Below are 144,179 nucleotides of genomic sequence, written 5' to 3' on the forward strand. Positions count from 1 at the left end.
ATCTTAGAAAAAATGAATAAGTTCATTAGTATATTAAGATAAAAAAGACTGATCAATACAAAACTAATTTCAGGGAAACATATCAAAATATGAACACAGCAATGTTAATTCATTTGGCAGATTTTTTTGTGTGCTTATTCTATGAAATATTATACTGCAGTAGTTAAGAACCTGGACTCTAGGGAAGATAGTCTTGGTTCAAATTTCCAATTTACCACTTTCTCTCTGTGCAAACTTGGGCATTTTACTTAATCTTTGTGCCTTAGCTTCTGTACAATAAAGGGTGATACTGGGATCTATTGCAAAGGATTGCTATATCTATGTATCTCTATCTTTGTCTAATTATCTATCTATCTTGAGGAGAAGGGAACAACAGAGGATGAGATGTTGGATGGCATCACCAACTCAAAGGACATGAGTTTGAACAAGCTCCGGGAGTTGATGATGGACAGGGAAGCCTGGCGTGCTGCAGTCCATGGGGTCGCAAAGAGTCAGACATGACTGAGAGACTAAACTGAACTGATCGATCTATCTACCTACAATACATCTAAACTTAGAGTCTGACAACTAGTACTAATGCAAGACTTAGCATTTATGTAGATATATGTAGGATATAATATGAGTGGTGTGTTGTGCTTCATGGCTCAGTCGTGTCCATCTCTTTGTGACTCCATGGACTGTAGCTCTCCAGGCTTCTCTGTCCCTGGGAATTCTCCAGGCAAGAATACTGGAGTAGATTTCCACGCCTTCCTCCATGGGATCTTCCCAATCCAGGGATTGAATCCAGGTCTCCACATTGCAGGCAGATTTTTTACTATCTGAGTCACTAGGGAAGCCCAATAATACTGAAGAGGATAGCCTATCCCTACTCCAGAGGATCTTCCTGACCCAAGAATTGAACCAGGGTCTCATACATTTCAGGCAGATTCTTTATCAACTAAGCTATCAGGAAAGCCCAGGATATGATATAGGGTAGTGATTAAATACCAATTATAGAATTATGTTCTCTGGGTTCAAGATCTGAATCTTTCATTTCCTTAACCATGCAACCCTAATCAAGTTACTAAAACTTTTTGTGCCTCAATTTTTTCATCTGTAAAACTGATACAGAATCCAATAAATGCAGTTGTTGTAAGAACTTGGCAAAGACTAATAACTAAATAAATGGTTAGTATTTATATATACATCTCTAAAAGTAAATGTAAGTTAAATATATTAGTATTTTATTTCACATTATGCAATAGGTATATTTTTATATATTATAAATGTTTCTAAAGTTTATGTTTGCTTTGAATCTTGTTTAGATTACATACTTAAAACTTTTGCTATTAATATATGTAAAAATTTAAATTCAATTCTGGAGCTTATTTTATATATTCCCTTCCTTATTCTGTACCAGTACTTGCCACTTTCAATTGAAAGTAAATTCCAATGTCACAAAACATTTTTTGTTAAACCTGATCATCACATTTTAAAGACTATACTATATTGTAAATTTGTGTGTAATGGGACAAGGAGCAGGATTGGGTTTAGAGTTCAAAGGAGACTTTAAACCTTTATAAGTAGAATAATAAGTAATTTAAAACATAAAGTTTAAGTAGTGATTTATAGATAATTTAGTACATGTTATATGTTCACATAAATGGAAATTTTACAGCCCATTTGATTGCCCTCTATTGCTCTAGCTTTTGTCCAGTTATTGAATATTCAATATCTTTATCCAATAGCACTCATTCCTGCATAAACCAGTTAAAAAGGGCTCATTTTTATGATGTAACTGGCACTCTTATTTCTATTTAACTTTTAGTAAGTTTGCATCTATATTAAATCAAATATGTCTCTGTAAATGTGTACCTTCTGTCACTAAGTAGGTATAGTGACTGCTATGAATATACGTAGAATTCTACGTAACACACGAGTTCAGTCAGTCAAACACCACTTTGTACTTGTGCAAACTCTATACCCACCACAATGCTAAGGACCAAAATGTAAGATGGTATCTTTGCTCACCAAAACCTGGAGAAAATAAGAGAAGACCAGTTAAATGCTAACCAGTGAGATATTGATTTTAAGGGTAATAGGATCCAGAGGATGAAGAACGTTTTGTTGGTTAGAACTCAAAGAAGTCAGAAGTGAATACTCAAGAAGAAAGAAATTGAAAAGAATAAGACTTCCTGTGATCGAAAGGAATTTGTACCAAATAAATCCACACAAATTTGCAGTCCTTGAGGTAACTCATAAGATTAGATATTAGGAGATGACCTAAGCAAGCCCTGGAGAAATCACCAGGAATCAGTAAAGAGAAAAAAAGAAAAATCTGGAAGGGGGGATAATGCCTGAGAAGTTAAAAAATGAATTCTTTCTGAAGATACGGAAAGTCAGATTTAAGTAACATCAGTCATTGGTTTCAGTCTGAGTCTTAACCTGTAGAGACAGAAAATATGACAAAATTTTAAGTGAAATTACATTTGAAAGAAGAAAATTACTAGGTACAGAAAAAAATTACAAAAAGGCAGAAACATATATTTTTCAGGAATGGTCATAACCATGATTAGTGGTTAAAAAACCTAAGTGTTCCTCATTTATAGCTTATTAGAGTAATACTATTATTCTTCATTGGCACAGGATTACATAATTTGTTACTGAAAACTTTATGTTTTCATATTCAGCACAATTTAAAAGCAATTTGAGAAATTAGAGTGGAATTATTTATTGTTTCCTTTTACAAAATTTTGGAGAGAACATAATTATTAAAAGTGAGATTAACACTTTTTGATTGTGATGAGAAGGCCTGCAATTTAAGAAAGATCTCAAACTTTTGATTTCTAGTTGAATGTTCTTTTATCAGTATGCCCTATTTGTTCTCCATCATTCATGAATGTGTTTATATGCATTATTAAATAATATACACATATATAAAGTCTTCTACATATGTGCATTATATACAATAAGTAGATTTTTAAAGTAAATGCTATAATTTTTTAACTTTAATTTTTAAATTGTTCCTTAAAGATTCAGTACTTTTAATAAACTGATTTATTAAGGTATGACTGACATAAAGCTGTACATATTTAATGTATATAACTTGAGTTTGGGCATAAACACACACCTATGAAAGGCTGTATATTGTCACCCTGCTTATTTACCTTATATGCAGAGTTCATCATGTGAAATGTTGTGCTGGATGAAGCACAAGCTGGAATCAAGATTGCCGGGAGAAATATCAATAACCTCAGATATGAAGATGACACCACCCTTACGGCAGAAAGCAAAGAACTAAAGAGTCTCTTGATGAAAGTGAAAGAGGAGAGTGAAAAAGCTCTCTTAAAACTCAACAGTCAGAAAACTAAGATCATGGCATCTGGTCCCATCACTTCATGGGAAATAGATGGAGAAACAATGGAAACAGTGAGAGAATTTATTTTCTTGGGCTTCAAAATCACTGCAGATGGTGACTGCAGCCAAGAAATTAAAAGATGCTTGTTCCTTGGAAGAAAAGCTATGACCAACCTAGATAGCATATTGAAAAGCAGAGACATTACTTTGCTGACAAAGGCCCATCTAGTCAGAGCCATGGTTTTTCCAGTAGTCATGTATGGATGTGCTATGCTATGCTAAGTCACTTCAGTCGTGTCCAACTCTGTGTGACCCCATAGATGGCAGCCACCAGGCTCCCCTGTCCCTGGGATTCTCCAGGCAAGAACACTGGAGTGGGTTGCCATTTCCTTCTCCAATGCATGAAAGTGAAAAGTGAAAGTGAAGTCGCTCAGTCGTGTCCGACTGTTAGCGACCCCATGGACTGCAGCCTACCAGGCTCCTCTGTCCATGGGATTTTCCAGGCAAAAGTACTGGAGTGGGGTGCCATTAGAGTTGGACTATAAAGAAAGCTGAGCACTGAAGAATTGATGCTTTTGAACTGTGGTGTTGGAGAAGACTCTTGAGAGTCCCTTGAATTGCAAGGAGGTCAAACCAGTCAATCCTAAAGGAAATCAGTCCTGATTATGCATTGGAAGTACTGATACTGAAGCTGAAACTCCAATTCTTTGGCCACCTGATGCAAAGAACTGACTCATTGGAGAAGAACCTGATGGTGAACAAAGATTAAAGGCAGGAGGAGAAGACGGTGTCAGAGTATGGGATGGTTGGATGGCATCACCACCTGGATGAACATAAGCCTGACAAAGCTTCTGAGTCTGAGTTGGTGATGGACAGGGAAGCCTGGCATGCTGCAGTCCATGGGTCGCAAAGAGTCAGACATAACTGAGCTACTGAACTGAAATGATGAAATCTTCATCACCATAAACACATTCAGGGTTGTGACAACTAATTTTTTTCAACATAAATATTGTATCACCTTGGCTCAATAAAAAGTATTCTAATTGGAAGTGATGAACATGTTTTAGAGGGTCTGAGCCCAGAACAAGTTTGAACTCTTAAATAAGTGTTCTTTAAGTCCTAGTGTTTAGGAAGTCTTAAACAATGGCATAGGGGCCTAAGTTTACAGAACAACAATTATCTTCTCCATGTGGAGGTTGCATTCTTAGAAGGCACTGAAGTAGTAACTGGCTCAGAAGGAGAAAAAGGAGGAAAAAAAAAGTGAAGAGAAAACAAGGAAGGGAACATAATATGGGAACATTGACAAATGAAGAAGCTTCAAGTTTTTACGGTCTTCGTTGGTATTAGATGAAGAAATGTTGAGTGAGGTCATGTTTGAGCTCAACTTGTATTTGGAAGCCAGCTCATGTGCAAGTGTATAGTTTGATTTCCTTTTCTTTTTTTAATCTAAAGTATCTCTCAAATAATCTTATTTACATTCCAAAGTTTTTCAAAGTAACTGCTCCAAATTCAAATTGTGCTTGATGAGATTGCACCAGCTAGAAAGAATTGCATGGTTTAAATTTGGGGTAGGAAAAAAAAATAAAAATAGGCAGGTGTTTTGCCTCAGAGAAGGGCAATTTTGACTGAGAAAATCCTTTGAGAACTACAAGGAACAAAGGATGGTGCTTGTGCAAACTTGTTTCTCTGGAACTTGGTAAAAGATCAGTTTTGCCCGGTTTGAGGCCAGATCTCAGCCAGCAATATCAACAGTGGTTCTTAGGGATCAACAATGGCCTTTGCAAGATTTTAGAAAACAGTTTTATTGCTGTACATTAAATATACACCAGGAATGAACTCCACTATCTAGATAATAAACATATGCACCACCCCCTAAATTTTCCTCATGCTCCTTTATAATTCCTGCTTTCCATACCCACATGGGGGCTTCCCAGGTGGGGCAGTGCTAAAGGATTTGCTTGCCAATGCAGGAGGTGCAAGAGATTCAGGTTCCATCCCTGGGTTGGAAAGTTTCCCCTGGAGAATGAAATGGCAACCCATGCCAGTATTCTTGCCTAGTGAATCCCATGGACAAAGAACTGGCACGTTACGTTGGATGTGACTGAGCATACACACCCACACACACACGCACACACTTACACATCCTTTTTCTTCATTCTCAGGCAACCACCAATCTACTTTTATCACTATAGATTAGCAGGACTTTCTAGACTTCCATGTAACTGGAATAATGCAGAATGTATTTCTTTTGGTCTGACTTATTTTAGCAGCATACTTATTTTGAGATTCATTTGTTATAGCCTGTATCAATGGTTATATTTTTATTTCTGAATAATATGTTTGTGGCTCTACCACAGTTTGTCCATTTATCTATTAATGAATGCTATTAGTTCAGTTCAGTCACTCAGTTGTGTCCCCCATGGACTTTGAGACCCAGTGGACTGCAGCATACCAGGCTTCCCTGTCCATCACCAACTCCTGGAGCCTGCTCAAATTCATGTCCATTGAGTCAATGATGCCATCCAACTATCTCATCTTCTATTGTCCCCTTCTCCTCCTGCCTTCAATGTTTCCCACCATCAGAATCTTTTACAGTGAGTCAGTTCTATCATCAGGTGGCCAAAGTATTGGAGCTTCAGCTTCATCCTCAGTCCTTCCAATGCATATTCAGGGTTCATTTCCTCTAGGATTGACTGGTTTGATCTCCTAGCAGTCCAAGGGACTCTCAAAGAGTCTTCTCCAACACCACAATTCAAAGGCATCAATTCTTCGGTGCTCAGCTTTCTTTATGGTCCAACTCTCACATTCATACTGAATGCTATGGATTGAATGTTTGTGCTCCTCTCAAGTTCATATTTTAAAGCTCTAAACCTCAGTGGGAGTATATTTTAAAATGAGGCTTCTAAATAAGTTATTAAGGTTAAATGAGGTTAATGGGCTGGGTTCTGATCCAATAGAATTAGTGGCCTTATAAGTAGAGACATCAGAGGGTCCTCTGTCCCTCTCTCCACACAGGCACAAAGAAAAGGTGAAGTGATGACACAAGAGAAAGAGATCATCTGCAACAGGAAGAGAGGCATCAGCAGGAACCAGCTTGGCTGGCGCTGTGATATTGGACTTCCCAGACTGGAATTGTGAGAAATAAGTTTCTGTTGTTTAAGCCATCCAGTCTTTGGTATTTTGTTATGGAAGCAGGAGCAGGCTAATACAATGGATGTTTGGGTTGCTTACAGATTTTGCTATTAAAAATAAGCTGTTATGAACATTCATGTATCTCTCTTCTGATGGCTCAGCAGGTAAAGACTCTGCCTACAGTGCAAGAGACACAGGCGATGCAAATTCGATTTCTGGGTTAGAAAGATCCCCTGGAGGAGGAGATGGCAATTCACTGCAATATTCTTGCCTGGAGAATCCCATGAACAGAGGAGCCTGGGATTTCACTGGGAGACCCTAGTGAAAAGGGTCTTGAAGAGTCCGACACGACTGAGAATGCAGGCAGGCAGGAACATCCATGTACAAGTAGAATTACCATAATTAGTAAATAAAAATACAAGGCACCCAGTTAAATTTGAACTATTTCTAACTGCCTATGTATATGTACACTGATATAAAATAATATTATACTATACTAAAAATCATTCCTTTTTTTATTTGAAATAAATTACAATAATCAAATCTATACATTTCTTTCTTTCATTTTATTCTTCTAAATATTTCATTCTCTCTCCTTAAATGTTTTAAAATAATTTATTTGCATATAGAATTCCTTGGAGTTATAGTTTATGTTCCATTTTCATCCTAAGTGGTTATATACAATTATTCTTTTTTTTTTTGCCCATTGAACATTCATGAGAGAAAACTCATTAAACGTCAGCATGAGCAGGTATACTGATTAGTCTGTCATAAAATTAACAACTCTGAAAATCAATCTTCAAATTTGATTTGTACAAATCTCACAATATCAGTGTTGTACATATCGTCATTCATGCCATAACTGTGTTACCTTCTTCAAGATTCCACTGCATGTCTTGATCAAGACTTTTTAAAATATTGCTTACTGATAAAAAAAATACTAAGATTGCCATCAATTTTTATTCTTTTCTCTCCAACACCACATTTGATGATTCCTTTTGTTTCCATGCCAGAAGATTATTTAGAAACATCCTTGTAAAAGAATCACATTCTTTAAAGATGAAATAGAAGTGTTGAGTCTGTAGCCAATTTCCTGGTTTCAATCCTAGCAATGGAACTTATGGCAGCATCTTAAGTAAATTATTTCATGCATCTGTATTTCAATTTTTTCATGGTAGTTGTACCTGGCATGCCTCTTCATACTAGTTATGCCTTGAAGAATTGCTATGAGAACTGAATTAAACAAAATTGGTGGAAAGTACTTATAAGACTTTTATGTCTCTTTATTTCTGGCACAAGGGTACTTCTCTTCTTTTAAACTCACCTTTATATTAAACAAAATGTTGTTAAATCCTAAAAAATAAAAACCCCACCCTATCTTGAGGTCATTATATTACTATTACTGTTAAGACTTCCAGTGGCATAGTTTTAAGAGGGTAGAGTGAGCAGAGCCTCTCTGAAACTTCATATGCTAAATTCAGTGCAGCATTTTGGAAAAATAGAATCTTGGGCACAAGGACACAGAGATCTCGCCCTTTCTCTGCCACTATTAACTGCTCTGATTTAGGTAAATTTGTTTACATGCTTCTCAACTTTACAGAGTTCCAGAAAAAAGAGAGTTCCAGAAAAGCATCCGCTTCTGCTTTATTGACTAAGCCAAAGCCTTTGACTGTGTGGATCACAATAAATTGCAGAAAATTCTTAAAGAGATGGGGACACCAGACCAAATACCTGACCTGCTTCCTGAGAAACCTGTATGCAAGTCCAGAAGCAACAGTTAGAACCAGGCATGAAACAACGGACTGGTTCCAAATCAGGAAAGGAGTACATCAAGGCTGTATATTGTCACCCTGCTTATTTAACTTATACACAGAGTATATCATGAGAAATGCTGGACTGGATTAAGCACAAGCTGGAATCAAAGTTGCTGGAAGAAATATCAACAACTTCATATATGTAGATGACACCACCCTTATGGCAGAAAGTGAAGAAGAACTGAAGAGCCTTTTGATGAAAGTAAAAGAGGAGAATGAAAAAGTTGGCTTAAAACTCAACATTCAGAAAACGAAGATCATGGCATCTGGTCCCATCACTTCATGGCAAATAGATGGGGAAACAATGGAAACAGTGAAAGACTTTATTTTCTTGGGCTCCAAAATCACCGCAGATGGTGATTGCAGCCATGAAATTAAAAGACGCTTGCTCCTTGGAAGTAAAAGACTGAGCAACTGTAAGTGAACTGGACTTCTCAGCTTTACACTCTCAAAAATAAAGGAATTCAAAATTGCTAAACTTTTGAATACTGAATACATTTACAAAAAACAGATGAAATTAATTTCAAAAGAGTCATGGCAAATACCATAAGAATTATTCACTTAAAGTTGGAATTCCTTTTTTTCTTTATTAGTAATGCTGTCCCCTTTAAAGACAGTTCTGACACTTAAAAGGATAAATTTTTAGTCCATTCTTTAACACATTGAACAATTTTTTTAAGCAATGGAGCACTTCAAGAACACAGTTTGCTTTTCTTTCAATTTGCATAATCTTTTTGCTAAAGAGATGTTGAAAACAACATACAAGAAAGTAATTGGCTTTACTCAGTGGATTATTTAAAACGTCAACAAGAATTTGGGGGACTTTAGGAATTAAAGCATGATGTCAGTATTTCAAATAAGCATGATTCCCTACATTTGTCAGAGATTCAGCAGAGTTTTGAAGATAAGAGAATTTGAGAATACAGAATACCAATAACATTACAAATATACTTGCTCAGTTCAAACAGGATAAATGAATAATATTTCATGATAGTTACTTCAAAGTTAATAGAAAGCTATTTGAATATTTGAATACTATTTGAGAAGCATTATGTAGAATATCCTTGAAGGAGGACATGGCAACATACTCGAGTACTCTTGCCTGGAGAATACCATGGGCACAGGAGCCTGGCAGGCAACAGTCCATAGGGTGGCAGAGAGTTGGACAAGACTGAAGTGACTTAGCATGCACATGGATGTAGAATGTAGGTCGGACACCTAACACTTTCAAGAGAATCATACATGTCTTATTTCATCTTTAAATAAACATCTTGTATCTTAATACAAGCATCCACAAAAATCTAGATTTATAGTGTCTTGATCATAAACAGTATGATTTCTTTCATTAACTCTAAACTTGACTGTCTCTGCAAAACATTGCTCTTGCTTCTAAAGTCTTACCTGGAAGAGATTTTGCTTACAATAGACATATGAGCAAGCCTTTTCAATGACAAAAGTACTACAATACCAGAAATTTTTCTGTTTTGTGATTACTTGCACCCACAGTTATGCCATAATAACAAAGAACTTTTCATTATTGCAGGGTTTTTTATTTGTTTTTGGTCCAGGAATTTGAAATTTTGCTTGCTTTTCTGAAGTTATAATGGTTCTGGGAGAAGTATGTTCACACAAGCATTTGGGCTAAGACTGCTGATGTGCAGTTTGGAAGGCCATTATATCTTTTGCTGTGATTATTTTATTTTCTTCATTTAAATATTTCTTAACAAAAATATTTATTTAAATCACTTGGTTTATTACTAACTGATAAAATTATACATTTTTTATGCTTAGCTGTTGGTATAAACTGATTTATATCTGACACTCCATGATTTCTGAAATTGAGTGAATAATCACTAATGTAAAAAAAGCTTCAAAAGACATTTTTCTCTCTGTATAATTGCCTACTGTTCAGTTATTCATCAAAATGTATACTGTTGTTTTGCCACTTTGGCATTCAAAAATATAAAAACAGAGAAAAGATAATATCAAATATTGTGAAAAATATTGGTTTGATGATCTCATGAACATATGAACCTGTTACTCATAATTCCTCATAACTGATAATAAACCAAGTTGAATTGCTGAGAGGTTTATGAATTTAAAAACTAAAAATAAATTGAAGATTTTTTGCCATTTAAATGATTAAAACATCAATTACTATGGTAAAAATAAAAAAAAATAGCTTTGGCTACTTAATTTTTGTAATTTATCCAAAAAATCTAAATGCGGGATATTTGGAGTATTGGGGAGCCTGGTGGGCTGCTGTCTCTGGGGTCACACAGAGTCAGACACGACTGAAGCGACTTAGCAGCAGCAGCCGCAGCCAATGTTAATAAAGTACACAAACCCAAATCATTTGGTACCTGTAAGACATGCATATATAAGAGGTATCTGGCAATTTTATACTCAAATCTTTTTTTTCTAGACGTATGCTTTAACTTCTATCAGGTAAATGCCTGAGAGTAGGATGGCTAGAGCTTATGGCAGGTATGTATTTAATGCTTGTAAACTCTCAGGTTCATTTCCAAATGCGTTTTTTCATTTTGCTTTCCTAGCAACATTGTATGACAACTCCTGGTCCTCCAACACTGCCTCAAAACTTGATATAGTCTTTATTTTTTAACTATATATATATATAGTGCAGCATTTTGGAAATACATATTTATATAAATAAATATATATTTATTTATTTTATAATAAATATTTATAATATATAAAAATATATTTATATAAATAAATATATATATTTTATAATAAATATTTATAATATATAAAAAAATATATATATATTATATATATTCTTCCCAGGTGGCTCTAGCTGTAAAGAACCGCCTGCCAGCACAGGAAACACAAAATGAGAGTTTGATCCCTGGATGGGGAAGATCACATGGGAGAGGGCACTGCAACCCACTCCAGTATTCCAGTCTGGAGAATCCCATGTTCAGAAGAGCTTGATGGGCTACAGTCCATAGGATCGCAGAGTCGGATACTACTAAATGACTGACACTTTCACTTTTATATCTTTAATAGTCCTTGTTATCAGTCATAGATATTTGGAAATTATTTTTGTTATTATTTTAATTTGAAATTCCATAAAAATTAATAATGATACTGACATCTTTCCATGTGTTTAGCATATTTGCCATTCTTATATTTATCTACCTAGCTGTCTATTCAAACAACTCGCTCATTTTTTAACTTGGATATTAGCTTTTTTAAAAAAAAATCAGCATCTTATGCAGAGAAAGCCTTTGACAAAATTCAACATCCATTTATGATAAAAACTCTCCAGAAAGCAGGAATAGAAGGAACATACCTCAACATAATAAAAGCTATATATGACAAACCCACAGCAAACATTATCCTCAATGGTGAAAAATTGAAAGCATTTCCTCTAAAGTCAGGAACAAGACAAGGGTGCCCACTTTCACCATTACTATTCAACATAGTTCTGGAAGTTTTGGCCACAGCAATCAGAGCAGAAAAAGAAATAAAAGGAATCCAAATTGGAAAAGAAGAAGTGAAACTCTCACTGTTTGCAGATGACATGATCCTCTACATAGAAAACCCTAAAGACTCCACCAGAAAATTATTATAACTAATCAATGACTATAGTAAAGTTGCAGGATACAAAATCAACACACAGAAACCCCTTGCATTCCTATACACTAATAATGAGAAAACAGAAAGAGATATTAAGGAAACAATTCCATTCACCATTGCAACGGAAAGAATAAAATACTTAGGAATATATCTACCTAAAGAAACTAAAGACCTATATATAGAAAACTATAAAACACTGGTGAAAGAAATCAAAGAGGACACGAATAGATGGAGAAATATACCATGTTCATGGATTGGAAGAATCAATATAGTGAAAATGAGTATACTACCCAAAGCAATTTATAGATTCAATGCAATCCCTATCAAGCTACCAACAGTATTCTTCACAGAGCTAGAACAAATAATTTCACAATTTGTATGGAAATACAAAAAACCTCGAATAGCCAAAGCGATCTTGAGAAAGAAGAATGGAACTGGAGGAATCAACCTACCTGACTTCAGGCTCTACTACAAAGCCACAGTTATCAAGACAGTATGGTACTGGCACAAAGACAGAAATATAGATCAATGGAACAAAATAGAAAGCCCAGAGATAAATCCACGCACCTATGGACACCTTATCTTTGACAAAGGAGGCAAGAATATACAATGGATTAAAGACAATCTCTTTAACAAGTGGTGCTGGGAAATCTGGTCAACCACTTGTAAAAGAATGAAACTAGAACACTTTCTAACACCATACACAAAAATAAACTCAAAATGGATTAAAGATCTCAACGTAAGACCAGAAACTATAAAACTCCTAGAGGAGAACATAGGCAAAACACTCTCTGACATACATCACAGCAGGATCCTCTATGACCCACCTCCCAGAATATTGGAAATAAAAGCAAAAATAAACAAATGGGACCTAATTAACCTTAAAAGCTTCTGCACATCAAAGGAAACTATTAGTAAGGTGAAAAGACAGCCTTCAGAATGGGAGAAAATAATAGCAAATGAAGCAACTGACAAAAAACTAATCTCAAAAATATACAAGCAACTCCTATAGCTCAACTCCAGAAAAATAAATGACCCAATCAAAAAATGGGCCAAAGAACTAAATAGACATTTCTCCAAAGAAGACATACAGATGGCTAACAAACACATGAAAAGATGCTCAACATCACTCATTATCAGAGAAATGCAAATCAAAACCACTATGAGGTACCATTTCACACCAGTCAGAATGGCTGTGATCCAAAAGTCTACAAATAATAAATGCTGGAGAGGGTGTGGAGAAAAGGGAACCCTCTTACACTGTTGGTGGGAATGCAAACTGGTACAGCCACTATGGAGAACAGTGTGGAGATTCCTTAAAAAACTGGAAATAGAACTGCCTTATGATCCAGCAATCCCACTCCTGGGCATACACACTGAGGAAACCAGAAGGGAAAGAGACATGTGTACCCCAATGTTCATCGCAGCACTGTTTATAATAGCCAGGACATGGAAGCAGCCTAGATGTCCATCAGCAGATGAATGGATAAGAAAGCTGTGGTACATATACACAATGCAGTATTACTCAGCCATTAAAAAGAAAACATTTGATTCAGTTCTAATGAGGTGGATGAAACTGGAGCCTATTATACAGAGTGAAGTAAGCCAGAAGGAAAAACAACAATACAGTATACTAACGCATATATATGGAATTTAGAAAGATGGTAACAATAACCCTGTGTACGAGACAGCAAAAGAGACACTGATGTATAGAACAGCCTTATGGACTCTGTGGGAGAGGGAGAGGGTGGGAAGATTTGGGAGAATGGCATTGAAACATGTAAAATATCATGTAAGAAACAAGTTGCCAGTCCAGGTTCGATGCACGATACTGGATGCTTGGGGCTAGTGCACTGGGACGACCCAGAGGGATGGTATGGGGAGGGAGGAGGGAGGAGGGTTCAGGATGGGGAATACATGTATACCTGTGGCAGATTCATTTTGATATTTGGCAAAACTAATACAATTATGTAAAGTTTAAAAATAAAATAAAATTAAAAATAAATAAATAAATAAAAAAGGAAATGTGGGCTAAAAAAAAAAAATCAGCATCTTAGAGTCTTTAGGTATCCTGAATATAAGTTATTTATGTGATTCACAAATATTTTTTCTCAGTCAGTGACTCATCTTTTCTTTCCCTTAAAAATATTTTCCAAAGAGCAGAAGCTTTAAATTTTCCTACCGCTTTGCATTCCTGGTAATGATTTTCCTTGTTGGGTGTTAGATATTATTGTAGGCTTACAAATATTCTTAAGTCTTAGCATGGAGTGCAGTTCAATTACTTTAAATGGTTTAAAGCTTTCTAGTCTGTCTTGCAATATTTGTTAGATTAGATCAGAGCAAAAGTCAGCCTAAAAGCAATGTTTCTTAAATATTTTTCATAATCCTCTATGAAGCCATTTTATATGGGATTCCTTTTTTTGCATTCTTTCTTTTTTATTTTTTTATTTTTTCTTTTTTTTAATTTATTTTTAAACTTTATATAATTATATTAGTTTTGCCAAATATCAAAATGAATCCACCACAGGTATACATGTGTTCCCCATCCTAGACCCTTCTCCCTCCTCTCTCCCCATACCATCCCTCTGGGTCGACCCAGTGCACCAGCTCCAGGCATCCAGTATCGTGCATCGAACCTGGACTGGCATCTCGTTTCTTACATGATATTTTACGTGTTTCAATGTCAATGTCTACGGCCATACCACCCTGAACGCGCCCGATCTCGTCTTTCTTTTTTAAAAATATTTATTTATTTGTTTGGTTGTGCTAGGTCTTGGTTGAGGCATGCTTACTCTTAAATCTTTGCTGTGGCATGTGGGGTCTTTATTTGAGGCATCCAAACACTTAGCTGTGGCATGTGAGATCTAGTTCCCTGACCAGGGATGGAACTTGGGCCATCTATATGGGAGCATGGAGTCTTAGCCACAGGACCACCAGAGAAGTCCTATGAAGCCTTTTTAGATTTTTTTTTTTAATCACTCTCTTCTCATTAAATTTCATTGCCACAAATATACATCATTTCAATTTATATACTGTGGCCCTTTAGAGATAAAGAGAATACTTTGATATCTACAATTTTCTCGACTCTCAAGAGCTGATTTTCAGCTCCTTGAAGGTGATTTGCCTCTGTTGAAAATATGTGATCTGGTAATAATTATTTACACTACTGAAGTCAAGTCCTTCTCTGTTACTCTGCCCAAGGCTTTTGAATCATAAGAATTTCCATCCATCTGTTGGGAATGGGCACTGTGCCCAGCCTTGTGTCAATGCCAGCCACAGTTACCTTTAATCCTCTTGAGTTTTTTCTTGGTTTTGAGTGGTTACTTCACACTTGTGCACTGGTTTGCCCTTAGATGAATATTTATGGTGAGGGCCTTGAAGATCTCTAGAGTTCTCTTTCTAGGCAGCACTTCCCTTTCCTATATCCTGCTCTACCAACTCTAGGTATTTTGCTTTTTCAGATTCTCGGATGCATCACCTCAGATGATCTACTGAGTTTTATCTGTATTTTCCCTCTTTTTCCTCTTGAAAATTCTCTTAAGGCAGTAATGTGGCACAATCATAAGATTCCCCTCATTTGTATCTCATTCTCAGGGAGTGGTATCCTTCATTGCCTGATGGGATGTCTTAAAACCATTGCTTTCTATATTTGATATATTTTGTTTGTTTCAAGTGTGAGGGCAAATCAGGTCTCAGTTCAGGCAGTTCAGTCTCTAAGTCGTGTCTAACTCTCTGTGATCCCATGGACTGCAGCATGCCAGGCTTTCAAGCATGCCTCAACCAACTACCGAAGCTTGCTCAAACTCATGTCCATCCAGTCGATGATGCTATCCAACCAACTTATCCTCTGTCATCCCCTTCTCCTCATGCCTTCAGTCTTTCCTAGCATCAGGGACTTATCCAATGAGTCTGTTCTATGCATCAGGTGGTCAAAGTATTGGACTTTCAGCTTCAAGGTTTTGAAATGGTAATTCAAGACAAAGTTTGTCAAAAAGGCAAGCGTTTGAGAATTAACCTTTTAAACTCCTTCATTCCAGGAGTCAGCTCAAGAATGGATTTACCATTCCTCTGCCTACACTTTCTGTGAATGTTTTTTATAAACAAACAATTCTCAAGACCTGCACATGCATATAGATAGTAGGAGCAGGCGTTAAAATACTCAAAATCAGTTTCACCCACGAACAATAAAATCTGTTCAGATAACGAAATGTCCTTGGAAAAATTTATTCCTTAGAAAACAAAATAAACTCAACACTGAAAAACCTCAAGAAAACAATAATGGGAGCTTGATTTAGCATGAAGCTTGCCACATAGCCATAAAGTTGACCTCACACAGGTGAAAACACAACAGACCCCAAATATTAACACAAGGAGTCTCAAATATCTTTGTACAGGTTTTTATGTGGACATATGTTTTCAACCTGTTGCTTCAATAATACGTGAACCATGAACTTCTAGATATTCAAGTTGGTTTTAGAAAAGGCAGAGGAACCAGAGATCAAATTGCCAACATCTGCTGGATCATCAAAAAAGCAAGAGAGTTCCAGAAAAACATCTATTTCTGCTTTATTGACTATGACAAAGCCTTTGACTGTGTGAATCACAACAAACTGTGGAAAATTCCGAAAGAGATGGGAATACCAGACCAGCTGACCTGCCTCTTGAGAAATCTGTATGCAGGTCAGGAAGCAACAGTTAGAACTGGACATGGAACAACAGACTGGTTTCAAATAGGAAAAGGAGTACCTCAAGGATGTATATTGTCACCCTGCTTATTTAAATTATATGCAGAGTACATTACGAGAAACACTGGGCTGGATAAAGCACAAGCTGGAATCAAGATTGTCGGGAGAAATGTCAATAACCTCAGATATGCAGATGACAATACCCTTATGGCAGAAAGTGAAGAAGAACCAAAGAGCCTCTTGATGAAAGTGAAAGAGGAGAGTGAAAAATTTGGCTTAAAGCTCAACATTCAGAAAACAAAGATCATGGCATCCGGTCCCATCACTTCATGGCAAATAGATGGGGAAACAATGGAAACAGTGGCTGACTTTATTTTTTGGGGCTCCAAAATCACTGCAGATGGTGACTGCAGCCATGAAATTAAAAGACGCTTGCTCCTTGGAAGAAAAGTTATGACCAACCTAGACAGTATATTAAAAAGCAGAGACATTACTTTGCCAACAAAGGTCTGTCTAGTCAAGGCTATCGTTTTTCCTGTGGTCATGTATGGATGTGAGAGTTGGACTGTCAAGAAAGCTGAGCACTGAAGAACTTATGCTTTTGAACTGTGGTGTTGGAGAAGACTCTTGAGAGTCCCTTGAACTGCAAGGAGATGCAACCAATCCATCCTAAAGGAAATCAGTCCTGAATATTCATTGGAAGGACTGATATTGAAGCTGAAACTCCAATGCTTTGTCCACCTGATGGGAAGAACTGACTCATTTGAAAAGACCCTGATGCTGGGAAAGATTGAAGGTGGAAGGAGAAAGGAACAAGATGAGGATGAGATGGTTAAATGACATCACTGACGCAATGGACATTAGTTTGAGTAAACTCTGGGAGCTGGTGATGGACAGGGAGGCCTGGCATGCTGCATTCCATGGTGTCACAAAGAGTCAGACATGACCGAGCAACTGAACTGAAGTTTTCAACTCATTTGAATAAATACCAAGGAATATGATTATTGATAGTGTGGCAAGTGCTTTGTAAGAAACTGCCAAACTTTTTTCCAGTTTAGTCTTTTAAAACTCTCAATTTCTAAAACAAGAAGACATCATTTCACAGCTATTTGAATATATAAAATCCAAAAGAAAAAAAGAATGTCAACACGAAATGCTGGCAAGGAAGTGGAGAAATAGAAACTCATGCATTGCTGTTAAAAAATGCAAAATGGTATAACCACATTGGAAGACAGTTTGATTTCTGGTAGACCAGAATGAGGCTTGAGGGGGTATGTGGAAACTCTTTGTAAGTTCTACTCAATTTTTCTATACACCTAAAACTGATAATTTTTAAAGTCTATTAAAAATATGAGGACCTCACAGGGACCTGAAAATCTGCTTCGCTGTGGTAGTAGGAGACTTTCTCTTCTTTCTATATGTGTTCCAGGATAAACCAATTTTCCCACCACCAAATACTACAACATCAAGAACTTAAACTTCAAATACTGCAGTCCTATATCCTGTTTTTGAAATGCAATAACAAATATTCACACATAATTACTACAGGCACCATATAACTCATTTCCTTCTCCATTTTGAGGATTAGAAGAAAAAAAATTCCAGTAAAAATAAACCAATATTCACTCACAGAGCTCAGGCTGCAGCACAGAATATCTTCCCTCTGAGTCCAGGGCTATTATATGTGTGTGTGTGTGTGTATATATATATATATATATATATATATATAGTGTTGGAGAAGACTCTTGAGAGTCCCTTGGACTGCAAGGAGATCCAACCAGTTCATTCTAAAGGAGATCAGTCCTGGGTGTTCTTTGGAAGGAATGATGCTAAAGCTGAAACTCCTGTACTTTGGCCACCTCATGTGAAGAATTGACTCATTGGAAAAGACTCTGATGCTGGGAGGGATTGGGGGCAGGAGGAGAAGGGGATGACAGAGGATGAGATGGCTGGATGGCATAACTGACTCGATGGACATGAGTTTGAGTGAACTTTGGGAGTTGGTGATGGGCAGGGAGACCTGGCATGCTGCAATTCATGTGGTCGCAAAGAGTCGGACACAACTGAGCGACTGAATTGAACTGAACTGATATATATATTCAGTGAAATGTTCGTCTATACTAATTCCTTCTAGATCCATGGCATTCATGAGAGACACAATTTATAGTTTTTTTTCCCCAAATCCTAAAAATCACTGAAAACATCCTAACTAGGATGAGCATCACAATAACATTTGAAAGTACTGTGTAAGCTAATGAATGCCTAGAACCAGCCCTCAGATATTATGATTCTGTAGGTTGAGATTTTTGCCTTGACATTTATATAGTCCTTGTATTGAAACTCTGCACTAAATCCCAAAATTATCTCCATTATATTAAGAGGAATTTAACTGAGAAATTTTAGTAATAACTTTGGACTCAATATATTAATATGGGATTGATACAAATACACTATATTTGCTTGTGAGGTAAATGTTCAAGTGTTGCACAATTGAGCACACACTTACCTGCTAAACAAACAAAATGAAGGTGATGCTGATGCAGTACATGTTTGACATGATGAGTGCAAGGCAATATACAGTACTGTGGGGGAAGAAGCTAGTTAATAGCAGCACTTTCTTCTGGGTCATCAGCATCAACCTATATACAAAAAGGAAAGTAAGGAGATGGGAAGAAAAGGAAAACAGCTGTAACTATAATATGAAGGACCAACTGAAGAGAACAACTTAAAACTCCAAATTTAGTCTTTACAAAAACATTACCGCCGCAAGGCATCCATATAGAACAAGAGAGGAATAGACTCTTCCTCTTGGTGATGGCAAGCTTCTGGAGGAGCATATGGAATGACAATACTGTTAAGGGCCATTTGGAAAATCCAATCTGCCTGTAAACATTAATTTTTTATATCTCTTGGGGATAAACATAGCTACTCAGGACTCAGAAGTTTTAGATATATTTTAGATCAGACTTACTTGTACATCTAATATTTTTACTTGATTAGTTTTGTGAACAGCTGCTTAGTTAAGATTTCCTAGGTATTTAAACTCTAAATTCAATACAAATAAATCTGTTTATTCACCTTATTTTACAGAATTTATTATATTTGAAAATATCTTAAAATTTCTATCATTTTAAAGTGATAAATGTAACATGTAACAAGCTTGCAAAGTACTTGCCTCAGAAACTTAGTTTATATCTGACACAAGAAGTGTGATTTCCAAAGACAGATATGAGGTTTTATTTTATTGCTATTGTTATTAAAATTCAGTATAACATATTTAAGTTACTATTTGAATCTACTGTAGTTCCATGATAATTCAATATAATGTCTCTTAGGGCAGCAACAAAGGAGAATATAATTGGTTTGTATTTCTTTTTAGGGGATATATTGTAACTGTAATGGCATTTTTCTTTGAAGTAGAAGTTTCCCATTTGTTTGTTGGACAGGTTACTTATAACGTTTTGTTTTGTCATTAAAAAAAAATTGTGTATAGCCTCCAATTAAAATTTATATTGAAAAAAGTAATAATGATTATGTGTTTTTAGTTATTCCTGGGAATCCTGGAAAAGGATACCACCTAGCTGGGCAATATTTTACTATATAATTGCATGTAAGATTTTCATCAAGTTTTTGAATTGGATGTGGTTTATTAGATAAAAGATTTCTATCGAATCAAAATCATCTTAATTTTTTTCGTTTAAAACTGATTTTCACTCTGTCTTGAAGTCAATTACATGATCATAACAATGATCAATGAAATGATCAAACTGTCTACTATTTGATGATACTATCTATAATTGAGATTTTATCGTAGTCTCATGTAGACCTTCTACATCTCACCAAAATGGGTTTTGTAAGATATGGCCAACATTTAGATAGTGTGAGTTACAAAATAATTTTTTATTATCTATTTTTCTCAAATTTTATAAAAATATAGACTTCAGCATCATATATAAATGTGATAGAACTAAATGGTGAACTTAGGATATTTACAAGAACAAAACTTGGGAATTTTTCCAAATAGTCTAGCCTAAGTCACTGAATGAAACATGTTTACACACTACATCAAACCCTTAAATTTTCTTAGTTCAGTGCTATCTAAAATACTATATGCTAGTATTAGTACATGTTAGAGTTACAGTCAGGGTGGCTCAGATGGTAAAGCGTCTACCTAAATGTGGAAGACCCAGGTTCAGTTCCTGGGTTGGGAATATCCTCTGGAGAAGGAAATGGCAACCCACTCCAGTACTCTTGCCTGGAAAATCCCATGGACAGAGGAGCGTGGTAGGCTACAGTCCGTGGGGTCGCAAAGAGTCGGACACGACTGAGTGACTTCATTTCATTGAAGTAAACAACACTAAAATTGCACCACTCCTTACTATATTATTTTTTTTTCAAAATTCATAAATGGCCTATGTTTTAAGACAATTATGATCTAGGAAAATATTCCAGAAATGTAATCTTTCAAATTCACTAAATCTCAATTCCTGTTTTTCAAGCTAGTAAGCCAAAATTTTCAATTAATTCTTCACTACAGCCATTTGAAAATGATATTTATATCTCTCTCTGACGTGTGTATATACATATATATGGGCATATATTTGTGATTTGACATATTTAAAGTCACTTTTATGTGAATTTCTATTTTTCAACAAGACTATGATATCCTTAACCTCTATGCTACTTAAAAAAGCCTAATAGAGTAAGTAATTGTTAGTCTCTCAGTTGTGTTCAACTCTTTGTGACTCTGTGAACTATAGCCAACCAGGCTCCTCTGTCCATGGTATTCCGCAGGCAAGAATACTGGAATGGGTTGCCATTCCTTTCTTCAGGGGATCTTTCTGACCCAGGGATAGAACCCAGGTTGCCTGCATTGCAGGCAGATTCTTTAGCAGCTGAGCCAAAAGTCAGGTTTAAACAGAATCATAGTTCTAGAAATTTCTGCCCAGTATTTTGTCCAAAGAGATGCTCCTCATAGTTGTCTTCTGGACTTCCAGATCAAATAATTTGATCCTAGAGCCTGTTTTTTATTTATTTATTTATTTTTAACATATAAAATCTCTATTTCTACATGCAGAGAGAAAAGGAGATACCTTGAAAAATTAACATGGCTGCCTCTATGGAGATAAAGGCTTGGCATGTCTTTTGTTTTTCTTTTCTTAGCTATAGTTTCACATTTTTACACAATCAAACACTAATGTTTGAGTAATAAGAAAAAAATGGGGTCCTAAGAAGAAAAAAAATTGAAAAATAAGTAATGATAACTACTACATATTTTATCTTTTAGAATCCTCTGAGTATTTTGCCTGAAATCCTCTCATTTTGTGTTAGAAATTCCCATAACAGATGGGGAACTGACCCTTCCTCAAGGAGGCACCATCAGGTCAAGGGAGAAGAGGGAGATTTTAGGATACAGAGGTTTGTTATTGTTATTTAGTTTGTTGTTTAGTCATTGTCACTCAGTCACGTCTGATTCTTGCAACCCCGTGGACTGTAACCTGCCAGGCTCCTCTGTCCGTGGGATTTCCCAGTCAAGAATTACTGTAGTGTGTTGCCATTCCTTCTCCATAAAATCTAGCCTATAAAATACAATATTAAACTTGAAATTTAGCATTTTTCTTTCTTCTAAGTTAAAACTGTACTTGCTCTTAACAGGACATTAGCAAGAGAATTTTTGTTTTCAATGATTTTCTTTTCCAAGCAAATCACCCAGTTGGCTTCTGAAGATAAAATTTTATAGGCTTGGTGTCTATATTTTTCAGAGATTTTCCAATGAGTTTGAAATGCAGTTGTGCCTTGTAATTTTGGAGAATTTAATGAAAGGTTCTTCAGTCTTTAGAAATCAGAATGTGAATTTGTCTCAAGCCTGATCTATTTATTTAGGTTCTTAGAAATTCAGTATATTCACAGATGGATATTATGTAGCCATCATTTCATGGTGCTCTAACATGCAATATATGTAACAAATTGCCAGCTAGGCTTTTATATGTTTAAGAGTTTTAATTGCTGTGTACTTCAAACATTTTTTACATTGTGCCATCTGGCACATAGAAACGTTAATGAATTTTTAAACTTGATGGGATATGCTTTGCATTAGAAATGCCTGAAAATTAGTTGGTAACCACTGGTAAATGACAGATTTATCAATACAGACTTTACAAAATTACAAACCATTGCTTTGTGCCGTTAAGGTAGCAACACATTGTTAAGTGCTAGTAAAAGTTGCTCAAACAATTCGTTGGATAGAAATAACAATTTATAATTACAGTAGCTCTCTGCTATTTAAAGAAATTGAACCTATAATATGATAATGTTTTTCTTTAAAAGTAGTTTTAGGGAAACATTTTTGATATGAAACAGAAAAAAATCACTTAAATTTTAAACTTTTTGGACATGTTGAAAAAGTCTGATGATATTTTCAAATGTTCTTGTTTTAACAAAAAGTTTCTGTTTCTCTCATTAAAAGAGAATCTCTTTTTTTGCCTTCTATTTCTATTATAACTGTATTTTACATACATGAAATCTGGCTATAATATACAATGACTAGTTATCAGAACATCTATTTTAAAGCAGTATCATCTACTATACTCTTCTCCCCTAATAATCTTAGTCTCCATGAAGGCACTAAAGAAGAGACCCCCTCAGTTATGTCAAGAAGCAAAATACAAAGAACCAATCATGAATGTAAATAGTAAACAGAAGTCCATTCAACAGTATATAAAACAGAGGAAACAATTGAAACAATCTGTTGGGTAAACTGGGGAAAATCTCTTTAAAAAAGAAAATATATGTGAAAATTACAGATACGTATTATTATAATGTTTAAAATTATAAATGTCCATTCATAAAGTATAAACATATGAGAAAACTACTAGTTCAGAATTTTAAAATTTATTCTAGGGATTTGCATAAAATTCACCTTAATATTCTCTATGAAAATATCTCATGTAGGAAATTACTAGAATGCCCACAATTACACCAATTTAACATACAAGGTTTTATTAAGCATGGTTATGAGATACTTTGCTTTATCTTTCAGTTGTATTGTGTAAATACATTCATTATGAACATAGGTGTTCACTGCTTAAATTATTGCTTTGCTACATTAATTTAAAAATTTGGAGACACCCAATATAATTCCATTAGAATGTTGATAAGAATAAAGATAGATTCCTATTAAAAATAATTTAAAATTACTCTCCCATCAATCCTCACCTCTCCCTGCAAACATCATCCTCCCTGAGGTTAGAGATGGTAGAGAGTGAGGTTCAGGGGGATTGTTCCTTACATTGGGTGTCATGGAGAGAAACCACCATTACACATGCCAGCCCTTGCCAAGTTGGTTACTAGTTACAAATTCAACTCATCTTCCAGCCAGGGTAAATAGCCTTGTGGGAGCAGGAAAAACTGTTTCATTAGAGGGAAGTTGGGCTTCCCTAGTGGCTCAGACGGTAAAGAATCCACCTGCAATGCAGGAGACCTGGGTTCGATACCTGGTTTGGGAAGATCCCCTGGAGGAGGGCATGGCAACCCACTTCAGTATTCTTGCCTAGAGAATCCCCATGGACAGAGGAGCCTGGCAGGCTACAGTCCATGCGGCCACAAAGAGTCGGACCTGACTGAGCAACTAAAAACAGCACAGCACAGCACAGAGAGAAGTTAGAAGATCAGAATGCCCAGAGGAGAATAAAAGATCTAGGGAAATATGAGGGGTCAGAGCAGATGGAAATATGAAACAAAGAAGACAATCAAACAAAAGCGCTCCTTACCCCTGCCTCTCATAAAGCCACTTTTTATTTGAAGTAATGGTGCTCTATCTGTCTCGAGTCAACCATTTTCTGCCTCCTTTCTAATCCTGTTGGGTTCTGCAGTTATATTCTATCTGCTTTTCACAACCTCAGCTGTTCCAAATCACATGTAAGACTGCCAGTAGCAGAGAAATGGTTCAGGTTATCTCCCTTCCCCCTGCTCCCACTGGGTTTTTCATTTAGTCAGCACAACATAGTCACACATTTAATTGTTTGCTAATAGTATGGTGTGCAGTTAGCCTGATATCATCAGTGGGATCCTAAACCTCAGGAAGAAAGGGATCCTGTTATATTTTTTATTGTTTTCAACACTAAGTTAGTTCCTAGTACATTCCCAGTAAATATGGGGATAGTGATAACTAATGACAATCCATATTTTTCTAGTTTAGAAGGTTTTTTTTTTTTTTTCTGAAAGCTTTTGTAGTTTCTCCTTAAGTACAGGAGCCAGCTACTTTATAATTGGAAAAGACTGTTTACCTTCAGTTGTCACCAACTGAAATGTGACATCAATCTATAAAAAAATATGTAGATAATAGACTATTATAGAATTGTTTAAAAATTGAACTATGAATTAATTCAAAGTGTAACCATCCTCTGTATGAAAGATAGAGTTTCAAAGATAGAATTAGGGCATAGGATTTTTTTGTGTATTTGAGTGTGTCAGATTTTCTCTCTCAGTTTACTAAACTGAAAACAATTGTTGAGCCTTCAAAGGGTTGTTAAGAAAATTAAATGAGTTAATGTTGCATAACAAACAACTTCTAAACTTTGATCTTGGTTCCCTTGAATTTCCTGAATGTGAGGAGTGTCTTTATTATTCACAGGGGGCCCCTTGGACCACATCTGAGTTTATACTGACAAGGAGCGTGGTGGGCTACGGTCCATGGGGTCACCAACAGTCGGACACGACTGAGCAACTTCACTTTCATTTTCATGGATTTTAGTACCATGAAAGATCCTTTTCTTTTGCATCATCCTAAATCATCTTACAAATTTAACCTCTAGATGATTGTCTCCCTAAACCTCCAAATATGTTCCGACAAGTCCGAATTTGCAAAATTGGCTTTGAAGCTCCTACATAATAAGATTATACATTTCTTAATGGCCAATTGCATTACTGAATTCTCTCTTCTCTACATGTCAGTTTAAAGATTATTTTGAACTATTGTGTGGTGGTGACACTGACTGATGTGGGATACCTGGAACCTCTGTGTTCCACGGAAGTGAATTCAGTTAATTGTCATTAAGGCTGTGCAGACATTCCTGTAGTAAATGTGCAGAGTTCAGCTCCTTTCCAGTTCTACAAATAAGCATTTAAAAATTCCTCATTGCCCAAAGCTGCTACAACTGTCATTCAAACATATGCATTTTTTCAAGGAAACTTCTAACTAATTAGATAACCAATTGTATTAAAAAGAACACCATAGAAATGATTTATCCCGGAGATTCCCTGGGTGGTATCTAAAACCATCTACTCTCAGAGTGCTAGTCCCAAATTCAGATCTGATGAAATGACCTAACTTTAACATTGTGGTTACTGCGACATTTATCTAAGCAGAAGACTGGTTCAGTCAAAGGTCAGAGTAGGGGTTACCATAATACTTATATTTCATTTTTTTTATTAGAAGTTTATAGTGACGGATATTAGGGATCATAGAAGCAGTCCACATGAGCATTTTGAGATTTTGTAAGGGTCAGCTTGTCAGAATTTGTGTTAATAGAGTTTAAGCAAAACCTCCAAACCTATGAATGCTAGTGGTAATTCTTAAATTTGTAGTCCAGCATACCCTGTCTTTGGCTTCCTCCTCCTACTCTCCCATCCCAGGATTCTGAGACATTCCACCGATAACTCAATGGTTAGTCCCTAGAGGCCTTGAGCTTATCTCTTAGGTCAGAAAACTCACAACTTCCTAGCAGTGGTGGAATTGAGATAATGTACAAAGTAAGGCTCTGCTTCTGGTGCTATGATCTGTGGTCACTGGGGAAAACCAGAGCAAAAAATAAAACACCTTACTTATTATTTTTGAGGAAGCAAGTGTAGCCATATGTATAGGTTCAACTTTTTTGGTGGAATCCAGCCACCACCTTGGGGTTGAATTAGGAGGAGCTCTTAGAGGAGGAAATATTAAGGTCAGATTCCCCAGGTCCTTTATCTGGGAACAGCTGACGAGAATCTACAGCACTCTCCTTAAAGCCTCCAACCACATATGAAAATGCTTAGTCTCAGGATTTTAGGGTTCACAAACAGGAGATGTTTTCATGAAAAATAATAAGTTTTAATATATACTTATCAGTCTGGTTATATGATACTTTTTAAAAATTTTGACTTCTGCACATCTCAGTAGAATACATTTTATGTAAAATGTGAGTTTTCCCTGAAAACTTATTTTTTTAAAAGGAAGGACTGTAACTATAGTGTACAATAACCCTATAGATGTCCTTGGCATTGGCTTAAGCTATGTTTACTATAGGAGTAACTCTGTGCTTTCTATTTCATAATTCTGAATGTCAATACTGAAAATAAGTCTGAATCAGCTATGAGTACTCATGTACATTCAGACAATGGTATATTGCTCAATGTTAAAAAGAAACGAGGTATTAAGCCATGAAAAGACATGGAGAAATATTTAATGCATATTACTATGTGAAAAAAGCTAATCTGAAAAGATAACATACTGTAAGATTCCAGTTAGATGGCACTCTGGACTATATGACATTCTGGAAAAGGCAAAATTATGGAGACTGGTTGGTAGGGGGAAGGAGAGTTGAATAGGTAAGAGTATAGAGGAATTTTATGGCAATGAAACTATTTTGTATGAAACCACAATAGAAGATACATGTCACTGTACAGCTGTCAAAACCCACAGAATGGACAACTTCGAGAGTGAATCTTAATGTAAACTATGAACTTTGGGTGATAATGATGTGTCAGTGTAGGCTCACCAGATGTTGATAGTGTGGGAAACTGCATACGTGGGGTCAATGAGTGTATGAGAACTCCCTGAACCTTCGTTCAAGTGTGCTTTGAACTTAAAACTGCTCTAAGACATAAAGTCTGTTTAAAAATACTAAAAATTATATTTTATGATTATATAAGTGAAAGCTTAAACTCTCATAAGCTTAGTTTTTACTCCATTTTTTCTATGTATATATTAAAATCATTAATACCGTACTGTACACATACAGAATTTACAAAAATGTGTATATAATTGGGAAGTCTATTTTTCATTCCCCTTCCTAAGTGAGTCCATGTTACTCTTGATAAGTATCTTTCTAATTACTTACCTATTCAGACATATTAATATACTAATAATTTATGTAATCCTATCATTGGATATTTGGGATATTTCCAGTTGTTTACTATTATAATAATGTTCTATATGCATTTTCTATACATTAAGATATATTAATATATAAAATGACAAAATATGGGCTATGAATATTATAAAAGTTTGTTTAAAACTGTGAAATGCTTTCCAAAAGATTAAATCAAATGTTACTCTTACTAGGAGTATATGAGCATGCTTTCACATTCCATTTTCCCCATTGAATTTTGTTTATAATTTCTGATAGGTAATAATTATTCACTCAACTCTGTCAGTACTTTTTTAAGAGGCATTCTCCTATCTCATCTTTATCCAGAAGCATAAGGATCTGATTAAACACAGAAGGTTGAAAGTATTGCTTAAGGGCTTTTTTCACAGTCCATCTACAGTCTCATTTCATTAGCACGGTTTGACAGAAACCCTACTGACATAATAACCAGACGTGGATAGTTGTTTTCAGAACATGATGTATGAATAAATGGTCAGTCTTTTAATTTTGTGTGTGTGAATGGATTCGGTTTGAATATTTCTGATCTCTCTTTTGAATTCTAGTCTCTCAGATCATGTCCTTGGTAAATTGGTGAGAACTTCCTATGGTACAGTTATTTGATGAGATCCTTGGTGACTAATTACTGTTAGTATGAACATATATACTACTAAGACTTTCAACAAATTTTACCCCCAAAATCATACCGCACATTTATAACAAACTTCTAAAACCATCAATCATGTGATCTTTGAAATCCTGACAAAGTCTCAGTTCTGGAAAATTTGTCAAAAGGCATCTTGAGGAAATACTGTGAGCTCATTAATATTTATAAATATTGCTGTAAATGGGGCAATACCCTCAGGCTTTTTGCCTTTCACCTTTTGTATGTGACCTACAATGTGATGTAAATTATGCTATGAATGACTAAGAAAACTGATTAGGTGATGTGATTGCTGTGACATTTCCTTGATCCCAATATATTATATTGCATATATATTACCCTTTCAAGATAATTCTTGCTTTGGCAAAATTTGCACTTTACATGCTCTAATCTGAAATATTTTCTTTACTGTAACATTCCAAAGTCATGTTAGGAACTAGTTTGCTTGCAATTTTCAGTTATGTTGAAGGATGTGTGGTTGACACGTTACATATGCTGGTTATAATGGGTATTTGCATTAGAATTTGCTACTTTAATTTGCGATACATTGAATATATTTCATATTTGTCAAACATCAGCTTTTTGCCAGCCTCTGTTAATGGTGCTTCGATTACCATTATATCTAAGCTTGACTCTGGCTCTACTCTCATGGAGGTTCTACTTCTGGGAACAAAGAATCTGATGACCTATGAGGACAGCTACAAAAAGGAGAGTACAAGGAGGGACAAAAGCACATACAGTGGAAACCCAATCTAGAATCATAGATGGAAAAATCCTTTGTGGAAAAGTAGCATTTAACCTGAGATTGGAAGCGCACATCAGCCTTAGCTAAAAGATTTTGTAGAGGAAAGAGGAAGCAGTAGAGTGAAAACCATGAAGCAAGATACACTAAAGGGGACTAGAAAAAAGACCACTGGAGCTGGAGGATGGACAGTGAATGTTAAGCCCAGAAATGCAGACTGAGACTGTGTAACAAAGGGACACATATAAACTTTGTCAAACATTTTGAACTTTATCTTGAAGGATATAACTGAAGACTTTTAAGCAGAGGAGCAATAAAAAAACATATTTGTGTTTTTAAAATATCACATGGGGTGAAGTGAAAAAGGAAGTGAACGAAGTAGAGGTAGAGGTAACAGTGTCAGGGGAGATGTGTTACTCTCAGGGCCAAGGCAGCCCATCCCACGTGGTGCCTCCATGGCATGGCATAGTAATCATTTTGAATTAAAGTTACTCTAGAAACGGTCAGTGCAAGATGGACATTTTGATCCTCCTTTGTCTCCCTGAAAGCAGGAAATAAATCTCTCATGTGATAGGTACTCTTTCTGTGTCTGGAGGTAGGAAGACACCCTTATTACTAGAGAGAGAGAATTTGGAGCCCAGAAGCCTGTATAAACAAAACTTGTTATTTCTTTAATTTACTATTTTTCAAGCTCAAACTCTGGATTCTTCAGTCATAGGCATTCAAAGCCGAAGTTTGTTAATTCCACACAATTTTTGCTTTAATTTTAATTGGAGGCTAATTACTTTACAACATTGTAGTTGTTTTTGCCATACATTGCCATGAATCAGCCATGGGTATACTTTATTGTCTCCTTTTTCTAAAAACTATGAAAGCTTCCTGCTTTGCCCACTTCTTAGGCCTCATATCTATGAGACCTCTGTGCACAAATTTAAACTAGTTTATTTTTGTCCTGTCAATCTGTCTTGTGTCAATTCTATTATTAGTCCAGTCATGGAATTCAAGAAGGGTAGAAGGGGAGAAATTTCTTCTTCCCTAATATTACTATACTGGATTGACTGCTAGTGTGTAAATGATGGCAAACTGGAAAACAAACTGTTTTACAGAGATATTTGGAAGAGAAAATTAATAGAGCATAGTACCTAATTCTATTTGGAGCTGAGTTAATAGATAGGTGGGAAAGGGTTAGCATTAGGACTAGAATTTGAAAATATTGAAAGGCCTGTGGAACGTTAAAGTGGAGATAGGATTTAGGCAGTTAAGTAGAGAGGTCTGAAGTACAAAAGACAGTTCTGAGCTAGAATATAAGATTTGGGCACTATTAGAATATGGATGATGAAGCTGTGAGAGAGGATTTACATATGGAATGAATTCAAATGAAAAAGTAAAGCACTGAAAACAAAACTGTAAATTTATATGTCTGGTAAAGACAGCTGACCTCAACATTTCCCTCGGCTTGACAAGCTCTTCCTGTCTCTCAATTCAGTTCAGTTCAGTCACTCAGTCATGTCCGACTCTTTGCGACCCCATGGACTGCAGCATTCCAGGCCTCCCTGTCCATCACCAACTCTTGGAGTTTACTCAAACTCATGTCCATTGAGTCGGTGAGGCCATCCAACCATCTCATCCTCTGTCGTCCCCTTCTCCTCTTGTCTTCAATCTTTCCCAGCATCAGAGTCTTTTCAAATGAGTCAGCACTTAACGTCAGGTGGCCACCGTATTGGAGTTTCAGCTTCGACATCAGTCCTTCCAATGAACATCTCATAATATTCCTTTTCTTCATCCATTTAGAAAATTAGTAAACTTATCATTGTAAATTCTTTCTCTAACCCTTTGATATGTTCATTTTTTGAAAATCCTCTTGCCAGTTTTATAATCCAGGTTTGTTTTTCTCAAGGACCTAGGAGTCATTCTTTTGAAAAATAGTAGATCCAGCTCCTAATTTTGTGGGAGAGCAAGAGCCTAATATTGGCGAATACCTATTTCCAAGTTGTTAATATACCTCCTCTCATTAAGGTATTAGATATGTACTAGGAAAACTATAAGACATTGATGAAAGAAATTAAAGATGACACAAACATATGGGATGATATACCTTGTTCTTGGATTGGAAGAAGCATTATTGTTTAAATGACCATTCTACACAAGACAATCAACAGATTCAATGTAATCTCTTTCAAAATAACAATGGCATTTTTTCACAGAACTAGGACAAATCATTTTAAAATGTGTATGGAAATACAAAAGATCCCAAATAGGCAAAAGAGAAAGAGCAGAGCTGGAAGAATCATGCTCCCTGACTTCAGACTAAACTACAAAGCTACAGTGATCAAATGCACAGTACTAGCCAAAAAAAAAAAAAAAAAAACAAGACACATAGATCAATGGACTAGGATAGAAAGCCCAGAAATAAACCTATGAAATTATAGTCAATTAATTTAGGACAAAGGCAGCAAGAATATACAATGGAGAAAAGACAGTCTCTTCAATAATTGGTCCTAGGAAAACTGGACAACTGCATGTAAAATACTCTAACACCATATACAAAAATGAACTCAAAATAAGTTCAAGACCTACATTTAAGACTTGAAATCATAAAACTCCTAAGAGGGAATATTGGTAAAACATTATTTGGCATAAATCGAAGCAATATTTTTTTGGATCTCTCTCCTAAGGCAAAATAAATAAAAGCAAACATAAGCAAATGTGACCTAACCAAACTTAAAAGCTTTAGTGCAAAAGAAACTGACAGAATGAAAAGAAAATATACTGAATGGGAGAAAATATTTGCAAATGGTGTAACGATAAAGAGTTAATGTCCAAAATATATAAACAGCTCATACAACTCAACATCAAACAATAACCTGATTAAAAAATGGATGGAAAATCTGAATATACATTTTTCCAAAGAGGACATGCAGACGGCCAAAAGACATATGAAAAATGCTCAGTGTTGCTAATCATTAGAGACATGCAAATCAAATCCACAATGAGCTATCCCCTCACACCTGTCAGAATGACTACATCAAAAAGAACACAAATAACAAATGTTGGCAAGGATATGGAAAAAAGGAAACTCTTGTACACTGTTGGTGGGGATGCAAATTGCTGCAGCCTCTGTAGAAAACAGTATGGAGGTTTCCCAAAGGGCTAAAAATAGAACTACCATACAACACAGCAAATCCATTCCAGGGCATATAGCTGAAAAAAGGAAAACACTAATTCAAAAGATATATGCACCCCAATGTTCATAGCAGCTTTATATACAAATGCCAACATGTGGAAGCAACCTAGGTGTCCCACAATGAATGAGTAAAGAAGATATGATATATGTATATGCCATAAAGAAAGAATGAAATTTTGCCATTTGTAACAACATGGATGGCCTTGGAGGGTGTTATTCTATATGAAATAAGTCAGACAGAGAAACACAAATACTGTATGATATCCTTCATATGTGGGATCTAAAAAATACAGCAAAGTCATGAATACAACAAAAAAGAAGCAGACTCACAGACAGGGACAGAGAACAAACTAGTGATTACTAGTGGAGAGAGGGAAGAAGGGCAAGGGGAAACATAAGGGCAGGGCATTAAGAATTATAAACAACTATGTACAAATTAAACTACAGGGATATTATAAACACAGAGTATATGACCAATATTTTATAATAACTGTGGGCTTTCCTGATAGACAGTAGTGTCTGCCTACAGTGCAGGAGACCCAGGTTCGATCCCTGGGTCGGGAAGATCCCCTGGAGAAAGAAATAGCACCCCACTCCAGTACTCTTGCCTGGTAAATCCTATGGATGGAGGAGCCTGGTAGGCTGCAGTCCATGAGGTCGCAAAAAGTCAGACATGACAGAGCCACTTCATTCACTCCCTGATAGCTCAATCGGTAAAGAATCCGTTTGCAATGCAGGAGACCCCGGTTCAATTACTGGGTTGGGAAGATCCGCTGGAGAAGGGATAGGTTACCCACTCCAGTATTCTTGGGTTTCTCTTGTGGCTCAGCTGGTAAAGAATCCTCCCACAATGCGGGAGACCTGGGTTCAATCCTTGAGTTGGGAAGATCTCCAGGAGAAGGGAAAGGTTACTCACTCCAGGATTCTGGCCTAGATAATATCATGCACTATATAGTGACTTTCACTATAATAACTGTAAATAGAGTATAATTTCTAAAAATTGTGAGTCACTATATCACACAGCTGTAACGTATAATATGTAACATAAGTATACATTAATGTAAAATATGTAACATAAGTATACATTAATGTATAATATGTAACATAAGTATACATTAGCTATCAGTTCAGTTCAGTTCAGTCGCTCCGTCGTGTCCGACTCTTTGCGACCCCATGAATCGCAGCACGCCAGGCCTCCCTGTCCATCACCAACTCCTGGAGTTCACTCAGACTCACGTCCATCGAGACAGTGATGCCATCCATCCATCTCATCCTCTGTCGTCCCCTTCTCCTCCTGCCCCCAATCCCTCCCAGAATCAGAGTCTTTTCCAATGACTTCTATTTAAAAAGGGAGAACAATTTTTAAAATATATTAGTTTATTTTTCCCTGGGTAAAGCCAGTTACCAAAAGCAGATGGCCTATGATCTCTCATTCACTTCAGCTCTTTAAAACCATACCACCTCCTGCTTTTTGTTTCACAGAAGTTGAGTTTATACTGAAAAGACTGAGTTCTGGTCCCTCTTGTGTATTGAAATAGCCTTGAATAAACTTAAACACAGTCTTCTTTTTCTGTTAATTTTATTTGGTGCCACCAAAAACAGAATGATTAGTGTTATAGATGGGAAAAACCTGGGCTATTACTATGGAAGACAGGGAAAGATATGGTTGAAGAAATAAGTAGTGCTCATAACTGTCAAAGTTTGCTAAAATCTCAAAGAAGATGAGGACTAAACAAATTGTATTGCATTAAGCATTACTTAGAGGGCGACAGAGGATGAGATGGTTGGATGGCATCACTGACTCAATGGACATGAGTTTGAGCAAACTCCAGGAGATGGTGAAGGACAGGGAAGCCTGGCATGCTGTCCATGGGGCCACAAAGAGTCAGACACAACTTAGCTCCTGAACAACAACAAAGCATTACTTAAGGTACAGATAAATATATTGAAGTGGAAGTGTATAGAATGTGTGGGTGGAAACCAGTTCAGAGTGTGTTTAAGTAGGAAGTAAATAAATGGAAATTTTAAGGGTAGACAAGGATAAGATACACAGTCCCTTAATTGGAGGTCTTTATTAAGCTACCATCTGAACCACCAGGGCTCGGATGGTAAAGAATCTGCCTGCAGTGTGGGAGACCTGGGTTTGATCCCTGGGTTGGGAAGATCCCCTGGAGAAGGGAGTGGCTACCCACTTCAGTATTTTTGCCTAGAGGATCCCATGGACAGAGGAGCCTGGCAGGCTACAGTCCATGGTGTTGGAGAGTTGGATATGACTGAGCGACTTTCACTTAACTTCATTAAGCTATTATATATTTGTACAGTTAAGAAAACCCATTGCAGAGATCATTTCTACTACATACCATTTTTATAACAGAATCAATTTAAGAAATCCATGTGAGAAATTCCACAACTACATTGCTGACTTTATTTGTGAGATTCAAGGACCCATTATGTTGTTACTGAAAAATGTTCTTTTAATAATTTTGCAGGTTCATAAAGTATGTTGTTTCTATGTGAACTTGAAGGCTGTAAAAAATCTTACTGGCATAAGTATGCAGGATAAAGCCAATAAGAAACATATCATCATTCTGTTCAGGTCATTTATTTTGTTTCCTTAAAGAAAAATGGAGAGCTTCTCAGTACATCATATTTGGATCATAGCTGCTTTGGTTACATTGCTAAATTACTGACAAAATTTCCATCCATACGTCCTCACTCAGTCACTTCACACCATGGTTCTGCTCAAAATCTCAGATGGAGATAGTATTTCACTGCTTATTATTAGTATTGTAGAATAGATTTCTATGACCTGATTTTGACCAGAATTATTTTTACACAAGGATTTATCCATTTTTATTGGGACAGAATGCTATAATGGGGAGCTGTAAATTCCCAATAAGTAAACAGGCATTAAAACTATCCCTTCTGAAACTAAAAAAAAATCTCTACCGATAGAGTAGAAATCAGGGCATTGTATAATTATATGGATCTATAAGGAAAATGGCTCAAGGTCATCATAACTGTGGCTCATGCTTTTCTAATGAAGTTCAATAAGGGTTTTATTCTCTTGGCCATTTCATTTTATTTAAAGGAGACTAGTTCTACATGTTCATAAGTATTATGTTTTTGATAGTTAAGGTGTGAAAAAGACTAGAAAAGAAATTCTCAGGCCTCCTAATGGAGTAGGAGAAGTGTCCATTTTGATACTAAGTTCAATTCCTATGCTAGGCAGGCCCAGTACTCTGGGAGATGTACAATTAGAGTTTGCAATGATTTCTCTGCTTCCAGGAAAAAATAAAAATGAGCTTCTTTTTCCCAATACATAGTTCCTTTTGGCAACAAAGCCAATAGAAAGTACTGCTGATGCACTACGGATATTAAGCTGTATGATTTGTTGCACATAATGGCCCGACCACACTCAGGTAATAACCAGAAGTCTCCAGAAGTGAATTCAACTGCTCTGTTATAAGCAACTCAAATTCTTCCTTAGCCTGAATCTATTCTTTGCCAGACACCCTACTCCAGTACTCTTGCCTGGAAAATCCCATGGACAGAGGAGCCTGGTAGGCTGCAGTCCATAGGGTCGCTAAGAGTCGGACACGACTGAAAGACTTCACTTTCACTTTTCACTTTCATGCATTGGAGAAGGAAATGGCAACCCACTCCAGTATTCTTGCCTGGAGAATCCCAGGGATAGGGGAGCCTGTTGGGCTGCCGTCTATGGGGTCGCACAGAGTCGGACACGACTGAAGCGACTTAGCAGCAGCAGCATTCTTTGGCAGGAGGACAACTCAAAGGAAGTTCCTCCCCAGTTCTTCCCCCAGGTTGAGCTAAAAAGCTCTTAATTGCTCTTTATTTCATTTACATGATATTTTCCTTATGCTAATGTTATTAGCTTGAAGGTTCTATTGCCAGGACCACAGGGCGTGGCATTCACCCAACTTCAGTCTTGTTATAGACGTGAACTCGTCAATTAGACGCCCTCTGTTTTGTCTACTTAAATCTTTTGGTGATCAGTAAGAGTCCAGATCATTTTACAATTTGGTGAAATTGCCTTTTACCCTTGCTTTTGTATCTCCTTAATTATCTGGTTGACCTGTTTAATTTTTCTTGAATTTATTACCTTAATTCAAAAGCATAAAATGCCCTTCTATGTACAGGGTTATCATAACCCCAAGCTCTTTGAGGCTCACATTCTTGTAGAGAATTGACAGTGTGATTTAATTCTCTTAAATTTACTACATAATTTCATTTATTTTTAAAAGTAAATGCTTCATTTCTCTTTTATTATATAATAGACTCCCTTTTTAATCAAGACTACCCACCCAACATGTCTCCCTAAAAGCACATTTGTTAATCATTTAATATTTAATTTATTTTTTCTTTTTTCATTTTATTTCATTATTACAGATTACACTGACAAATGAAAATCCCCACTTATGCAATCAACCTTAAGAATATCCCAGATCTGCCTGGTTACATCTGCCTTTTAGACCCAGCCATTTTCCTTGCTTTGGGACTTAAAAGGGACAGTGCTTTGCATGGACACAAAGGGGTAATGTTGTCCTTCTTGCTTCAACTCTTAGTACACACACCAACTCGGCCTCCCAGGGGTGCAGCCTGTGGTGTAGCAGGTTTTCCATCATGCCTCCCAGGCAAGGTTCCCTGCAATCCAGAGTCCAGTTGAACCGAAGTTCTATAAGCTTCAACTTCCAAGGCATTTGAATGGAGGAGAAAGGTAATACAATCCCTGTATACCAGAGTTTGGCAATTCTTGGGATTGGGTTTGGCCACCCTGTCCTTCCCTTCCCCAGGTCTTTCATGAGACAGAGATTTTATGTATCTTCTACAGAGATCTTCACAAATGCCTTATCCACCACCTAGGAAAATCTGTGTTTCTTTTCCTTCTCTCCTCACTTCATCCTCCTGGGACTGCAGGTCTCAACTTAGCCAGTAAACTTGAGTCACACTCTGTTTTCTAGGCTCCACTATCACTTTTATTATAATCCTTCTTTGCTAGCTACTGTTATATAGACTTCCATGGCCTCAGTTTCTCCTGTAGAGTGGTGTCCTCATAATGGACACTGGTGCTGCATTCAGGAATAACAGCATTGCAATCCTTCAGAAAATTCTAATCAATTTCCTGGTTTCTTTTGCTTCCTTGGTGGTTCAGACAGTAAAGAATCCACCTACAATGCATTAGACCTGGGTCCAATCCCTGGGTTGGGGAGATCTCCTGGAGGAGGGCATGGCAACCCACTACAGTGTTCTTGCCTGGAGAATCTCCATGGACAGAGGAGCCTGGCGGGCTACAGTTTGTGGGGTAGAGGAGTCAGATATGACTGAGCAGCTAAACACAGCGCAGCACCGCCATGTTACCAAACACTATAATTGCTACACATTGCCACTCATAATTTTTCACGGCTTTTGCAACAAACACCAAAGTATCACATGATTTCCCCTTGTGCCATAACCGCAGTGTTTCTTCCACCCCGTGCCACTCTAATTTAACTTTGGCCAAAAGTCTTCCGTGATGCATTTTGCATGGTCCATGTTCTTGAGTGAAACCAGAGGAGTTTCTCAGGGCCTCTTCTCTACTTTCCAGTATAAAATTTAGAAAAATTTCCTTTTCCTCCAAATGAACATAAGATATAATTCCATATCCCTGATAACTGCACCTAAAGCTAGATCATATCTTATATGCCCTTCTCTTTAAGCACAGTACTTTTAGTCCAGAATTGGGGCTCAGATAGTCTGGCAAAAGTCAGAGTGACCATCCAAACCCAAATCCCATTTGGGTAAATGTGATTTTTAAAGTTTTGCAGGCTGAGTGACCAAAGTAGAAGATTGTGATGTAGCTTGATACTAAGAAAATAGGGAAATGCCAAAAAATCATCATCATCATCTCTCTTTAACATTTTACATAAATCCCTTTACTTATTTTATCTTCATTTAGGAAACAAGAGCCAAGTTTATATGTTAAATCATTTACATCTTTAAGATTTCAGTTTAAGACTCATAGCTTGTATTGATCAGGAAATTTATATATGCAAGTCAGTTACTTTTAATTAAGACAGTACTTTTCCCTTGCATTATTACACTTTCATGAATGTTTCAAAAGACTCCACTTATTCTTACTGATTATAAATGTTGCTACCCTTTCTGGATGCACAAATCATTGATATTTATCCATTAGCAGAACTCTTTTCAGGTTGGCCTATTTGTCCTCTTTAGTAATTTCAAGCAATACTGAGAGCATTCTTGCTTTCTTTGAACAACATAGTTCAGATTCAATATATTTATTATTTTCTTTGTTGGCTCCAGATGTAAAATCAGCTATTCTCCAGAAGCCAAGGATGCACGCTGATAAGTAGAAGAAAGAATAAAGATTAGTCTTTTTAGATGATAAAATAGTTTTCTTTTTTATTACATCATAAATCAATGTTGGTAATTAAAAAATTACTCCTTAGTTTCTAAATTTCATATTTTATTTTATTTGAATTTCAAGTTGTCCATTTCATTTTTTGTTTTGGCCCTTTGGACTGAACAATCCTAAAAGGAGTCCAAATCACACAGTTCCAGGAAGTACCTATTTTCAGTATCATTAGAACACCAACCATTTGAAAAGTAAAGTAATCCCCCCAACACTGAAATGTTGTATCAAGAACAGAGACCCGATACATTAACAAGACACAATGATTTTAAAAAAGACAAATGCTTACAGATGGTTAGTAGGCATCATTATGATAATTTCACAGTGTATAAAATTAATAAATCACTATGTTGTACACTTGAAAGTAATATAATATTGCATCTCAATTAAGAGTCAATATAAATAATATTTTTTAATGTTGTTTTTCAAAGTTTGGCTTAACATCTTTTAACCGTTTGTGTTTGGACCCCACTAACTACATTTCTTTACCCTTTATATTGTTGCTTTATTATTTTTTTAATTGAGTTTATTATTATTATTATTATTTTTTTTTTTTTTACTTTACAATATTGTATTGGTTTTGCCATACATCAACATGAATCCGCCACGGGTGTACACGTGTTCCCCATCCTGAACCTCCCTCCCTATATTGTTGCTTTAATAGTGTCACTTGATTTATTGCATATGCTTTCAAATCCTTGGATACAATATCACAAGGGTCCCTCTGTATTCTTGTTGTCATGATATTGCTCTATTTCAATTCCCCAAATTAAATAAATGATTTGATAAAAACCCACCAGAATTAGCATCCATAATTAGCAAAGTCAGATATGAAAGAACAAATGTGAAAGTCACAACTCAGAAAATTAGTGCATATTAGCTTCTGTAAATTCACATTCCCTCCCTAATACTAATCAATATTTTAGAATACAAGAGTTTTCTTAATACTAATAGGTAAGTGATAGATAGATGGTAAATAGGTAGATAGATAAATCACAGATAGCTGGATTTTATTGTTGTTGTATAGTCACTAAGTTGTGTCTGACTCTTTTGTGACCCCTATGGACTGTAGTTCATCAGTCTCCTCTGTCCATGAAATTTCCCAGGCAAGAATACTGGAGTGGGTTGGCTTCTCCGGGGGATCTTCCTGACCCAGGGATTGAACTCGTGTTTCCCGAATTGGCAGGTGAATTCTTTACTGCTGAGCCACCAGGGAAGCCCAGATAGGTAGACAGATAGATGGATAGATAGATAGATGATAGATAGACAGATAAACTAGATAGATAATAGATGAATAAGAAGGACAAACTGACAGTTTGGGTTTACTCTACCTGCAATATATTTTGCCCATTACTTGCTGGTCAGTAGCCCGTCTCCTGTTCCCAGCAGCAGTGATAAAGTCACTTTGCGTTTCTTTGAAGACAGTCTATCCTACATCTTCTGTGGCACAATGGAAAACATATTGGGTTATATCTTTTTAGTTTATCAACATATGAGTTTACAAATTTAATTCATCTTCTAATGATATATTAACTGAAAGCAATGTTGTTCAAATAAAATTATCCTATTTTCCCATTATTTTTAAACTCATTATAAGAATTTGGGTACAATATTTACATATCCCATCAAATTTAAATTCTCTCTTTAAGTCCATTTGAATGCAAATATCAAGCTATAGCCCCAATCTCACAATGCACAGTATACACAAATGCTGGCATCTCTTTCATCCCCTTGATACACATGCAAATTTTATGGATGAGATTCTGGAGCCTCTTGTTGAAAATTTAGCTGTAACGGCAAGAGAAGTGACTGCACTCATCCACAATGCATGCCACTAAAATTACACCTTATGGAGTCATATAAAGACAGTGTTTATTCCCGTAAAACTGGAGGAACACCTGCAAACATAGATGGGGATGAAGGTCAAGAGCATCATAGAGCACCTGGTACAGGGGGTATTTTTAATCATTCATCTCTTGGAAGAGAAACAGTGCTAAATCTCTCCTCAATTGAAGTAACTCATTACTGGCAAATCCTTGCCAAGTTTCTGTTGTGGGTTTTTTTTTTCTATTCACCCGAGGTAGCCTATTTGTCCAAGAGAAAAGCAATCCTTTCCTAGACCATGTTTTTTCACATGAACTATCAGCATCACTGCATTCCTATGTCCTGAATAAAAGCAGTCACTGGACATCTGTGTTAGATTTCATTTTATCTAAGAGAAACAGTCTGTATATGTTGTCTCCTGTGTTTCTACTTTACTTGGACATTGCCACTAGGCTTAAAATGAAAACAAATATTTCAGTCTTAGAAGAGTAGAAAATGTAATATTATATGCAGTTTAAATTTATAGGAATTGTCATTAAATGACTGATTCAAAGGAAGTCACCTGCCATATATATATTTTTTTAACTTATTCTTCTCCTAGTTACACAGGAGAATAGCAAGTCTTTCAGATTTTCTAAAAACATGAAAATTTACACAATGTTAAAGCAGAAAACATTGTAACAATTTGAAAAGATTTAGGAGGTATTCTGGAAATATTAGCCTAGGAAAAATACATGGACTGTAACCAGGAGAATTTCAAGATTATACACTAGTTGTAATTGTGGGCATATAGTCATGAGCAATAGTTCATGGAAGAAAGATTGCATTTAAAGCAAAATGAGTTGTTGCTCAGCTTGAGGCAAGATATACAGTGGATGCTGTTTTCCCCATGCTCACTAAAGACTTCAGAAAATTTAAAAATAAAAAAAGCAAAACTTTCAATATTATTAAAGCTAACATTATATATATTTACATACAATTTCGTGGGGCTGCTCTTGTGTTAATGCTAAGATGCTCCCATGTCTCTTTGAATGTCTACACTGGGGCAAGAACTCAAGGTTAACCTTATCCTACATGTATTGCAGCTAGATGATGCTAGCCATCCCATATTAATAATCTGATGGAAAAGCAAAAGCTGGTTCAATATTTATCCATAATTATGAAATCCATTGTCTAAGGCACTACTGGTGTCAGCTGAGCAGGGGAGGCATCCTATTTAATTCTAAATTCCTTAGATTGTTATAAAGGTGGGACTGGAGTGAGAAATGCCCAGCGGAAAACTGCAGGATGGTGTGACATTTTTAGCATTTCTTCAGTCTAATCCTGAGAAATTTTAGAAACATTTTCTACATGTGTCTTCCCTATTAAAGTAAAAATATCTTCAAATTCAGAATTCTGCCCTTTGGTGGTGTTTCATGTTATTGTATTCTTGCAAGTATTTTTTTTTTTTTTGAAACTGGGTCACTTGATCACTTTACATTTCACTTGCAGAAATGCAAGTAAAAAATATCTACTTGCACAATTTTTCTCTTCCTTTTCCTTTTCCCCTTCATTTCATATTCTGCCTGTCCTCTGAGGAACACTGTAGCAACAGAAATGCAAAATCTCTATTCAGCAACTTTAGTGTTTAATAGAAAGACAAGAGTAAGCCAGTTGAGTCAAACAAATCTCCCATTTCTTCTTTGGATTTTGTATTTGTTTCATTGCTTCAAAGCTATGGGCAGGAATTAATTAATATTTGCTATTTTTTAATGAATTTGACTAATATTCAGTTCAGTTCAGTCGCTCAGTTGTGTCCAACTCTTTGCAACCCCATGAATCACAACACATCAGGCCTCCCTGTCCATCACCAACTCCCGGAGTCCACACAAAATCATGTCCATTGAATCGGTGATGCCATCCAGCCATATCATCCTCTGTCGTCCCCTTCTCCTCCTGTCCCCAATCCCTCCCAGCATCAGAGTCTTTTCCAATGAGTCAACTCTTCGCATGAGGTGGCCACAGTACTGGAGTTTCAGCTTCAGCATCAATCCTTCCAATGAACACCCAGGACTCATCTCATTTAGGATGGACTCATTGGATCTCCTTGCAGTCCAAGGGACTCTAAAAAGTCTTCTCCAACACCACAGTTCAAAAGCATCAATTCTTCGGTGCTCAGCTTTCTTCACAGTCCAACTCTCATCCATACATGACCACTGGAAAAACCATAGCCTTGACCAGACAGACCTTTATTGGCAAAGTAATATCTCTGCTTTTTAATATACTATCTAGGTTTGTCATAACTTTCAAAAATACAGGAGAAAATAAAGTTTTCTCTGGCTCTTTCTAACCATTTTAGCAGTATAAGTGTCTTATTTATAAATTTTAGAAGACAGTGAGGATAATAGGATAATATTTTATGAATACCTAATATTGAGAATCATTTTCAGTGTTAGCAAAATATATGGCCTCTCTCGACTACCAGGCAAAGAAATGAGAAAGACTCATTTTTTCCCAGCCAGAAATGTATTTTCTTGCACAACTAATGAAGACTAGAAAGTAGAGTAAAATTCTGAGGGACTGCATATACACATAATTCCCACATAGGTCATAAATATATCACATAAAGAAAAAATAAGAGGGGATATCTGATGAGAAAACATGAACCACCTGTTTGAACAATAGCTGTTTATCTAGTCTATCCATAATAATTGTCTATGATTATGCCAGGATATTCTAAACACCATCAACATCTCCCAAGTAGACAACTGCTGCCAAAATTATATATTTACTTAAAGCATTTTTAAAAAAGATTTATATAACAAAACAAGTACAAAGTTTAAGTAAATGTGAACATAAAATGCTTTACATTTTCATGAATTTTTGTTACTCCAAGAAATCTCTCTTGCTACTAAACCAAATAGAATGTACCTAATCTAAACTGATACAAATATTTGATCTCCCAAGGAAAAGAAAAGAAAGAGTGAATTTCCTAATACTCAATAAATAGCAAATGATGAAACCATTTCCTTAGAAAACATTCTTATGGATAAACGTGAAAGTCCATGTTTTAATGAAAAATTAATGACATTTCCTCTTAAAATAAAGCAAAAGCATGTTGCTAAAGCAAAAACATGTTGTTAAAAACTACCTGAAAATCATCCCTCAATAGTTATATTAACAATATTGGTCACACTAATATAATTGATGTGACTATGGAATATGAAAATGAAAGCATTAGTCACTCAGTGGTGTCCAACTCTTTGTGATCCATGGACTGTAGCCTGCCAGGTTCCTCTAATCCATAGAATTCTCTAGGCAAGAATACTGGAGTGGGTAGCATTCCCACTATTTAAAAATCGTAAAAGATCATGCTATCAAAGTGCTACACTCAATATGTCAGCAAATTTGGAAAACCTAGCAGTGGCCACAGGACTGGAAAAGGTCAATCCTCATCCCAATTCCCAAGAAGGGCAGTACTAAATAATGTTCAAATCACTGGGCAATTGCACTCATTTCCCATGCTAGTAAGGTTATGCTCAAAATCCTGCATGCAAGGCTTTGGTATTACATGCACTGAGAACTTCTAAATGTACAAGTTGGGTTTAGAAAAGGCAGAGGAACCAGAGATCAAAATGCAACATTTGTTGGATCATAGAGAAAGCAAGGGAATTACAGAAAAACATCTACCTGTTTCACTGACTACGTTAAAGCCTTTGACTATGTGGATCATAACAAACAGTGGAAAACTCTTAAGGAGTTGAGAATACCAGATCATCTTACCTGTCTCATAAGAAACTTGTACTCTGGTCAGGAAGCAACAGTTAGAATCCTGTATGGAACAATTGACTGGTTCAGGACTGAGAAAGGAGTTCTACAAGGCTGTTTATTGTCACCCTGTTTATTTAACTTATATGCAGAGCACATTATGAGAAATGCTGGGCTGGATGAGTTACAAGCTGGAATCAAGATTGCCAGAAGAAATATCAACAGCCTCAGCTATGCATATGATACCACTCTAAAGGCAGAAAGTGAAGAGGAACTAAAGAACCTCTTGTGAGAGTGAAGGAGAAGAGTGAAAAACTCAGCTTAAAACTAAATATTAAAAAAACCTAAGATCATGGCATCCAGCCTGATAATTTCATGGCAAATAGAAGGGGAAAAGGTGAAAGCAGTGACATACTTCCTCTTCTTGGGCTCTAAAATCACTGCGGATGATGACTGCAGCCATGAAATAAGAAGACGATTGCTGCTTGACAGAAAAACTATGACAAACCAGAAAGTGTGGTTTGTCTTGCCTCTTGCCAACAGAGGTCCTTATGGTCAAGGCGATGGTCTTTCCAGTAGTCATGTACAGTTGTGAAAGCTGGACCATAAAAAAGGCTGAGTGCTGAAGGCTTTATGCTTTCGAACTGTGGTGCTGGAGTAGACTCTTAAAAGTCCCTTGGACGGCAAGGAGATCAAACCAGACATTCTTAAAGGAAATCAACCCTGAGTACGCAGTGGAAGGACTTGATGCTGAAGCTTCAATAATTTGGCCATTTGATGCAAATAGCTGACTGATTGGAAAAGACCCTGATGCTAGGAAAATTGAAAGCACAAGGAAAAAAGAGGGTGACAGAGCATGGGGTGGTTGGATGGCATTGTTGATGCAATGGATATGAACTTGAGCAAACTCCAGGAGATGGTGAGGGCCAGGGAAGCCTGGTGTGCTGCAGTCCATAGGGTTGTGAAGAATCAGCCACGATTTGGCAACTGAACAACGAGCAACAGCCATTCACTTCTCCAGGGGATCTTCCCAACTTAAGTCGAAACCCAGGCATCTGTATTGCAGTCATATTCTTTAGTGTCTGAGCAATGAGGGAAGACCATACTTTTATATAATTTTTACTTTTGCTTTGCATAAATGAACCGGTCCATTACTGTATGCATGCATGCTAAGTCACTGCAGTTTTGATCAGCTCTTTGCGACCCTGTGGACTGTAGGCAGCCAGGCTTCTCTGCCCATAGGATTCTCTAGGAAAGAATACTGGAGTGGGTTGCCATACCCTCCTCAGGGGCCATTATTGTATAGTGCTACCAAATTTGAGTTCTTCTATATGGCTGTGATGATTTATCCAAATTATGAAACAAGATGTTTTTATACTCTCAGTATTTTTAATTTTTGTTCATTTGTTTAACCATACATGTAGTACATATTTTGAATGTTATTTCTTTAAGTCATCTAACTTACAAGAGATAAATGAAACAAGTCTGAGCGACATCTCGTCTTTCAGTTGGAAAACTAGCATATTGGAATAAACTGGCACACAATAGGAGCAAACATTCCTGTACTGCTTCCCCCTCAAGTCCTCCCACTGTGGAGGCTGGAGCTCCAAACTCTTCTGATTTTTCTGTACTTCCTAGGGTCATGGTGACCCCCACAAGGAAATCTCGTGGAAAGCTTGCTGACATGCTGCTTGCCTGATAAAAGGACCATACAAAACTAATGTTTTGTTTTGTTTTTTTCACCTTCCTTTCTGCCTCAAAAGAATTATGAGATCTGGAACAGAGATAGACTTCCTGTAACTCTGAAGTACAAACCTAAGTAAAAAGTGCCAACACACTGAGGATAAAAGAACAGAAATAAAGAGTGAATAGGTCCTTGAGTCTAAACAAATTGTCTACTACTTATAAGTGTTTCATGAAAAAAAAAAGCAAACAAAATCCTCTTTTTATAATTAATATGCTACTACTTGAGTTTTCTGTTGCTTGAAGATGCAAATATTCCTAATTGCATCACATTTCATTCATATTTGTTAAATTTTTAAATAAAATAGTTTTTATACTACATTTGGCTATGAGGGAAGGAAAACTCTAAACTGCAATTGTAGGGCTTCCCTGATAGCTCAGTTGGTAAAGAAATAGCGTGCAATGCAGGAGACCTCTAGTTCGATTCCTGGGTCAGGAAGATCCCCTGGGGAAGGGATAGGCTACTCACTCCAGTATTCTTGGGCTTCCCTGTGGCTCAGCTAGTAAAGAATCAGCCTGTAATGTGGGAGACCTGGGTTGGATCCCTGGGTTGGGAAGATCCCCTGGAGAAGAGAAAGGCTATCCACTCCAGTATTCTGTCCTGGAGAATTCCATGGACTGTATTATAGGCCATGGGGTTGCAAAGAGGCAGATGCGACTTTCACTTTCAAATAGTCAAAAGTTTACTTTTCTCTTGTGGAAAAATATTGAATGGAGGTGGTCCATGGCAGATATGCTAGGCTATAAGGACACAGGCACATGTACCTTTTATATACATGTGCATGTGGTCCACATCTCAAGATCATTTCAAGTTCCAAGGAAGATATTTCAGGCCCATATAGTGTGTCGGCCTTCCAATCAGAAGGGCCAGAAGGAAGGAGAAACAAGAGCGGGGAGAAAAGCAACCCACTCCATTTGATTATTATGGGCATGGAAGCCTCTCTGCTTATGTCTTATTCCCTAGAACTTAGCTATATAACCACACCTTTCTAAAAGGGAGTTTGAGAAACAAGACCACTTGTAAATTCTATTACCGAAGAGAAGAGATTAATATATGAAGGTCAGATATCAGTTGTTGTTCCTGCCATCCTCTTTGGCCTCCTAAATTTTCAAGTTTACCACACATAGAATAGTTTTCCTATACACAGACTACTTCACCTTCTTCCCAAGAGTGAAAAATCCTAATATCCTCTCCTTATTTCTGTCTTGCTTCAATGACAAGCTCTTTCAAGAATACTATGAATCTTAAACTTTTTGAAAATAAAGATTATATGAAACTAGGTAACCTTTTTTTCACTTTCTAGTATATTATTGGAGAAGGGAATGGCACCCCACTCCAGTACACTTGCCTGGAAAATCCCATGGATGGAGGAGCCTGGTAGGCTGCAGTCCATGGGGTCGTTAAGAGGCAGACATGACTGAGCGACTTCACTTTCACTTTTCACTTTCATACGTGGGAGAAGGAAATGGCAACCCACTCCAGTGTTCTTGCCTGGAGAATCCCAGGGATGGGGGAGCCTGGTGGGCTGCCATCTACGGTGTCGCACAGAATTGGACACAACTGAAGCGACTTAGCAGCAGCAGCAGTATATTATTATAAATAATATAATAATATTATGCATTATTCTAAAGACAATAAAATGCTAGTTTAAAATAAAATCTAAACTGCCAATTTTGACTCTTACCGCTTTCTAAGGACTAGCCCTTTCCTAGTCTGTAAGCTTCTCATCCTCTCTATGCTTTGCTTCCTCTGCTTTGGCTGTACTGTCCTCTCATTTTTCAAGCACCTTCGATATGTCCACACACCACGGCCTTTACCAGATGTTTCTTAAGTTTGAGATATTTGTGTATAGATATTGCTGGCTTATCCCCTTTCATCATTCAAGTTCTGACTTTAATATATCTCCTCAGAGTGGCTTTCCTCTATTATCTCAACAAAGTGAGTCCTTCCTCAAATATCTTCTCTGTGTATACAAAAAGAAAAGCATCATCTGATGCCAATCCAAGAACTGTGTGTATTCAGTCAACAGCAAGGTAAGTACAGAAAGTACAGAATATGTCCTGAGCAAATTTAATGGCAACTTGATATTGCTGTAACAGTGGTGTTGAATGAAAATTCTGATCTGCAAAGGCTTTGGGGGACAGTGAGAATCAGATGTACTGGTATACCATGTTGTGGGAGTGCATGCTTAGTCACGTCTGACTCTTTGTGACTCCATGGACTGTAGCCTGCCAGGCTCCTCTGTGCATGGGATTTCCCAGGCAAGAATACTGGAGTGGGTTGTTATTTCCTCTTCCAGGGGATCTTCCTGACTCAGGGATTTTGAGTCTTCTGCCGTGGCAGGTGTATTCTTTACCACTGTGGCACCTGGAAGCCACTGGTGTACTGCTTTACTTCTTCTTATGCTCTTGAGAGCACTTACTGGCATGTGGATTTGTTCATTTATCTTTAATTTTTCCGCATTCTAATTAGAACTAAAATTCTTTAAGACTATAGATATGGGGCAACTTCTTCACATGAATATTCCAAAGTATAGAACAGTATTTAAGTGCTCAAAAGTCTTCAATGCAAATATATTAAAAAGCCATGTGATAACATATATTCTTGAATATGGCAGGTAGAGATTAACATAAAAAATTGCATAATTTTTGAAATTCTATGATAGAGAAATTTTACAATAGATTAGTTTCAAAAATACTGAAGAAAGTAGGTTCCTTGTCAATAAATCATGAGTTCTTAGTGGATAAGTATATCTAAATTCACTGGGAGTTATTATCTTTGGAGTTTATTTGTAAAAAAGAAATACAGATCACTTCTACTTTTATTTAAATTTTATGTACAGCATTTAAATAAAACTTGTCACAGAGAATCAGTAGGTGTTGACCACAGAATCAATAAGATGGCATTTACTTCTAAAGAATAATCAATAATTGAATAAGTGCACATTATTTCATCTCCTTTAATGTAGATAGCTGAAAAATGATGATGTATTCTTTAGTTTTTTTATAGTATGTTTTCTTTCATGATTAAATCTTTTTAAAGTTTGCTGATGTGATTCCTATGTCCCTTCATACATTTTTTTTTTTTCAAAATTCAACCAATTAGCAACATTTTTCAAACATTTTTATTGGAGTATAGTTGATTTAAAATGTTGTGTCAGTCAGGTGTACACCAAAGTGATTCAGTTATACATAAACATATATTCACTCTTTTTTTTTTAAGATTTTTTTCCCATAAAGGTCAAAATATAACATTAAGTAGAGTTCCTCAGCAACGTTCCAATCTTCATTAAAAACTGCTGGTGTTTGACATCTTCAATAATGTTATCTCTATTATTTTAAGACTAAAATTTTTATATGCTTGAATATTTATGTTTGTTTCTCAAGTTTATTGGGCCCTCTTTAAATTTTTTCATTTTTAAGTTTTTAAAGCAATTGGGAAATAGGAAAATTTTCTCCAATTCAACCATTTGTAATGATTTATATAATACTGTCACTCCTCAAAATTAAGATTAAAAAAATCAGATTTACATACAAGAAGTCAACAGTTTTGTATGTACAACTAGATGAATTTTGACAAATCCAAATCCAGTTATGCGCTGACCATAATAATCATGACATAAAAAAATCTCCATTGATCGAAAGTTCCTTCATGACTCTTGTCAGTTACTCCACTGTCAAGTCTCTGATAACCACTGACTTATCTTGGACACAATAGTTTTTATCTCTTCTAAAAAGGGCATCATGAAATATGTATTCTTTTTTTATGGCTTTTTACTTGTAGATTTGAAATAAACCCATGTTTTTGAATGTACTGGTAGTTCGTTTATACTGCTGAGTACTGTGCCATTGCATGATTATTCTACAATCTTTTAATCTATTTTTTCAGTTGACAGACAATTGGATTATCTCATTTTTAAACATTATTTTAAAATCTGCAGGGAAGATTTGAGTAAAATATTTTATATGCATATCTATATGTTTTAATTTCTCTTGTGTCAATACCTAGGAGTGGATATGTTGGGTTTTATGCTAACTATATGTCTAACTTTATAAGAAATTTTTATTTGTATGATATCAGATTATCTATGACTATAGTGATAGGCAGACCCAAGCCATAAAGCTTTTGCAGACTGGTGGTTATATGGTGGCATCATATTTAACAGCTAAATCAAATTTCTTAATGACAGTTGAGAATTTCTGTCTTTTCTTGATGCAGTTTTGATGGTATATGGTTCCAAACAATTTCTTTTTATACAAAATTTTAAACTTTATTATGAAGTCATTTATAGTGTTCTTTTACCCATTTTAATCTCTGTTGTTCTAAATTAAGATCCCGCTCAAACTTGTCTTTTCTCTTAGTCATTCTTGCCCAAATTATGTGTATATTTTTTCTGAGCCATTATTTGCTTTATTATTCCCCTCTTTTATATCTTTTAAGTATTTTGCATTTAATAATATATTTATGATTAAACTATTTTAACTTTCTGTTTTTGGTTTAATTATTTGTTCATTTTTTCACTTCTTCAATGGATGCTCAGGTTGCTATTTATCAGTTGTTCTGATATTCTAATAACCGTAAGTAAATTTGCTTCATTTCTAAATATTGCTTAAGATGTGTGTCATTTTTATATAATAGTATTTTCAAATTTGTTCAGATGTATATGTTCATTAATTTTCTGTAAGCTTTGAAATATTTAGAAGTGCATTCTCTAATTTCAGTCACCATTTACATCAATATTTTTATTATTTGATTGTAAATTGGTTGTAAATTGAGTGTAACAAAAAATAGTGTCTGTGGAATATTATTATATTTTTTAAAGTTTGTTGAAATTTTATTTGCAACCTAATATATTGTCAAACTATTCATGTCACTTATGTGCTTTAAAACAACATAGATTCTATTAGCATTGAACTCAGGCTTTTGTGTATACACAAGTTGGTTATCACTTTAAGTAATTAATTATGATGATAATTTCTTTGAACACAGCATTTTTGTTTATGTTTTAATTACTGGGATAGAAATGTTAAATTATTCTGTAGCTCTTCATTATGGATTTTTCACTCTCTCCTTGTATATAAATCCATTTGTGCATTATATATAAATCAAAGCAACTTTAATTGATGTATATATAAGTTTAGTTTTATTTCTTTGGTAAACTGCTTTTTCCCCGTAATAAAATCTATTTGTTTCTGGGATTAATATAAGTACACAAATTCTTAATATTCTCCTAATAAATTTATTAGGTTTATTTTATTTTACTATTTTTGTATCAATATCTAGATTGTTTTAAGCTTCCTTTTGTTACTTTGGATAGTTAAATTTTGCATATTCAATTCATAGTTCTTGCTATGCTATGCATTTAAAATGTTTAGTATATATTGTCCAACATGTTTATTGGTTTCACAAAAAAAAAAGTTTTGTTTTTTTAGGGTATTTAATACCCATATTCCCCCAAGCTGTGCTCTCAAACCCATCTTCCTACTGGAACAAAGCGAGTTAAAACATAAAAGATGTTGAACATATATGCTTAATATCCTTATACGGCTTCTTGCTTTTTTTTTTTTTTTTTTTACCAAATTATATGGAATGTAGGAATATGGGACCGAACTGCTTATTTTTCAGCATCAACTATTGTCAGTCTTATGTTATTTTTTTAATTCCAAACAAAGTACATACTTTTCAGACTGTCAGAATCATTATATTCTATCTGGACTCTGAGTTTTCATAGTGTTTTTCAGTCTACCAAGGCTTTGTTACTTTTGTGAGAAAGCTATCCCAGACTGTAATAGGTTCAATGCCTTTCTTAAGTACTTCCATAATGTCTGGCACTTTTCCTATTTTTGTATTTCTTTCTAGGATTATAATATTCCTTTCTTATGTCTATCTTCCATTATACTATTTGAGGATAAATTTAACCGTTTTTACTTATTATTGTTATTTTTAGAGCCTGATCCTATATTCGATACATACTTATTAACAAATGAGTATAACATATTTCAAAACGGGTCAACATTTGGTCAGATGGCACCCCACTCCAGCACTCTTGCCTGGAAAATCCCATGGACAGAGGACCCTGGTGGGCTGCAGTCCATGGGGTCACTAAGAGTTGGACACGACTGAGCGACTTCACTTTCACTTTTCACTTTCATGCATTGGAGAAGGAAATGGCAACCCACTCCAGTGTTCTTGCCTGGAGAATCCCAGGGACGGGGGAGCCTGGTGGGCTGCCGTCTATGGGGTCTCACATAGTCGGACACAACTGAAGCGACTTAGCAGCAGTAGCAGCATGCTGGAATTACTTTCCCTCTGTATTACAAAAAGTATACTGAGAAGACATCTAACTGCTTTAAAGTTCAAATGTTCTCTGTTATAATTGTAGGAACTTTCTGATATTTGAAAAATAAGAATGCAACGAGGTATAAATGTCTCCATTTAATCTATCATATAGCATATAGTTGTATTAGAGTGTGTGTGTGTATGTATGTGTGTGTGTTTTTGTGTGTGTGTGTGTGTGTGTGACCCTAAGTCCTTTAAGGAGTAGATATCAATAAAAAATAACATATGTAAAACGTTTATTGGAGGGATGTCTATGAAGCACAAAGAGGAAAAAGATCAGAGGCAGGTGGGAAGAACATTCAGATCACAAACTGACTTTGTAAAGTTTTGTACCATAGATAGGTTACCATAATGTTTCTTGAGTTTTACTTGGCTAAGTGTAAAAAATCATGCAACCAGTCCACAGAGATAAATATAAAGCTTCCCCAGTTCAATGTAAATCAATTAAATCTTGCACATTTTTCTAACCTAATATTCCATGAGAGTAACCCTCTGCCCAACACCATAACCCATAGAGTACTTGATATTCTGTGACTATATAAGCACCATCCTTTGTAGACATTTCTTGGTCACTTGTGTAATCATTTCTAGTTATTGGAGTCCTTCCTTTATAGATATTTATGTATGTCTCCACCACTGAGCTATGACCTACTGAAAGGCATGGTACAGTCTAACCCCCTTTGTAGACATTCAATCACTGGAGTTAATTTTTCATATGAAAACAGAAGTAAGAAAGTTGCTTTTTTTTTTTTCATTTAGGTAGCAATATAAGTAATTTCATGTTAGAACATGACCTACTATAAGACCTAAAATAAACACATATTTTAGTCTCTAGTTTTTAAGTGCCCACATTTCATCTTCTAAAAGAGTCTGGTAAATATACCTAATCAGAGCATTCCACTCTTGGATACTCAGCATTTAATCTTCTGAAATTGGAGCTAACGTTACTGAAATCTATTTTAACTGTCAGTCGCAGCTTAGCAGTTTAACGAGTTGGAGAGAATGTAAAAGCAAAAGTGGCAATTGGTAATAATTTTCTGAATGAGGGAAAAGTTCTTCAGCAACTCAAGTATTGTGCATGTAATTATTGTCTTTAACATGATTTTGAAAGTGTTTTTTTTGTGTGTGATTTAAGTCCGAGATAAATAGACAGTCTTTTTCTAGATTAACGCAAGTAGGTTGGTAGATGTATTAAGAGGACTGTCAGTGTTCCATTTGAACTGCTGCCATCTCTTTTGCACTTAATAATCACTGCCTCTTGACTTGCTGATACCTAGACAGCCAAGTACAGCACATGTGCTACCTGACATGATTTTGTTTTCAAGACTAAACAAGATATTAAATTTTTAATGTACTTAAACTTCTTAAAAATCATTTGATAATGCAAGACAGGCAGCCTTTGAAAACATCCAAATGAAATATCTGTTGTTCAACTTTCATTTATTTGTAGATTTAAAGCTATGTAAAATAAAGAACAATCAGTCCCATGGAGAATTTAAAGTCGTACAGTTATAAGAATTAGAGTCTGTGGACTCTAATTTTGGGCTTTTTACATACATTTGATATTATTTGCTATATTGTAAAAAAAACTTGAAGTGCTCTTGAAATCATCTTTAAGTCAATGTGTCGTCTTGTAGTTACAAGTAACTACGGACACCTTAAAGAAAATGGTTTATCCCATTCTTTGACCTTCCCTCTGTGTTTCTTTGGGAAAATTACTCTCTGTTAAATCATATGTTTCATGATGAAGAAATCAGTCTATATATTTACTGTTTAGCCCTGAATACTAATAATCTTGGCACATTTCTTGTAGGTACTCAATAACTCATTTAGTAGATTCAATTAATTATTTTTACACCTAAACTTATTTTAAGCTTGTCTCCTCATATAACTAACCTTTCCACAAATACACTGAATGCATCTTCTGATTTTTTAAAGGTGAAAAATCACCCCCACATATGACAGCTGAAAACAAAAATAATCGCTATCTCTAATGCTTTTGTGGGTCTGGAATTTAGAAAGAGACTTACTAGGTATCTTAATAACATAGGCCGGGTGGCTTACAAACAACAGAAATTTATTTCGTACAGTTCTGGAGGCTGGAAGTCCAAAGTCAATCCATTAGTAGATTAAGTGTCTGGTGAGATCTCACTTTCTAAATGGCTATCTTTTATCTGTGACCTCACGTGGCAGACAGAGCAAGCGGTCTCTCTGGGGTCTCTTTTATAAGGGTACTATTCATACTCATGAGGTTTCTGTCCTCGTGATCTAATTACCTCCCTGAAGTCCCACCCCCTAATATTATCATTTTGGGGGTTAGGATTTCAATATTTAGAGACAACATATGCAGTTAGTCTACTGCCCTAGGGCAGTATGACTAAGAGTTACTCTTCAATGAAATGGTGACTATATCTTGAACTGAAGAGGACCAGAGCAGCTGCAAGCTTGTAAGCATCTCTAGCTCTGTGTGTCTCTCTTCTCTCTCTGTTTCTGCCTTTGTCCTCTACTCTTATCTAGTCTTGAAAGTGAAAGCGAAAGTTGCTCAGTCGTGTCCGACCCTTTGTGATCCCATGGACTGTATAGTCCATGGAACTCTCCAGGCCAGAATACTGGAGTGGGTAGCCTTTCCCTTCTCCAGGGGATCTTCCCTGCCCAGGAATCGAGCCCACGGCTCTATTATTGTCCCTCCTAGTGGATCCTTTGGGTTTCTTCACAACATGATGGTCTCAGGGCAGTGGGAGTGCTTACCTATTGGCCTAAGATTTCAAGAAGTAGTATTATAGTAAGCAAGGTGAAAGCTGTATCGTTTTTTCATGATCAAGCTCAGAACTCATCTAGTTTCAGTTATAGGACACTATATTTATTTTGAAAGTCACAAATATCCAGTCCTACTGCAAGGAAAGATGATGAAGCCCTCACCACGCACTGTGAGAAATGACAAATTTTACACACATTTTAAAACTATCAAAGAAGATAAAGCTAATGGTATATAAAGATATTTTGGCCATAATCAGTATCTACTATTCATCTGACAATATATAGTTAATTGAATTAAATGAGGAATGTTCATTCTAATAAAACCTCTGTTCATCTAGAAATGAATAGTCAGTCAAAATAATACAAATAAATCCAATGATCCACTGATTGCAAACTTAAAGTAGAAACTCATAAGTATCTTTGTATGGGATGGAGACAATAGTTTTCTTATTACTATTAGCCATGTGTGTGATTAGATACTTTTATATTCAAGTTCAGCTTTGAATAGTAGTTTCAAATATACATTGAATTAGAATAAAATGGTAATAGAGAAGAAAGCACTGAAAAAAAGGGCGTAGTTGTTGTTTTTGTATCTGTGAGGTCCCAGACTTCCCTGCCTTTATATTATTTTCTTATTTGATCATGCTATTTAAAGGAATAAAGAAGTACCGGTATACCTCAATTCCAAAACTGTTATTCCCAATGAATGGAATTACTGGCAAACTTTGATTTCAGTAATCCCATTCTCAATAAAAATGCAGGCTTGGAAGTTAATTCCAAGGTTAAAGAAGGTTATTTCCGAGTGACTACTTTTCATTTCTCAAATTAGTAAGAATTACATGCAGAATTTCTTCTTGTACAAGCCAATTCCTTCTAGCAATTCTTTTTCTGTTGTGCAAATTCCTAGCCAGCAGTTATGCTGGGATTTTTTTTTTAAGATCAAATTGAATAAATCAAATAAATAAATAAATAAAACCTCCTAAAGCTGCCCTGTCCTAAAACTGTCTTGTCTTGAAACCTTCTGACGCAAGCCATCCTTCAAGGGCAGCCTTGAAAACATACTATAAAAAGTCACTTGCTGTTCAGATTGACACATTCTATCACACAAGTGACCAAGAGCAGGAAATAATCATCTCTGAAGTCAACCCCCTAAGGCTGCTTCTCATATGAGTTGCCAGTACACTAGAAATAATGCATATGGGAAAGGAAGGACTGCATTTTTTTTTTCTTTAAAATAATAGAAAAGAGAAACAAATGGCATGAAAGTAATTTGATATTAAACCAAGATGACAGTATTGTATTAACCCTTCTTGTTGAACCTGTACACAGGATGAGAAGTAAGTGATTACATGAAAGAAGTCCTTGGAAACTGAAGAAGAAAACAGGAACAATAACTTGTGATAAACCCATTATCTATTTATAACAGCATAGGGTGAGATGGTGGAGTTGGCATCTTAGCTTTCATGTGAAAGTCTTTAAATGATGTTGATAGGAGTAAAATCAGGCAAAAAACCCCAAAAACAGTATTTCCTTATTTCTGAAATTTTATAGAAGCACTCATATTCCCAATGGCACTGATTCCATTAAATATTTGCATATGTTTTTCTCAAGGATTACCTAAAGATATCTAAAGATATTATCTGAAGATATACCAGTGAAGGCATTTAAGATAGAAATAGTTATATAGATACAGAATTATAGATATATCTATATATTAATATATAAATCAATCATTACAATTACAAACAGCTCAATAAAATATGATTATTTAGCATTATTTAGGAAGGACAAACCTGGGGCCTGGAGACTGCTATTCAGCATATTGTTTTGGTATAGTGGAGAAAATCTTAATCTCTCTTAGAAGACAAGATGAAATTGCTACAAATGTGTTTTCAAGAACAGGAAACTGGAGTTTTATGAAATACCCAAGAGAAGTAGGCGATTCTGAGTCATACTTTATATGTTGTTTTTTTTTTTCAAGAAATTAGGAAAACAAAAGTCCTCAGACCTGGCCCCAGATAGTTACCAGTGCTTTTCTTAGTGTGAAGGAAATAACTAGTAGCAGCCCTGTAACACATTTGCTCTGTATTTAGAACTGGACAATTAGAAGGAATAAAGGACCACAAGGAAATCTTATAAACTAACATGCTAATGGGTTCACAACCCCCGTTTCTTACAGACCTTCTAATGGAAGCATCAATATTAGTTACTAGTGAAAAAGAAACAGAGTTGAACTATGAAACTATGAAATAGTTTTAGCAAGATTTACCAGATGTGATTACATACTTTTTTGTAAATAAATCAGGCATTTATGGTTGATTAGAAAACGGGAGCTAGTTATGTAACCTGTGCAATTAATGAGTTACTTAAGAGGAATTTTCCAAAATCTAAAGAGCTTCCTCCATAAGACCAGTGTCTCTGCATGTGTCAGTACATGCTGCTCAAAAAGAAATGTGTCTCTTAAATCTGAAAGCAATATATGCTGAATCTGGGATTTATTTTTATTTTTTTTTATTTTTAAGAACTGCATTTCTACCCTAAGACTTCTCGAAGAAAAGAATGTTTCTGCTGACCCAAGTTATTGTGTCTTTTGAATTATTAGTAAACCTTAGTATGACCTATGGGAGAAGGTAATGGCACCCCACTCCAATACTCTTGCCTGGAAAATCCCATGGGTGGAGGAGCCTGGTAGGCTGCAGTGCATGGGGTTGCTAAGAATCGGACACGACTGAGCGACTTCACTTTCACTTTTCACTTTCATGCATTGGAGAAGGAAATGGCAACCCACTCCAGTGTTCTTGCCTGGAGAATCCCAGGGACAGGGGAGCCTGGTGGGCTGCCATCTATGGGGTTGCACAGAGTCGGACACGACTGATGCGACTTAGCAGCAGCAGCAGCATGATCTATGACTCCTTTGAACCCAATTTACAAATAAACCACTTGTCAATAATGCATAAAGAGATAAACATTTATCCAGCAATGTGACTCTTCAACTAAGTCTATTGCACATGGTGTTGACATTAGCAGACAAAGACAGGAAAAGAATCTGTATCAGTTGTTTAGTGAACAAACTCTGAAACCTGACTTCAATGCAGAATACAAGTCTTATTTTAAAAATTAACCTAAAATTACAGTTGATATGTTGACAAAATATTAACTTATGTTGAAATATTATTTTATAAAACTTTCAGCAATACAATTAATCTTCCTTCTTGCAATAGTTAAATACTTTAATGAAACATTAAGATTCGAAAGGGACCTAATTTAGCCAAAACAGAAGTAGGTCAAGATAAGAGAAGCAATTGATTTAGCACCTCTAGTATAAAATTTTGCTATCTTCAGATCAATATTAAAAACATATTTGCATTTTGTCTTTTATCTATAAATATATATTTATATGTACATAAATATATATTTTTTCTTATATAACAAAAATACTTATTGAAGATAAGATAAACTGTTTAATGGAAGCTTTAGGTGATCCATACAAGATATGGTACTATTATGTTTTTTCTTTGTAGAGTATGTTCCACGATTATAATCCATTTTCTCCCAAATTTTATAATCTTTGGCACAGAATCATACTGGTAATTGAATCTAAAAAAAACCAAAGCAATTTAATCTGCTTAAGATAAAAATTAAATTAGCATTTTCCCTGCTTTTTTGACATTGTCATCTATTTATTGAATCCTTAAAGCTAGATTGCTTTAAACCCTTAAAACCCTGTTCAAGTCTTTGTGGATACAGCTATAGAAGAATTAGGCACTCCCTAATTCCATAAGTGGATCTCCCTCTTATGGTCCAATGGAGATATACAATAAAATAAAAACTGACACAGAAAAAAAAAAAAAACTAAAGCTATATATATGTGTGTGTATGTGTGTATATCTGTGTATATGTTCTGTGTGTTCTCAGTCATGTAACCATATCCAATTCTTTGTGACCCTATGGGCTATAACCTGCCAGGCTCCTCTGTCCATAGGATTTCCCAGGCAAGAATACTGAAGTGGGTTGCCATTTCTTTCTCCAGGAGATCTTCCCCACCCAGGGATCAAACCTGCATTTCTGGTATCTCCTGCATTGGCAGGTGGATTCTTCATCACTGAGCCACTTGGGAAGCCTGTATACACACACACACACACGCACACACACGCACACACACACACACACATATAAAAACAGGTAATTTAATTAAGTGGTATAAAATAAAAGAAAAATGCATATCTATGAAACAGATTGAAGTAGACATTCCATCTGCTTTATTTAATCTTTTTAGGGACAATCTTAAAAAAATTAAGAAAATGTTAAAAAGTTAAGATTTAAAGTATGAGTAGAAGGCATGTTTATTTTTATTCAAAATTGAGTTGGTTTCTCTGTATGTGTATATTAACAATGTAGCAGCTTAAGGAATCACTCAAAAATGCATCCAAAGGAGCAGCTTAAGAAATCACTCAAAAATGCATCCAAAGGATTTGAATAAAACATATTTGTGAGAAGCCTCAAATAGATTATACTCACTATTTAATTTTCATTTGTCTATGGGGACTATATCTTACTCATTTTTTTTTTCTCTCTGACATTAGCTTAGTGTGAATTCTCAATATGGAATCATAGAGGGCATTTCTAACAATAGAAGTAATCAGCAAGTCCTTACTGTAATAAAATTTACTCTAATCTTACTCTAATAAAATTTTTGCATACTATTTTACATATAGCTGATATTTGTCTGCCTTAGATGAGTATAACCATGCAAGTAGCACAAGCTACTTCACTGTATGAGAAAGTTAAGCAGATTTAAAAATCATATTAACCCTTTTGAGTATGCTCCTTTAATAATCCACTGTTCCGTGCAGTCATCCACATCCCAAGGAGAATCAAAATAATTTAGTCAGTAAGGACTGTGCTACCTAGTAGAAAAACTGTTTAAATAGCTTTCTCTACCCTGCAAAACAGAAGGCCAGGATACTTGAGGTAAAATTGGCTTGCTTCTCACTTAAAAATCTCTTCTATTGGCATACATTGGTTTCAACATCTAAATCTGAATTTTGGTAACCCAGAAAAAACTTACACACTTTAACAAAAATGTACACAAAAATAGTTGCAAACAGCACCTAATTCTGCTCTATATGTTTAAATTTGGTTATGATACATTGAAGAAAAATTAATAATTGGTCATATTTTTTAATTAATTAAAAACGAGGCCCAATCAGTAAAAAATTTTCATGCATGAGATGTCACTACCTTTCTCCTCTGTCTTCTAAAAAGGGACTCTGATTGCTTATTAGATTTGTGTTATGAGGTTTGTAATTGATGTAATGTATTCTGTTGTTGATGGTGAAGAAAAAAATGAGAATAAATCTAGACAAGTTAATTTATATAAAAAAGAGATTGAGGTGCTACAAATAGAAATGTTATCAAGGGCTAAGAAGACAGAGTATAGAGTTAGGGGAATATATATGACAAAAATGGGCCTTTGGGGATGATTAACAGCTGATGTGACTGCTGTTGTTCAGTGCTAAGTTGTGTCTGAGTCTGTTACCCCATGGACTGCAGCACACCAGGCTTCCCTGGCCTTCTCCATTTCCTGGAGTTTGCTCAAACTCATGTCCATTGAGTCGGTGATGTCATCCAACCATCTCATCCTCGGTCATCCCTTTCTCCTCCTGCCTTCAGTCTTTCCCAGCATCAGGGTCTTTCCCAGCAAGTCTGCTCTTCACATCAGCGGCCAAAATATTGGAGCTTCAGCTTCAGCATCAGTCCTTCCAATGAGTATTCAGGGTTGATTTCCTCTAGGATTGACTGATTTGATCTCCTTGCAGTCCAGGTGACTCTCAAGAGTCTTCTCCAGCACCATAATTTGAAGCCATCAATTCTTAGGCACTCAGTCTTTTCATTTAAGTAACTACAGTCCACTGGGTCATAGAGAGTTGGATATGACTGAGCAACTAACACTTCACTTCATATCACTTTGGCTTGAAGTCCCTAGCCAGCCTGTCTTCTTTTCGTAACTTTTCAGAGTCCCTTTATGTTCATTTTATTATACGATATTCAGGGATTTTACTTTTAATTAATAGTAGAAATAGGAAAAATATGTCTACTTCATATTTCTTATATAGAATTCATCAGTTTCTTTTTCAATTTCTTCTTAAACATTTCTGCTTTGAAATCTCACTGTTCACATCATAGGTAAAAAGGCACCTTTCTTTCCCCACACTAGGCTGGTGTCAGTAGAGGCATAGCAGAGAGCAGTAAATAGGAGCTCCTTCCTTTTCTAACCAGAGTTGTATCAAAGTAGGCCTTCTGGAGAGTTTGAACTCCTAAGTCAGCACAATGGTCATGAGAAATGCCTTACCTAAGTTATCAATAAAGGCTAATGGGGAAACTGAACTTCCATCCCCATGGGTCAGTTACTGTCAGCTAAATTGTTATGAGTTATACATAATTTATAAGTAAAGAGAAACAGCTTCTATATCCAGAAATAAAACATTAAACATCAACAGTATTCTAAACACAAACCACAATCATCCCTCACCAATTTATTTGGTCCTGTGTCATTGATTCTCACCTCACTGCTCTTGGGTGAGTAGTCTCATGAGCCTGCCTGCTTCTAGATTAGCATTCTGAATTTCCTGACTCAGTCCACATGGATAACCTCAACTCAAAGTTGGTGAAGTGTTGTCCTCTAGAGGCTGTAGGCAAAAGCACCTGGCACAGACCTTTCCCACAGGGTTGGGCAACACTCTATCTTTATTGACAATAAAGTCCACTGGCCTGAGTTGATGGCAGGAGTCTTCAGGGAAGAATCAGAGCAAAACAAAACAAAACAAATATCTGTTGAGGACAGAACATTTAATATTGAAGATTAGATGTCCATGTCCATGACGTGCTCATACAAAGTTGGTTATTTTTTGTAGCTAATGAGATAAAGTATTCAAAAAATAAATCAGAATTGTTATTGTTCCTCCAGAATTCTGTCTTGAGTGCCACTTCTTTCTTCTGCATGCTTGTACTGACAACCAGCAGACAACAGTGGCAGCAAATCCCAGGGTTCTCTAGTGCTTGAAAGTATTAGAATAGTCTATTCTTAATATATCAGAATTTCAAGGAAGCATTTGTAGTACATGCTGAGATACAGCAGTGAATAAAGGGCCACAGGATCTTTTGAGAGTTATCTTTCCATTTTGCAGAGATCATGAAACTGTCCTTTCTCCCATTATCCAAACAAAGGAAACAACAGTCAAAATCAACTTCTGAGCTCCCAAACCCAGTGACTGACTACATATTCCTTCCTTACTCTGACACACAGGAGTCTGTCAACTCATTTTACTGGTCATAATCTGTAAATTGGTTTTATAATTCTGCACCCTTTTCAGAAGTGACAAGGAAATAATAGCTTCTATTGGAATCAGATCAGATCGGATCAGTCGCTCAGTCATGGCCGACTCTTTGCAACCCCATGAATTGCAGCACGCCAGGCCTCCCTGTCCATCACCAACTCCCAGAATTCACTCAGACTCAACGTCCATCGAGTCAGTGATGTCATCCAGCTATCTCATCCTCTGTCGTCCCCTTCTCCTCCTGCCCCCAATCCCTCCCAGCATCAGAGTCTTTTCCAATGAGTCAACTCTTCACATGAGGTGGCCAAAGTACTGGAGTTTCAGCTTTAGCATCATTCCTTCCAAAGAAATCCCAGGGCTGATCTCCTTCAGAATGGACTGGTTGGATCTCCTTGCAGTCCAAGGGACTCTCAAGAGTCTTCTCCAACACCACAGAATACTGAATATCTTTTTAGCATATCACAACTAAAATGTATGTTAGCATGATTTTATATATGTACGCATGCTTATAGATATACACATTCATTTACTTATTTTTTTTGTAGACAGATGTCTTTAGTTAAAAATAATATTTTAAGTGACTTGGTCTTTTGGTAAATTCTCCTCTGCAGGAGCTCAGCCAAGATATTCTGCAAGAAAAGCCAGTTTCCAAGCTGTCTTTAATTTGATAAAAAGATAAGTCTCTAATTTAACATCTTTGAGATAGCCCCTCCAGATGAACACAATGGATTAATAACAATCAATTTCAAATTAATACAATTCTTATTAAATTATAGAATAGCTCATAAGATTGTATAGTTACAAGCAGACTCTAGTAGGTGAATCACAGTTTATTGTATTTCAATAGTCTATTTTGTGGTTTGAAACAATTAATTTTAAAAGAATCTTCGTGGTAAAAATAATGTACTCTTCTGTTTTACACATGTGAATGTATTGGTAAACATCTATGGAGATTATAAATTGATGGGGAAAAGGTAAACCAAAAAAATTCTTTCTTATTTAAAAATGTAGCTGGAAATCAAAACAGAATATTTGGAACAGATTTCTTAAATATTCTCCCAGTTGTTACAAATATTCTGACCTCAAAGCCAGAAAGTTTTGGATGGAAATGTAGCTGATAGGTAAGCAAAGGTCCCATCATTACCTCTGTGCTGTCCAGCATACTGTCATCTATAATACGGGGCAAGCAGAAGTGAATATAGTCTTTATGTAGACACACTCAGTGTGGAGACTAATCCAATCCAATTAAATTCTGAAACTCAGGGCTATGCAGATAGTACAGAGATTATTATAGATTCATTTAAGGGAAAGCATTAGAATAGACCCTTGGACCAGCTGACAGCATAAATATTTAAGATGAGTTCAGAAAAAGTTAAAGACAATTATTTTAAACAATGCTTAAATAAATAATTTGCATTTTTAGTAGAGATGGAACATGTTTCAATAGTTTTAACAATTTGAACAATCTTAATGAACTCCTTCCTGCAGCTTTAAGAGTCCTTCACATTTTTAATCTCATAGATTCAAATTTTGAGATATTTTCAACATTTGTCTGGTCCCAGGACTTAGCAGCAGCAGCAGCAGGTCACAATGGGTAGGATCCATCTCCCCATTTTTTTTCCACTGAAGATTCTAGCAATTTGAGTAATTTTGGGTTGCAAATAGTCTTACCAGTGGCCAAAATTAAGGATAAAATAAAAGGAAACTCCAGAAATATGGTTCTTATAGATTGAATGACATATTTTACTTTATTGGTCTGAAAACTCGTTTAGTTTGGAAAGGCAAAAAGTTTCTTTCTCACTCCTGCAAACCTCCATTGAGGGTTGGCCTCATCTTTTTCTCTGCATTGACTTTACCTTGGGGCTTAGACTGACTGAAAAGTATGTATATGAAATTTTGGAAGAGGGGAAAAAAAAAAAAAAACACCAAAATACGCCCTGGATCTTAAGGTTTCTTTTTTGAAAGAAAACAAATCACTTCCACACAAACTTCACTGGATAAAACAAGTTCAATGACAAGCAGAAGTCCAATGGGATGAAGGTAAAATATGAATATGTATTTATATCTTATTCTCTTATGTTAAATTGACATAAGTGTGACCACAAACATGTTTCACAAAGAAGGAAGCCAAGCTACAGTTCTATCTCCAGAGCCCAAACGACTTTGAACTAACTCTTATGCAGTCAGCTTATGTTCACCACCACTGCTCAGCTCAGAGACACATTAGATTTGGAAGTTGAAGGGAGGGTGAACAATAATAATCTGGTTCTAGTTGCCATATTCCAAGATTAGCTATTGAAAATGACTTTTTTCTTTCCTGGTGAAGTATTTTTAAAGGGAATAATAATTATTAAAACCCTTTAAAACAAGAGGATGTATACATGGACATCATTCATTCAAAAATAACAAGTCATGCACTTGCTGGTTACATGTTAAGAGAGCTTTTTCGAAAAATATTTTCTAGTATTTTCTCTGAATTTTGGGAATTAATACTAATCATTACTAAGAAATATGTGTGTTGAAAAGAATGCATTTTGTTATATTTTAGGGTGTTTAAAAAAGACACAAAAAAGTAAATGGTAATCATATACATTTCATTTTTAAGATGTTAGAAAATAAAACCAAAACATGGTACTTTATATTAAGTTCTTTATTCTGCTTTGATCTGGAATTTTTATGTACATAGCAACAGTAGAATTATCTTGGCTTAATGCTTATTTAGTATCTACCAGAATTATATTTTAGAGCAAATACTAGAGTAATAATTTAAAAAATCACAATTGAAATGCCTTCTCTAAAATTTTACTTGTGAATGAAGGGTTAAGAAACAGATTTCAAAATAATTGTACTGATATTGCTTTTATATTGTAAATGACTAATACATGTGGTAAAGTCTTTAAAATGATGGCTGATGAAATGTTCGAACTATTAAAAGCCTGCAAATCTTATATGCCTCCCACCAGTGAAATTTAATGACAACTTGTCTGTTGAATTAGCTTGTTCAGTGAACAAATCTGAAATGCAACAGTTATGCAAAAGCAACATGGGACATACACTGACATTTTCATAAACAAGTTCCTACTGTGACAAAATTTTTCTATTATTATTTTTGATGTTTCAGAGTCAATCAACCTGGAACACTCAATTTTGTAAGGTTAAGTTTTGCATGACTTCCTTTATCATAATTGCACCAACCTGACTCTACAATAATCATATGGGAACTGCTTATGCCTTGAAGCTTGTTCTTTCCTTTTCTTTTTTTTAACGGAAAATTTTGTTTATTTATTTTTTAATTTTTTATTGAAGGATAATTGCTTTATAGAGTTTTGCTGTTTTCTGTCAAACCTCAGCATGAATTAGCCGTAGGTATAAATACATCCCCTCCCTTTTGAAACTCCCTACCATCTCCCTCCCCTGTTTGAGTTTTCTGAGCCATACAGCAAATTCCCATTGGCTATCTATTTTACATATGGTAATGTAAGTTTCCATGTTACTCTTTCCATACATCTCACCCTCTCCTCTCTCTCCCCATGTCCGTAAGTCTGTTCTTTATGTCTGTTTCTCCATTGTTGCCCTCTAAATAAATTCTTCAGTCCCATTTTTCTAGATACTGTATATATGTGTTAGAATGTGGTCTTTATCTTTCTCTTTCAGACTCACTTCACTCAGTATAATAGGTTCTAGTTCATCCACCTCATTAGAACTGACTCAAATGTGTTCCTTTTTATGGCTGATTAATATCCCATTGTGTATATGTACCACAACTTTTTTATCCATTCATCTGTTGGTGGACATCTAGGTTGCTTCCATGTTCTAGCTATTGTAAATAGTGTTGCAAAGAACAATGGGATACATGTGTCTCTTTCAATTTTGGTTTCCTCAGGGTATATGCCTAGGAGTAGGATTGCTGGCTCATATGGTGTTTTATTCCTAGTTTTTTAATGAATCTCCATACCATTTTCCATAATGGCTGTAACAAATTACATTCCCACCAAGAGTTCAAGAGTGTTCCCTTTTCTCCACAACCTCTCCAGCACTTATTGTTTGTAGACTTTTTGTTGAGGGCCATTCTGACCTGTGTGAGGTGATATATCATTGTAGTTTTGCTTTGCATTTCTCTAATAATGAGTGACCTTCAGCATCTTTTCATGTGTTTGTTAGCTATCTGTATGGCTTCTTTGGATAAATGTCTGTTTAGGTCTTTTTCCCGCTTTTTGATTGGATTGTTTGTTTTTCCAGTATTGAGTTGTATGAGCTGCTTGTATATTTTGGAATTTAATCCTTTTTCAATTGTTTCAATTGCTATTATTTACTCCAATTTGAGGGTTGTCTTTTCACCTTGCTTATAGTTTCCTTTGCTGTGCAAAACCTTTTAAGTTTAATCAGGTCCCACTTATTTACTTTTGTTTTTATTTCCATTACTGTAGGAGGTGAGTCATAGAGGATCTTGCTTTGATTTAAGTCATCGAGTATTCTGCCTATGTTTTCCTCTAAGGGTTTTATATTTTCTGGTCTTATATTTAGGTCTTTAATCCATTTTGAGTTTATCTTTGTGTGTGGTGTTAGGAAGTGTTCTAATTTCATTCTTTTACATGTAGCTGTTCAGTTTTCCCAGCACCATTTATTGAAGATGCTGTCTTTACCCCACTGTATAGTCTTGCCTCCTTTGTCAAAAATAAGTTACCCATAGGTGAATGGATTTATTTCTGGGCTTTCTATCTTGTTCCATTGGTCTATATTTTTGTTTTTGTGCCAGTACCATACTGTCTTGATGACTGCAGCTTTGTAGTATAATCTGAAGTCAAGAAGGTTGATTCCTCCAGCTCCATTCCTCTTTCTCAAGACTGCTTTGGCTATTCAGTCTTTTGTGTTTCCATATGAATAGTGAATTTTTTTTCTAGTTCTGTGAAAAATGCTATTAGTAATTTGATAGGGATCACATTAAATCTGTAGATTGCATTTCGTAGTACATTCATTTTCATAATATTGGTTCTTCCTAACTAGGAACATGGAATATCTCTCCATCTGTTTATGCAATCTTTGATTTCTTAATTTTGATGTCATAATTTTCTGTATGCAGTTCTTTTGTCTCCTTAGGTAAGCTTATTCCTAGATATTTAATTCTTTTTGTGGCAATGGTGAATGGTATTGATACCTTAATTTCTTTTTCTGATTTTTCATTGTTAGTGTATAGAAATGCAAGCAATTTCTGTGTATTGATTTTATATCCTACAACATTGATAAAATATTGATTAGCTGTAGTATTTTCTGATACTTTCTTTAGGGTTTTCTGTGTACAGTAGCATGCCATCTGCAAACAGTAAGAGCTTTACTTCTTTTTCTATCTGGATTCCTTTTATTTATTTCTTTTTATTCTCTGATTGCTATAGCTAGGACTTTCAGAACTATGTTAAATAATAGTTGTGAAAGTGGACACCCTTTCTTGTTCCTGATCTTAGGGTGGATGCTTTCAGTTTTTCACCATTGAGAATGTTTGCTATAGGCTTATCATATATGGCATTTACTGTGTTGAGGTAGGTTCCTTCTATGCCCACTTTTTGAAGAGTTTTAATCATAAAAGGACACTGATTTTGTCAAAGGCTTTTTCTGCATCTGTTGAGATGATCATATGGTTTTTATCTTTCAATTTGTTAATATGGTGTATCACATTGACTGATTTGTGTATATTGAAGAATCCTTGCATCCCTGGAATAAACCCAACTTGATCATGGTGTTATGAGTTTTTTGATGTGTTGCTGAATTCTGTTTGCTAAAATTTTGTTGAGGAGTTTTGTATCTATCTTCATCAGTGATATTGGCCTGTAGTTTTCTTTTCTTGTGTGTTGTCTTCGTCTGGTTTTTGTATCAGGGTGACGGTGGCCTCATAGAATGAATTTGGAAGTGTTCCTTACTCTGCAATTTTTTGAAAGAGTTTTAGAAGGATAGGCATTAGCTCTTCTCTAAATGTTTTCTCCTGTGAATTTTTGAATTCTCCTGTGAAGCCATCTGGTCCTGAGCTTTTGTTTTTTGGGGAGATTTTTGATCATAGATTCAGTTTCACTGCTTGTAATTGGGTTGTTCATAATTTCTATTTTTTTGGCTTAGTCTTAGAAGATTGAACTTTTCTAAGAGTCTGTAAATTTCTATCTATTTTATTACTATATAGTTGTCCATAATAGTCTCTTATAATCCTTTGTATTTATGCATTGTCTGTTGCAACTGCTCCTTTTTCATTTCTAATTTTGTTGATTTGATTCTTCTCTCTTTTTTCTTGATGAGTCTGGCTAAAGGTTTGTCAATATTTTTTTTTAGCTTTTTAAAGTACCAGCTTTCAGTTTTATTAATATTTACTATTCTTTCATTTCTTTTTCATTTATTTCTTTTTTAAATATTATTTATTATTTTAATTGGAGGCTAATTACTGTACAATATTGTATTGGTTTTGCCATACATTGACATGAATCAACCATGGGTGTACACGTGTTCCCCATCCTGAACCCCCCTCCCACCTCTGTCCCCATACGATCCCTCTAGGTCATCCCAGTGCACCAGCCCCGAGCACCCTGTCTCATGCATCGAACCTGGACTGGCAATTCATTTCACATATGATAATACCATGTTTCAAAGCCATTCTGTCAAATCATCCCACCCTCTCCCTCTCCCACAGAGTCCAAAAGGCTGTTCTATACATCTGTGTCTCTTTTGCTATCTCACATACAGGGTTATCATTACCATCTTTCTAAATTCCATATATATGCGTTAGTATACTGTATTGGTGTTTTTCATTTATTTCTGCTCAACGCTTTATGATTTCTTTCCTTCTACTAATTTTGGGCTTTTTGTTGTTGTTCTTCTTCTTCTTTTCCAGTTGTTTTAGGTATAAAGTTATATTGTCTGTTGAATGTTTTTCTTGTTTCTTGAGGTAGGATTGCATTGCTATAATCTTCCCTCTTAGAACGTCTTAGAACTGCTTTTGCTGCATTGCATAGGTTTTGAGTTGTGTTTTCATTGTCATCTGTTTCTTGAAATTATTTGATTTTCATTTTGATTTCTTCATTAACAAGTCGGTTATTTAGAAACATGCTTAGTCTCCATGTGTTTGTGTTTTTTACTCTGTTTTTCCTTGTAATTGATATCTAGTCTCATAGCATTGTGGTCGGAGAAGATGCTTGATAATGATTTCAATTTTCTTAAACTTACTGAAGTTTCATTTGTGACCCAAAGAGTGGTCGATCCTGGAGAATGTTCCAGGTGCACTTGAGAAGAAGGTGTATTCTTCTGCATTTGGATGGAATGTGCTGAAGATATCAATTAGATCCATCTCATCTAATGTATCATTTAAGACTTGTGTTTCTTTATTAAATTTCTGTTTTGATGATCTTCCATTGGTGTGAGTAGGGTGTTAAAGTCTCCTACTATTACTGTGTTACTGTCAATGTCTCCTTTTATGTCTGTTAGTGTTTGCTTATGTATTGAGGTGCTCCTATGTTGGGTACATCAGTTCAGTCAGTACAGTTCAGTCGCTCAGTCATGTCTGGCTCTTTGCAACCCCATGGACTGCAGCATGCCAGATTTCCCTGTCCATCACCAACACCCAGAGTTTATTCAAACTCACGTCCATTGAGTCCATGATACCATCCAACCATCTCATCCTCTCTCATCCCTTTTTCCTCCCACCTTCAATCTTTCCCAGCATCAGGGTCCTATCAAATGAGTCAGTTCTTCCAATCAAGTGGCCAAAGTATTGGAGTTTCAGCTTCAGCATCAGTCCTTCCAATGAATATTCAGGACTGATTTTCCTTTAGGATGGACTGGTTGCATCTCCTTGCAGTCCAAGGGACTCTCAAGAGTCTTCTCCAACACCACAGTTCAAAAGCATCAATTCTTCAGCTCTCAGCTTTCTTTATAGTCCAACTCTCACATCCATACATGACCACAGGAAAAACTATAGCTTTGACTAGACGCACCTTTGTTGGCAAAGTAATGTCTCTGCTTTTTAATATGCTGTCTAGGTTGGTCATAACTTTCCTTCCAAGGAGTAAGTGTCTTTTAATTTCATGGCTGCAGTCACCATCTGCAGTGATTTTGGAGCTCAGAAAAATAAAGTCTGACACTGTTTCCACTGTTTCCCCATCTATTTGCCATGAAGTGATGGGACCAGATGCCATGATCTTCGTTTTCTGAATGTTGAGCTTTAAGCCAACTTTTTCACTCTCCTCTTTCACTTTCATCAAGAGGCTTTTGAGTTCCTCTTCACTTTCTGCCATAAGGGTGGTGTCATCTGCATATCTGAGGTTATTGATATTTCTCCCGGCAATCTTGATTCCAGCTTGTGTTTCTTCCAGTCCAGCATTTCTCATGATGTACTCTGCATGCATATATATATATATATAGGTCTGATTTTTTGTATCCATTCAGCCAGTCTGTGTCTTTTGGTTGGAGCATTAATCCATTTACCTCGAAAGTAATTATTGATATATATGTTCCTATTACCATTTTCTTAATTGTTTGGGGTTGATTTTGCAGAACTTTTTTCCTTTGTTGTATTTCTTGACTATATAAGTCCTTTTAACATGTGTTGTAAAGCTGGTTTAGTGGTACTGAATTCTCTTAACTTTTGCTTATCTGAAAAGCTTTTTATTTCTCCATCAATTTTGAATGAGATCCTTGCTGTGTACAGTAATATTGGTTGTAGATTTTTCCCTTTCAGTATTTGAAATATATCCTGCCATTCCCTTCCAGGCTGCAGAGTTTCTGCTGAAAGATCAGCTGTTAAACGTATGGGTATTCCCTTGTATGTTACTTATTGCTTCTCCCTTGCTGCTTTTAATATTCTTTCTTTGTATTTAGTCTTTGTTTGATAAATATGTGTCTTGGCATGTTTTCCTTGGGTTTATCCTGTATGGGACTCTTTGTGCCTCTTGGACTTGATTGACTATTTCCTTTCCTTTTTGGGGAAATTTTTAACTATAATCTCTTCAAAAATTTTCTCATAGCCTTTCTTTTTCTCTTCTTCTTTTGGGGCCCCTATAATTCAAATGTTGGTGTGCTTGATATGGTCCCAGAGGTCTCTGAGGCTGTCCTCAGCTCTTTTCATTCTTTTCACTTTATTTTGCTCTTAAATTATTTCCACCATTTTATCTTCCAGCTTACTGATTTGTTCTTCTGCTTCAGATTCGCTACTGTTGATTTCTTCTAAAGTATTTTTAATTTAATAATTGTGTTGTTTGTCTCTGTATGTTTATTCTTTAATTATTCTAGGTCTTTGTTAATTGATTCTTGTATTTTCTCCATTTTGTTTTCAAGGTTTTTGATCATCTTAATATCATTATTCTGAATTCTTTTTCAGATAATTTGCCTATTTCCCCTTCTTTATTTGGACTTCTGTGTTTCTAGTTTGTTCCTTCATTTGTGCAGTATTTCTCTTCCTTTTCATTATTATTTTTTGTAAGTTATTATGTTTGAGGTCTCCTTTTTCCAGGCTTCAAGGAAAGTTGAATTCTTTCCTTGAAGAAGGTTGAATTTTTTCTTCCTTTTGGCTTCTTCCCTTCTAAGGTTGATCCACTGGTTTGCGTAAGCTTTGTATAGGATGAGAATTGTGCTGAGTTTGTTCGTTTGTTTGTTTTTCCTCTGATAGGCAAGGCTGAGTGAGGTGGCAATCCTGCTTGCTGATGACTGGGTTTGTATTTTTGTTCTGTTTGCTGTTTAGCTGAGGTGTCCTGCACATGGTGCTACTGGTGTTTGGGTGATGCTGAGTCTTGTTTTCAAGTGGTTTCCTTTGTGTGACTTCTCAAAATTTGATACTCCCTGGGGTTGTTCTCTAGTAGTATAGGGTCTTGGAGTTAGTGCTCCCACTTCAACCGCTGAGGGCTTGAACTCTGGTCAGGAACAAAGATTCCACAGTGGTTTGTTATGGCATTAATTGAGAATAAAACAAATATCCAAAAATGAGAAACCAAAGATAAACTCCAGACAAATGGCAGTTTATTTATTTATTATTTATTTATTTATTATTTATTTATTTATTATTTATTTATTTATATATTATTTATTTATTATTAATTATTTATTATTATTTATTTATTAAAGACAAATGACTTTATTAAAGTCAGGCAAATAATAACTAAAATAATAGACTATACACATATACATATACACCCATGAGCAAAGTCAAAACAGTCCAACAAAAATAAAGTACAAGAGGTTGACCTGGCAAACAAAGAAAATAAAATATTATATTTACCAGCTAAGAACAAAACTAACTTAAGCACAAATTGGAAAACAAAACTAAAGCAAGGTGCCAAGTAGAGAATAAAGCAATGAAAACAAAGCTAATAAATATGCTGAGAGGAAAGGAAAGAAAGAAAAGAAAGAAAGAATAGATATGTAAAGTTAAATAGAGGTAGACAAAGAAGATTTATACACATTAAAGATTAACTGCAAGGAGAGAAGAACAATAGGAAAGGCAAACAAAGGAATAAATGTTGAAAAAATATAACAGTTTTAATAATTAAAATTTTTAAATGAGAGAGAGAGAGGGAAAAAAAAAGAGAAAAACAGAAAGAAAAAAAATCCAAAAGTATCTATAGAACATGTAAAAAAAATAAGAAAATAAATGTTTTTCTTGAGTCACTGCTGTTTGAGTCCTTTCCCTGGCTGGGAGTCATAGTCCACCTTACCTCCCTAGGATGCCCTCCAATACTGTGCTGCTCTCTGAACCTGCTGTGGGGGCAGCTCAGATTCTAATCTGATCCTGCTCCTGTGTTCTTGACTGCAATATCCACAGCTATTGGAGCTAGTGAGTTTTCTTTTGTGGGAGCTCTAAATGGGCATTTATATATTCCATAGACACGGAGTCGGCTTGTTTGACTGTGTGGATTTAACCTGCAGTTTGTACAGCTGGTGGGAAGATTTTGGGTATTCTTCCTTAGCCACACTGCCCCTGGGTTTCAGTTGTGGTTTTATTTCCACCTCTACATGTGGGCCATCCACTGGGGTTTGCTCCTGAGGCTGCCCTGGAGGACTTGGGTTTGCCCTGAGAGGGCCAGGTGTGGAAGTGGTGCAGCTGCTTGGGTTGCAGGGGTTCTGGCAGCATCAGGCACTCAGGGGAGTTGGTGGCTAGGGCAGCAGGAAATATAGTGCTCTAGAAGGGTATGTCCACCAGTATTGGCCAATACTCTCCAGTATTCTTGCCTGGAGAACCCCCACTCTGATAGAGAAACATGGCAGGCCACAGTCTACAGGGTAGCAAAGTCGGACACTACAGAAGCAATCCTGCACGCGTAGAAGCAAAACCTTTTTTGCCTGTGGCAGTTCTGCCCCAGTGAGAGTTGAGCGTGAAGGTGACACAGCTGCTTGTCTTGTGGGGACCATGGTGGCTCCAAGTGTGCAGGGACAGGATTCCCTCTGCTGCAGGAGTTATGGCCCTATCAGTTTTTTTCAAGCCTCTTGTAGCTGGCAATCTGAAGGCCTCTTTGGCCAGTCTTTCTCTGTAGCCCCACCCATTCAGGCACTTAAGAAGGTTCCCTTGTCTGGGATCCTTCTCTGTTGTTCAGTGCCTCAGGCACATAGATGGCCCCTCCCTGGCTGGAGTCCTACTCTGTAGATTGGCGCCTCAGGCACTTAAAGGGGCACCCTGGGTAGGGTCCTGCTCTGTAATTCAGTGAATCAGGCATTTGATGGGCCAGCCTCTCTATTGTTCAGCCGCCCATGCTGACATGTGGAGAGAGAGAGGCTATGGTGATGGCTCCACCCACTATGTGTGACTCAGCAGTATTGCCTTGCTTCCATGGCTGCCTGGCTTTCCTCCACTGGCATTTCCCACCATGATCTCCTCCCTCACATCCCCTCAATCCATCTTTCTGTAGTCAACAGCAGCCCTTGCCCTGGGATTACTCCACAATCCCTAAATTCCAGCTCCCAGTCGCTGCACATTCCAGAAGACCAGCGTTCCTGTCACGGGTATGTATGGCTGCGGCAAGGACTGTCTAATTCTCATCCCATTTAGGCTGCCACAGATCAGCTGTTTCACTCTCAGCCTTAAATGTTTCTCCTCTAACTCAGACAATTGCCCTGCTGTTGGGATCTGACTCCTGCTTCAGTTCGCCCACCCGCTGAGGGCAGGTCCAGTCCTACTAACACTCCCGTTTCCCCCCTAGCCTTCATCCTACCGAGTTTTGCGTGTTTCTATATATTCTTTTCCACTGGTCAGGTACTCCTGTCCATTCTCAGATGGTGTTCTGCATGCACTTCTGTGTCTGAACGTGTATTTCTGATGTATCCGTGGAGAGAGATGTAGTCCATGTCCACCTACTCCTCTGCCATCTTGTTCTCTGGAGCTCGTTCTTAATGGTGACTAACATCTTCAAACAAGCAAAGACAATTCATACTTCTATTAAATTACAGTAGACCGGGAATTCTCTAAGTTCCATAAGCTAGTGACATATAATAAGTAGGAGTCTATCCATAAGACTTGGATGATGGGAGGACAGTTTCTAACTCTCAGCTAAAAACTGTGTGACCATAATAACTTTAGGCAATAGCTTTGAGGGTCAATTTTTACTTATACAATACCTAACCACTTTGAGTATACTTTTTCATGTTTATAAATATACTTTACTGATATTTTGTTTATTAAATGTTAGAATGTGTGTGTGTGTGCTCAGTCACTCAGTTATGTCTGACTCCTCGTGGCCGCATGGACTGCAGCTGGTATTAGAAATACACATGGCTCATAAATGGTTTTATTTCTCAATAACAACCAAAAACTATATGAGTGTAATTTCGGTCAAATTTCAACTGATTAAGGAGAACTAAGCAGGGAGAATTGCTAAAAAGGACATGCTTGGGAATAACAGAAGGAGAGAAACTCAGAAACCTAAGATGACGCCTGATATTTCTGCTACACAGATTTAAGCTGTGGGTATATCATTTCATAGTTCTGTTTCTCATTTCTTTATGGTAACCTACAGGGCTCAGATTAGATGGTCACTTTAAAATCTTTATTTTAAAAAAAAGTCTAAATTCAGTGCACAGTATAAATTAGCTAAGCATGCAGATATAGGTCACATTTGACTAGAGAATGTGCATAGAATTAGTTATGTGAGAGGTTTTTTGTTTTGTTTTGTTTTGTTTTTACCATGCCCTATAAGATACTGGACTTCCCATGTGGCACTAGCAGTAAAGAAACCACCTGCCAATGCAGGAGACTAAGAGGAGGAAAGCATGGCAACCCATTCCAGTATTCTTGCCTGGAGACTCCCCATGGACAGAAGAGCCTGGCAAGCTACATACAGTCCATAGGGTAGCCAAGAATGAGACATGACTGATGCGACTTAGCATACACCCAGGCATAATGAAACTCGTGCTGTAAGGTTGACAAGAGCAGTTGAGTGTCACAAATATCTCATCAGAAATCATTCTTTGTTTCATGCTAGTAAGTTCAAGATGCACTGTTACCAAAGAGACAGTGGGTCCAAGATGACCATATGTCACATTTGATAGTTATTCGGTTTGGGAATCAGAGTGTTCACTGCCTTTCCTTCTGGCAAGTTGGATAAGATGCTTTCTCCTAAAATCTAAAACTCTTCAAGCTGCTCTATTATACAGTATCAGCAGGGATTCGTGTTGGATGGAATATCGGTTGACAAAAATTTAAAAATTACCCTCAGTCTTAAAGAGTCAAGAGTTGAACTGACAAGACTATGTGTTTAAAGTTTCTTATAGTATATTATAAAGAGTTTCTTTGAATTCAGTCAAAGCATAATGAAAATTCTATTTTTGATAAGGAGTATAAATATACAAAACTAGTCTTTTTTAGTGAATTTCTTTTTATAACAGGTATAATTCACAATATATTAATACATGATTTGCAAGTATTTTCTCTCAACCCATGGGTTGGTTTTTCAGTTTCTTTATAATATTTTTGAAATATGGAAGTTTTTCAATTCTGATGAATCTTAACTTTTCCTTTTAATCACTTTTGTCAGTTAGGTTTGGAGTCATATATAAAAATCTACTGCCAAATCCAAGGTCATAAAAATTTATTCCAATGTTTTCTGCTAAAGATTTTATAGTTTTAACTCTTCTAGACTGCATTATGAAGAAATTATTTGCTCTACTTACTCAAATTATATTATTCTAATTCTTGTGACAATTTATTGTATCTTTCCGTATCTTAAACTCTATTCTTTCTCACACCTACTTTCTAGTTTTTTGTGGTTCAGACTTTCTTTTAATAGTCTTATTTCTTCTTTTGTGTGTGTATGTGGGGTGTGTGTATGTGTGTGTGTGTAATCATCTCTGGTGTTTTGATAATGGCTTTTTCATTTTCTAAGCAACTTATAGGGATGCCTGGAGTTCTGCAGTTCATAGGGTTACATAGAATCAGACACAACTTAGCAACTGAACAACGACAAACAACTTTAGGTAAGTTAACTGTCCTAAGTAATTATACTGTGCTTTATTTTAAATTTTATTTAAAAATTGCACTCAAATTCAACTATTTGTAAACTGAATTTATTTCATATCTGGCTGACAGATAATGTTGCTAATTTGCATGAAAATAATTCATGAATTATGATTTTATAAACCCTATTTCCATCATAAGGAATGCTAACGATGTTGTTATACAAGCACTTTGTAACTTGTTATCAAACTGGGATTACTAGGCTGGTAAAGACAGTGTCACTTAACTTTAAACCTCCTTTTTTTCGACTCCCTCTGAATTGCATCCATCCACTAATCTTTTTACTATCCTTATAGCTTTGCCTCTTCCAGAATATCTTATAATTGATATGATATAGAATGTGGCTTCATTCACCTAGCAATATGCGTTTAAGATTTATCTATATTCTTGTCTTGACAATTCATTTTTAAAAATCACTGAATATTATTCCATTATACAGACTATACTTCATGTACTATTATCTATTCATATATTAAGAAGATCACAATGGTTCCAGTTTGTAGCAATCATGAATAAAGCTGCTATAAGCATTCACATGCAAGATTTTGTGTGAATGTAAGTTGTCAGATCAATGGTGTAAATATCTTGGAGCTCAGTTGCTGCATTACATGGAAAAAATATGTTTAACTCTGTAAAAAGATGCCAAACCATCTTCCAAAGGGCTTGTACCCTTTTACACTTCCACATTCAATAAAGAAGAGGTGCTATTGTTTGCATACTCAACAACTGCCAATGTCATCCTCCATGGGTTAAAATAAATAGCGAGGAGTGAATTTTAACCATTCCGGTAAGTTTATAGAGGCATCTCACTGTTTGAATTTGTATTTCTTTAATGGTTCAGCAGTAAACAATTCACCTGCCACTACAGACGAGGTGGTTTTGAGCTTTGTGTCGGGAAGATGTGTTTGGTGAAGGAAATGGTACCCACTCCAGTATTCTTGCCTTGGAAATCCCATGGACAGAGGAGCCTGGCGGGCTACAGTCCATGAGGTTGCAAAAGAGTTGGACATGACTTAGAGACTAAACAATGAAAAATTATATTGAATATCTTATATTCTTTTTTCCCTTCTGTATATCTTCTTTGGTGAGATATCTGTTCATATACTTTACTCATTTTTAAATTGGGTTTTTGTCCATTTATGGTGAGTTTTAAAGTTCTTTCTGTATTTTAACTCAAGTCATTTATGAGATATGTGTTTTTCATATTTTTTCTTGTCTGTGGCTTGAATTGTTATTCTCATAACAGTAACTTTATCACAGAAGATATTTTTAATTTTAATACATCTACTTATTTTTTTATGAGTCATGCTTTCAGTATTGTATCTGAAAACTAATTATCAAATTCAAAGTCACATAGATTGATTTTCCCCTATGTTTTCTTCTATAAGTTTTATAGTTTTGCTTTATCTGTATCTCTATGGCCCATTTTGCTAATTTTTCTAAAACTATGTAAGTTATGTATATAAGGGTTTTTTTTTTTTTTTTTTTGCATAACATTGTCCAATTTGTCCAGCACCATTGTTCAAAAGACTGTACTTTTTCTGTTGAATTGCTTTTACCCTTTTGTCAAAGATCACTTGGATATACACTATGTAGGTGTATTTCTTGGGACTCTATTTTGTTCCATTGATTAAGTGTCTAATCTTTCTCTGCTGCTGCTAAGTCACTTCAGTCGTGTCTGACTCTGTGCGACCCCATAGACGCCAGCCCACCAGGCTCCCCCGTCCCTGGGATTCTCCAGGCAAGAACATTGGAGTGGGTTGCCATTTCCTTCTCCAATGCAGGAAAGTGAAAAGTGAAAGTGAAGTCACTCAGTCGTGTCTGACTCTTAGCGACCCCATGGACCGCAGCCTGCCAGGCTCCTCCGTCCATGGGATTTTCCAGGCAAGAGTACTGGAGTGGGGTGCCATTGCCTTCTCCGAATCTTTCTCTAATACCACATATTCTTGATTACTGTAGATTTATATTTGGGCTTGAAGTCAAATAATGCAAGTCTTCCAGTTTTCTTTTTTTTTTTCAAATGTTTTGATAGTGATTCTGAGTATTCTGCTTTTCTACATAAACTATGAATCATTTAGTTCACATCTACAAAATATCTTGCAGGGATTATATTAAATTTATAGATCAAGTTGGGAAGAACTGATATATTAAAAACATTAGGTCTTCCAATCCACAAACATAATTTTTTTCATTTATTTGGATCTTAATTACTCTCATGTGTTCTAAAGATTTTTGCATCAGATTAGTGAGATTTCATTTTATGGTGTTATTATAAATGGTATTTTTTATTTAAATTTAATTTGATTATTATTGGAATATAGGAAATCAATTAACTTTTGTAATATTAACCTCTAACCTGAAAACTTGCTAAAGCACTATAAATGCTATATTCACTTACATGTTCCAGAAAATTTCTATTATTCCTTTTTATACATAGACAAAAACTAGTAAAATTTTATAATATACAGTCATATCTAACAACGATTTGACAAAAGGATGTAGCATGAAATAAAGGCTATCAACTTGGGTTTGAAATAATAAAAAAATGAATCTGTTAGTAATTAATCTTTCTAGATGCCAGTGTCTCAATTCTAAAACAAGAATATTAATAACTATCTTATAAATATGATGACTATTAAGTAAAGTTTAAGAGAATATAGATTTAAACAAAAATTAATAAAATAAGGTTGTAATTTAAATATTTCTAAGTACTGACAGAACTAAGAATATGTCAAAACAAAAATACATAGCTAACATGCATATGATTAACTTAATATATAAAATCAAAGTCAAAGTATTAGTCAGTCAGTCATGTCTGACTCTTTGCAACCCTATGAATTGTAGTCCACCAGGCTCCCTTGTCTATGGAATTCTCCAGGCAAGAATACTGGAGTGGGTAGCCATTCCCTTCTCCAGGGGATCTTCCTGACCCAGGGATCGAACCCAAGTCTCCTGCATGGCAGGGTGGGTTCTTTACCATCTGAGCCACCAAGGAAGTCTTCTGAGCCACCAGAGCTCAGGAGTTGTATAAAAGAATATTCTTCACAAAAAAACTCAATTTCAGATAGATCAATTATATGTATTTTAAAATCTAGAACATAGGATATATATCCTGGTATATAGAGAGAAACTGAAGAAATAGTGGATGTGGTTTTTAGTCACATGAGATAATGTAAATGTATAAAAATAAATTTTGTATATCAAAATTAGAAAGATTGTTCAGAAACTACACCATCAAGTAGTAACTTGATGAAATGCTGGTCTGCATATGACATCATTTGTAGTAGTTTTCTATTTCAAGTAAGCTTTCGATTTGTATGGACATGAGGATAAATTTAAGGAGAAACACTTTTTCTACTGCCACCACATATACTGTTTACACATGGTTTGGGGAAAATCTTGGCATATTTCTTTTTTCAGAGGGAGGCATGGTATTACAGACCCAGTAAATAGGCTGTTTCTTGAAAGAGACAATATGGATTTCATATTCTTTTTGAATATTGGTTAGTTTTATATGTAGCAGTTGTGTGTGCGTGCATGCTAAGTCATTTCAGTTGTGTCAGACTCTTTGCAACCCTAGAGATTGTAGTCTGCTAGGCTCACCTGTCCAAGGGGTTCTCCAGACAAGAATACTGGAGTGGCTACCATGTCCTTCTCTAGGGGATCTTCCTGACCCAGGAATCTAACTGGCATCTCTTTTATCTCCTGCATTGACAAGTGGGTTCTTTACCACTATCGTCACCTGGAAAGCATTATATGTAGCGTGGTGAGTGTAAAATAAAATGAATTAAAAAAAAACAAAACTGACCAAAGGAAATACAGTTATAATGAATAAAAGCAAAACTAGTTCTGCTGAAGTTCTCCTTTAAGGTACAGTAACAGGAAACAGAATGAGAGAGGGAGGCCCTCCTTCTCGGCCACAATCTATTTTTCGTGTTTGGTTCTGTGCACCCAGTACATTAGCGATGTGGGAGCAATGGAGACCAAGGCGCCCTGTGGACCTGAGGTAAATCTTAAGACACTTGTAAGACTCCTTTTTGATGACTCTCAAAAGTACCTCTCTGAGTGGGAGAATTTATAGGGGATGAAGTGACATTATTTAATATGCATTTAGATTAAACAAGACAATATAATATGTATTATTAATTTATTTAATATGTTTCAATTTATGCCTACAGAATTGTGCAATCTTAGTAAATTATTTTAAAAAAGTTTACACAAATATTTCATAGGGGAGGAAAGAGAAAGAAATAGCTAGATATGTCACAAATGACAAATTTTAAATTAATATATAAATTTAGTAGCAATTACAGAAACACAAGAGACTTCCCAGCACAGTTAAAAAATGCATTAAAGCAGCTAAAGTAAATGAAAGTGATAAGCACCAACAATGCCAAGATTACTGATGACACAAATTTGTTTCACTCTTTCCAGAGAACAAACACATATGTTAAAAAAGCTAAAACTGCTCACATTTTGCCTAATTAATTTTACCGCGTGCATCTAAAACAGCTCAGAAGGGATTTTTACTAAAAATGTAATGCATTTGTGAATTAGTCCTGTTTGTAACATTCTAAGAGCAAGACAAAAGTACAGAAACACCTATGCATCTTGTGATAAATAGTGGTATTCCATAACACTAAGTCCATACGGGAAAAAAAAAAAAGACAATTGCCATAGGGTTTCCCTGGTAGTTCAAAGGACAAAGAAGTTGCCTACAATGCAAGAGACCAGGGTTCAATCCTTGAGTTTAGAAGACCCCTGGAGAAGGGAATAGCTACCCATTTCAGTATTCTTGCCTGGAGAATTCCATAGACAGAGGAGTGTGGTGGGCTACAGTTTCATGGGGTCACAAAGAGTTGGACGTGACTGAGTGACTTTAATTTCATTTTCACATTCTACAGTGTGTAGTTCACTATGCCAACCTGGAATCTACGTTGTCTCACAGCCAGCTGGTTTTCAAAGTGCCTTGTATTAATACACGCAGGAAAATAAGAGCTCTGTGACATTGGAATATGCATTTTGAATACTGATGATTTTATTTTCTTCAGATCTGTCCTGAAAATGCAGTTCAAATCCTGTAGCAGTTACCCCAGAAAATAATTCTACGGAATGATCACCTTGTGATGCCACTGAATGAGGGTCACTCAGGTATATAACACATTCAATTTGCTAAAAATCTAAATACATGCTGTGAATTAAAATGTGATGTATGTTGTAGTGGTGATATTTTAACAGCTTTAATTATGCCTCATTTCTGAAAAAAAGATTCCTGCAAATAATAATAAAGTACTAAAGCAGTTAAAAAAAAAAAAAAAGGTCTTCTGATAAATCAAAATAGACAAGAATCCTACACCTAGAGAACAGATCCTCCTGCCTTCTTCCCCTTTGCTTTTGAGGAGAGGAGGTTCATTGGTCTGCCAGTCATTCAAAAGGTGGACAGAAAGTGCTGTTTCAGAGCTGGTGTGGATAAAATAATATATCTGCCTTTTGCATTCTGTCCCGAATGCCACCTTATGATAGAAAACCAAACACTGGATGGGCAACACCATAAGTTGATATAAAAGATGAAGACAGGTAATTGTCAGATAGCATGTCCCTCTTAAGCTGAATTCTTTAACACTTGTCAACATAGGTATGAGAAAATTGACATGTTCATTTATACCATATTAACATCTGTTGGCATGGTCCGCAGGAAAATAAAAATCAATGTGAGAAACTATGTGATTATATGTGACAATGTAGAAAATATTTGTCAGCTTTAGTCATTGTCTTTTGAAGTTGTATTTGTGTTTTTTTGTTTGTTTGTTTTTGTTTTTTTTTTTAGTAAAGTATCAAGTGGCACTCAGAGGAGTGAGTCTTTTTCATAGGGACAATATTTTCAATTGAGATAAAAAATCATTTGTGATCTGAACGGTCCAGTAAGATGACTAAAATCAGAGACCCAAATGACATCTAAACCAAATGATCAGAAGCCTAAGACATCTGTTTTAATTGCACCATTCGCATTTTCAGAGACATTCAGATGGTACCCAGAATCATACAGTCTCTGCATTCTGCTGTCATACATTCCGTTCTTACAGCTGAGGTTATTTTAAGGTCAGCTCTGTCACAGAAATGATCTAATCATTCTATTCTTAAAATTAGTCTAAGTAAAATACATTTTAAATAAGAAAAGTTTAATAACAAAAGTATAAGTGTAATTTATAGTTATGAATCAGAGCTGTGATTACAATGGTTGGTATTTGAATTGCAAATCTTGGTCAGCACAGACATGGAAAGCAGATAAACATACAGGTGCCTCTTCACACATACATCTCACAGAAAACAGAACTACAACTGAATTGAACAAGTGATTTTGACATAATGCTGAAGAAAAGTCTCATAAGCTATTTTATTCAACATATTTTTGCTACTCCCATAGACTCCTTTGCATAAATTCACTAATTGTTCATTTAGAAACTTTTCTAGACATCGATCTCCAACTTTTGAAATTAAATTTATCAAAACAATTGGGAAACTCTTTGACAGGCAACAGAAGAGTGCTTGCCATGTTCTGTTGTTGGAAGAATGATGCATTTAAAAGTTATAAAGTGTGGTTTCTGCAAGGAGTCACCAGATTGAGAATTTCATACTCCAGTAAAGTTCAATATAAATATTTTGACCAATTTTGGAAGCTGAGTAATTAAATTAAGCACTCTTTTCAGCAAGAAAGCACCTAGCATTTTAGAATGAATTAAGGTCTCCAAACTCTGATGAATTACATTAAAATGCAGTACAAGAACTTTAGTTTTAAAAGCCAGTGTCTTAGCCCCACATGAAGGGACTTATTTTTAATTTGGTACATTACAGAACAAAATACACTTATCCATACACAGTATATCACTGATTTTTGATTATAGGTACACTGGATATAATTTTTTGAGTATGTTTTTAATGATAAAAATATACTTCTATCATTTTAATTTTAATCATTCAGTTTTCATGGGCTCAAGAATTCCTGACTGGGTTACATGGCTAAACATTAAAAAAAAAATGTTATTCATAATCTCTAGAGCTGTAACTATTCAGTTGAAATTATCTTAATAAGAAATCTAAAAAACTGATCTAAATATCACACAAAAATAGCTCTATTGAATCAGTGCCCGACTCCTTCCACATATATCTGTATCTCTCACTCTCAAATATATATATATCTCAAATACACACACACACACACACACACACATAGATACACATCTTGCTTCTCAGGCACTAGTGGCAAAGAACCTGCCTGCTAATGCAGGAGATAGAAGAGACTCAGGTTCGATCCTTGGGTTGGGAAGATCCCCTGAAGGAGGTCATGGCAACCCACTCCAGTATTTTTGCCTGGAGAATCCTATGGACAGACAAGCCTGGAGGCTATGATCCATAGGGTCACAAAGAGTCAGACACACTGAAGCAACTTGTCATGCACATATGCATGTGTGTGTGTGCGTGTATACTCACACAAATATAGATGCATAAAATCATAACAGCTTTTAAAAGTAAATAGTATTAACATTCTCATTTTATAGATAAGAAGACCAAAGCTCAGAGCAGTTACAAAACATGACCAAAGTCAAGGAAATGATTACACTAATAAATAAGAATATATTTTGAACTTAGATTGTCCAATTCTAGGGCACTGCTCTAAAATCAATATATTCTTTGGAAAAACTTTCCTTTGCAGCTTAAGGGGAATGTTGTCCAGATTTTATAAGTAACTGTGGGCCACTACTAAAGATGTTTGAGAGACACTGATTTTGCATTAGTATCTCAGCTGAGAAACATTATGGTGATGGTCTCCTAGTTTTGTTGTCTAAATCTTGTTAAAACTCAGAGATTTTATATATGTGGCAATAATTATGACATAAAGCAGCCATTACTACACAATTGTAGTTAATGACCTTCAGAAACTTATGAATGATGGGAGTTATTTGAATGTAAACAGTGGTTGGATTTTACATCCAACAGTAAAATTGTAAGACAACTGTAGGATCACCGTATTATGGATAGATGTGTGCCAAAATATATTTCTATATTTTAGTAGCATATACCACATAGCATTGGAGCACAGAGAGTTGATATGCCCTGCCTTCCCCAGAGGACGTGTGTTGCTTTGCCCTAAATCTACTGAATTTCTTCTGTGTACACTGCGTGCTTTTTACAGTGTCTGGTTTCAAATTGAATAAATGCAATTCTCAGGTTTGTATTGGCCTAGGAATCTAAAACTTCTCTCTGGCTTCTGCATTTTATATTCCACAATAGTGAGGTGATTAAACTTCTTTCCTTGATTTCTAACCTATACTTTATTAATAATGATATTAAAATGAATAATTATTAGAATAAAGGCAGCTATAGCTATTTATCAAAAGTTCACTAGAATATGTATTTATTAAATACCTTATATATTATCTCTTGTATATTTACTAATAACCTGGTAAAATAGATATTATCAATGTGACTATTTTATAGTTGAGAAGTTCAAGTTAAGAACTGCCCAGACACACAGCTAATACATTCTGGAACTGTTTTTTTTACTCAAATACTACTCTATTTATCATTTTCCCTGTACACTCATTCATTATGGACAGCATTTTCCAACTGAGGGATTCAAGATGGTGTTCCCAAGTTCGTGTTTTAAAATATATTACAGCATTTGTTTTGCTGTGTCTTTTTATTATATGAATAAAAGAATATATACATACTTCGCATATAATAGAAAGGTAATGGGAGACAAAGGGGTGTTTGTGTGTTTGTTAAAGAAAGTCATCAGCAATTATCTTCATGAATCCGTCACCCAGCTGATTTTTTACTCAGTTGAATACAGTTTACTACAGTGATAATTTTAATGTTTATATTATTAATTTATATTCTATGATTTACAAATATTGCTTAATGTTTTCTCATCATAACCACTGGTAGAATAGATGTCAAAAGTAAGTAATAAATAAATACAAATATTTTTAAATTTAATAAATACGGCCACATGCCAAATACTAGCAAATATATCCAAACTTTTCTGCCTATTTGTTTAAATTTATTTATTTATTTTCATTTTTGGCTGTGCCATGTGGCTTGTAAGGTCTTAGTTCCCTGCCCTCGGCAGTAAAAGCACAGAGTCCTCACCACTGGACTTCCAGGGCATTCCCTGTTTAAATTTATATGAAGTTTGATCCCAGAAACACCAGTATGGCAACATTATTACAGCAGACCTGGCATTGAAAACAGGAATGTTATAAAGACGGGCTCTCAATTATGAGTGAATGTCAAGTTCCACCAGGAGCTGGCAGGGAATGGAATGGAATGTACTGGGCTAACGTTAGCCCTCTCTCCTACCTCAGCCTCTTGGTATCTCCACCCTTTCCCCTCACATTTATAGTGCTTTGTCCTCTATCAATATTTCAAAATTAACTTATTTAATTCTTCTTAATAACTTAATAGCTGAACTAATTGTAGGAGACAATACTGTCAAAAGAAGCAGTGAAATAAAATACTTCTGAGGAAGAGGACAGGAAATACCAAAGTTCCCTCAGAGTCGCACACAACATAGCTAGCAAATTAGACATGTGAATTTCTTTCATGCTCTTAGAATAAATGGTTTCTTTGCAATGAAAATAGCACTGCAAATACTCGTAATCATTTTTTATAAAGACAAAGTCTTTGTTTCAGTGTATTTTCTATATGATCTTATTCTCATAGGACATTAAAAATACAGACAAATTTTGACAAACTGGACAAAAAAGGAAGATTTTAGCAATAAGACCATTGCATCCAAAGAATGACCCATTTTCAATTCCTTGATCACGCAGCTCATTTTTGATGTGTTGCTGCTGCTAAGTCACGTCAGTCATGTCCGACTCTGTGTGACCCCATAGACGGCAGCCCACCCAGCTCCTTTGTCCCTGGGATTCTCCAGGCAAGAACACTGGAGTGGGTTGCCATTTCCTTCTCCAATGCATGAAAGTGAAAAGTGAAAGTGAAGTCGCTCAGTTGTGTCCGACTCTTCGCGACCCCATGGACTGTAGCCTACCAGGCTCCTCTGTCCATGTCCATGGGATTTTCCAGGCAAGAGTACTGGAGTGGGGTGCCATTGCCTTCTCCTTTGATGTGTTAATATCTGCTATAAAATCAGTTACTACTTACCCCTTTGTTATTCTATTATTATCTCTACCCTCCCCAATCCCACCTCAATTTTTGCTCTGTGAAGAATTATTATATACCTTGTAAACCAATATACTTCAATAAAAACATAATTTTAAAACTTGTTAAAAAGTCATTTAAATGAGAAGCCAACCTGCCTGTTCAATATAGATCCAGGAATGCATACAATGTAGACATATGGCCAGGAAAAAAATGTGTTTCAATTTAGAAAATAAATTCCTTAATAATTCCAGCTACTATACATGCATGCTAAATGTCATTGTGAAATAATTTTAAGATTCATGCAACAAATTTAACCTACAGAGATTACATTTATAATGAAATCCTTCATAATTTCCTTTTTTTGTGAAATAAAATGTCATTGTAGGTAGTTTGAATGTGACCTTTATTCAAAGTTGCCACTATTATGTTAAAATGTATGAAAAATGTACTGATGGATAGAATTGCAGGAAAAAAATCACTAATCACACCTTGAAATATCCAGAGGTTTACTTGTTTATAAATTTTCATTCATTCAGTCACTTTTGTTCTTGACTTCATTTGATCACTGAATATTTATTGAATGTTTATTATGTGCCAAGTAATATGATAACTACTTGAAAGACATCAGAAAAATACATACAAGTCCATATGCAGCTCTTTCAGCACAGTTGCCATCAAACTAAGCATATTATTTCCATTAATTCTTATGTGCATTTCAATCAACCATCTTCATTTCAACTAAGATTTTCAGTAAAATATGCCAAAATTAAAAAAAGAGAGACTAAAACATAGTTATTCCAACCACAAGAAGAAATAATTATGTGATATGATAGAAACGCCATCATATTAGAATATATAAATGTATCAGTCAACATGCTCTACACCTAAGTGAGTGAAAGTCTCAATTACACAATATTACATCAAGTATATTTCAATACACAAAAGTCAAACAAATGAAAGCAAAATAAGGGGAAAGTGAGATAAATACAATTTTTTCACTAGAAAGAATAATCTAACAGTAAAACACCGAATAATATAAATTAATAGAGGATCTTTAAAAATTTAAAGGAGATAGAAAGAGAAATTAAATATAATGATGTAGTGCAAATACAATAGGATAAAGCAGTATAAAGTCTGGGAGGTCAGAGATTTGTGTCAAAGAAGGGAAATTCAAAGTCCTCAACTGTGGTTATAGAAAAGTTTTATGAAATGAGGAGTTCAACTAGTGACTATACCTGACTTAGGATCAAGATAAATCTTTCTTTAATGGGATAAAATTAATTATGCTTACCCCAGGCTTGTTTGTTTTTCATAAATTAAATTTTCCCTTGATAATAAAACCAGTTTGCTAAATAGTTGGAATGAAGAGAGAAAACCTCAGCATTTTTAAAAAATAATAAGCCATATCACAGGCATTCCAAAAATGATAAAACTGACAATGTATTAGATTTTATATTATTACTTGTCTACATTTGGCAAGCATTTATGCACTCTATTTTATTGTTTTTTCTTCTGAACACTTAACTCTTTTTCTAAAGGAACAACTCAGCATATCTTTACAGCCAACTTACTACAACTGGATTATGATGGATATTTGAATAGAAAAATAACTTGGGGACAACATTCTTGTCTGATAAACTTATGGTCAACTTATTTGGGAAGTGGAAAGGAAAAAAGCTGATTGTTCCAAAGGAAAATCATATCAGTGTTATTTCATCAATTCCCAATTACTTTTTCTACCACCTAGGTAATCATGGAAGATGTATTGATGCATAGTACATGTAAAGGGTTCAGTTCAGTTCAGTTCAGTCGCTCAGTGGTGTCCAACTCTTTGTGATCTCATGAATTGCAGCACGCCAGGCCTCCCTGTCCATCACCAACTCCCGGAGTTTGCCGGGGACCAGCCCCGGCTGATCCAGGGTATTTGAAGCGGGGACGGCGTCGGCGAGGATCAGGAAACAACTGCTTAATTAAATGTTAATTAAGGATATAAACAGTAATAGAATGAGGATAGCTCAGTGAGGAAATTCAGTGGAGAAAAGAGGCTGAATAATTCAGCCAGAAGGTAAGAGAAAGAACGACATGGTGAGACCAAGTTTCGGTGAACAAGGCCCGCACTTTATTTTTCAAAGTAGTTTTTATACCTTAAGTTATGCATAGAGGATAATGGGGGAAGGGGTAGAGTCTTGCAGCAAACCAGGCTTTCTTCCTGCAAACTTATCATATGCAAAACCTTAGGTGATTTGCATCATCTTCTGGCCCGGAGGCCTGTTAACATTTTAAGACCTTTTCTTCAGAAAACTTATTTTTCTCTTAAGGTGATTGGTCAGGAGCCACCCTCCAAAAGCATTAGATAAAGTTGCATTCCTACAGCGCAAAGGTGTGGTGGGCTATAACAAGAAAAAGAATTAACTCAAGGGTCCCAGGTTACAAACATTAAAGCTACTACTTACACCAATTATATTAATCAATACACTGCCAGGGACACAGCAGGTAAGGGATATGGAGACTTAGCAGCAAACATTGGCCCAACAAGTGAAAATCCCTTCACCAATACAATTTCTAATCAATCTTTTAACTACTCAAAAGAATCTGTGTTTAGACAGTTTAGAACATCTCCTGCCTCTCACAGTTGGGAGGCTCTGAACAATCACATGTGGCCGGAAAAACCTATTCAGGCAGGCTAGAGGACTTCCAAGGGAGTTTGTAGGTTGAAACACTGTCACACCCAGGAATTATTAACTGGAGCTGTAAGCTAACTCTTTTTTCAGAGAGGTAGTGGGGGATAGCCCCCCGTAAAGTCAGAGGTGTAGGTGAAAGCACAAAGCAGAAAGTAGGCAGACTCTGGTTTTGGGGGTAGATTGCTCGAGAATTTCCAGGGAGACTCCTGAGGCTTGATCCCGCCTTTTCGTATAAGCCTCCTTCCTCATGACCTTTGCCAGGGGCGGAGCTCGCTCCCCGCAGGAGTTCACCCAAACTCATGTGCATCGAGTCGGTGATGCCATGCAGCCATCTCATCCTCTGTCGTCCTCTTCTCTTCCTGCCCCCAATCCCTGCCAACATCAGAGTCTTTTCCAATGACTCAACTCTTTGCATGAGGTTGCCAAAGTATTGGAGTTTCAGCTTTAGCATCAGTCCTTCCAATGAACACCCAGGACTGGTCTCTTTAGGATGGACTTGTTCGATCTCGATGCAGTCCAAGGGACTCTCAAGAGTCTTCTCCAACGCCACAGTTCAAAAGCATCAATTCTTCAGTGCTCAGCTTTCTTCACAGTCCAACTCTCACATCCATACATGACCACTGGAAAAACCATAGCCTTGACTAGACGGACCTTTGTTGGTAAAGTAATATCTCTGCTTTTTAATATGCTATCTAGGTTGGTCATAACTTTCCTTCCAAGGAGTAAGCGTCTTTTAATTTCATGGCTGCAATCACCATCTGCAGTGATTTTGGAGCCCCCCAAAATAAAGTCTGACACTGTTTCCACTGTTTCCCCATCTATTTCCCATGAAATCCTGGGACCGGATGCCATGATCTTAGTTTTCTGAATGTTGAGCATTAAGCCAACTTTTTCACTCTCCTCTTTCACTTTCATCAAGAGGCTCTTTAGTTCTTCTTCACTTTCTGCCATAAGGGTAGTGTCATCTGCATATCTGAGGTTATTGATATTTCTCCCGGCAATCTTGATTCCAGCTTGTGCTTCCTCCACCCCAGTCTTTCTCATGATGTACTCTGCATAGAAGTTAAATAAGCAGGGTCACAATATACAGCCTTGAGATACTCCTTTTCCTATTTGGAATCATTCTGTTTTTCCATGTTCAGTTCTAATTGTTGCTTCCTGACCTGCATACAGGTTTCTCAAGAGGCAGATCAGGTGGTGTGGTATTCCCATCTCTTTCAGAATTTCCCACAGTTTATTGTGATCCACACAGTCAAAGGCTTTGGCATAGTCAATAAAGCAGAAATAGATGTCTTTCTGGAACTCTCTCGCTCTTTTGATGATCCAGCGGATGTTGGCAATTTGATCTCTGGTTCCTCTGCCTTTTCTAAAACCAGCTTGAACATCTGGAAGTTCATGATTCAGGTATTGCTGAAGCCTGGCTTGGAGAATTATGAGAGTAAAGAGTTAAATGATTATCTAAATTTTATATATAATGACAGGAATTTATTTCAGCCCTTTGAAACATAAAAATATCTTTTCCAAGGAAAACATAAACACTAATTTAAAGAGATATATGCACTCCTCTGTTCAATGCAGCTTTATTCACAAGGGCAAAAAAATCGAAGCAACTTAGGGCTTATCAATAGATTGATGGATAAAGAAGATATGTGTATACACACACACACATACACACATATCAAATTGCCGACATCCTTTGGATCATAGAAAAAGAAAGATAATTTCATTAAGATATCTACTTCTGCCTCATTGACTATGCTAAAGTCCTTGACTTTGTGGATCACAACAAACTAGAAAATTCTTAGGGAGATAGGAATACCAGACCACCTACCTGCCTCCTGGGAAACCTGTATGCTGGTCAAGAAGCAATAGTTAGAACTGGAAATGGAACAACAGACGTTCAAAATTGGGGAAAGAGTACATCAAAGTTGTATATCGTCATACTGTTTATTTAACGTACATGCAGAGTACATCATGCGAAATGCTTGGCGGAATGAACCACAAGTTGGAATCAAGATTGCTGAGAGAATTATCAATAATCTCAGATATGCAGATGATAATACCCTAATGGCAGAAAAAAAAAAAAAAGAACTAAATAGCTTCTTGATGAAGGCAAAAGAGGAGAGTGAAAATGTTCATTTAAAACTCAACATTAAAAAAAAAAACAAAAACAAAAAACTAAGTTCATGGTACCCAGTCTTGTGTTGCTGATCCAGCTCACAGAGCCAATCATCTTGCTGTTCACACTGTCTTCCCTGTTCACTGAACCAGGGTAGGCAAGATGTGAGTTAAGAGGCTGGAAGAAGATGTGGGGAGCCATGGGAACTGCAGACATGTTTATTCTCTCCTGGCTGGAATGGTAGCCATAACACAGCCTCTCTCCTGGCTGACACAGCAGCCATAGTAGCAGCCACAACATAACCAAAATGCAGCCATAGTGGAGCCATAACATAACCTCACATAACATAACCATGATATTGCTCCAATGTAGCCCCAGTGTAGCAGGAGCCAGGGCTTTCATGACAAAGCTCATACTTTGTGTACTGCACAAAGCCTGTGACCCAGCAAATACTGCATGATGTGTATGCACAGTGCTATAAGTGATCTCAGCTGTTACATAATCATAATTTATAAAACATGGGGCAAGAGTGACAGCCCATGGGGTGAGAGAGCCTGACTGCACCATCTTGGCTAATTTGTTCTCTCCCTACAGGTCCCATTACTTCATGGCAAATAGATGGGGAAAAAAATGGAAACAGTAACAAACTTTATTTTCTAGAGCTCAAAAATCACTGTGGACAGTGACTGCAGCCATGAAATTAAAAGAGCTTGCTCCTTGGAAGAAAAGCTACAATGAACCTAGACAGCATATTAAAAAGCAGAGATAGCACTTTGCCAACAAAGGTCCATATAGTCAAAGCTATGGTTTTTCCAGGAGTCATGTGAGAGTTGGATCCTACAGAAGGCTGAGCACCGAACTGATGCTTTCGAACTGTGGTGCTGGAGGAGACTCTTGAGAGTCCCTTGGACTACCAGAAGGTCAAATCAGTCAATCCTAAAGAAAATCGACCCTGAATATTCATTGGAAAGACTGATGCTGAAACAGAAGCTCCAATACTTTGGCCACCTGATGAGAAGAGCTTGACTCACTGGAAAAGACCCTGATTCTGGGAAAGACTGAGACAGGAGAAGGGGACAGCAGGGGGCACCACTGACTAAATGAATGTAAGTCTGAGCAAACTCTGAGAAACAGTGAAAGACAGTGAAGCCTGTGGTGCTGCATCTCATGGGGCTGCAAGGAATTAGACACGACTGAGTGACTGAACAATGTGTGATGATGGATGCTCCCTAAACTTACTGTGATAATCATTTCACAGTGTGTATCAAATCATTATACTATACACCTTAAACCTACATAATGTTACAGTCAATTATATCTCAATAAAACTGAAGAAATAATAACAAAAATAAAAGTTCACTTCAGATTATCTAATATATCCAATCATTTTAGATGGCCTAAATTTAGCTAATATTATCTATACAGTGTCTAAAGATTTTTAAAAATTATTTTCTTGTTATATATAAGTTCTTCCTTTGGAAGTAATACTACAAACTTTATTTTATTTACTTTCTACTTAAATTAAATCATGTTTTAAAGTATAGTTATAAGTCCTTTCGGCTTCTCAGGTGATGCAAGGGTAAAAAACCCACCTGCCAATGCAGGAGATGGAAGAGACACAGGTTCAATCTCTGGGTAAGGAGGATCCCCTGGAGGAGAGCATGGCAACCCACTCCAGTATTCTTGCCTGGGAAGTCCCATGAACAGAGGAGCCTAGCAGGCTACAGTCCATGGGGTTGCAAAGAGTTGGACACGAATGAGCATGCACACATGCATATGTCCTTTTTAATTACAGAAGTTCTATGTCTTGAATGAGGGAAAGTGTTATCTCATTCACCTGAAATGCTGAAGATCTGTTCTCATGGACACATAAACTTCAGGATCTTGGCTACACTCTTACTTGGGCAATTACTTTCTCCCTTCTTTAGTTCTTACTGCCATCTCCATGCTCTTTCTAAAAAGCTTTGCATTCTTCCCTGCCGCATTGTACAGCCTTTAGAACTACCCTATAGTATTTCTTCATTTACTTTTAAAAATAGCTATTAGTTAACTTTTGCTTCGCATATTAGGGTGTAAGTCTCAGACGGTAAAGAACTTTCCTGCAATGCAAGATACCCAGGTTTGATCCCTGGGTCAGGAAGATCCCCTGGAGAAGAGAATGGCAACGCACTCCAGAATTCTTGCTTGGAGATTTCCGTGGATAGAGGAGCCTGGCAGGCTACAGTCCATTGGGTCTCAAAGAATTAAACATGACTGAGCGACTCACACACAAAGACATCTTTTAAGAAAAAGGTTTTCATTGTGGCATATTTAAACACGATTTTAAAATGGATTGTGTTAAAGAACTCTTGGTTCCCACTTCTAGCCTATCAGTCAATGGAAGGGTAGAAAGTCAATTTTAATGACGATTCTGAATTAAATTTCCTTTTTGTTATTAGCTCTCTCATACTTTTATTAAATAAAGACATCTCTAAATAGTCAATTTCTCTGTAAAACATTTTATAAACAAAAGTCATAAAATGCACTTGTGAGAGTCATGGGGAAAATAGAAAAAAATGCCTGAAAGATGCATGCTTTTCTAGAAAAGAGTGGACAATTAAAGTGAAATGACTAGGGAGAACAGATGTCTGACATAATAAAAGTCTGAATTTAAGGCTCCATAAAACTTTATCAATTATTTTGAAATATATGGTAGTCTAAGACTAATTAAATTATGATTGGTTATATTGCAAATATAAAGATTATTTAATATTTGCATAGGTAAAGTTTCAAGATTGAAAAAAGTAAGCATGCCTTTAATCTTTATTTTATAATATTAAAGCATGCCTTTAATCTTTATTTTATAATATTAATACACAGCACACTTTGAAAGTTGATGTTGGTAAAGCAAATAGCAATTCATCTATGAATTAATTTAAGCAGAATAAATAACAGGAGAGTCTAATATACATATATGCAGACACTGAGATATTTGAGGCCATTTTATTTTTTTAAATAATTCAAAGGCAAAGATATATTTAGGGATAATGCACCCTTTTACCTGCCTTCTGCTATGAAGAACAAAAAGCCTTTTTCAAATAGATGGAAGTAAAACAGAAACATTATTGCATATAGCAGGATGTTCCAATGACCGACAAGTATCTGACATGGTAAATCTGGGCCCTGTTTCTCAGTAATTCTCTATTTCACCATGTTTTATCATGCCAGCACTGCCTCAGATTCACTGTTTTCATGTTTGCAAGATGGCTATTATCATAACCTAGGACAACTGGCTGTTTTTCACATATAGTGTCTTTCACACTTCTCTAATAGCCATAAAATGAAAGTTATTTTTTCCATTTGCATCAAACCAATATAAGACCTCTACCAACCTTTAATTAGTAACATTTATCTTGGGAATACCCTATTCTATATCCTAACTCAACTTGGCCTCTTTCTACATTAATTATAAACAAGTGTATAGACTGATCAGGACCTGCCTCTGGACTGGAGGATGACTTTAGCATGCTATGATATACAGTGTATTTATATCATTGTTGTTCAATGGCTAAATTTTGTCTGACTCCTTGCAACCCCATGGACTGAAGCATACCAGGTTTCCCTGTTCTTCATTATCTCCCTGAGTTTAATCAAATTCATGTCTGTTGAGTCAGTGATACTATCTAACCATCTCATCCTCTGCTGCCCCCTCCTCTTTTTGCCTTCAATCTTTCCCAGCATCAGGGTTTTTTCCATGAGTTGGCTCTTCACATCAGGTGGCTAAAGTACTGGAGCTTCAGCTTCAGCATCATTCTCTCCAATGAATATTCAGGGTTGAGTTGTTTGATCTCCTTGCTGTCCAAGGGACTCTCAAGAGTCTTCTCTAGCACCAAAATTTGAAAGAATCATTTCCTTGGCACTCAGCTTTCTTTATGGTCCAACTCTCACATCTGTACATGACTATTAAAAAAACATAGATTTGACTATATTTGTCGGCACTTTTTTGGCAAAGTGATGTCTCTGCTTTTTAATATGCTGTCTAGGTTTGTCATAGCTGTTCTTCCAAGGAGCAAGCATAATTTAATTGCCTGGCTGCTGTCACCAACCACAGTGATTTTGGAGATTAAAAAAATAAAATCTGTCACGGCTTATACTTTTTCTCCTTCCATTTGCCACAAAGTGATGAGACCTGATGCCATGATCTTAGTTTTTTCAACACTGAATTTTAACTCAGCCTTTTCACTCTCTTATTTAATCCTCATTAAGTGGCTCTTCAGTTCCTCTTTACTTTCTGGCCTTAGAGTGTTATCATCTGCATATCTGAGATTATTGATATTTCTCCCAGCAATCTTGATTCCAGCTTGTGAGTCATCCAGCACAGCATTTCACATTATGTACTCTGGACATAAGCTAAATAAGCAGGGTGACAATATACAGCCTTGAAATACTTCTTTCCCAATTTTGAGTCAGTCTTCTGTTCTGTGTCCATTTCTAACCATACAGGTTTCTCAGGAGGCAGGTAAGGTGGTCTGGTATTCTCATCTCTTTAAGAATTTTCCAGTTTGTTGTGACCCATACAGTCAAAGGCTTTAGTGTATTCAATGAAGCAGAAGTTGATGTCTTTCTGGAATTCCCTTGATTTCTCTAAGAGAGGTCAGTTGATAATACCAAGATTCTTTTGAGAAGGAGAAGAAACTAAATGTCAGTTTAGCAAGTGATAGCATCTCCTTCAAAAAGAATTTTAGTTCTTTGTAGTAAAGAAAACACTGATGAAAATAAGTTGGGTGGAAATAGAGATTTCATAAGTTTCTGACATCTGCAAATAATTGAAATATATTGTCAGGGATATTTAACTTTTTACTGTTTGCTCAATGAATATATTTTTTTTACCACTTAACATGTATTGGGAGCTCATAGATAATGGCCATCAAAGATAACATCTTAGCACAGATCAGAGGAGCAGTAGAAAACATACACAGCAGAATATTGTATTTATGATACTAGAGACCCAAATCTTCTGTAAAATCACTGCAGTGAGTTTACTCCAGTATCTTTGTTGGCCAACTCCATTCCAGCTGGCCATCTTCAGTGATGTGTTTAGTCATCTGAGTTGAATTCCCCACCTGACAACACCACCAGTTTACCTTCCTTCCTCGCAGCGTGGCCTGATGGCCCAGGCTTAGGGATCTACCTCAGGACATTTACTCAAGAAACTTGGTTTTAAAACTAAGCCTCTGTGTTGAAACTAAGTTTAAACTTTTTTTAAAATGTCGAATAGATGGGGAAACAGTGGAAACAGTGACCGACTTTTTTTGGGGGGCTCCAAAATCACTGCAGATGGTGAAATTAAAAGACACTTACTCCTTGGAAGGAAAGTTATGACCAAACTAAGCAGCATACTAAAAAGCAGAGACATTACTTTGTCAACAAAGGTCCATCTGGTCAAGGCTGTGGTTTTTCCAGTGGTCATGTATGGATGTGAGAGTAGGACTATAATGAAAGCTGATTGCAGAAGAATTGATGCTTTTGAACTGTGGTGTTAAAGAAGACTCTTGAGAGTCCCTCGGACTGCAAGGAGATCCAACCCTTCCATCCTAAAGGAGATCAGTCCTGGGTGTTCGTTGGAAGGACTGATGCTGAAGCTGAAACTCCAATAATTTGGCCACCTGATGCGAAGAGCTGACTCATTTGAAAAGACCCTGATGCTGGGAAAGATTGAGTGCAGGAGGAGAAGGGGAACACAGAGGATGAGATGGTTGGATAGCATCACCAGCTCAATGGACATGGGTTTGGGTGGACTCCGGGAGTTGGTGATGGACAGGGAGGTCTGGCGTGCTGTGGTTCATGGGGTCACAGAGTTGGACACGACTGAGTGACTGAACTGAAGTGAACTGAAGCATGCTGACCAGAAAAGAAAAATAAGATTAGATAGGAAAAAAAAAAAAAAAAGATCTGCAAAGACAAACCATAATACAAGACACTTAATTTTGATGTTATTTGTTTCCCTAACTGTAATGTTTCCTGAATCTCAACCTCATTACTGTCCTTCCATTCCTCAAGCCACGTAAATATCATTTTACTAAATTAACCTTTTGGTTAAACTATCATGAGTCCTGATTCTCTGATTTCTGATGGATTGATTCCCAATATAGGTCAGATGTGCAAATAACTATTATTATATTTGTGATGCATTTTGGGGCTTTCCCATGATGGAATATTAGGTGTGCAAGTTAATTTAAGCTACACTTAAGGAGAAATCAGGGCCCTATTCAGATAATCCCAATCCATCTATGATTATATGCATAGATAATATGCATCTATGAATTAATCACAAAGGCCCACACCCAGGGAAGGCTATATTCAGGGAAGTACAGACAGTTTCTGACTTGTGATGCTTCGACTTACCATTTTTCCAGTTTACAATGGTACATTATGCATTCAATGGAAATTACATTTTGAATTTTGACCATTTCTAGCACTAGTGACAGGCCCTATGATGTTCTCTGGTGATGCTAGGCAATTTGGCTCCCAGTTATCCCCATGATCAGGAGGGTAAGCAACTGATACAGTTACAATCATTCTGTGTGTGTGTGTGTGTTGTCGCTTCAGTCGTGTCTGACTCTTTGCGACCCTATGGGCTGTAGCCCGCCAGGCTCTTCTGTCCATGGGGATTCTCCAGGCAAGAAATCTGGAGTGGGTTGCCATGCCCTCCTCCAGGGTGTCATCCTAATCCAGGGATCAAAACTGCAGGCAGATTCTTTACCGCTGAGCCACCTGGGAAGCCCAATAACTGTACCCAGACAAATATTCTGTTTTTCGCTTACAGTATCGTGTTCAACAAATTACTTGAGATATTCAATACTTCATTATAAAAAGGCTTTCTGTTTGATAATTTTGCCCACCTGTTGACAAATGTAAGTATTCTGAGCATGTTTAATGTTGGCTAGGCTAACGTGGGGTATTTGGTAGGTTAAGTGTATTAAATGAATTTTTTACTTACAGTATTTTCAGGTTGTTATCCCATCCTAAGTGTGGAAAGAGCTGTAATTACTATAAGTCCTTCAGCTATACATGCTATATGAGTTTCCTAAAATCCAAAGAAGATAAAAGTGAATTTCAAAACCCATCTGGCTCTAATGTTGTGGATTAGAAAGAAGTGGACCTGTATTTAAAGACAGAGTGCATTTTTCTAAGTTCACATTGCTTCTTAAGGTAGTTATTAACATAATAACATAAATATAACATAATAACATAAACAGAACATTTATAGCTCCTTATCTTATCCATACAGTAGTATTTCACTTTCTGTCTCTCTTAAGAGTAAATAGGTAAATTGACTAGTTCAGGCTAAAGGGTTGTAGCTAAAAGTGACATGCTTACTTCTGGGCCTAGCATTTACCTGCTCCATGCCTGCCCCCCAACCCCACCAACTTTGGTGTGGGCACAAACAATACTGGAAATAGAGGTGGCCCCAACGTGTCCCCTAGGGATCTCCCTGGTGCTCTAGTGGTTAAGACTCTATGCTTCCAATGCAGGGATGTGCGTTTGATCCCTAGTGTGGGAACTAAGAACCCACATGCCAAGTGGTACAGCCAAAATCAAAACAAAGAGAGAAAAAAAACCTGTGTTCCCAAGATAATGTGCTGAGCAGAGGGCTAATTGAGTAGAATTAAGTAACGGAATCATTCATTTGACTATGAATGCTTTCAATAACCCCAAAGCAGCCAAATTTTATCCCATTTTTCCATAGTTTTAAAGGACAGGCAGTCTTTATGTCCTTCATGTCTAGATGACAGCTTGCCACACAGATACACGCATTAGTTTACATCTGTATAATGCTTTAAAGTCACATTACTGAAAACATTCAGCCAAACATCACTGTGTGTGTTTTGAGAAAGTGTCCTCTCTGACTGATGTGTACAACTGACTTTTGTTTAAGGGTATTTAACATTTGAGGAGCTATCCATCAATGAAAGAAACAACACAATGAAAAAATCAGTCCTCTGAGCCTCATGTAGCAAGGGGAAAAACATAACCCATTGGGAAAATTCAGTGAATCAGAATAAACTCAATGAAGTTCATCTTATGGGATTTTTAGTCAATATTTTAAATCATCTTGAATGGAAAGGACAGACTGAAATTCACACTATTATGTAGTTGTCATTTGTTAAATACTATCTGCAAAAATGCAATAAATGTTCCCTTCTCAAGAGGATTTCATATATTAATTATTAATTATAAGGAAAATATAATTTTTTTATATAAGGAAAGTATAATTATTTTTATTAAATTTGCAGACAGAATATGCTGACTTTTCAGACATAGTCCAAACATAATTTAAAAATTATAGTAATTGGCTTTCATTACTCACTTGTTAAAATGCACACAAGAATACCTTTACTTAAATACTAATATTTAAAAAGTCTTACAAATATTTCCCCCCATTTCTTATGTTCTTTGAAGTTAAAACCATCTTACTATGACCTTTTTAGTATTCTGTAATTTGATTTGCTTGCCATGGCCAACCTTCCCTGTTTACCACCCCAGGACCCTATGATTAGAACAGACAACCAGTCAAAATGTAGAATACTGAAAAGGTCAAAATAGTTGTATTTACTATACAACTTTTCCAGGGCAAGAAGAAATATTTACATCTTGAAATATGCTTCAAATGACAAAAATGTCAAAAGAATAAAAGTGGGCAAGATTATATTCAGCTTATGATGACAAACATAAAAAGCAAAGAGACTCAAGAAGGTGTTACAACTAATAGTAATCCATGTATTTATTATTTTGAGTGTTAAAAAAGGCCTCTTATCAATATGCCAAAAGTAACTTTGTAATTTGAGAAGAAGAAGACCAAAAAAAATGGCTTAATTTCATAATTTTCTAACTGACAATTCGCAGGATTATACATGTTTGCAGTGTTTAGTGGTATTAAAATGAGTGTTCTCTACTTCAACAGAAAAATAATGAATAAATAAGATAGAGCTGGGCAGTCCATTAACGGATCTATTTTAGAGTGGGAAAATCATTATACAGTTAATACACATATAACTAGTCAAGTTTTATGAGAAGGATTTACAGATTTTGCATTTTTGCTCAAGTGATATGAGCGTGCTTTCTACGAACATCATTAAAAATATATTTAATTTGCATGAGTGCATTTTATATGCTTTCAAACCACAGACGCTCAGCACAAGCTATTACAATCTAGCATTTATGGAGGAAGTGCATTCATCCCCTTACTCAGTAAGTATATTTTTAGTGCCTAATATGTCCTCATCACTATTTGACTGTTTTGCAAATAAGTGGTGGCAACTAATACGACTTCAGTCATGTTAAGCCATAAGACAAGTTAAAAAGGGTAAAATAGAAGCATACACTGATAAAAATATCCATATATAAATATATATAATATATTCATTAATTTGGAATTATCTATTATTATTATATATTTATTTATTTATATTTATATATTGTACATATAATATATATATCACCAGAAAACCAGTTGATTTTTAAAGGTGATGGATTTGTAATTAGAACTTGAAGAAGAAGAAATAGCATTAACAAAGGTCTAGTAAGAATAAGTGAGGAGTTTGGAATTCAAATGTTCAAAACAGGAATTTAAAACAGTGGAAATATCTTCAGAAAATATATTGGACTTGAACATAGATGGTTTACAATACTCAGTTCAGTTTAGTTGCTCAGTCATGTCCGACTCCTTGTGACCCCATGAACTGCAGCACACCACACCTCCCTGTTCATCACCAACTCCCGGAGTCCACCCAAAGCCATGTCTATTGAGTCAGTGATGCCATCCAACCATCTCATCCTCTGTGTTCCCCTTCTCCTCCTGCCTTCAATCTTTCCCAGCATGGGGATCTTTTCCAACGAGTCAGCTCTTCACATCACGTGGCCAAAGTATTGGAGTTTCAGCTTCAACGTCAGTCCCTCCAATGAACACCCAGGACTGATCTCCTTTAGGATGAACTGGTTGGACCTCAGTCCAAGGGACTCTCAAGAGTCTTCTCCAACAACACAGTTCAAAAGCATCGATTCTTCAGCACTCAGCTATCTTTATAGTCCAACTCTCACATCCATGCATGACCACTGGAAAAATCATAGCCTTGACTATGGTCAAGATGGGCCTTTGTTGGCAAAGTAATGTCTGTTTTTTAATGTTCTGTCTAGGTTGGTTATAACTTTCCTTCCAAGGAGCAAGCGTCTTTTAATTTCATAGCTGCAATCATCATCTGCAGTGATTTTCAGATCAGATCAGATCAGATCAGTCACTCAGTCCTGTCCGACTCTTTGCGACCCCATGAATCGCAGCACGCCAGGCCTCCCTGTCCATCACCAACTCCCGGAGTTCACCCAGACTCATGTCCATCGAGTCAGTGATGCCATCCAGCCATCTCATCCTCTGTCGTCCCCTTCTCCTCCTGCCCCCAATCCCTCCCAGCATGAGTCTTTTCCAATGAGTCAACTCTTTGCATGTGGTGGCCAAAGTACTGGAGTTTCAGCTTTAGCATCATTCCTTCCAAAGAAATCCCAGGGCTGATCTCCTTCAGAATGGACTGGATGGATCTCCTTGCAGTCCAAGGGACTCTCAAGAGTCTTCTCCAACACCACAGTTCAAAAGCATCAATTCTTCAGTGCTCAGCCTTCTTCACAGTCCAACTCTCACATCCATCCATGACCACAGGAAAAACCATAGCCTTGACTAGACGGACCTTTGTTGGCAAAGTAATATCTCTGCTTTTCAATATACTATCTAGGTTGGTCATAACTTTCCTTCCAAGGAGTAAGCGTCTTTTAATTTCACAGCTGCAGTCACCATCTGTAGTGATTTTGGAGCCCAGAAAAATAAAGTCTGACACTGTTTCCACTGTTTCCCCATCTATTTCCCATGAAGTGGTGGGACTGGATGCCATGATCTTCGTTTTCTGAATGTTGAGCTTTAAGCCAACGTTTTCACTTTCCACTTTCACTTTCATCAAGAGGCTTTGAGTTCCTCTTCACTTTCTGCCATAAGGGTGGTGTCATCTGCATATCTGAGGTTATTGATATTTCTCCCAGCAATCTTGATTCCAGTTTGTGTTTCTTCCAGTCCAGCGTTTCTCATGATGTATTCTGCATATAAGTTAAATAAACAGGGTGACAATATACAGCCTTGACCTACTCCTTTTCCTATTTGGAACCAGTCTGTTGTTCCATGTCCAGTTCTAACTGTTGCTTCCTGACCTGCATACAAATTTCTCAAGAGGCAGGTCAGGTGGTCTGGTATTCCCATCTCTTTCAGAATTTTCCACAGTTGATTGTTATCCACACAGTCAAAGGCTTTGGCATAGACAATAAAGCAGAAATAGATGTTTTCCTGGAACTCTCTTGCTTTTTCCATGATCCAGCGGATGTTGGCAATTTGACCTCTGGTTCCTCTGCCTTTTCTAAAACCAGCTTGAACATCAGGAAGTTCATGGTTCACATATTGCTGAAGCCTGGCTTGGAGAATTTTGAGCATTTCTTTACTAGCGTGTGAGATGAGTGCAATTGTGCGGTAGTTTGAGTATTCTTTGGCATTGTCTTTCTTTTGGATTGGAATGAAAACTGACCTTTTCCAGTCCTGTGGCCACTGCTGAGTTTTCAAAATTTGCTGGCATATTGAGTGCAGCACTTTCACAGCATCATCTTTCATCTTTCATATTACATCTTTGAAATAGCTCAACTGGAATTCCATCACCTCCACTAGCTTTGTTGTTAGTGATGCTTTCTAAGGCCCACTTGACTTCACATTCCAGGATGTCTGGCTCTAGGTCAGTGATCACACCATCGTGATTATCTGGGTCGTGAAGATCTTTTTTGTATAGTTCTTCTGTGTATTCTTGTCATCTCTTCTTAATATCTTCCGCTTCTCTTAGGTCCATAACATTTCTGTCCTTTATCGAGCTCATCTTTGCATGAAATGTTCCTTTGGTATCTCTGATTTTCTTGAAGAGATCCCTAGTCTTTCCCATTCTGTTGTTTTCCTCTATTTCTTTGCATTGATCGCTGAAGAAGGCTTTCTTATCTCTTCTTGCTCTTCTTTGGAACTCTGCCTTCAGATGTTTATATCTTTCCTTTTCTCCTTTGCTTTTCACTTCTCGCTTCACAGCTATTTGTAAGGCCTCCCCAGACAGCCATTTTGCTTTTTTGCATTTCTTTTCTATGGGAATGGTCTTGATCCAGTGATTTTAGAGCCCAGAAAAATAAAGTCAGCTACAGTTTCCACTGTTTCCCCATCTATTTCCCATGAAGTGATGGGAGCAGATGCCATGATCTTTGTTTTCTGAATGTTGAGCTTTAAGCCAACTTTTTCACTCTCCTCTTTCACTTTCATCAAGAGGCTTTTGAGTTCCTCTTCACTTTCTGCCATAAGGGTGGTGTCATCTGCATATCTGAGGTTATTGATATTTCTCCTGGCAGTAATGATTCCAGCTTGTGATTCCTCCAGCCCAGTGTTTCTCATGATGTACTCTGCATATAAGTTAAATAAGCAGGGTGACAATATATAGCCTTGACATACTCCTTTTCCTATTTGGAACCAGTCTGTTGTTCCATGTCCAGTTCTAACTGTTGCTTCCTGACCTACATGCAGGTTTCTTAAAAGACAGGTCAGGTGATCTGGTATTCCCATCTCTTTCAGAATTTTCCACAGTTTATTGTGATCCACACAGTCAAAGGCTTTGGCATAGTCAATAAAGCAGAAATAGATGTTTTTCTTGAACTCTCTTGCTTTTTCAATGATCCAGCAGATGTTGGCAATTTGATCTCTGGTTCCTCTGCCTTTCCTAAAACCAGCTTGAACATCTGGAAGTTCACGGTTCACATATTGCTGAAGCCTGGCTTGAAGAATTTTCAGCGTTACTTACTAGCATGTGAGATGAGTGCAATTATGTAGTAGTTTGAGCATTCTTTGGCATTACCTTTATTTGGGATTGAAATGAAAACTGACTTTTTCCAGTCCTGTGGCCACTACTGAGTTTTCCAAATTTGCTGGCATATTGAGTGCAGCACTTTCACAGCATCATCATTTAGAACTTGAAATAGCTCAACTAGAATTCCATCACCCCCCTAGCTTTTTTCGTAGTGATGCCTCCTAAGGCCCACCTGACATCACATTCCAGGATGTTCGGCTCTAGGTGAGTGAGAGTGATCACACCTTCGTGATTATCTGGGTTTTGAAGATCTTTTTTTGTATAGTTCTTCTGTGTATTCTTGCCATCTCTTCTTAATATCTTCTGCTTCTGTTAGGTCCCTACCATTTCTGTGCGTTATCGAGCCCATCTTTGCATGGAATGTTCCCTTGGTATCTCTAATTTTCTTGAAGAGATCTCTGGTCTTTCCCATTCTAGTTTTCCTCTATTTCTTTGCACTGATCGCTGAGGAAGGCTTTCTTGTCTCTCCTTGCTATAAATTCTGGATTTAAAAGAAATAAAGAATAGGTATTGGGGATGATTATTAAAAAGGAAATCCTATAGATCATCATCAGCTACTGGAACAAGCCAGGGTATTTCATCACTTGAAAGACAAAGACAGAATGAAATGTAAGTCATACTCTCATGGTTCCATCATCAATGGGTAAAATTAAATACAAACAAGAACCTGAGTTCTATTACTTGAAGAATAGAAACACAACTTTGGGCTTCGTTGGTAGCTCAGAAGGTAAAGAATCTGCCTTGCAATGCAGGAGGCCCATTTTGATCCCTGGATGGGGAAGATCCCTTGGGGAAGGTCATGGCAACCCATTCCAGTATTCTTGTCTAGAGAATCCCATGGACAGAAAAGCCTGGCGGGCTATAGTTCACATGGTCGCAAAGAGTCGAACATGACAGAAGCGACTTAGCACACAGGCACACACCAACACATAGTTTATAGAAGAGGAAGTACAATTGCTTAACAGGCATACGGTATGTTTAAACTATTGAGAGAAAAATAATTGCATATTAAAACAAAATACATACAGAATAAGAACCCGAGTATGATGAAGTATGTCTACCAGAAGTGATAATGAAAAGTAGAAACTGAGAGAGACAGACAGCATCATAATTGCCAAGGAATAATGTACAAAATTACCTAGATGCCACAGGTTATTCTCCCGGTTCAAAATCTAATTTTCCTCCAAAGTATTTCAAGTTCCTTGATATTTACTCCTAACTGGTAGCCTTATAATAAATGCTTCATAAATTGAGAACATTCTAAATTGTTCTAATGTTTACAAAGAAAGAGACCTACAAAATGATCCATACACATGAAAAAATTATTAACTGCATTAATGATAACAAAGCATAGCAATCATTCTTGGCCATTGATCACCTACTCTTTACTGGGAACATATTCTGCAAAGGCCTGCCTTTGGGGTTAATAGCAGGAAAGCACCAAAGTTTTGCTTTTGTGAAGATTAAGGAAAAGTACCAGGTAGTCAGGAAGAACCCTGGTGAAGGGCATGGCAACCCACTCCAGGATTCTTGCCCGGAGTATTGAATGGACAGAGGAGCCTGGTGGGCTACAGTCCATAGGATGGCAAAGAGTTGGACACAACTGAAGCAACTTAGCCCACATGCAGTAAACATACTGCCCCTGGGGCAACAGTTGTCCACCTCCCTCTGGATTCAGGCTGACATTAGGATTTTAAGAAAGCCTGTAACCAATGCTGCTTTTTCTCCAGGTGGTGAGCCAATGTGTTCACTTGAGGAATTGCTTAGTACAGTTACACCCCCACCACACACACACACACACACACACACACACACACACACACACACACCAAAAAGCAAAGACAAAACTGTCTCTTGAGTGCATGAGGTTTTTTTCCTGAAAGAATGAATCCTTACACTATTCCTTGAATTTCATCTAGAATAAAATAAACACTTTAGCTGTTTATTTATACTGTTGCCAGAGTCACCAATGCCTAGAGAGGAATACACTGTCCCAGACTGAAAATAAGAAATTTTCTAAGGAGTAAAAGATAATTCTTCAAAAGAGAATGAAGACATTAAGTGCAGATGTTTCTACATGTATTTATTTTATAATGAGAAAAATAATTTTTATTTCACATTTTTTTTACAAAGACAAAAATGGAAATATATTGCAAAAGCATGGGAGATCTAAAGAAATAGAGACGCATGCATGCTATGTTCATGGAAAGGAGAATTTAGTAGTGTAAACAGTAGTATTCTCTCCAAGTTTAAAGCAATTTTAAAGTGATCTGAACTGGGAGGTCCCTGGTGGTCCTCCCAGGGACCCTAGTCAGGAAACTAGATCCTACATGCCGAAGCTAAGAGCTCATATGCTGAAAATAAAAATCCATTCTGCAGAAACTAAAGATCCCACATGCTGCAACAAAAATTGAAGATCCTGTATGCCACAACTAAGATCTGGTGCAGCCAAATACATAAATAGGAAAAATAAAGTGTATCTGAGCTTAGATTGGACTGAGAATAGGAAAAAGCCATCTGAAGAAGAGCAATAAGCTGTGGGGAATTCTATCTATAAGATATTAGGGTCCATGAAATTGATAATGGGTTTTCTAAAATTATATAGATTGAATGATCAATAGAATAGTGAGCCCAGAAACAGATACTTGTATAGAAGAAATGGTGATCCATAATAGAACTAGCAAGCCAGACCAGAGAGGCAGATTTACAATAAGTGGAGGTAAAATATAATTATCTACGTGAAAAAGTTAAACAGGTCATTTACCTCACATCATTCCAGGGAAACAAACAATTTCTAGGGAATTAAATGTTAAAAACGTCACAATTTAAATTAAATATAATGATGACTTCCTGACAGCATATACGTTTTTGAATGACAGAGCAACATTGCTAACTCTAAAAACTCATAAGTTTGTTTACAAAAAAAATAGCAATCAAAGACACCTTTAAGTAAAGTAAGATTTTTGACATGGGATAAAAATACTATAACTGAAGTTAAACATTAAATGTATGAATTTAATAATAAACAACTGAAAAGACAACAATTTTGAATATAAGTCAAATAAAATATGGATATTAGTATAAAGAGGCAGAAAGACTTTGAGTGGAGGCAAAGTAATGTTTGAAGAGAAAATATCCAAAACTAAGAAAACATAAGAACCTGAATAGGATAAATTCAAAGATTATTCTCAAACACATCATAGTGAAATTAATACTTTAAACCAAACAGAAACATTTTGAGGCAAAAAATAAAGTTATTACTTGCAAAGGAAATAAAATTAGAAAGAAAATAGACTTCACAAAAAAATAACAGAGGCTCAAATACAGTGAATTATCTTGACGTGCTAAAAGCAATTCGCAACTGTGAATTTTGTAGCTGTCATAAATCTTTAAAGAATAAGAGTGAAGCAAGGGAAGGGACGGAAAAAGACTTCAAAAACATTGACTGCATAAACCACAACAATCCAACAGCAAGAATAACATTAATATCATCTTGTGAGATTTAGAAGTATATGGAATAAAAATATACAACCAAAATACTTCAAGGAACTAACTGGAGACACAGTGATGTGTCTTATCTGAGAAGAAATAAGAATTCTTGTTTCAATTAGACTTTGATATTTAAGAAAGGATTCATGTTGTTATCTTTGTTAATTTAATAAAGTTATAAATGATTTTCTATGTAACAAATTATTCCCAAACTTAAAACAACAAACAGATTATTTCGCAAGTTTTTGAGAGTTCAAAATCCAGAAGTGGCTCATCTGAGTGGTTCCGGAGCTGGGTATTTCATTAGGTTACCATCATTGGCTGGATAGCACCATCTAGAAGAAAACTGGGAGCAAGATTTTTAATTTCCAAGGTGGCTCAGCCACAGGGTTGCGCTGCAGACCAGCGGTCCTGTCACAGGTCTTGGATGTCCCCAAGACATTGAAGTGATGTATCCCGATAAAGAAATCCAGTGGAAGGAGTAAGAAGGAAATGGCAAGACCTTTTGTATCTGAATCACAGATCTGTGAGCTAAAGCTACTGCAAGCAGATCCACCTGAGCACAGTGGACCCGAAGAAAGTCTCAGTTAAACAGCTAAAGATTCTGGGTGACTAGGGTTGGGAAGACGTGCAGAGGCTGTGTAGAAAAGTGTGACTATATCCAGAAGATTAATAAACCGATGCCTGCTTCTGCTATACATCATCAATTCTACTACAGTCTGTTTGCTAAAAGTGAGTCATTTAGTACCATCCACATTTAAGGGGTCTTCCCAGATAGCACTAGCAGTGAGGAACATGTCTACCAATACAGGAGACATAAGAGATGGTGGGTTGGATCCCTGGGTGGGGAGATCCCCTGGAGAAGGTTATGGCAAGGCACTCCAGTATTCTTGATTGGAGAATCCCATGGACAGAGGAGCCTGGTGGGCTACAGTTCCTGGGATCGCAAAGAGTCAGACACGCCTGAAGTGACGTAGAACACATGCACATTTAAGGGGAGGGGAACTGGATTTCACCTTTTGATGGAAAATAATATCAAATACCATGTTGACATAAACTTTAAAACCACCGCACCAACCTGTTGGAAACTGAGATGACGTTATCTACAAACACAGCTAAAGCTTTTAAGCAGCAAAAGTGAAAGTGTTATGGACTCTGTGGGAGAGGGAGAGGGTGGGGAGATTTGGGAGAATAGCATTGAAACATGTATAATATCATGTATGAAACGAGTTGCCAGTCTAGGTTTGATGCACGGTACTGGATGCTTGGGGCTGGTGCACTGGGACGACCCAGAGGGAGGGTAGGGGAGGGAGGAGGGAGGAGGATTCAGGATGGGGAACGCGGGTATACCTGTGGCGGATTCATTTCGATATTTGGCACAACTAATACAATATTGTAAAGTTTAAAAATAAAATAAAATTTAAAACCTGTTTAGAAAAAAAGAAAAAAAAAAGAAAGTGTTGTCTGACTCTTTGCAACCCCATGGCTTTGCACCAGGCTCCTCTGCCCATGGAATTCTCCAGGCAAGAATACTGAAGTGGGTTGTCATTCCCTTCTCCAGGGGATATTCCCAACCCGGGAATCCAACCCAGGTCACCTGCATTGCAGGCAGATGCTTTACCATCTGAGCCACCAGGGAAGCCCCTATGCATTTAAGCATAAGAATGTCATTTGGTAAGCAATGGAATGCTCTGAGATGGTTCAAAATTTCCTATAAGGTCAAACATACAGTTTGCTAGTATCCAGCACACACTACCCTTCTGCTAAGCACATATAACCACCAAGATAAATGAAAATCATATCACCCTATTCCCTCTCATATAATAGATTTATGGATTTTTTTTTTTTAACACAAGGACTGATTGGACACATTGTGATTAAAATAAGCTCCATATTAACATAGGTATGTACCATTCTAAATTCCCTGCAATTCACCCATTTGCTCTGTTTATTAAATAAAGAACATTTTCTAAAAAATTACATATTTTTGTATTAATAGCAAAATGGTATTTTTACAGCCATTACTATTGCACATATGTATATTTAGAGGAATATTTCCGTAGGTACTTTGAGTGCACTTTTTTTATGGACATTTTATATTAGACAAGAGAACAATGCAGCTATTTTGTTAAGATTGCATTTTAATAACTTGAGCTAAAGGATTTTCTATGTCTTGTGCACAGAATAGAATTGATTTATGAGGAAGGATGAAAAGGTGTTCATCTTTTATTCCCCAAATACTCCTGTCCTAACAAAAGTGTCAATTTAAATTGATTGGTTAGCTAGTGCAGCACACTTGCATACAACTCAAAAAATGGGATGTTCAGCCTAAAGCTTAGAAAGCTAATATTTTTATAACTTCAAATACATTTGCCCAAGGTTTAAATGAGTAGCTCTTTGTATTTGACATGTATTTGTATTATATTGTTAGTTTAAATAGCTTTAACTTGATTACATCCTTGATTCAAGTACTAATATCATTTGAAGTTTTTCTTATGACCAATTTTTACTTACAAATTGATGTTTATTTCAAGTTGCAAAAGATCAAATATTGTATAAGGTAAGCATAATCAGAAATTGTACAGTTATTTTTACTACAATGTTCAGCTTCATAAAAACATGTAAACTCCAATTTTTCAATATGAAAACTCAATGTCAGTTTGATTTCAGTAAATATATAAATATTTTAGGTACATATTAATTTTAGTTTTCTTAAGTGTAGAAGTGAAGTGAAGTGAAGTCGCTCAGTCGTGTCCGACTCTTTGCGACCCCATGGACTGTAGCCTACCAGGCTCCTCTGTCCATGGGATTTTCCAGGCAATAGTTTCCTAGAAGCCATTTCCTTCTCCAGGGGATCTTCCCGACCCAGGGATCGAACCTGGGTCTCCTGCATTGTAGACAGATTCTTTATCATCTGAGCTACCAGGGAAGATAGTCTAAAAACGTTTACATTTACATGAAAAATTTGTAATCAAGTGAAAATAGCAAACATGCTGAAAACTCCTAAAATGCTTTCATTTTAGTAAAATAATGCTTACTTAAGTTCCATAGATTCAACCAACAGGCTAGCTGTGTACTCAGGATCGGTAGTTATTGAATCTCTGGAATGAGCAGCAATGAAGGTGTCTATTTCTATGCCATAATTTTCTTTTTTTTTTTTTCAATTTAGATTAAATTTATTTGTTATTTTATTTTTTAAAAAATATAAATTTATTTATTTTAATTGGAGGTTAATTACTTTACAATATTGTACTGGTTTTGCCCTACACAGAATCCACCACAGGTACACATGTGGGGATTTGTTCCCCATCCCAAACTCCCCTCCCTCCTTCCTCCCCGCACCATCCTTCTGGGTTGTCCCAGTGCGCCAGCCTCAAGCAACCAGTATCATGCATTGAACCTGGCCGTAATTTTCTTAATATATGAAATTACTCATGAAGTTAAATTCACTTTTTAATCGTGTTACTGACATAACACTGGTATTCCATATATGAGGTGAATTTGTTTTAATTACTACAAAGCTCTATAGTCAGCTTTTCATGGATGTTTTACTTCCATAAATTTTACTTATTTTCATCCATTTTACTTATCAGTGATATGTTGGTATCTAAGTATTAGGTATTTAGATGGCTTACTTTCATTACTTCATTCTATCACACTCAGTGATTTTTAGAGCCCAAGAAAATAAAGTCTGTCATTGTTTCCATTGTTTCCCCATCTCTTTGCCATGAAATGATGGGACTGGATGCCATGATCCTAGTTTTTTGAATGTTGAGTTTTAAGCCAGTTTTTTCACTCCCCTCTTTCACTTTCATCTCGAGGCTCGAGTTCCTCTTTGCTTTCTGCCATTAGATTGGTGTCATCTACATATCTGAGGTTGTTGATATTTTCCCCAGCAATGAAACATCAGCACTTACTAAATGTTAGAAAATAAACAACTATTGCTCATAAAACAGTGGGAAAAAGATGTCATTACTTTCAAAATTATGTGCTTAAGAAAACTACATTAAGATAGCTTTGACCATCAGTGCTGAGAGGTCACAATTGGTTACAATACTTTATACTCCATTAATATCCAAAAAGATAATTACTGAGTTCTGTCTTACTTCCAATATCTTCAGATCCTTCTGATTATACTTCTGCCATTAGTCTTTACAGTCTGAAAAGATTGTAAATAAAGAATGTAACCAAAAAAAGGGAATTTTAAGCCATTTCTAACACTATTCAAGTAAAACCAATTACAAAACTATTTATAAGTCTGTCAACTTCCCTGATCATTTTATTCCTAAATCTTGCATTGATATTTAGATGATTCTATTTTTGAGTGGTGGAAGACTAGTACCAGCGTTTGAAAAGTAAGGTAATTTATCAGGGCATCTGATCACTTGATACTTTTCAGATTAGCCAAGTTGTTTCATTTTATTTGAAAACACTCTTAGAATTGATAGGTAATATTTTATTGCAGATAATGTGTATAAACATATTTTATTTCAGTATTTATAATTCTTTATTAATACAGCTTAGTTCTAGCTTGTAAGTCACAGTTTAGAATATATTGAGCTTGAAAACTAGAATCCATTGAGAAGGAACAGATTTCTCCAAAAGAAACACAAACATTAACATTCTAATATCTATATATGGTATTGAAGTGAAATGTTTTTGTTATCTGTAACATTTAATCTTATTAGAGAAAAAACTATGTAGCAGTTATACTCTGCGGACTCTATTGCCATTGTCATATTGTTATTTTCTTGTTTTGCTTTTAGGAAAAGCCATTTTTTTCATTACATCAATATTTTTTGTCTGCTTATTTTTTTTGGTGGGGTGTTTTGGTTTTACCTCATATTTTCAGTTCCATTCTCTTGTCTTTCATGATTTATTGATGACATCGATGTGGAAATTTATGATATTTGATGTTATTTCTAGTATTTGAACCTCACTATACCCTCACTATACTAGTGAATTAAATGAAAACTCTTCCTATTTCTATGTCACCCTTTTTCACTGCCTTACCTTCTGTTCCAATTCTTCTGTCCTGTCATTATTGACAGATTTAAGAAGGCATTGCATTATTCATAAAATGAATGTCTAGAAGACATGATGATTTCATGTTGCTTTTTTGGTATAAGTTGTGATTTATTATTGATTGATCTATTTGTTATGCAAAGAAAAAGTGAAGATAAAATATGTGGGAGAATGTTAGCTGTCTTACTTGAGACAGAGATGACATAAAACTCCAAGAGGAAGGGAGAAAATTTTATTATTTTGGAATTATTTTATTCTATCATTTTGGAATGTTGACCAAACTCCTGCAAAATTATATTTTTGCTTATGATGTGGCTGGAATTTAACTGCCTAATAAAAATGTTTCAAATGATATATCTATAACTAACATCAACTTCTAAGGTAAATATTAATCCCTTTCTAATCATATCTTTCTGTTTTCTTGTATTGTTTTCATATCACTTGTTCATCAAATTAAAATATTAAATTTTCCTTTATTGAGTAACTGACCAAGTAAAATCACAATTGAAAAATTTATTCAACAAACTTCATTTAAACTACTATTACCTAATTATCTGTGGTTTTCTGACAAATTGTCTTATTGATTTTTATTTATTTTTTGAAAAACACATATTGGAGAAAATATTCTTAAAAGTAAACCAATGGAAACACGTATTAAATTCTCTGCTGATGTTTACATGAATTTTACAGAAATATTCCCTGGAATGCTTAATCATCTCTGTTTCTATAATTTGATATAAAAGCATAAATCAACTCTGTTTCTTTCTCCCCCACCTTTCCCACTGTATTTCTAATATCTATTTACTTCTCTCAGATCCTATAGCTGCTATTTAGTTCATATGCTATTTATATATTTTTCTGATTCAGTTTCATTTTTCAAATATAAAGGATTAAATGCAATTCTTCTGATTTTTCCTCCATATTCCATTATGGAGGGAATATTTTCTCAGGCTAATATTTGCCCTTATTTTCTCAGGCTAATATTATTTAGTGTTAAAAGATAACCACCAACAACTTATTGTATAGCACATGGAACTCTGCTTAATGTTATATGCTAGCCTGGTTGGGAAGGGTTTGGGGGAGAATGGATACATGTATACATATGGCTGAGTCCCTTTACTGTTCACCTGAAACTATTGCAACATTGTTAATTGGCTATATCCCAATACAAAATGCTTTTGGTGTTAATAAAAATAAAAATTTAAAATATATTTAGTGTTTGGTTTTATATACTATCAACTGCTAGAGTATGAAGAATCCGTGAGATTTTACAAGGAGATATATGAAGATGTATCTCCTTCATCTACTTTGTCTTCCTCTATCTTCCAACACTGGAGAAAGAAATGGCATCCCACTCCTTTATTCTTGCCTATAAAACTCCATGGGCAGAGGAACCTGTTGGACTACAGTCTATGGGATGGCAAAGAGTCGGACATGACTGAGCACTCTCACATGCATTTTTCCATAGTCATTTCATAATTTTTATTTAATCATGCTAAGCAAAAATCTAAATTGGCTACCATGATCTTCATCTTGTATAATCCTTTCCCCTTGAATGTGGGTAGAATGTGTGATTTTATTATTTTCAATGCCATATGGGAAAGGTGATAAATAGGCTGCCACTCTCAATTAGATTATCTTGTAAAACTCTATATTAGCAGAGTACGGAGAAGGCAATGGCACCCCACTCCAGTACTCTTGTCTAGAAAACCCCATGGATGGAGGAGCCTGGTGGGCTACAGTCCATGGGGTCGCGAAGAGTCGGACACGACTGAGCGACTTCACTTTCACTTTTCACTTTCATACATTGGAGAAGGAAATGGCAACCCACTCCAGTGTTCTTGCCTGGAGAATCCCAGGTATGGCGGAGCCTGGTGGGCTGCCATCTATGGGGTCGCACAGAGTCGGACACGACTGAAGCAACTTAGCAGCAGCAGCAGCAGTGAGAGAAACCCTCTTGCTTGCCTAAAGAAGCAGTCAGGTGGTAACCTGCCTACAGGGAGGGGAACATGGCAGGGAACTGCAGATGGCCTCTAGAAGCTAAGGGTTTCTTCCAGCCAACAGGACTATCATCATACAACCGTAAGGAATTGAATCCTTCCAAAAACTACATAAATTTGTAAAAGGACCATGTGTTCCAGAAAGAAACACAGCATCCTCAACACATTACTTGATATCTCATGAGAAAACCCAGCTATGCTTTGCCTGGACTCTTGACTTGTTGAACTAGGAGATAGATGTGTGTGTGTGCGTGTGTGTGTGTGTTTAAGCTGTTAAGTCTGGTGATGATTTATTACATGACAACAGAAAACAGACACAAATATTTACACTGTTGTGACTGAAAATAGAAGTTACAGCTAAAGCATTATACTAAATTTACAATTTGTTTCTTATACAACTTTTTGTTTCCATGATATTAATAATTAGTGTTTTTCTATTGTGATTAGTAATCCATGTGCCTATGATTAATCATCACATGATTCTCTCTAGATGCATAACCCTGCATTCAGAGTATGAAAACACCGGTACCATCAGGACACCTTCTAGGGCCCCTCTCTTCATTCTCCAAAGGTGACTGGCTTCCTTCTGACAGTCCTAATCAACAAATGTCATTCTAGCATCTCCATTTCACATCAACCTGAAGTGTCCTGTCCCTCTTTTCTGTGATGGTTTTTATATCCCTTGTGTCTTAGGTCTTCTACTTCTTTGCTTACTCTGTTGTTTTGGGGAAAAACATCCTCCAGTAGTTTTCCAAAGCAGAATACAAAGCAGATACATTTTGTAGTACAACCCCAGCAACTTCAAAACACATGCTGAAATCCAGTTAGACTCACTCAGATTCACTTTGTCCAAATTATTCCTTTCTCTTCTTTCAGAAAAAGGCAGGACAGTCACTTATGAGATGATTGAAGAAGATAAATCTGAATCTCTCTGCTTTCCCTATCTATTCACTTCCACTTTCATAGTTTCCTATGGCTACTGATTTCTGAGTCTTTTAAGAATTGGTCGCAAAGTTACTTCCGGTCATTTTGGTGCCTTAGATTTAATCTGGCTCAAATCTACTAGTTCAGTCAGTATTCACCCATCTTTCTTCCTGTTTTCAAATGCTATTGCTGTTGTCTCTTTTCCCATTGTTTTGGTCATGAGGATTTCTACCTGTTTATTTGTATCCAATTAGTGTAATTTCAGTATGGCTTCAGAAATTCAGGAGGTATTTCTGTGTTTGTTCTGCTATTTTTTAACCACAAGCTCTAAATTATATTAAAAGACTTACAGTTGCCTTACTAACCACTAAATACTAGGACATAAGTTACTTTAGAGGAATATTCTTAATGTAGATCATTACTACTACTACTACTACTAAGTCACTTCAGTCGTGTCCGACTCTGTGCGACCCCATAGACGGCAGCCCACCAGGATCTGCTGTCCCTGGGATTCTCCAGGCAAGAACACTGGAGTGTGTTGTCATATCCTTAATGTAGATCATTACTTGCATGCAAATATGATTATTACATACTATATGTATGTATAAATTGGGTAGTATGTATAGAGAATATATAGAAATTATAGAATTGGAGTATTCTTAATATGTTTTTTGTTTTTATATAATATATATGTGTACTATGTAGTATGCCATATTTTATATTTGTATAAAATATATGTATATATACACATACACCATATATGGTATATACATATTTTACATATATGTGTATTATATTCTTAATTATTTGTGTGAGGTTGAAAGACTTTCAAACCATACACATTATCTAATTGGCTAAATCATGTGAGATACACATGCTTATATTTTCTAGAAATATGTCTATCTGAACAAAGCCATTCATCCAGGAATTAATTGCACAGTTTTATTTGGTTGTATCAGTGTAGTGGTGATAGAACTTCTTTGATTCTATTCCTTATTTTAATGGAATTTTAGTTGCTCTCTAGCTTGAGGTTTCAAAACTCTCCTCAAATTCATAATAACTCACTATTTGATGATGCCAGCTACCTTTTATTATATTATTCAGAGTAGAATATTGCTACAAGAGCTGCTCTGTTAATACAGATCACATTACCTAAAGCTTGGGTAATTTGGGCTCAGGAATTTTTTTGTCATCTTGACAGTCTAGTGTTGCATTCACTGAAATAACACATTGAATGTGTATGTTCTTAAGCACCTGGCTTAATTGAAACCCATGGCAATGAAAGCATAATAACTGGCCTGAATAATAAACTATATAGATAATCACCGTGCAGAGAAAAGTGTCAAAGACAGGCTTATGTCTTTACTGCCTTTAAGTCAAAGGCAATAACAGGTCTTTTATTTGATTCAAAGGTAGGGGAAGAATTGAAACTTATTTTTCAATGTTAAACTGTGGATTGAGAGTGGCAATCTGATTTTTTAAATTCTAAATTCACATTGATCTGTTTTAACTACACATCAAATAAAATCATGAAGAAAATGATATGTTTTTGTTTCTTTATATGCCACATCAATTCTGACTAAACAACAAAGGGAAAAAGAGACATATTTAAAATATAAGAATTGATGGAGATTGAACACAAATAATCCAAAGCACAAGGATGCTTTGAATGTCCTAATGATGAGTTCTGTAGCTGGAATTAGAAGCAAAAAAGTAAGTGATTCAGGAACCCTAGCAAGAATCCAGGAGCTATAAGTCTTTTACCAAAAAGATTTACTCTTGGGAAAAAAAAAAATCCCTGGGTGCCTCTGAACTTACACTGAAAAAAATTCCAAACACTCTTATCACCTGGAAAGTCATCACCTGGTTCCAACATGATTCCAGAATTCTTCATCAAGCTCTAATTGGGCTCTTGTACCAATCAGGCTCTTGCATTCTAATTTAACTGAAATGCAAGCACGTGTTTTAATTTCCTCACCAAATTGCAATGTTTTATAAGGTAAGATTTCACAACACCAGAATTATTGTCCATGCTGATATGTCCACATTTTATTTGATGGTTTCAGATGGATGACTGTTTTAGAGAAGGGAAACAATTTCAATATTAGGACAAAGCCTGTTACTAAAAGTAAAAAAAATAAAAGGCTTCACGATCATAATCATAAAGTGTTAGATTACCATCTCATGTTGTTGTGCTGTGCTGAGTCGTGTTAGACTCTTTGAACCTCATTGACTATGCTGCCAGGCTCCTCTGTCCATGGGATTCTCTAGGCAAGAATACTGGAGAGGGTTGCCATGCCTTCCTCCAGGGGATCTTCCCAAACCAAGGATCGATCCCACAGCTCCTGTATCCCCTATATTGGCAGGCAGATTCTTCACCACTGTGCTACCTGGGAAGTCCTCTCATGTTATCAAAATTAAAATTTGAAAATCAATGAAAAAATTAATTATATTTAATAAATTCAGATTTCTTATTACCTTTTGCACTTTGAGTTGAAAATTTGTGATGTAAAATGTTTAACCTTGTATTAGTCAGTGTTCTCCAGAGAAACAGAACTGATTAGAATATAACAGACAGATAAGATATAAAATGAAATTTTTTATAGAAATAGCTTCACACAGTTATGAAGATGAAAAATTCCCATAATTGGCCACTTGCAAGTTGAAAAATCAAGAAGTCTGGTGGTTTCAGTCTGAGCCTGAAGACATGAGAATTCAGGTGTGAGTCTGCAATCCCAAGAAACTGATATGCTACAATAATTTTATGTCTTACATGTATTGTTTAAACCTTCCTAAGTTTCAACTTCTAATTGGAAAGTGGAAATAAATGTATTATCAAGTAATTGGTGTGCAGTTTAAGTAATCTAACATAATGTATGGATGTGAGTGTTGGACTATAAAAAAAACTGAGTGCAGAAGAACTGATGCTTTTGAACTGTAGTGCTAGAGAAGATTCAGAGTCCCTTGGACTGCAAGGAGATCCAACCAGTCCATCCTAAAGAAAATCAGTCCTGAATATTCATTGGAAGGACTGATGCTGAAGCTGAAACTCTAATACTTTGGCCACCTGATATGAAGAGCTGACTCACTGGAAAAGACCCTGATGCTGGGAAAGATTGAGGACAGGAGGAGAAGGGAATGACAGAGGATGAGATGGTTGGATGGCATCACCGACTCAATGGACATGAGTTTGGATAAATTCCAGGAGTTGGTAATGGACAGGGAGGCCTGGCAGGCTGCAGTTCATGGGGTCGCAAAGAGTCAGACACAACTGAGTGACTGAACTGAACATAATACTTAGAAAATAGCAAATAGGCATTGCATTTAAATTAATTTAACCCTTTCTCCATAGAATATAAATAGCCACAAAGTGAATATAAATAGCCACAAATATAAATAGTAATCTGACATGCCAGAAGATAGCTTGATAGCAAGATAGCAATTGCACTATTCGATATATTTCTGACAAGAAAATATGATATATGTCTTCTTTTCTTTCAGGCATTTACACTCCTCAAATACAGTTCTCTTAAAGTTACTGGATGAAAGAGGGGGTATCTTTCATGTTCCTCAAAGAGAAGGGACAGTGCTCAACAGCACTGTAAAGTTCATTAATTTATGGCCATTTTCTTATCTTCTACTTGTTAGATTTAATTTTCTGTTCTTTTTCAAACTTTTTAGAAGCAATGATGATTAGCAACTTTTTTCCTTTCTATTCTAATACATTTATATGTATATATAATAAATGATATTTTCTTTCAATAATGACTATAGCTGCCCTGCACCATTTGGTAAATAGTATTTACCAAATACTCTTTAATTTCTAATTAAATTTAATTTAAAAATGAATTGCTAATTTCATTTAATTTCTAATATTTTCAATTTAGCAGTTATTTTTCTTTAATATATCAATTATTTAGAAGTATCAGTTCAGTTCAGTTCAGTAGCTCAGTCGTGTCCGACTCTTTGCGACCCCATGAATTGCAGCACGCCAGGCCTCCCTGTCCATCACCAACTCCCCGAGTTCACTCAAACTCACGTCCATTGAGTCGGTGATGCCATCCAACCACCTCACCCCCTGTCATCACCTTTTCCTCCTGCCCTCAACCTCTCCCAGCATCCGAGTCTTTTCCAATAAGTCAACTCTTCGCATGAGGTGGCCAAAGTACTGGAGTTTCAGCTTTAGCATCATTCCTTCCAAAGAACACCCAGGGCTGATCTCCTTCAGAATGGACTGGTTGGATCTCCTTGTAGTCCAAGGGACTCTCAAGAGTCTTCTCCAACACCACAGTTCAGAAGCATCAATTCTTCAGTGCTCAGCTTTCTTCACAGTCCAACTCTCACATCCATACATGACCACTGGAAAAACCAAAGCCTTGACTAGATGGACCTTTATTGGCAAAGTAATGTCTCTGCTTTTTAATATGCTATCTAGGTTGGTCATAGCTTTCCTTCCAAGGAGTAAGCGTCTTTTAAATTTCATGGCTGCAGTCACTATCTGCAGTGATTTTGGAGCCCAAAAAAGTAAAGTCTGACACTGTTTCCCCATCTATTTCCCATGAAGTGGTGGGACCGGATGCCATGATCTTGGTTTTTTGAATGTTGAGCTTTAAGCCAACTTTTTCACTCCCCTCTTTTACTTTCATCAAGAGGGTCTTTAGTTCTTTTTCACTTTCTGCCCTAAGGGTGGTGTCATCTGCATATCTGAGGTTATTGATATTTCTCCCGGCAATCCTGATTCCAGCTTGTCCTTCATCCAGCCAGCTTTTCTCATGATGTACTCTGCATATAAGTTAAATAAACAGGGTGACAATATACAGCCTTGATGTACTCCTTTTCCTATTTGGAACCAGTCTGTTGTTCCATGTCCAGTACTAACTGTTGCTTCCTCACCTCCATATAGGTTACTTAAGAGGCAGGTCAGGTGGTATGGTATTCCCATATCTTTCAGAATTTTCCACAGTTTATTGTGATCCACACAGTCAAAGGCTGTGGCATAGTCAATAAAGCAGAAATAGATGTTTTTCTGGAACTCTCTTGCTTTTTCCATGATCCAGCGGATGTTGGCAATTTGATCTCTGGTTCCTCTGCCTTTTCTAAATCCAGCTTGAACATCTGGAAATTCATGGTTCACGTATTGATGAAGCCTGGCTTGGAGAATTTTGAGTATTACTTTACCAGCATGTGAGATGAGTGCAATTGTGTGGTAGTTTGAGCATTCTTTGGCATTACCTTTTTTGGGGATTGGAATGAAAACTGACCTTTTCCAGTCCTGTGTCCACTGCTGAGTTTTCCAAATTTGCTGGCTTATTGAGTGCAGCAATTTCACAGCATCATTTTTCAGGGTTTGAAATAGCTCAACTGGAATTCCTTCATCTCCACTAGCTTTGTTCATAGTGATGCTTTCTAAGGCCCACTTGACTTCACATTCCAGGATTTCTGGCTCTAGGTGAGTGATCATACCATCGTGATTATCTTGGTCGTGAAGATCTTTGTTGTACAGTTCTGTGTATTCTTGTCATCTCTTCTTAATATCTTCTGCTTCTGTTAGGTCCATATGGTTTCTGGAGTCCATCTTTGCATGAAATGTTCCCTTGGTATCTCTAATTTTCTTGAAGAGATCTCTAGTCTTTCCCCTTCTCTTGTTTTCCTCTATTTCTTTGCATTGATTGCTGAGTAAGGCTTTCTTATCTCTTCTTGCTATTCTTTGGAACTCTGCATTCAGATGCTTATATCTTTCCTTTTCTCCTTTGCTTTTCGCTTCTCTTGTTTTCACAGCTATTTGTAAGGCCTCCTCAGACAGCCATTTTGCTTTTTTGGATTTCTTTTCCATGGGGACGGTCTTGATCCCTGGGTCCCGTATAATGTCACAAACTTAATTCTGTAGTTCATCAGGCACTCTATCTATCAGATCTAGTCCCTTAAATCTATTTCTCACTTCCAGTATATAATCATAAGGGATTTGATTTAGGTCATACCTGAATGGTCTAGGGGTTTTCCCTACTTTCTTCAATTTAAGTCTGTTTTGGCAATAAGAATCATCATATATGTAGATTTTATTATAAAGAAAGATAAGATATACAGTGGAGAAAAGACACGCTTTTCAATAAGTGGCACTGGAAAGCCTGGGCAGCTACATGTAAAAGAATGAAATTAGAATGTTCTCTAGCACGTGTACAAAAATAAACTCAAACTGGATTGGTCCAAAAGACCTACATGTAAGATTGTATATTATAACATCCCTATAGGAAAAATTGGCAGAAGACTCTTTGACATAAATCACAGCAATTTTCTTTTGTAAAAATTCTGTGTCCTAAAGTAAAGGAAACAAAATAAAAAATAAATAAGTAGGATGTGATTAAACTTAAAAGTTCTTGTACAGGAAAGGAAGTCATTGACAAAGTGAGAAGGGAGATTCCACTGAATGGGTGAAAATATTTGCAAGTAATATGACTAATAAGGGACTGATTTTCAATATATGAACAGCTCAAACCATTCAACCAAGAAACCCATTTTAAAAATGGACAGAAGAACTAAAAAGACATTTTCAAAAAAGAACATGCAGATAGATGGCTAACAAACACATGAAAGAACTATCAGCATCACCAATTGTCTGGAGAATCTCATGGACAGAGGAGCCTAGCGGGTTACTGTAGGAGACAGGAAGAATGAAAGAAAAGCAGGCCCTGGCAAGGGCCGCAAAAGAAATGTATAATTATTGATAAACTGGATGCTAGAAGGCATGAGACTATTGGAACAAGTCCTGAGGGTACAGTTCATAGTCTTGAAAACAAGATATGATCCTGGGGTTGGAAAATCGATACCAGATTGTTTCTTAACTGGCATCTCAGAGTCACATGTTTTACGTATCTGGTGGGAAATCTATAGATAAGAATATGAGTCTTAGTTATTGATTTGTTATTGATGACTGTTTTTTAATTACTCAGTGGTTAACGATCACTTTTTCCTTTGGCCCTGAAGGCCACATGAGTTATAGCTTAACTTCCACATATTCTTTCTTTCACGGCTGAAAGTATAATAAAGCTGGCTTGATTCAGTTTCGTCACCTTCACCTTGGAGCGGTGTTGATCCCCTGATCCTCGCTTTTCACTGAATTCTTATGTCTTGTTTCTCATTCTCCCGCCGTATCAAGCTTTTGGAAACCCTGCTTGCTGAGCCAGTCTCGAAGGTTACAGTCCATGGGGTTGCAAAGACTCCCTCATAGCTCAGTCAGTAAATAATCTGACTGCAATGCAGGAGACCCAGATTCGATTTCTGAGTCCAGAAGATCCCCAGAGAAGGAAATGGCAACCCACTCCAGTATTCTTGCCTGGAGAATCCCGTGGACAGAGGAGCCTGGCAGGCTATAGTCCATGGGGTCACAAGAGTCAGACACAACTTAGTGACTAAACCACAAACACTAATTGTTAAGTAAATGCAAATAAAAATCACAATGCTGTGAAAATGACTATATTATCCAAAGCAATCTACAGATTCAATGAAATCCCTATCAAATAACCAATGACATTTTTCACAGAACTAAAACAACAACAACAAAAAATTCACAGTGTGTACGGAAACACAAAAGACCCTGAATAGCCAAAACAATCTTGAGAAAGAAAAACAGAGGAGTCAGTCTTCCTGACTTCAGACTATATTACAAAGTTACAGTCATCAAGACAGTATGGTATCGGCACAAAACAGAAATATAGATTAATGGAACAAGATAGAAAGCCCAGATATAAATCCACATACCTATGGGCACCACACAATAGCCAAAGGAAGCAAAAACATCCAATAGAGTAAAGGCAGTCTCTTCAGTAAGTGTTTCTGGGAAAACTGGACAGCTACAGGTGAAATAATGAAATTAGAACACTTCCTAATGCCATACACAAAAATAATCTCAAAATGGATTAAAGACCTGAATGTTAGACCAGAAACTATAACAGTCTTAGACAAAAATATAGGAAGAGAAATCTTTGACATAAATCACAGCAAGATCTTTTTTTTTTTTAAACTACCTCCTAGGAAATAAAAACAAAAATAAACAAGTGGAACTTAATCAAACTTAAAGACTTTTGTACAGCAAAGAAAACTATAATTAAGATGAAAAGACAACCCTCAGAATGAAAAAAAATAATAATTGCAAGAGAAGCAACTGACAAAGGATTAATTTCCAAACTATAAAGCAGCTCATGTAGCTCAATGTCAGAAAAGCAAACAACCCAATTAAAAGATGGATGGAGGATCTGTATAGACATTTCTCCAAAGAAGACATATAGATGGCCAACAAACACATGAATAGATGCTCAACGTTGCTCATTATTACAGAAAAGAAAATCAAAATTATAATGAGGCATCACCTCACACCAATTAGAATGGCCATCATCAAAACATCTACAAACAAGAAATGTATGGAGAGAGTAACATGGAAACTTACATTACCGTATGTAAAATAGATAGTCAATCGGAATTTGCTCTATGTCTCAGGGAACTCAAAGAGGGGCGCTGTAACAATCTAGAGGGATGGAATGGGAAGGGAATTGGGAGGGAGGTTCAAGAGGGAGGGGACATATGTATACTTATGGTTGACTCTTGTTGATGTCTGACAGAAAACAACAAAATTCTGTAAAGCAATTATCCTTCAATTAAAAATAAATAAATTAAAAAAAATTACAAACAATAAATGCTACAGAGGCTATGGAACCCTCCACACTGTCGATGGGGATGTAAATTGATATAGCCATTTTGGAAAACAGTATGGATATTCCTTAACAAACTAGGAATAAACCTTTCAGCAATCCCACTACTGGGCATATACCTGAGAAAACCATAATTTAAAAAGTCACATGTATCCCAATTTACATTGCAGCACTTTTTACAATAGCCAGGACATGGAAGCAACCTAGATGTCCAACAACAGATGAATAGAGAAAGAAGTTGTGGTACATATATATAACGGATTATTACTCACCAATAAAAAAGAATGAATTTGAGTCAGTTATAGTGAGGTGGATGAATCTAGAGCCTGTTGGATGGAATTAATTCAGAAAGAGAAAAACAAATATATTAATCATACATAATCAAACATCATATACATGGAATCTAGAAAAATTGTACTGATGAACCTATTCCAGGGCAAGGCAAGACACAGACATAGAGAATGGACTTGCGGACACAGCAGGGCAAGAAGAGGGTGGGACAAATTGAGAGGGTAGCATTGATATGTATATGCTGCTGCTGCTGCTGCTGCTGCTGTGTCACTTCAGTCGTGTCTGACTCTGTGCGACCCCAGAGATGGCAGCCCACCAGGCTCCACCGCCCCTGGGATTCTCCAGGCAAGAACACTGGAATGGGTTGCCATTTCCTTCTCCAATGCATGAAAGTGAAAAGTGAAAGTGAAGTCGTTCATGTGTAAAATAGATAGCTAATGAGAAGCTGCTGTATAACACAGAGACCTCAGCTTGGGGCTCTGAGATAACCTAGAGGAGTGTGATTGGGGGGTGGAGTGAGAATGAGGCTCAGTAGAGAGGGGATGTATGTATACTTAGAAATAACTCATGTTGTTGTACAGCTGATGTGAATGAAATATTATAAAGCAATTATTCTCCAGTTAAAAATAAATTAAAAACAACAACACAATGATATATCACCTAACACCTAGGTGTTAACATCTAGGTGTTTAGATGATAGCCTAGCAGAATGGCTATCATCTAAAAGAACACAAATAACAGATGATGGTAAGGATGCAGAGAAAAGGCAACCCTCATACACTATCGGTGGGAATGTAAATTGGTGCAGCCACTATGGAAAACAGTATGAAGGTTTTGCCAAAAACTAAAAAGCTGGCTACCATACAATCCAGCAATTCCATTCCTGAGTATATATCTGAAAATAGCAAACACACTAATTTTAAAAGATACCTGCACCACAATGTTCATAGCAGGTTATTTACAATTCCCAAGATACGGAAACAACCTGTGTCCAATAACAGATGAATTGATAAAGAAGATGTTAAACATATTCTAAAGGAGATGTGAAACACACACACAAACAGCCATGAAAAATGAAATTCTGCTATTTGCTGTAACACTGATGGCCCTGAATGGCATTATGGTAAGTGAAATGAGTCAGAGAGAGAACAATAAATGCTATATGATATCACTAATATGTAGACTCTAAAAAATAAAGCTAGTGAATATAACAAAAAAGAAGCAGACTCGTGGGGGTGGGGGTTTAGTTCAGATCAGTCGCTCAGTTGTGTCTGACTCTTTGCAACCACATGGACTGCAGCACACCAGGATTCCCTGTCCATCACTAACTCCTGGAGCTTGCTCAAACTCATGTCCATCCAGTCGGTGATGCCATCCAACCATCTCATCCTCTGTCATCCTCTTCTCCTCCTGCCTTCAATCCTTCCCAGCATCAGGGTATTTTCCCATGAGTCAGTTCTTCACATTAGGAGGACCAAGTATTGGAGTTTCAGCTTCAGCATCAGTCCTTCCAATGACTATTGAGGACTGATTTCCTTGAGGATGGACTGGTTGAATCTCCTTGCAGTCTAAGGGACTCTCAAGAGTCTTTTCCAACACCACAGTTCAAAAAACAATTCTTCAGTGCTCAGCTTTCTTTATAGTCCAACTCTCACATCCATACATGGCTACTGGAAAAACAATGGCTTTGACTAGGCAGACATTTGTGGGCAGAGTAATGTCTCTGCTTTATAATATGCTGTCTAGGTTGGTTGTAGCTTTTCTTTCAAGGAGCAAGTGTCTTTTAATTTCATAGCTGCAGTCACCATCTGCAGTGATTTAGAACCCAAGAAAATAAAATTTGTCACTGTTTCCATTACTTTTAAGGAACAACAAAAACCTAAGTACTAACTTTTCAACAGAAACAATAAAGAAGGATATCATTACTTTGTCTTCTGACATCCATTGTTTCTGTTGAAAAGTTAGTTCTTAGGTTTCTGTTGTTCCTTGAAAGTAATGTATCTTTTTAATCTCTAGCTGCTTTTAGGGTATTATTATTTTATTTGGTTGTCAGAGTTTTATTACATCATTAGTTCTTGATATTTTAATCATTGTTTATCTAATTTTGGGCTCATAGTACTTCTATGCCATGGCTTCATTTTTTAGTCTTGGAAAAATTCAGAAAATTACTTGAAAAGTTGAGTTTCTAATTCATTTTCTCTCCTCTTCTTCTAAGAAGGAATTCCTAAGTATTTACACCTTTTGATTATATCCCTAACTCATGGTTTTTGTTATAACATCTCTTCTAATTCATTTATTTCAATTTCAGCTATTCTGCTGTTAAACTCATTCACTGAGTTCTTAATTCTAGTAACTCTATTTTAGTTCCAGAATTTGTATTTTATTCTTTAATAATTTTAAGTAGTGTGATGAATATGTCTACTTTAATTCATGGGATATATTAAATGCTGTCATTTTGAACTTGATGTCTGATAAGTCTATTTTCTGTGTACTCAACTATCCCTACTGTCCACTTTTATATTTTTCTTCAGTGAAATATTTTCAGTTAAAAAATTGTAGCAATAATTTGAGGCTCTGTATGTTAGTTTTGCTTTTGTTAGAAAGCACTAATAATCTGGCTCATATTTTCCTACTCAGTAACTGAAGGTTTTGAAGCTGGCTTCAGCCCATCTATGTTGGTTCATCTATATTTCAGTTCCCATGTGAAAGCTTGCAGTTTTTACCAAGGCACCTTCTTCTCATTAGGACTTGAAGGACTTTGATTTTGCTGTTTTTCTATTCTATATTATTCCCTCCTCCAGTCATGTGAGTTTGTTAAGCTTTCTCAGTTTCTCTGTATATGTTCATAGTTTTGGAATGAAAACATTATTTTTAAATTAAATATAATACCAAATACCAGGTGTGCCCCTCTGGAATTCACATAGGCTCCTTGATTCTAATTCTAAGATTCTAACTTTCTTGGTAGGATTCTAATATTTTTAGAAGAATTTTTTTCAATATATTTTACCTGTTTCTTTTTCCTTCATTTTTATTGGAGTATAATTGATTTACAATGTTGTGTTAGTCTCAAGTGTACAACAAAGTGATCCGTTGTACATACACACATATCCACTCTTTTCCTTTTTTGGATTCTTTTCCCATATAGGCCTTTACAGAGTACTGAGTAGAGTTCTTTGTCCTAGAAAGCAGGTTCTTATTAGCTATCTGTTTTATATAAATACACACACACACACACACACACATATATATATATATTATTGTGTGAATATCAATCCCAATCTGCTAATTTATCCCTCCTCCATGCCATGGTAACCATAAATTTGTTTTCTACATTCAAAACCCTGCTTCTGTTTGTAAATAAGTTCATTTGTATCCCTTTTGTCTAGACACCACATATAAGCAGCATCATATAATGTTTGTTTTTCTGTGTCCGGCTTACTTCACTCAGTATGAAAATATCTAGGTCCATCTACATTGAGGCAAATGGCATTATGTTGTTCTTTTTTATGGCTGAGTAATATTCCAATATACATATATATTCCAAAATACATATATATTCCAATATCAACACACTGGTTCCAAATAGGAAAAGGAGTATGTCAAGGCTGTATATTGTCACCCTGCTTATTTAACTTATATGCAGAGTATATCATGAGAAATGCTGGGCTGGAAGAAGCGCAAGCTGGAATCAAGATTGCAGGGAGAAATATCAATAACCTCAGATATGCAGATGACACTACCCTTATGGAAGAACTTGAAGAGGAACTAAAAAGCCTATTAATGAAGGTGAAAGAGGAGAGTGAAAAAGTTGGCTTAAAGCTCAACATTCAGAAAACTAAGATCATGGCATCTGGTCCCATCACTTCATGGCAACTAGATGGGGAAACAGTGGAAACAGTGTCAGACTTTATTTTTCTGGGCTCCAAAATCACTGCAGATGGTGATTGCAGCCATGAAATTAAAAGAGGCTTACTCTTTGGAAGGAAAGTTATGACCAATCTAGATAGCATATTAAAAAGCAGAGACATTACTTTGCCAATAAAGGTCCATCTAGTCAAGGCTATGGTTTTTCGAGTGGTCATGTATGGATGTGAGAGTTGGACTGTGAAGAAAGCTGAGTGCTGAACAATTGATGCTTTTGAACTGTGGTGTTGGAGAAGACTCTTGAGAGTTCCTTGGACTGCAAGGAGATCCATCCAGTCCATTCTGAAGGAGATCAGCCCTGGGAGTTCTTTGGAAGGAATGATGCTAAAGCTGAAACTCCAGTACTTTGGCTACCTCATGCGAAAGTTGACTCATTGGAAAAACTCTGATGCTGGGAGGGATTGGGGGCAGGAGGAGAAGGGGACGACAGAGGATGAGATGGCTGGATGGCATCACTGACTCGATGGATGTGAGTCCGGGTGAACTCCGGGAGTTGGTGATGGACAGGGAGGCCTGGCATGCTGCGATTCATGGGGTCACAAAGAGTCAGACACTACTGAGCGACTGAACTGAACTGAACTGATGGCTATTTCAAAGAGTGCTTCAATGAGCATTGAGATATATCTATCATTTGAAATTATGATTTTCTCCAGGTGTATGCCCAGGAGTGGGATTGTTGGGTCATGTGGTATTTCTCTAAAACTCTTAGATCTAGTTAAAAGTTTTTGCACAGCAAAGAAACCATAAACAAAACAAAAAGACAACCTTCAGAATGGGAGAAAACATTTTCAAATCAAGTAACCAATAAGAGATTAGTCTCCAAAATATACAAAGAGCTCATGCAGCTCAATATAAACAAACAAACAACAACAACACCAAAACAAATAACGCAATCAAAAAATGGGCAGAAAATCTAAATATATATCTCTCCAAAGAAGACATACAGATGGCCAAAAAGCACATGGAAAGATGATCAACATCACTAATTATCAGAGAAATGTCAATCAAAACTACAATGAGGTATCACCTCACACCACGAAATTTAAGAACATCTAGATTTGCTCCTATGATATCTTCTAGAAATTTTATAGTTTTTTTTGTTGTTGTTTTTTACATTCAGGTCTGCAATGCATTTTGAGTTATTTTTAGTGAAAGGAGTAAGATCTGTATTTAGATATACTTATTATTAATCTCCATGCCTATGTCCAGTTCCCTTAGTGCCATCTTCTGAAATAAATACCATGTGTCTTTTGAGGTGTCTTTACTCCTTTGTCAAAAACTAAATGAGTCTATTTGTATGGGTTTCTTTCTGAGCTCTGTATTCTGTTCTGTTTCATTGTTTTATGTGTCTTTTCTTTCACCACAAATACCACATTTACTATTTCCTTCCTTTTTCTTGCTTTATTAACTTATTCTTGTTTTTCATGATGCATAAGGAGAAATATTACAGACTTCAGACCTGTCTACCTTTCTACAGCATTTAAATGTTACAAATGTCCTCTAAATATTACTTACATGCTTTTCACAAATTTTGATATGATGCATTTTCACTTTTATTCAGATAAAAATCTTTGTAATCTCTATTGAGACACACTCTCTGACTAATGAGATTTTTTTCATGTTTGTAATTTAGATTCCAAATATTTGTGGATTCTCTGGACATTTTTCTACTGTTGATTTCTAGCACTATTATCATAAACAATATGCTTTGTTTGATTTCTCTACAAAAAAAAAGTTTCTCCAAGTTTACTTTATGACTAGAACATGACTGTCTTGTGGAATCTTGATAGTAATGTGTGTCCAATTTTTGTTGTGTAGAGCATTTTACAAGTATCAATTGAATCAAGTTGATTGGTAAGTGTTTTTCAGATATCCTATATATCCATTGATTTCCTGTACATTATATTAATTAATGAGAGAGGATGATGAATATTTAGTTACTAGTGTACATATGTTATTTCTTAACCTATACTGCTATCTTGCTCAGAAAAGACTTTGCTTCTGTTTTACCTCTATTCTTTAAAGCCTCAGCTGGTGCCTTCTACATTGGCACCCAGTGCCTCTTCATTCAATGGCTCGTCTTTATGTGAAAGATACAACACATTTATAGATTATCTTTGGAAAACTATACAAATGACTGCAAAGATCCATGTTGGCAATGCTGTGTTTTTTTTCTAAGAACTTTATGCTTTTTTATATCCATGTGACAGATTAGAGAAAGCGGTAAATCAGAAATTTTAGATCAAAAATTTTTTTTCAGAAATAAAAGTTCCAAGGTCACTGTATTTTGTGACTGATAGTAATTATTGCATATTTTTCAATACCTCAGAATGTTCAGAATTCTTAGGGAGACTAGTTTTCAACCAGGACGTCAGAAGAATAGCCTCTGTAAATGTGATTGGCCTTTGAACAACAGAGGCACCAGGGAGAGTATGTTAGGGTTACTGAACTCTGAATGGTTACAAATCTTGTATAGCCTGCTGTCAATATCCACAGCTCCTCCATATCTATGGATTCAACCAACTGGATCACACAGTACTCTCTCTAGTACTTACCAGTGGGGGAAAAAAAAATCATAAATGGACTCACACAGTTCAAACCCATGTTGTTCATGGGTCAACTGTACATTTTAAGGGACTAGTGAAATACACACATTTTCCTCTGTAATTATACTACCTACATCTTGCTTATTCAAGTGTGATAAATTATATGTATATTTTTCCCACTAAACTAGAAGATACCCTGATTCATAAAGTATAAAATAAAAAGCATTTGTAGAATATTAGTTCTGACTGAAATGTAGTCACTAATTTGACCATCTTCTTTTTTGGTCACATAGATTTATTTTATAATTACAAAATCTACCTTTCAGTGGAGGAAAAAGAAAATAAAAATCACTCAGCTGTGTCTGACTCTTTGTGACCCCATGGACCATAGCCTCCCAGGCTCCTCTGTCCATGGAATTCTCCAGTTCAGAACACTGGAGTGGATAGCCATTCTCTTCTCCAGGGGATTTTTCCTAACCCACGGATCTAACCCAGGTCTCCTGCATTGCAGGCAGATTCTTTATGGTCTGAACCACTAGGGAAGCATAAGAATACTGGTGTGGGTAGCCTATTTCTTTTCCAGTGGATCTTCCCAACCCAGGAATTGAACTGGGGTCTCCTGCATTGCAGGCGAATTCTTTACCAGCTTAGCTACCAGGAGAAAAGTAACCTTAAGTGTAGTATAATATACTATAATAATATAGTTCTTAACAGCTAGAATTCTTAACAAGGTAGTAAATATACTGTGTTTCATCTTGTTATTGGGAGTTTATATCTGGATTTTAGGCATTCAAATACTATGATAATTCATATCGTAGGAATACCTGAATCATCAGTGGGCTTTAACAGAATCACACATAAAGATGCTTTAATTTGCCACCTTACATACTAACAGAGGCCAAGTCAGCTGGTATCAATTCATGGAATTGTATATTTTGTAGTCAACTCATTATTAGACATGTCTTATTTAGGATTCTTATGGCAGCTTGACTTTGTTCTAGTCTGTTACTCCTTACTGTTTCACCATCTTTAATTATTCCTCCCCCTGCATGTATTGAAATGGAATGCCTCAAGTATACTGGGATGGCTACACTGAACAGCATTGTTTTCTCTTATAATGGATCTTGGGAAGGATATTGTTAGACCACTAGGCAAAATAGAAAGGTGGATTTAATTTGCATCAAATAAATATATTAAAGTTAAATGAATAAAAAAGATGCAAATGAATCAAAGATGCAAATTAATTATTGACATCTAGTTAAGGATGTTTAGGAATTGTGTTACTTCTAACTATTCAAAGCCCTCACTCCTAAGGGAAAAAATGTGGTAGTCCCTTCTGCAGCAGGGTATGTGTCCTGTCAAAAAACCTATGAATATAAGGTCAGAATGTAAAACACACATCAAGGCCATTGTTTCTTGCTCCTCTGTGTAGTGTAGCAAGCTGTAAGCATGATATTCTCCTGCTTCATCTTTCTTAGACAAAATAATAAGTATTGCTTGGTTTCAAGGATTTAATAAAATGGGAAACAAAGAGAAGGGTATTACTTTGAGGGAAAGTCTCTTAAACATAAACTAAATTAAAATTTAGCTTACAAATTTCAATGTGAACTATTTATTTTTAATTTAGAAATAAAAACCGAATTGTTCATGTATGCAATTAATACATTTGGAAATTGCTGAAGTTTTTTGCAAGTATAATTTCTATAGGCTAAAGGTTAAGTCCTCTTTCTAAAACATGTTAGGCAACTTAAATTACCAATTCTGCAACAATTAAAACTCATTAAATTAACAACATTACTATGATTTATGAATAATCTAACAATAATTACCTAACAGATAAATCTAACTGATAATCATTTCTATTACAGTAGTGGTTTTTCAATGTTAATATGAGCACTTTCTAACTTTTCCAAGATCTCTTGGGATAAGAATGGCATTGAAATATGTATATTATCATATATGAAATGAGTCGCCAGTCCAGGTTTGATGCATGATACTGGATGCTTGGGGCTGGTGCACTGGGACGACCCAGAGGGATGGTATGGGGAGGGAGGAGGGAGGAGGGTTCAGGATGGGGAACACATGTATACCTGTGGCACAACACTGTAAAGTTAAATAAAATAAAATTTAAAAAAAGAAAAAACTGAAAAAACTGAAGAAAAAAGAAATTAATTTCAGTAATATGATTTTTTTAATGATATAAATCAATATTTAAGTAGAAAGCTTCTAGTTTATATTTGGGAGACATAATTGAAGGAAGCCTTCAGATGTAAGTAACTCAAGATTCCTAGTTTCAAATAACAAGAGTCAGATTTCTTATTTCATTCAAATCAGAATTACTTCGGACTTCCATGATAGCTCAGTTGGTAAAGAATCTACCTGCAATTCAGTTTGATTCCTGGGTCAGGAAGGTCACCTGGAGAAGAAATAGGTTACCCACTGCAGTGTTCTTGGGCTTCCCTTGTGGCTCAGCTGGTAAAGAATCCGCCTGCAACGCAGGAGACCCTGGTTTGTTTCCTGGGTTGGGAAGATCCCCTGGAGAAGGGAATGGCTACCCACTCTAGTACTCTGGCATGGAGAATTCCATGGACTGTATTATCCATGGGGTTGCAGCAAAGAGTCAGACGAGACTTTCACAGAAGGATTTTTATAATTATCTTTCTTTTAAGCACATAAACACTTTTAAGTAGATGTTCTTCTGGAATTATCTTGCTTTTTCTATGATCCAATGGATGTTGGCAATTTGCTTTCTGGTTCCTCTGCCTTTTCTAAATCCAGTTTGACGTTCTTGGTTTACGTACGGCTGAAGTCTAGTTAGGGGAATTGTGAGCATTACTTTGTTAGCATGTGCTGCTGCTGCTAAGTTGCTTCAGTCGTGTCCGACTCTGTGCCACCCCATAGACGGCAGCCCACCAGGCATGTGAAATGAGTGCAATTGTGCAGGGCAATTTGTCATTGCCCTTCTTTGAAATTGGAATGAAAAGTGACCTTTTCTAGTCCTGTGGCCACTACTGAGTTTTCCAAATTGCTGGCATATTGAATACAGCACTTCAATAGCATTATCTTTTAGGATTTGAAATAGCTCAACTGGAATTCCATCCCCTCTTCCAGCTTTGTTTATAGTGATGCTTTCTAAGGCGCACTTGACTTCACACTCCAGGATGTCTGGCTCTAGATGAGCGACTACAACGTCGTGGTTATCCCAGTCATTAAGGCCTTTCTGTATAGTTCTTCTGTGCATTCTTACCACCTCATCTTAATCTTCTGCCTTTGTTATATTCTTACCTTTTCTGTCCTTCATTGTGCCCACCCTTGCATGAAATTTTCCCTTGATATCTCCCATTTCTTGAAGAAATCTCTAGTCTTTCCCATTCTATTTTTTCCTTCTATTTCTTCACATTTTTCATTAAAAAAGGCCTTCTTATCTCTTCTTACTATTCTTTGGAACTCTGCATTCAGTTGGGTATATCTTTCCCTTTCTCCCTTCTTTTTTCATTTCTCTTCTTTCCTCAGCTATTTGTAAAGCCTTCTCACAACCATTTTGCTTCTTTGAATTTCTTTTTCTTTGGGATGGTTTTGATCACTGCCTTCTAAACAGTTATTAGGCACTCTGGACAGAACTTTCATGAATAACTGTGTACCTATTATATGTAGCCTTTACAATCTGTAAGTATAAAGCCCAAACATTTTGTTAGATGCTCAGTGTGGTAGAGATAGCTAGTGGTAATATAATATTTATTTGCCTCCCCCACTTTTTTATAATAATAATAGCCTTAACATTTTGGTGGACCCACAGACATTTTGAATAAACACTGTATTTCCCTAATGGCCTTGCTCCTAAGGTTCCAGATCTGATTTAAATTCTACCAACTATCTCCTGCCATGAATTTTGGAAAATAGAAGAAAGGAAGGCTATGTATCTTTTCCTTATTTCATACTTTTTTTAGGGTTTAGGATTTTTTTCTGTGGCCAAAGAAACAGAGGTCTTGTTAGTACTTGTAACCATTTTATAGAGCTTTATAGGAGCAACCTACTTCAGTGTTCTTGCCTGGAGAATCCCAGGGATGGGGGAGCCTGGTGGGCTGCCGTCTCTGGGGTCACACAGAGTCGGACACAACTGAAGTGACTTAGCAGCAGCAGCAGCAGCACAGGAGTGAAAAGCACATGTAATCCCATCTTTACTTTTTATTTTTTTAAACCTAACAGGCTCAGAATAGATTTGGAATCAATATTCCTGATTCCAGTGAGACTTTCTTAGGCTTTTCCACCTTCATGATTTTTGCATATATCTACTTATTATTTTAAATATATTTTTATCTAAAATAGTTAAGACTGTGATATCTTATCTTTAACAGAACCCTGCCTATTTACACTTAGCTTTGCAAATGTCCTAGGTTAATGGTAATCAACCTCTCTATAATAAACATTTTTGACAATCTCTTTGTTATCACAGAATTAATTTAACATAATATAACTTACATATATAATTTCAATAAGAATAATTTAAAGGCATAAATATAAAAAATAGAAAAAACAGTGCATTTCTAATAAATATATAGTTGTCATACATAAATACTCAAGCAAAACAAAATTAAAAGGTAAGTTGCACACACGTATAGAGAGAATCATTTTACGTATAATAGCCACAAATGTTACTGATATAAATACATTATAGTAGCTGTTCAAATTCTATGTGCTACATTGCTTTCAGTGAAACAGTTTTCTAGAGTTCTGAGGAACTTTTGATAAAATTAGAAATTTAAAAATTATAATTTCCCTTTAGTTTACACGGTAGTTGCCTTCCTAAAATTTCAAACTGTGCAAAATTTAAAACCATATAAAGACTGAAAGCAAAAGGAGAAGGGGTGGCAGAGGACGAGATGGTTAGATAGCATCACTGACTCAATGGACATGAATTTGAGCAAATTCTGGGTGATAGTGGAGGACAGAAGAGCCTGGCGTGCTTGGGTACAGAGGAGGCTAACATGCCTGGTCCATGGGTTCTCAAGTGTCAGGCATGATTTAGCAACTGAACAACAAGAATTATTTGAGTTCACATGTGAAATACTAAATACATAGTTTCAGATAAATAAATGTAAATTTTCTTTTACCTGAATATACAAGACATTCACAAATCACATGGGAACTACCACAATTCTTTATGTATAGAACATCTGTCACCCTAGGCCCCCAGTCAACAGATGCCAATAATGTCCTGTAACTTTTTAATTAAAACAATGTACATTTCCTCAATGCTACATAGGTGTTTCTCTATACATGCACGCACACACACACACACACACACACACACACACAAACACACACACACATACACCCTGCCTGAAGAAAGACCACCTGAGGTTCTTACTTCTGGTCTTTCTTCAATCTGAATACATTAACTGACTTCTCTAAGGGACAAAGGAAGCATCATGATCCAGATAAAATGTCCCTTGCTTCTGGAAATATTATTAGAGCTTTAAAAGTAACATGAATCCCTCCTCCTATATTCTACAAAAATATATAATATGTGTAGCATATTGAGCATATGTTATTTGCTGAATGAATTAAAATTTCCTACATATTTAGCTTTCATTTTCATTTTGCTTCTTTCCCCTCCCCATATTTCCTTATAAATCATTGCATATTTGAAGAAAATAAATCTATACTTTAAAGTTCATTATTTAATATTGCTAAATTAAACCAGTTTGAGCAAGCAATTGTTGTTAGTTTACTAAACGTACTAACTTGTTTTCCTCAGGTGAGAAAAGTTGGTTAATTATTAGATTTTCCTGTCTCAGTTTCAATCATCAGGACTTTACTGAAAAAGAAAATTCATCTGTAGTATATCCTAAAATTTAGAACAGTTTGATTGTCCAAATACAGGAAAGAATGAATTAAATTCACAGTAACATCCTTGCCTTTTATTATGTATTAGTGACTTAAAAATCCTGATGTATAATTTTTGGCATTTACACTAAAAGGAATATTATTTCACAATAACTTTCATATTAAATGTTAATAAATAAATAAATAGCTGAATAGAAGAACATAAAAGAACATGAAAGGGTTTTATTAGAATTATATTTTATGTGGAAGCCCCTGATCTCATAAATTACAATTTTGTTAAACTAGAGAGAAGAGCTCCATTGGTAGTACTATAACTCTTTATAAATAATTTTCCTACTTTATTTTTCATGATCACTTTTTTAAGCTCTTAAAAATGAATCAGGAAGAAATATAAGGAAAGTACATTCAATATCCTGAATCCATCATATATTAACCAGGGGCAAGGAGAGTAACTTGACTTTCCCTAGAAATATAGACATAATAACGGCCTACAACAATTTAAAATTCCAAGTGTTTTAGAAAATAGATATCTCTGAAGCTTGCTTTGAGTCAGTGTTGCTGAAAGGAAAGAACACAGTCTCTTGAGGTAAATGTACACTATTTTAGATTATAGTATAAAATGTATTTTATATCATAGATTAAATTTATTGTGTTGCTTTGGAAAAATATTTTAAATTCTTAGAATGTTGATTTTTTCATTAAAAAAGATAAAATATAATTTGGAAGAGAGTTATGTTGACTAAATTAAATAACTGATATCAAGTGCAGAGATTTTACTTAGTATGTACTAAAATATATAGATTATGATCACTTTGAAAAATCTAATCCACCTCTGGTTCCATTTTAACATATTTAGAGATCAAAAGATTTAGAAGTGACAACCCACAACTGTGAGTTAAACTCATAAATTAAATCAAACAGATTCCTTCAGTATTAACACTGGGATGGTTTTTCCAGATGGCGCTAGTGGTAATGAACTTGCCTGACAATGCAGAAGACTTAAGAGACTTGAGTTCAATCCCTGGTCAGGAAGATCCCCTGGAGAAAGAAATGGCAACCCATTCCAGTAATCTCTGGAAATCCCATGGACAGAGAAGCTACAGTTTACAAGGTCGCAAAAAGTGGACACAACTGTACTGACTTAGCATACAGCACACATATTAAGCCTACCAGTAGGCTGATGAACTTGACTTTCAAAGTTTATTTAATCAAGACTTTTTTTAAAAGGGGTAACTGATCTGATGTTGAATATGTCTGAGTTTTACTTTGGTGTTTTCAGCGAGAGTCCATGCTCACCTCCAAGGCAGTGTGAGGTAATGGGGGCCACAGCAATCTAGACTTCCGCTTATCTTGGAGTTAGCTGTTACTCTGCTGCTTTTTAGCCCTGGGGGGCCATGGGCAAGTTATTATACTCTATAGACCTTATTACTATTTTATGTAAAATGCAGTACAAAATTTATCTTTGTTTCAAAATTTTAAATTATTACCTGTAATTGTGAATATAAAGCACCAAGGAGACAGAGGATCTTATGCATTTTAGAAAATATATTGTTGTTTAGTCGCTCAGTCATGTTTGACTCTTGGGACCCCCAAGATTGTAGCCCACCAGGATCCTCTGTCTATGGGATTTCTCAGGCAAGAATATGGAGTGGGTTGCCACTTCCTTCTCCGGGGGGTCTTCCCAACCCAGGGATTGAAGCTGCACTGGTAGCTATATTCTTTATCACTGAGTCACCTGGGAAGCCTGGAGTGAAAGGCAGCACACTATATTTTTATCTCTATCATTCTTGATGTTTCCCTCATAACTCAGTTGGTAAAGAATCTGCCTGCAATGCAGGAGACCCCAGTCCAATTCCTCAGTCGGGAAGATTCTATCATTCTTGATAGAAAGTGTTTGTTAATTGATTTTTCTTCTTTTGTCTGAGATCTATTGACATTTACTTGGAAAACACCTTAGAAACTTTTTTGCATAGACAAATACCATTTTGAAGTTGCTGCTGCTGCTGCTAAGTCGCTTCAGTTGTGTCCGACTCTGCGACCCCATAGACGGCAGCCCACCAGGCTCCCCCATCCCTGGGATTCTCCAAGCAAGAACACTGGAGTGGGTTGCCATTTCCTTCTCCAATGACTGAAAGTGAAAAGTGAAATTGAAGTCACTCAGTCTTGTCTGACTCTTAGCAACCCCATGGACTGCAGCCTACCAGGCTCCTCCATCCATGGGATTTTCCAGGCAAGAGTACTGGAGTGGGGTGCCATTGCCTTCTCTAATTTTGAAGTTAGGATACTGTTAAATAATAATTGTTCCTTAATTTCCTAAAATTTCTTTTTTAAAATTAATTTAGTTGGAGGCTAATTACTTTACAATATTGTGGTGGTTTTTGCCATATATTGACATGAATCTACCACGGGTGTACACATGTTCCCCATCCTGAACTCCCCCTCCCACCTGCCTCCCCATCCCATCCCTCTGGGTCATCCCAGTGCACCGGCCCTGAGCACCCTGTCTCATGCATCAAACCTTGACTAGCGATCTGTTTCACATATGATAATATACATGTTTTATTTATGAAATACTGAGTATCTATTACAGATAAAAGGAGAGGTGCTATTTAAAAATAAAATCTGCATTGGCCATGGTCCGACCCTTTCGGTGGAAAAGATTGAACGCTAACATGTATTTAGAATACTGACTTCCAGTTTTTTTAGTTAACACATGAATGAGCAGTCTGTATCATATTGTGCACCCTTTGACTGACTAAGTGTTCACAGTTGCCTATTTCTTACACTTGGCTTTGTCTTGACTAAATGTCGGGCAAAATTCTCTCTTCCCCACTGCTCCTTGACCTTTGGCTTGTTCCCAAGTCTGAGCAAACACTATAATACAACTCAATCCCCCTCTTTCCATAGCTTGTCATTAGAATAATCTGACAGAATGATATACATTTCCTCTCACACTGCACTGATCATACCAATTATTTACTCTCTCTCTTGCTTCCCCAACTTTTCGTGAAATATTTCTGTTAAAGTCTGCTAACTCCTCTTTATAAAATAACTATACCATCACAAATTATAAATTATACCATCACAATTTACAATGCTGAATAAACTTTTGTTTTTAGAAATAAAACCCTATGTTAAATGTATTTAGGCTAAATGATTCCAAGCATTTCAAAGTTAACTTGATAACATCACTTTAATCTGTGTGTTAGTAGCTCAGTTGTGTCTGACTCTGCAACCCATGGACTGTAAACCACCAGGCTTCCTGTCCATGAGATTTTCCAGGCAAGAATATTGGAATGGGTTGCCATTTCCTCCTCCAGAGGTCATCCTAACGCAGGGATCGAACCTGGGTCTCCGGCATTGCAGGCAGATTCTTTACCATATGAGCAACCATGGAAGCCCTTTACTGTGTGTGCTAGGCAATAAGGTTCTTGCTGACATCAACTGCTCCCTTTAGAAATTTTCACATTCTAAAAAATACTATAGCCTGACAACTTCCATATATTTACAGTTCCTTCTTGGCAACTGACTTTCAGAAAAATGTCTGAAAATCACAAATGTTTAAAAATCACAAATTCTTGTTATAGACATTGTCAGGACTATCATGATGAGAAATACATGAAAATTTAGTGAGGGCTGGAAAAACCAAGAAAACAAAATCAATAGTACATAAGGAGAGTGAATATTTTTGTTGTATTTTTCACAACCAAATCTGGACTTAAGGACATTTAGATATATCGGACATATTATCTGAGTCACATCTCATTGTATTAGGTAATGAAAAGGCCAGCTGTAGAACAAAGAATCAGTAAATATGTCACAGAGCACAAAGCTTGACCTGAAGGGAGTGCTTTTTCTATTCAGCAAGCCTCAGTTTGAGAAAAAAAACATTTCAAAAAAGTGTCTGAGGGACAGAGTTTAATTAGCAGAAAATAACCTTGAGGTTTATACTGGGTTTAAAACAGCACCTTGGCAGATTGTTGTGGACATGAATGTCAGTTTATGATTGATGTTTATAAGAAAACTCTAAAATGCGATATATGAATGAGAACTTTGTCATCTGGCTGTGTATGGCAAATCTTAGCCCTAAGAGTCATTTTTTATTCCCTAATGCTGAGAGAGCACATAAAAAATTTCATGAGAATGAGTACAAGAGTCTAGTGAAAGACCCTATCAAAAAATCTATCTCCTTTTCAGAAGAGATTCTGGTTGAAAAAAAAATTCTTAATCATATATTTTATATACAGAAATTAGTAGTTTGAAATTTACTATGTATTTTATTTTTAAGTGCACTGATATTTTGTAATGTGCCTACGACTTCACTCTTTCTAAATAGGATATCCACTTCAAATACAACAATTTCAAAAACATATTTTTTTCATATACTACTTTTGAAAACTAAAAATGGAGATTCCTGTCTTAAACAGTAATGCTTTCCTGAATATTACAGGTTTCATTTCACATTGTTCGTGTGACATTGTAGGGAGCAACATTGAAAGTATTTCTCATACCATGTTTAGCTTTCCCAATTCAATTAGTGTGTCAAGAGACAATTTTTCCTGAAACTAATATCTTCAAACATCTGGTAATTAGGCCAGGGTCTCTATTAACTATAGAGTGTGCAATATGAATTGAGGTATGAGGATTTTCACCTATATCAGATGTTTTACTTATTGTTTTAAAACAAATTTGGCCCCAGAACATGACATAAAATACATGCATTTGTATTATGGAGAAGGAGGAAACAATTTCTTGGTGAGTATAAAACAATGATTAGTGAAATGGTCTGATAGTGTGGCAAAGTGGAGGTCCAGAAAAAATTCTAATATAGGAAACAGGAAACAAATTTTAATCTAAAAAAACCAATTACTAGTTGTGCAACTGAGAAAGTTACCCACTTTCCACAGAGATGCTTTGAGGATCACTGAAGACAGTGAATGTGAAAGTGACTTGAAAACAGAGATATAAGAAAAAGGGTAAGCCATTTTTAATATTTGACAGCCCATGTAGAAACCAGGCATAATCCAATGATCAATTTTATAAAGAACTTCCTGTACATTACCCAATAATTTCATTTCAGTTTCTTAGCTAGCAGAAGTCTTTGTAAAGGTAAAGAAGATCCTACACCTAATTTTCTATAGATTTTAACCCCAGTGACTCATTCATACCCAGGTTTTCAAGTGGTAGATAGATAATTCATTGGTATATGGGAAACAGACCACAGACTCCAGACAGAAAATTTTCTCTTGTGCATGAAGTAATAATATTAAATGACAAACACTATTTACTGGAGTAATGAATAATGAACTATTAATAACAATACCAACATAAAAGTGAATAATCATGCACTCAGCTTGATGAATATGCATAAAATGAACACAACAACCTAATCACTGTCTATATCCAGGAAAAAAAATCATAAAATGCAAAGGTCCCTTCATGTCCTTTCTTAGGCTCTCTTGATTCCTCCTACACAAGTTAATTACTATTTTAGCTTCTAAATTCCTAGATTAAATTCCTATACATGCAGGATGTATACTTTGATGTCTAGATTCCTTCATCTAACATTTGCTTGAGATACACTCTATATCTTTTTGTTGCTTTGGTGAAGAGGTTTATTTAACTAATAGTGTTCTACAATAATAGTTAAATAAAAGTTCATTCACTTTTCATTGGTAAGAATGCATCACCATTTATTTATCCATTGGACTACTTGGGTTGTTTACAATTTGGTGTTGTTATGAATAATACTGCAATAACCACCCTAATGGGTTTCCCAGGTAGCACTAGTGGTAAAGAACTTGCCTCCCAAATACAGAAAATTTAAGAGAGGTGAGTTCGATTCCTAGGTCAGGGAAGATCCCCTAGAGGAAGGCATGGCAACCCACTCCAGTATTTTTGCCTGGAGAATCCCATGGACAGGGAAGCCTAGCGGGCTAGAGTCCATAGGGTCACAAAGAGTCAGACACGACTAAAGTGATTTAGAATGCAACCACCCTAATGGCAGAAAGCAAAGAGGATCTAAAGAGTCATTTGATGAAGGTGAAAGAGGAGAGTGAAAAAGCTGGCTTAAAACTCAATATTCAAAAAACTAAGTTCAAGGCATCTCGTTCCATCACTTCATGGCAAATAGATGGGGGAAAAGATGGAAACAGTGACAGATTTTATTTTCTTGGGCTCCAAAATCACTGCAGATGGTGACTGCAGCCATGAAATTCAAAGACACATGCTCCTTGGAAGAAAAGCTATGATAAACCTAGATAGTGTATTAAAAAGCAGAGACATCACTTTGCCAACAAAGGTCCATATAGTCAAAGCTATGGTTTTCCCTGTAGTCTTGTGAGAGTTGGACCATAACAAAGGCACCAAAGAATTGGTGCTTTTGAACTGTGGTGCTGGAGAAGACTCTTGAGAGCCCTTGGACAGCAAAGAAATCAAAACAGTCAATTGTAAAGGAAATCAGTCCTGAATATTCATTGGAAGGACTGATGCTGAAGCTGAAGCTCTGATACTTTGGCCACCTGATGCGAAGAGCCAACTCTTTGGGAAAGATCCGGATGCTGGGAAAGACTGAAGG

Source organism: Bos indicus, chromosome 24, assembly GCF_029378745.1.
Source record: "Bos indicus isolate NIAB-ARS_2022 breed Sahiwal x Tharparkar chromosome 24, NIAB-ARS_B.indTharparkar_mat_pri_1.0, whole genome shotgun sequence".
Lineage (NCBI taxonomy): Eukaryota > Metazoa > Chordata > Mammalia > Artiodactyla > Bovidae > Bos > Bos indicus.